The sequence below is a fragment of the Pongo pygmaeus genome, chromosome 19 (genome assembly GCF_028885625.2).
Source record: "Pongo pygmaeus isolate AG05252 chromosome 19, NHGRI_mPonPyg2-v2.0_pri, whole genome shotgun sequence".
Taxonomy (NCBI): Eukaryota; Metazoa; Chordata; class Mammalia; order Primates; family Hominidae; genus Pongo; species Pongo pygmaeus.
Window position 1 is genome coordinate 88,265,141 of NC_072392.2, and position 144,179 is coordinate 88,409,319.

Here is a 144,179-nt window from a genome sequence, read left to right on the forward strand (position 1 = left end):
GCTAAGATGTAGACAAAGAGTTCTGATGAAAAGGATTTATTTGTACTATTCCAACAGAGTCTGAAAACTAGCATGAGCATTTCCATAGGTCGTCTCTCAACAATCCTGTTTGTAAATATTTGAGTCACTTACTGGCATTGTTGAGCATAGTTCTGGCCCAGTAAATCTTCCTCCTTCGTATCCCTGATCAAGTAAAAACTTAGGCGGGATGTAATATACTTGGGTGACCTTCACACTGTACCTCCTCCAGAGGTACAGAGGTGGTGAGGTAATCGCTGCCACAGCTGACTGGTTATGGCTTGCTTGATAAGATGCCAGGGGCTACCTATGTAGATTCCCAGGGAGGAACTGTAGGAACAAACCGGTGTCAATGGTTAACCCAGGTTCTTGGTGTCTGGAGCTTTTCTTTCCTTTATTATTAACTAAAGAGCATTCTCTACCATTGCCCAGCTGAGAGCACCTAGCTCATAGATTCTCTGTGGGGAGAGTGAATAAAGGTAAGTGCTATTATTGCTATGGATACAATGTCACTCAGCCTATGTTTTGCTCTTGCTGGCATCTGTGTTTGGGGAGCAGCAACACTGTTTCCAGCAAATGTAAATATTAATGATCAATTAAATGCAATTAAGATAATTTAATTTTTTATCCAAGTGCTTTAAGTAGGAATCAAACAGTGTGTCATATTCCTTAAGTTATTTTGAAGCTTTGGTCAAAAGTAGTCTCACATTGGTGTTTACAGAGTCTGTTAAACAGCCCTTGCCTGCTATTATATTCGTAAATTTCTAAAAGTGGCTTTATTATATTCATACCATATGGAGTATTCTGCAATGTCTTTCAAAACCAGATTTTTGCATCCTGTATGACTTACCAACATATAATTGCAAATATTGAAAAATATGCATTTTATACCCCCTCCCTTAAAAAGCTCAGAGAAAATATACATTAACTTTTTTTAGAGTTGTGTATAATCATTGAAAGGAAATAAAAGATCTATTTTCTCTAGATTTATTTTAGCACAAATTGAAAGTGAAGAATTTTCTCCTTTTGTTTTCACCTTAATCCCTCTAAAGCTTTTTTTTTCTTATCATTTAAAATCTTAAAATTTTGTTTTGAGTATTTATTCAGAAAAGTGTGAGCTTGTAAAACTTTGCTCTCTGGATGCCATGAATTCTCTAACATATATAATTGAACGATTTTCCTTGTTGGTATATTTAGATAGTAAACAATAACAAGATGAATTTTGATCATGCATATTATATGGACTGAATGGTCTTTAGAAAAAGAGTACTGGAGTATTTCTGCTAAATATTACTCTTATGGCTAGTGAGAGCCAGATCCTTAAGAAGAAAAAAAATGTATGAATGCACCTTTGTTACTTTAGTATGGGAAATGTAGACTAGCCACTCTTTATGTCAGATTTTAACCAATAAAGGAACATGAAGTACCCAGACCACAGCTGTTTTACAGAATACATTTAAGGAATTCCTGAAATTCAGCCAAAAAGAATTTAAAAGTGAACAAGGTCCAGAGTTCAATTCAAATCAAAAGAGAGAGAGAAAGAGAAAGAGAGCCTGAGTAACTAAGACATGTAATCCTGCTTGTTTATTTTTAGAACATGATAATTGTGATAAATCTAAGATTATTAGTCTCATACACAACAAGACTGACAACCTTTGAAACTGGAAGAAAAGACTGCATTGGGAGGGGAATTCAATATTCTACTTTAATGCATTTTTCTCAACAAGAATTTCAACATGGGAGAGAACAAGAGTCTTCAAGGATATTGAAAAATACATGTTTCTTCTATTATATAGGTTAGTGGTGAGTACAAGTTAAGACCTGGATATAAATTAATTGAAAATTAGAAATGGAAAAAAAGTATAGTTTGAGGCAAAATATATAAAGGGCATTGAAAGTAAATATTTGGCACCAAAACAATACAGGTATTTTCTTTGTTAAATTAGTAAAACCTACCACTTGTCCTCATACAAGAACTTGAGTTCCAGCATAAGAAGATCATTGGAAGCCATCTTCAAAGCTACCTCCCACCATTTTCCATCTATAAATGGAACTGTCAAAGAAGTCTTCACTAAGGGGGTGATATTTAGCCAAAGACCTGGAGGTGGCAAGGAAGTGAGCAACGTAGAATCCTTGGAGAAGAGCAGTTCAGGCAGATGGAACAGCCCTAAGGCTGAGGTGTGCCTGCCGAGTTAACAAAACAGCAAAGAGGCCAGTGTGGCTGAAGCAAAATTGCAGGAGTGGAAGTAGCAAGGAACACATGAGGTCCTGAAGATGTGCCATAATGTTTACCAAGACAGATATGGTTCTGCAAGCTACAAGTGTCAGTGAAAGTTTTTGAGATGTTAGAAAAGACCATGGGAAGTGTAGATTTAGATAAGTGGAGAGACAGTGAGCAGTATTGTGGATGACAGGCTGATGATACAAGTGAACAAAATATAGATGTGAGAATGAGCAGAATTAGCATAAGCATGAGAGCAAATGAAGTTAGGCTCCTCCAGTGTACCCAATGGAGTAAATAAAAAGGTTTCTGAACACCAAGGCTGTGCTGAGGCTAAGAACATGCTCACCAACATGAAACTTGTAAGGGAAACACAAATCTCAACACAGAAGCCAGGCCCTCTGTAGCTCAAACCAGATGTTGTCAAGAGACAGGCAACTAAGAAATCTAAGTAAAAGTAGATTTCGTGGACCGTAAACAGAATTAGAAGTCTTTCTCCAAATGCCTCTTTCCTGGTTAGGTTGTGTTTATTTTCTTGTTTTTTTTTTGTTGTTGTTTGTTTTTTCTTGCATTTTAGTGAGTCCATCCATCAGCTTTGGCATCTCCAAATGGTCCCTTTGCTGGAAACCATGGTAATAAGGGCTCATCTTCTTAGATGTCTATGGGAAATGAAAGTAAACTCAAATAGCTGGTTCTTGGTTAAATTTTTCAGGCCCAAGGGCCCAGATTCAGAAAAAAAAAAATTATGGTTTATCTGAAATGCATTGCATGAAGAATGCTTTCCTATACAAAGACAGTTACATTTTGCTTTCTTAGCTGGTTAACCTCTGCAGACTGGGAGGAGGATTATTTTTATCATCATGCTTTAGGGCCTATGGACCCTAGGCTTTGTAGTTATTTCACTCTGTTAAACACAAGAGTGGATGACTTTATTTTTTTGTATAGCTGCTTTTAAATGAAAAAGATAGGATCAGATTTTTTTCCTCACCTTGCTCCAGAAAGTTCTACCCTGAAATCAAGGATTTGGATGCAAAACATAACATTCTAATAGAGGCTTCTCACTATTAAATGCAACTTTTCCCAGTTGCCATGGCTCCACATTCTCCCCCTCCTAAAACTAGATCTGAAACTGCTGACAGGTGTATAAGAAAACTTTAAAAAGTCAATCATCTGGGGAAGAAACAGTCCCAAATTAGATTTATCCAACAACTCTGCATTAAAAAAGGTGAGTTTTACCTTAACATGTTCCAAAAAGATCACCTCCATTACTAATTTTATTTTCCTTATATGAAAATATCTTTAAAGACTCCAAATGGTTACATGGCTTCAGATTGTATTTTGTAAGATTTGCTCTCCTTTTAACTGAGAAACAAATATTCAGTTTTTTTTTTTTTTTTGAGAAAAATGTGTGTTCTAGCAAACATGACCAAAAACTCTCTTGTTTTGGTAAATTTTAATTTTTTGTTGTATCCCATTTTAAATCAGAGACATATTCTCATGCAACCAATAAACATTTATTAAGTACCACTGTACTGGACAGTCTGGGGACAAAGATAACAAAGACCTGGTCCCTGCCCCCAGCCTGGCAGAAAAAGGCACGTCTGTAAATAATTAAGAGCCATGCAATGGTCCAGCACCATCATAACATAAGGTACAATTAGCACACCAACCAACTGAACTTTTTTCCAGGAAGGCAAGAGGGATGATAGCCAAGTTTGAGGCAGGTTAATATTGTCCTGGGTGTGCTTGTGGAATTAAGAACTTTTAGACACTGAAATATCATTTTCACTATGAACTCTATTACAAGATTTTCCACTGTCAGAAACTCACTCTTAAGAGAACACAGACAGTTCTCTTAAAATGGTCTTTTTTTCTACTGATGTTTGGTTATTAGTCAAGGATCTCTAGAGAAGCAGAAGAAACAGGATACAGGAGAGCGAGAGGGAGAAAAACACAGAGAGATCTTTAGGAATTGGCTCAAGCGATTATGGTGGCTGGCAAGTATGAAATCTGTAGGGTGGGCTGGTAGAAATTCTAGTAAGAGTTGACATTGCAGTATTGAGTTCAAATCTGCAGAGTATGCCAGAATAGGAAACTTGGACGGAATTTGTATGTTACACTTTTGAAGCAGGACTCCTTTCCCAGGAAATCTTGGTTTTTGCTCTTAAGGGTTGCAACTGATTAGATAAGGCCCATCTACATTATGGAGGATAATAATCTGCTTTTCTCAAAGTCTACAGATGAGAAATGTTCCTCACATCTAATATGTATCTTCCTAGCAATATCTAGACGGGTGTTTGATCAAACAACTGGGTACCATAGCCTAGCCAAGTTGACACATAAAATTAAACATCACAATAACAGAATCCAGCTTCACCCTGATTGTCTTTTGCCATCCAGTTATTAGATATTATATGTTTCAAGCTTCCATTTCTATAAAAGAAATTAAGAATCATACTTTAGTAATCATATAAATATTAAATTTCATTAAATGGATCTGCCTAAAAATACCATCATTTGCATATAGAAGCATCCATTAATTTAGTACAGCATTTTTATTTTATTATTTATTTTTATTTTTTTATATGGAATCTCACTCTATTGCCTAGGCTAAAGGGCAGTGGCATGATCTCGGCTCACTGCAACCTCTGCCTCCCAGGTTCAAGCAATTCTCTTGCCTCAGCTTCCCAAGTAGCTGGGATTACAGGCACCCACCACCACGCCTGGCTATTTTTTGTATTTTTAGTAGAGATGGGGTTTCACCATGTTGGCCAGGCTGGTCTCGAACTCCTAGCCTCAAGTAATCCACCCACTTCGGCCTCCCAAAGTGCTGGGATTACAGGCGTGAGCAACCACATCTGGCAATACAGCATTTTTAATGCTATAGCTTTTTTGTAATGCAACTTGGTTAAAGAGAAAAAGATTTTTTTTAATTGAGGTAAAGAGTAAGTTATTGCTGAGACACTGACAGTGACAGTCCAACCTTCTAATGACACTGCTTCCTCTTCCATTAAAATCACTATCCATATCATATATTTTGGCTGTTATATAATTTCCTCCATGTTTTCATGTAGTTCATATGTATGAGTACTATACGTAACTGTGTTTACAGTAGTAGCAACATACCAAGATCTCTGAGAAACCGTGAGATTAACATCGTACACCTTTTAGAAGTATTAATTTCACTCAACAATTTGGATGGGGAGTAAAAGAACTGAGTAATTTTACTGATAAACACTTTAAAATTACTCTCATAATGCAGGTATGAATATATATCCAACCATAAACATATATTTATATTTAAGACTAAAAGGAAAACTATCGTAAGACTGTGGAATATTTTGAGCTTGGGCCCAGTCATTTGTCTTATATCCTCAAATACCCCCAGACTTGGGGTAGTAATAGGGGTAATGTACTCATTTATCTTCTGCTTTGTAAGGTTTATTTTTTTTAATGGAAAATTTTGAGAAGTACTATTAAAGGATGAATTTTGTGAGGGAAAATTCCTGGGTTTGGTTACTACTTGATTAGTTAGTTGGCTCTGCCCCAGAAAAATATCTACTAACCCACAAACTTGGCCAGTCTTTTCACAACTATGCGCTCTCCTCATCTCATGTGAGGCTAAGCCAAACAATGGGTAATTCAGGACATTCTGTCTCTACTTTGGGAAAATAATCTAAAGTAAGCTCACAAAACAAGGTACCTGGCCTAATGGCTGTACCTCAAAATTGTTCACTAGATCTCTGATTCAAGGTTTTCCTATACTGAAGACAGCACAGGGGGTCTGCTAAACTAGGGCTTAATAGCTCTCACCAGTCAGCAAGTGCAAGACACAATTAGCCATATCTGATGAATGAATTCGGTTCTTAGCTGACCTGTTAGTGTTCTTCTAATATGTTATTGAGTTCTATTTATTTTTGTATTGAGAAAGTAAAATCCTTCCCAGACTTGCAACCAAAATTTGGGAAGTTTCCAGAATATTATAGATGATGAGTTATGCACCAAGACTGTCATATCAAGAACACTCTTTATTTTGTAACTTGCCTTTCATTTGGATCAGAATTGAGCCAATTTGTGGGTGGTTCGATCTCATGCCCAAGGAGAACGTGGAGTGGCTAATTTGAACAAATTATCTAAGACTTATGATTTACACACATTTAAATTTAGGCTTTATGGGAATAGGAGGTGGTTTCATTTCCTCATGACTAAAATTTTATTTAACTGTATTAGATAACAATATTGAGCTGAAGATAAGATTAGGCCATTTGCACTTGGAGGTTAAAAGCTAAAGAAACATTCAGAGAGAAAAAACTGAACAAAGCAAATCACAAACAGAACCAAACAAAATCAAACAGAAGCAAAATTCACTTTCCACATGCAGGAATCAAGTACAATAGAAATCCAGGGCAATGTTTTTATGCATTATATTTCTGTAGACAGAATATTGTTTGCGTGTCTCTGCACTATTGTGTTAGCTCATCTCTGTTTTTGCTGTTGTAAACAGTGGGCACTGTTTCTTGAGTTGTGTATGGAATTTGGTTGTGCTCTGTTAGGGCAGCTTGTGCAACAGAAGCACAGGAGTACAGAGTGAGCAGAGTTAACAGGTGAGAAGGAGAAGTCCAAAATTGTGTCCTTGAGACGTTAGTTGTTAAGAGTCACCATGCTCTGTGTGTGTATGTGTGTTTAAAATAAGTGTCTGTATTAATTATTCACAAAGTAATACCATGATAATTGCTATGCCATTAATACAACATTGTGGACCTGGTTATTTTAGACATCAAAATAATAGCATTCAGTGGCCATGCTGCCACTCAGTAAACAGAAGGTTGTTGTCTTTTACACTTTGGCTTCGTGAATTGAACAAATGTTCTTTCCTTTCTTCTAGGTAGATGTGCAGTGACTCGTTCTGTTGGTCACTAGGCATGTAAAGATCAGCTCCCTGACACTGGGAAAGTCAAAGTCTAGCAAAGGAGGACACTGACAGAAAAAACAACTGTGCCTGGGAGATCAAGGGAAGCTTTACTGTGGAAGTAATACAGTATTTAGGTTTTAGCTAGAAGGAAGAAAATTGTCAGCCTAATTATAAAGAGCCTAACAGATTTGGGGAAATGTGAGAAGTTCAGTGTTCAGAGTGCAGGGTTTTCGGTGTGAAGATTGCAAAGCAGAGTGGCAGGGGGGAAATAGAATACAGAAGTGAGTATGACCTAGAGAGTAACTTAGATGGGAGAATGTTTTTAGTGTCCATTCCTAGGCCCCCAAATCATTTGAAACTATAGTTCTAATACTGAACTCTTTCCCAGTTACCTGGGACTGATTCTAGAGAGAGGAGAATTTAATTGAACATGTGGAGAGCAGAGAAGAGATAGAAGAAGCTAATTAGTGTTTTCCCACTTATCAAAGTGCCTTGGTTCAGAGGTAAGGTAGGTATTTCCAAGAAATGGAACTACAACTAACACCAAAAACATGATAATTGCTTGTCGAGGCTCTCCCCTCTTTTGAAGTTGCCCATTCCCTGTGCTTTATACATTGGTATTAACTTGCGGCCACTATCTTTAAGGAGTAGGTGGCCAGAACATCTTTTCACGCCTGGACGGAGTGCTTAAGATGGTAGTAGAAATTCACCTACAAAGATTCAGTTCTTCTGCATACTAGGGGATAAGTAAGATAGACTAAAAGAGGCATTTGTGGATCAGTAGAAAGAACACTGGGCCCAAAGTCAGGAGCTGCTGTCTTCCTATTATTATACATTTATTATTATTCGAAAGTAAGTAATTCTCCACCATCAGTTTCTTCATCTACAAAATAAAAATATTTCCCTCATTCATTTATACGTTCCCTCAACAAATAGTTAATAGGTTTGAACAGTCAAGGTTTGATTAGAGAAGCAGAACTACTTGGAGAATATATTTATCTATTATTGAGATGGAATCTTGCTCTATTGTCCAGGCTACAGTGCAGTGGCATGATCTCAGCTCACCGCAGCCTCCACCTCCCAGGTTCAAGCAATTCTCTTGCTTCAGCTTCTTGAGTAGCTGGGATTATATGTATTATATATATAAAATATGTAAAGAGATATATACTATATGTAGCAGGTGAGAAGGAGAAGTCCAAAATTGTGTGTATATATAACACCTATCTATATGATATATATGTATTAGATATATACTATATAGACAGAGAGTTATGATCAACCTGTATTGTGTGTATGTGTGTATATATGTACATATACACATATGGATGTGTATAGTCATGTGCTGCACAATGAGAATTTGTTCAACGATGGGGTGCATATATGATGGTTGTCTCAAAAGATTTTAAAGCCTTATTTTTACTGTACCTTTTCTATGTTTAGATAACACAAATACTTACCATTGTGTTACAACTGTGTACAGCGTTCAGTACAGTCACATGCTGTACAGGCTTGTAGCTTAGGAGTAATAGGCTATACCATACAGCCTAGGTGTGTAGTAGATTATACCATCTAGGTTTGTGTATATACACACTATGATGTTCAAACAACATCAGAATTGCCTAATGATGCATTTGACAGAATATATCCTCATTGTTAAGTGACATGTGACTGTATATATATCATAAAAATTTGACTTTACACAGTTGGTCACATAGTCTATGTGAGGCTGACATCCCCGTATCTGGCACTGGAGTCTAAAGTTGTAGGGCAGGCAACTGGAAGGACATAGTGGTGTGAAGTGGAGGAAGATAGCATATTGAAACCAGTGAGGATTAGCTACAAGCCACCAGGATGAAATGAAGCCCATGTTGGTGTCCCATGGCTTTTGAGCCTCCAACTTGATAATGGGGGTGGCCAGCAGCACAGTACCCACCCTCTGTAATACAGGAGCCATAGAAACTGAAAGAGGAGACCAGCAGGATGTGTAGGCACAGTGGGCTCACCTGCCAATCCATAATGTGTGCCAGTATATCAGTGACAACCTGCGTGGGTCGCCTGAGCACCTCGTGCCATACAGTGACTTGTTGTGGAAAGAATATGGCTACTGGTTCACTTCCACCTCACATAAGTCATGCAAAATGACTCCTATGGCCTGAAACTATGAAGAGAATGGAATTCTGAGACATGTAGTCTCAGTTAGCTAAATTGGTACAATCCAAATATATCACACCTGACACGTCCATTCAGAACAAAATCAAGTGATAGAGAAATAGTCCCTGCCATTGAAGAGTCCACTAAGTGGTAGGAGACAGTCATAATCCACCTGATGTGTGTTATGATAGAATGGCTTGCTTCTTTCACACACATAAAATGAGATTAATACACACAAACGAGCTTTGGAAGTGTTAAACTTTTAATAATTTTTAAGAGTCTCGTGTTGACTATCTGATGTTTGATCACCTCTATTTTTAAAAGCAAAACACAAAGGAATCCATTCATGGTAGACATTTTAATAAGTTTGGATTCTGTAAGATTCCCTGGTCTTTGCTTCATTTCCTCCGGTAGAGCGGTGGTGCTGAATGGATAGCAACCACGTCCCCTACACTAACCCCAGTCCTTTTGCTCATGGAATTATGCTGATTTTGCTAATCCACCAACCACTTGCCATAGGTGTTTGTCCCGCTTTCATATAGCTTATCTCTCCTTTAAGCTGAGGAAAATGACAGAGATAAGTTAAGAAACACTAGTAAAATTCCTTGATCACTAACAATAATAATAAAATTAGACCCTCAAATGTTTATACCAAACTATATTGTGAAAACTACTTGCTTATTGGCACCATCTTCTATAGATTTTTGTTCTATTTCTTTCTTAGATTGTGTTTGGCCAACGCTTTCATCTTAATCTTCTGCCTCAGTTTATCTTCCTTCAAGGCTACTTAGTTGGGTAGATTTTGTGTATTTCAAAGACTCCATGTTTTCTCTGTATCATGAAGATAGTGTCACAATGACAGGTGAGCTCATATCTTGTTAAAGGGTTTATTTCCACATCTCAATTGTTCTGTCATCAAAATCACAAAAAGAAAGTATTTCTGAATCTTTCGTGGACCATATGCAACTACATGGAGACACAGAATTTTCACCTGCCAATAACAAAGGAACATGTGTCATTTTACAGCAGACGTTACATTTTCCATTGATTTTTTAATTTCACAACACAGGGTTCTAAACCTGTGTCATGCGCCATTCAAAATGCTTTAAAAATATTGATTCAGTCTTCATAACAGACTTTATTTTTACGATAAGGAAACAGAGGCACTGAAAGGTTGTGACGTTCTGAAGTCACACAGCCAGTAAATGACATAGCTAGATTTGAACTAGGTAGTCATGTAGTAAAGGCATGGGCTTTTAACCAGTAGTGTATGTCCTCTAAAGAGCCTCAATTCCCCATAAATTCATATCTGTGTTATTATTGGGGATGCTAAGTTATGTTAACACATTCTTTGGATTACATACTCGCTAGTCAAGACACCTTTGTACATAACTCCAAGTGAAATCCTGAGAAATGCTCAGGCATTGAAATAATAAAGGAGAATGAAACCCTACCACCTCAATTCTGCTCTATGCCTCTGATGATTGATTTTATTGAAGTAGTTTATTTCATACATCAACCGCTAGCTTATTCTTTCTCTATCAAAGCATTTAAGGAATAAAAAAAGCAAACCACAGAGAAGACCTTCACTTTATTCAATGGGCAGAACACTAGATGTTCCAGCATAAGAATTTGTTATTTCCATCAAAATCAATAAACACAAACAGAACTTTACCAACAAAAATCAATAAAGATTTCACTCCATTGAACAAGGATAATACCAAATCTAAGGAAAGTAATGTTTTATTGATGGGGAAAAATGCAACCATTCTTTATGGTCCTAATGACAGATGGAAGTTTGTTGCTTTTATACCAAATATTGAACTGTGACACCATTTATTTGATGGGGAAAATGTCAATAAAATTAGAGCCCAATAGGCCTTGACAGGTTTTTTTAGTTTAAAAAATCTTTACTTAATTAATTCAAGATAATATAAATATTATACAAATATTGATTTGTTAGAAATACTGCTCTTGATATGGAAATACAATGAGAATTTTTGTGAGAAAGTGAAGCAATCTTAACTTTTATTTTTTATTACAATTAGTTAATGAAGAGTAACAATGGTCTGAAGTCATCCACTAAAATATTTTGTTTGCCATTTATTGCATAGTAAATTCTGTATTTCCTTGGTTCAGAACACATATTACTAATGAAGTCAAACGTATATTTTCAGAAAGAGTATCAAACAAAAGCAAGAGGTGAGCACAAGAAAAGTGTATTTTTAAAGGTCAGATATGTTCAGTGTTCTGTGAATAAAAGAAAACTGCACTGCTTAAGACAAAAAGCTGTTAAGATTGTTTACAGATCAAGAAATTATTTTATAAAAATGGTTATTTATTCATCATTTTTTTCAACATCCATGGAAGAATGCCTCTTGAAGAAATAGGATGTTTATTATTTAAGTTGGGAAAAAATTTGGCAGTTTTCCTATCCTAGAAACGATTAGTACATTCATGTCGAGGATGACTGGACTTCTGAAGGTCCTTATAAACTTCGTTTTAGTGTTCGGCATTTCCTTTTACGTAATTGCAGCTTTTAAACTAAAGATCAGATCATACACTGGCATATTTTTGTTATTCTTGTTTTGTGCATTGTTGGTACAATTTCTGATTTGATTCCTGATGAAAATAACAAACAACATTTGTGGTAGCACTTTGGAAGTTAAACAAGCCTTTTACATCAATTGTCACATTTTATTATTTATTTATTTATTTCAAGACAGAGTCTCACTCTGTCACCCAGGCTGGAGTGCAATGGTGCAATCTCGGCTCACTGCAAGCTCCACCTCCCGGGTTCAAGCTATTCTCCTGCCTCAGCTTCCCGAGTAGCTGGGATTACAGGCACCCGCCACCACACCTGGCTACTTTTTGTGTGTGTGTGTGTGTGTGTTTTTAGTAGAGACAGGGTTTCTCCATGTTGGTCAGGCTGGTCTTGAACTCCCAACCTCAGGTGATCCGCCTGCCTCGGCCTCCCAAAGAGCTGGGATTACAGACATTATCTTTAAAACAACTCTGTAAGAGTAGTGAGAGAAGTAATAGTAGAATTCTTATTATGGCAATAGGAATACTAAGACTCAGGTAAATTAAGTGATATATTAGTATAAGACAGATAGGGAAACTCAAATTCCAGGGTTTCAATTCCGGCCTCTGTTTTTCTTTCATTTACCATCCAGCCGTCCTCTTTCCTCTTTTAGTTCTGTCATAGAAAAATCTTAAGGAGGCCAGGCGCGTTAGCTCACACCTAATAATCTCAGCACTTTGGGAGGCCAAGGTGGGCGGATCATTTGAGGTCAAGAATTCGAGATTAGCCTGGCCAACATGGTGAAACCCGTTCTCTACTAAAAATACAAAAATAAAATTAGCCAGTTGTGGTGGCAGGTGCCTGTAATCCCAGCTACTCGGGAGGTTGAGACAGGAGAATCGCTTGAACCCAGGAGGCAGCGGTTGTGGTGAGCCGAGATTGCGCCACTGCACTCCAGCCTGGATGACAGACTGAGACTCTGTCTCCAAATAAATAAATAATAAAATGTGACAATTGATGTAAAAGGCTTAAGTTCCAAAGTGCTACCACAAATGTTTGTTATTTTCATGAGGAATCAAATCAGAAAAGTACCAACAACAAACAAAAAAAGAATAAGAAAAATATGCCAGTGTATGATCTGATCTTTAGTTTAAAAGTTGCGGTTACGTAAAAGGAAATGTCAAACACTAGAACAGGTGAATCGCTTGAACCCGGGAGGCAGAGGTTGCAGTGAAGCCGAGATCATGCCACGCCACTGCACTCCAGAGCAGAGCGACAGAGCAAGACTCTGTCTCAAAAAAAAAAAAAAAAAGTAAAGTAAAAGAAAATGAAAAAATTTGAAGACCAGTGGTCTAGGCCAAGGCACCTTACCACTAAAAAACTTCTGTTTTCTTTTCAAATTGGATCAATGATAGCTGTGATATAGAGCTTTTAGGGCAGCAGTTTCCAATCCTTTTAGCACCAGGGACTGGTTTTGTAGAAGACAATTTTTTTCACGGATGGAGGAGAGAGGGGGTATGAAACTGTTCCATCTCAGATCATCAGGCATTCGTTAGATTCTCATAAGGAGCGCACAACCTAGATCCCTCGGATGTGCAGTTCACAATAGGGTTCATGCTTCTATGAGAATCTGATGCTGCCGCTGATCCGACAGGAGGAGGAGCTCAGATGGTAATGCTGGATGCCTGCTGCGCTGTTCACCTCTTGCTGTGCGGCCCGGTTCCTAACAGGCCATGGACTGGTCCAGGTCCCTGGCCTGGGGGTTGAGGACCCCTGTCTTAGGGATATTGGGGCAATGAAATTGAAACAACCAACTCATAACAGGCACTTTAGAAATGGTAACATTCCCAGGGGATTGAAGCTTGTCACCAGGGTTAATTCCAAATTATTCATTAAATTTTGTCCTCTATGGAAGGAAAAGTAACTTATGGTACACTTTGGCTATATTCAAAATGGTTAGTGGCTGCCATTGAAAAGAAATCAAATAAAGCCAAGTGATTTTTTTTTTTCTAACTAGGAAACTTAGGAAAAAAATTAAGGAGGTGGCATGACCTGTTTATTTATGTGATTCTGACCATTGTACCACAATAGTTTCGCCCAGTGGCCAATTTTAGTCCTATGGCTTGAATGACTTAAAATATGTAGATCTAGTATGGCTTGGTAATATAAAAGTCCTCAGTTTAAAAAGTCAATTCAATTTAAAATTGACTTTTAAAAAGTCAAATTCGATTTTAAAACTTAATGAGAAAAGGTTTTTAGTCTCGTTTCCACCAGAACATACGAAAGTTTTCTTTCTTTTGCTTTTTTCATTTTGTAACCGGCTACTTCGGTCCTACGTTGCTGTATGGAACACAGGAATACGAACAGGCAAATCAAGCCAATTTCATCTTTTGATCCCTATATGTCCTCTTCCTGAACCTATAAATGGTTTCAATTCATACAGTAGTTGTTATGTATCAACTCTGTGCCAGGTACCATGCCGTATGCCTGGGGCCACACTATCCTCATTTATTTCACTCTTTTTCTGAGGACTGTTCTACAGCAGGAATTTTGGGGTCTAAGCCACTTCAGTTGACCCCGTAAGTTTTTATTTTTAAATTAATTTAAGAGTCTTGCATAATTTGAATATGAGTTTTAATTACTAGAAAAGAGGGAAGCAGTATGTTTACTTTTATTTAACTCTCAGCATTTCCAGATTCCTGAAGTTGAAAAACATCATCCAAAGCCATTTAAAATTTTTGTTTGTTTGTTTGTTTGTATGTTTTAATAGTTCCCAAAGGTGGAATTTGTGACTTGAGGGAGGCAGTGAAAAGAACATAATGCCTGCAGTTACTGAAGCATAAAACTACAGGGTTTCCATAGTTGCTGTAGTCTATAACCCAAGGGAACTCTATTAAATAATCTTAACTTGCTTGGAAGGAGGGAAAATATTTAGCTATAAACTAGACTTACAACCGCATGTGACATTTTTTCAAAAGGTTACCACATCTCTGTTTATCAAATTTATATGTACATAAAAAGATTAAAAGTTAGTTACTCCAGTATTTACAGAGAACACACAGCTCTGACTAACTGTGTTGAGAATCTCTAATTATATCACACTCAAGATAAAGGCCGATCCTGCTAACACTTTGTAACCGTGGTAATAACTGCTTCCACCACTGCGGGTCTAAGCTTAAATTATGCACTGCTGCTTTGAAAGAGGGGATCTTGACGGGGAAGCTGGTGTAGTCCACTTCCATCCAGCCTCAGCTGTCTCACTGCACCTCAAGGACACTGTTAAATCATTTGCCCAAGCATTAATTTTTTTAGCCTCCACCCCAGATTTAATCACTTACTTATCTTCCTGCCAAAGTAATTGTGCTGGTAAAACAGGGCAACTGGGATCTAGGCAGAACTGGCTGTTTCTGCTTCTGTCCAAAGGGACAGGGATGGAAAGGCTAATGGTGCTGATTTTGTAATTGAATGGGGGTAATTGTTCTGGGTTTTTTGTTTTTCCCTTTAAAGAAAATTCTACAGGCTTGAAAACTCTAAGATAAGGAGAAAAGCTGACCTAAAAACACTGTCATCTCACAAACCTTTAGCTAGTAGAAAACAGATCACCTTTGTTACATTTTGGCTGGATAACATTGCACACATTATTTGGGTGATTGAGGTCAATGGAAACACTCGGACTTTATTTTCCCAGGTACTTTTCTTTTCTAGCCTGAATTATGAGCCTCATTCTGGCACAGAGTCCTACTTACAGAATGTGTTGCCAATTCATTGGGTGCATTTAGTAAGTTCATATGATAGACATTTAAAAACCCAAAAGTATCATTTTGAATGATCAGGCTCTATAGTTTCTCTTCAGTAATTTTTGATTTATCTACACGGGTTAGCAGGGATACATGAAATAGTGCACAATACCGCTAAACCACTTAGATCACCTGAAAAAGTGTCAACCATTTTGTTCAGCTCAGTTGCCAGAAATGTAACAAAAACATTGTTCACAAGTATTCTTTAGGACATTTGTGGCTATGAAACAAAGATTCAAAATCCTTAGCCTAACTGGTGAATGTTTTCCCAGTTTTGACTCAGCTTGATATTTTGGCCTTCTCTGCCTCCACTTCTATGACTCCAGCCTTCCCACTTTACAAAAATGCCTTGTTTCTTTCTCCCATCTGGAGAATGTAAGTTCTCCCCTACTTGATTTTTATCCATCTAAGCGTATCTTTCAAAGTGATAGCCCAATCTACCCTTTACACAACACCTTTTTAGAAGAATTACACCAATCATGAGTAGGTCCTCCTCAGAACTCACTTATGCTGTCTACTTCCTCTCCTACTCATTTGACCATCATCTGTCACCATTTCCCACTCATTTGACTGTTAACTAAAATAAAATTGAAGTCAAAACACAACTTAAGTGATAAGATAATTTCCTGTTTGTTATATCTTGCCTTCTAAATAGCTTACTAACTTCCTGTGGATTACAATCACGTCTTATACATCATAAATTTGCTAACAACCAGCTACCCTCCTCCAACACAGTGCAGGAGAGGCCTATGGAATAGTACGCATTTACAGGGGTCAAAGAATCAAAATTTAGGCTTAGGAATGATAAATAATGGGATTTTCTCCTTGATAGGATTTGCTGCAAACAAGTAAACATGCAGTATTTGTTTGGGCCTTGCTCCCCTGAAGCTTCTAAGGGAGAATGTCCCCTTTCCACTTTTAGCTTCTGCTAACCCCAGGCATTCCTTCCTTGTAGCAGTGCAATTCATCTTCACATGAATTCTTCTCTGTGTGTGTGTCTGTGTCCAGATCTCCTGTAAGGACACCAGTTGTATTGGATTCGGGCCCACTCTAATGACTTTATCATAACTTGATTACATCTGCAAAGACCCTATTTCCAAATCAGGGTCTTCACTCAGCACCCTACCTATCCCCTAGTACACACACACACACACACACACACACACCACTCCTCTGATGTTTCCATGGCATCTATTCTACCGGTTGCAGAATACAGTTTTCTGCTGTTGTCCCAGATAAGCCTTTAGTTTCTTGCTATTACCTAGGTAGGGCTTCATTAGACACTTAGGGGCTGCTTTGCTTGAACGGAACACATACCCTTGAATCATCCTGATGTACTTTATCAAGAGTCACCTCTCCCTTACTTATTTCCAGGGCAATATTTACATTTAATTGGGGAGTGTGGAGTTCATCAGTCTATGCAAGTGAATGTTAACATTCCATGTCCTGTGACAGCTTGGGTGAGAGCTGTAATTAATTGGGTTGGAGGCAGGTTGTGGTTATTTGCATTGTGTAAGCTAAGCCTCATTCTTAAGACAGAAAAACAAATGCTACACAACACCAAGAAGGCTAAAATTTGTTTTGCATTATAAATAACAGAATCCTAAAACATCTACCTAAAAGCACATTGGAATGAACCATAGCAAGTTCCTAATTTTGTTTTTCATTTTGTTTTTATTGTTTTATGAGTCTTAGTTTCCATATAGGATCAAAATGACTCAAATCACATCTTTTACATGAGTGTTTTCTACTTTTAGCCTGTATATTTACAATTATGGAATAAACCATATATGCAAGTTTACCTTCCTCCAAGAAAATATGGATCTGTAGATACCATGTGAAGTCAAAGAACAACATTTTAAGATTTTTATCACTTCCTGACCATGGGATGTTTTACAACCTAAGAATGGCATTTCTGAAAAACAAACTCAGAGCATGAGTTATGTAAGAGGCAGTTGGTTTTACAGTTTGAAATAACTGAAATATGTACTAGTCCATTGTATTAGTCAAGGTTCTCTAGAGAAACAAAACCAATAGATAGATAGATAGATCGATGGATGGATGGATGGATAGATAGATAGGTAGATAGATAGATAGATGAGATTCATAATGAAAATTGACTTATTCAATTATGCAGGCTAAGAAGTCCCACAATATGCCATCTGCAGCTGGAGAACTAGAAAAACTGTGCTGAAATTCAATCTGATTAAGAAGGTTTGAGAATTTTGGGAGCCAATGGTATAAATTTTATTTGAAGTCCAAAGGTCCAAAAACCTGAAGCTCTGATGGCTGAGGGCAGAAGATGGATGCCCCATCTCCAGAAAAAGAAAAAGACGTTTGTCCTTCCTCCACCATTTTTTTCCATCCAGACCCTCAACAGATTGCATGATGCCCACCACATTAGCGAGGGCATTCTTCTTTACTCAGTCTACTGACTCAAATGCTAATCTCAAATGCCAGACATCCTCACAGACACACCCAGAAGTAATGTTTTACCAGCTATCTGGCCAACCCTTCGCCAGTCAAGCTGACACATAAAATTAACCAACACATCCATCAATTTGCAAAGGTTAAAAGTTAGTAAAAGATTCCTCAGAAAGGAAGAAATGGAAGAAAATCTAAAAAAGGTGAAATAACCTTTTGGACGCAAGTATGGATGCTCTATAGTATTATTTGTCTAAGGCTGCTGTGACAAAGCATTGCAAACTGGGTGGTATAAAACAACAGAAATGTATTTTCTCACAGTTCAAGAGGCTAGAAGTCTGAGCCAAGGTGTAGTGTTGGGAAGGCCTTGCTCCCCTGAAGCTTCTAAGGGAGAATGTCCCCTTTCCACTTTTAGCTTCTGCTAACCCCAGGCATTCCTTCCTTGTAGCAGTGCAATTCATCTTCACATGAATTCTTCTCTGTGTGTGTGTCTGTGTCCAGATCTCCTGTAAGGACACCAGTTGTATTGGATTCGGGCCCACTCTAATGACTTTATCATAACTTGATTACATCTGCAAAGACCCTATTTCCAAATCAGGTCTCATTTGCAGGTACTAGGAGTTAGAACTTCAAAATTTCTTTTTCTGGGACACAATTTAACCCATAATGGATCAAGAAAATGAGAGACTCCAGGAGATTCCATGCTTTCCTTATAAAAGGGTAGAGAAACATAGTGAAATGAAGGATAGCTTTGTTTTCATTTTCTTACTAATAATTCTTTTACTGTGCTTTTCGTTTTTTATGGCCATTATGGGGAGGTAAGGTAATACCACATGGAAGCACTTATTTTTCTACTTATTATTTAAATCTTTCATTCTTTTCAAGAGGCTTGGCCAATTGTTCTGTAATTTGCCATATCTATTGGAATATGGTTAGGCGTCAGCAAGCGGGAGATCTTAGTACAGATAACAAAAAATAGAACATGTTTCACAAGGAGTAAGGAAAAAAAACAAATAAAAAGGGCAAATAACGGGAAGAATTAATGATGGATTAGGGAAAGGTGAAAGACATGAAGCATTGTCAAAAATATTTATCCTATAAACTTGGTTTAAATTGCGATTTGGTATTGACACAATGGCTCATGACTCAGGTTTTCTTCCATAATGTCTCTTGCGCCCCAGACAGCCCTGTGTTCTGAAGCTTCCTTTATATTTTCCAGAATTCACAGCCTAAAGAGATATAACAATTCTGACATTTGCATTTACTTAAGGCTTTGGAAAAACTCAAAGTGAAAATAAAAGTAACCTTCAAGAATTGTCTCCATGGAATAACTGTCTCAACTATTTTGGCCAAGACTGTCTTTAGGTCTTTATTTTCATGGCAGGAATAGCAATAGTTTCAAGCTTTGGAGGGTAAGGGAAGTTGGAAAGGTGGGAATATCTATTGAATCTTTCTACAAGAGAAAACATCTATGTGAAGAAAACAGTAGTTAGTGTTGCAATTAGAAATTTGAGAAATTGTAAAAGTTGAAAGAACTTGAACTGCTAACAATTAGTAAAAGTATGTATTTTATCTACAGATATCATCTGGAGTGAAAGGATGGGAAGGTGAGGTATTTAAATTATTGTAACCATCCATTGCACTTATTTATTAGTCAGTGAGGTGAAAGGTGGGGGGAATGATAAAATATATTTTCTTAATTTTTTGTGATTAAACAAATTTGAGGTGGTAGATTTGATAGGGCTGAAATTTATTATACCACTCTCCCCCGCAGGTTTAAAACAATTTAGGACACTACACAGAATTACACTTGAAAGTAAATGCACTGTAGGCAAACCATGTTTCCAAGAACATCCTACTGGCTAGAGTTAACCAGTCCTGAGAAATAGCAGGAATTGTTGCTCCAAATCCTATATTGCAAGGCCGTAGAATTTGTCCACAGAAAATCATCACCAGTCATAACTAAGCATTTGTAACAGTAGGTTTTATTAAGATCAGACAGATTCAATTATAATTAAATCAATCAACCTTTAATATATTGGCTAATAAACAGACTTCTAAGAAAACCAAGCTTCCCTAAAAAAAAGCAATTAGATATTATTTTCTTGATTCAACTTATGTGAGCATCTGAGTAATTTACTTTTGTTTGTTTAATTCACAAATAGCTCAATTTATAAGTATTGGTGTGGCTATAGGCTTAAGAAACGTATTTGTGTAAAGCTGCTGTCCCACATAGCATTTACCACCATACTATGTTTTTTATCTTGAGAGGCTGAATATACAAATAAATACTGGCCAGACCATATAAGACAAAACAACTCTGACCATAATCTCTGCAGCAACCAGCCCAGGAAGCCCAATCATAACCTTTGTAGCCATTTGGCCCAAAATGATCAGAACTTGGTCAATGACTCCCAGCTTTCCTTATGCTTGTCTTCACTTCTAACCTAGAACCAACCAGAGAAAGAAAATGTGCTCCCCAAACCATTCATAGAGGAAGCCTGGCTTCCACATAGCCTACCTCCAGCTTCCCCAGGCCAACAGCTTTTGATCAGGGCAAACTTGAAGCTTTTCTCTTTATTCTACTACAAAGATTTTCCACTCCTCTGCCTGCCTGTGAGTCTCTGGCAAATGAAAGTGATAGTACCTGACTTCCTTGCAAGCTCTGGATAAATAACTTCTGCTTGTTCTGGTTAAGATGGTCGTTGTTTATTTCCACAATCTTTATTAGGATCTCTATACAGAATCTTTTAAATGGCAAGATTAGCTCTGCCCAGATTTAGGAAATCATTTAGGGCAACTGGATATCAAATGTGTTACCAAAAAAAGTGTTGAAACTGATTCAAACTTGGGTCAAGATCCCTTTGATCTAGCTCAAATCTGTGATAATTTGGCATGTTATATTACTCAATCTTCTTTTTTTTTTTTTTTGAGATGCAGTCTTGCTCTGTCACCCAGGCTGGAGTGCAGTGGCACTATCTCGGCTCACTGCAAGCTCTGCCTCCTGGGTTCACGCCATTCTCCTGCCTCAACCTCCTGAGTAGCTGGGACTACAGGCGCCCGCCACCACGCCCGGCTAATTTTTTGTATTTTTTAGTAGAGACGGGGTTTCACCGTGTTAGCCAGGATGGTCTCGATCTCCTGACCTCGTGATCTGCCCGCCTGGGCCTCCCAAAGTGCTGAGATTACAGGCGTGAGCCACCGCACCCAGCCTACTCAATCCTTTTTCCAGTTCATTTCAGCAAAAGCCTCACTGCTTGTGAGTGTCCTGCATACAGTCTGATTTGGGTGGTTGTTTTCTTTGTGGAACTACTTAGAGGTCATATGACATTTACCTGTGGATAGTTCAAATTGGCTCTATTTTCTTAAGTCCATTTTGCTGCACATTCACTGAGAAATGTGCAGTCTCTGATATAAGATTGTTTCCATTGAAATTCTGCCAATACCTTTTATTCATCTTGTAAGCATGGAAAAGTATTATGAAATTATTTAATTTTTAATTTATTTAAAAATTTTTATAGTGACATTAGCACCCACCTTCTGAAGTTGAGAATTAAAGCATAATTTCTGTAAGACAATTACCAAAGTTCCAATATGTAATGCTTATTCAATAAATAATAACTATCATTATTATTACATTATAATAGGTGCCTGTATTTCTAAATTAACAATCTTTTGTACTATTGATGTGACAATATGTACATTAAATGGGGTGAAGAATTAGGGCATTGTCTTCATAATCAGGTGATAGCAACCTTCTCCTTTATTGGGAATCAAGCATCTCAGAGCGAGCATGAATGGATATTAGAGTTTTTGCCTCAGTGTTCTCAACAGCTTCTACTGGTAGAGCAAGTTACAACTAGTAACTTGGTCAGGGTTTTTGGATAAAAACTTTATTGTTTAGAGTGTAGACCAACCTACATTTAAAATGTGATACTTCAGAAGTGCAGAAAGGTACGTGACACAGCCAACTGAAGAGGTAACATGTCCTAACATACTAAATTTTCTCTATTCTCTTTTGACCCCTATTACAATCAAAGAAATCTCCATGGTGAAATGCTCATTTTGCAGACATCATATTGTGTAAGTTTAATTTCATAATCACACAAAGGAAAAATTCCTGGGCATTTTATGTGCACTTTTGTTAATGTGATCACAGATACAGTTAGCCATTCAACCCCAAATGAGACATGACCTCACTGGGAGGTTTGTTCGTTGACTGCATTACGGGGATCCACACAAAGGACATGTCAATGGCACGACCCATGCGCTTCTGTCTCCCCACTGATGTCAGGATTCATCCTGGGAAGTCTCTAGCAAACATTTTTGGAGCAACTATTTTGTGAGAATGTCACTGTTTTTGTTAGAAAGCCCATTTAGGGGTCTAAGAACCAAGAATGGAATGAGTTACCTTATTAAAAATTTTAAATCAAAAAGTGTTTATATTGTTTGGTGGGTTTCAGTAGAAATTAGAGGAGCAGGTCAGGAGCAGGAGGATGGAGAAATAGGAGCTCTATCAGGAGCACCAGGAATGCTTTTTAAAAACATATATATTCTATTAGATTCTCAAGGAAATGTGACTAAGAACAGGCCCTCATCGCAGCCCCATATAGCACAGTTTTCAATTTTTCTACAGTGACTATTTCAAATATTTTCCGTTCTCTTCAAATCTCTACTCCTGTCTCCTTTACCCACTACCCCTATTTAACAGGGAAAATAAAATCACAAACTTCTTGTCTACCATCCATAGACCTGATTGCATCTGTATCCATTCTTTCCTTGGAAAGAACCTTGACTCTTTCCCATCCTTCTACTCTGCTCCTTCACCTCCATTTTCTTCTCTTTCCTTGGAAAGAACCTTGACTCTTTCCCATCCTTCTACTCTGCTCCTTCACCTCCATTGTCTTCTCTTTCCTTCATTATGGATTTCTAATTGTTGATTCTGACTTCCAAGTCCCTCTTGAATCTGTTCCCTAGGTTATGACCTCCTCATCACTTGTCTGGCCAATCTGTTCTCAACACTAGAGCCAGAATCTTAAATACAGATCTTCAGTGTTTTATCTTTATGCTAATCAGATTGTGTTAGTCTCCTGATCAAAGCTCTTTAATGCTTTCCCATAATAATACGAATTCTTTAACATGAATTACCAGATGCTGCTTACCACTCCAGCTCTATCTCATACTTCTCCCCATTTTAGATCCCAGGATCCAGCCAACTAATAATTTAAAAAAATTTTTCCTGCTAACTCTCATTCAGTGTGAACACAGTTTGTCTCAACGAGTTTGGTTCAGTATGAATAGAGTAAGGGTGTAAATTGCACCCTTGGGGAAATGTGACTCAACAAGTAACTACTGCAGAATGGATTCACTAGAGAACAAAAGCAAACATATTCATGCTTTGAAGAATTTGGGAGTCAATCAAGTGTGGAAAAGGCTAAACACAAAAATAATTTTATTCATGAGTACAGTTCTAACTTGAATATTCATAACATTTTGTTAATTTATCATAAGGACTTAAAAGCTTACTGAGTTATAGGAAAACAATTTAAAAATTTAAGATAAATCATTTTTGTCTTATGCCTCTTAACAAGACAGCAGTTGAAATCTTTCTTTTCCCCTTGATTAAAAAAAAAAAAACCTTTATGGACTAGTGGGATATAATAATTGTATTACGTGTGTGTTTGTGTGTGTGTAGATATTATTAAATTATAATGTACACTGATACACAGGCTTTCCCCAATTTTATTTCTAGCACTGTCATCAAAGATTAATTTTTTTCTGACTCAAATGTTAGAAGCCAGAGGCTTTTTCTATGACTTTATGTATCTCCTCCACTCATAGTAGCTTTGAAGTTGAATTTTGAGTGGAATGGAACCTTTGAAGTGGAATTTTGAACAGAGAATCTGGACTGATATGGGGCTGGTCAAACAGCACCTCAATAATTATGAATTAAAATATATAACATTTTTTAAAGACATTCAAAGAATAACCAGATGTTGAGCAAATTCTAAGTGCCTGAGCCAGCTCCTACTAGCTCACAAGAGCTCACTGTTTACACCTCTTATCAAATCCACATTCTGAAGCCTCTTATCAGTGACTTGACATCGGCCATGCATGGAGTATTTACACCACAGAAACGGGAAAGTCTACAAATCAGTCCTTTTATTTCCCCCAGAGAAGCAGTTAAAATGCACCAGCGCTCCACTTCTTACATTTAAGTTGACCATATATCACAGCAGTATTGATTGATGCCAGTTGTACTTCTGACCCATGATTTTCACTTTTGTCCCCACCCTTTTCTCTGTCAAAAGTGACAGATTCAATAATCACTATAGATATCAAGGAAAATAATATAATTGGAGATTTTTCACTGCAAGAAATGAAGACTGGGTTAGAAGGTAAAGAAGCAACTACAAAATGTTTATCTTTATGTGAAGAACAGGCTCCTGGAAGTAGTACAAGACTTGTTTTGCAGAGCTTCAGGGGACAGCATAAGGACAGGAAGATCTTGTGAAAGCTATAGGAAGACACATTTTTATCTGAGTTTAAGGAAGGACTTCCTCATGGGTAATGTCAATTCATCATAAAATAGGAATAGAATGCATTTGGGGGTGAATGAGGTCTCAGTCCATGAAAACAGTCAATTAGAGACGGACAGCCATCTTGAGGGGTGTTGTAGAGGAGCTGGGGCAATAAATGCTTGGGTGTTAATGCCTTTCTCATGATTCATATCGTGGGTTGAATCTTTCTCATGGCATTTCTTCACTCAGTCATTTTGGAAATCCTCAGAGGGTCTTTGCCTGGTGCTATGTGTATTTGGGAGTAGATACAAGGAGAAGAAAAAAATAATTCACTCAAATTCACACAAAAAAGTGACCCAAACCAAAATCCTTATTAAGCCTCACTGTTAAGTTTTAAAATTATATGATGATCACTAATTTGAGAGGAAATACTTGTTGGCCAACCCATCACTGATTTATTTGTGATTTCAGATTTTGAAATCTATTAGGATAATCAATTTCACTTCAGCACGGTTTGGTCAAAGAAAGGAAAATACATCAGAGGGATTCAAATAACTTTAGAATCATAAGTAGTGTGAGAGATTTACGGGAGAAAAGTCCGTTTAGCAGTGAGAACTTCAGACACTTCCTCTATATCCTATGGTACAGGCAGTTAGAATAACAGGAAGCCCTCAGGCCGGCAAAAATGGCACCTGTGAAGTTTGTTTGGGTATATCTGAAGGCAGGATTTCAGCAGGGGTTGAGGCTGTACAGAACAACTTAAAAATTTCAGTTGGATAAGAAAAATCGGTAAAAATTAAAAATTGTATTCATTTCCTAGTGCCTACGTGGTATTACATATAAGTCAGACAATTGTTTTCTCTATTTCAAATTACTGAATTAGTTTGATTATTATACGGACTATCAGAAGAATAGTGGTACAGTTTTTCTCCAAGATCGACGCCTTTCATTTGTGGATCTTTCATCTTACCTGATACTTCTCTGCCCGTGTCTTCAGTACTGGAATTTACTCCAGTACTTCTTATTTTCTGTTTGTCTTTTCACTACCCGAAAAACATTACTCTCACTCACCAAACTATGTACATCTCTCTTTATATTCTCCCAATCAGACTTAACAAACACTTAGATGACATTTATTTTTGCCTGGTACTGTTTTAAGTGCTTTACAAATATGAATTCATTTACTTCTGCCAAGAGCTAATATATTTTTATTATCTTCCTTTTACAGAATAGGGGATTGAGGCACAGAGTGTTAAAGCAGTGAGACACAGGATTCTAACTGGCAGACTGGCACTTTATCTCAATTCTTAACCACTGTGTTGCCTCTCACTTTAAAGATAAGAAATTAAACCAATTTTAACATGATTCTCTGAAAAACCAATACTTGCACTCCTTCCTCCATGAAAATGTGCTTTATCCCTACACATTTTTCCAGAAGTCCAGCTTTCTACTTATACGTTTATATTTTCATAAACTTTGCTACACAGCAAATTCGGTGTTACAAACATTGCTTCCTTTTGTTCACATTTTACACGTTTACTGCCCCCTTAAATAATTCACCTTCACTGTATTTTAGGAAAGAAATGCTATTTATATATTTTGTGAATCCATAGTCTATTATACATTCTGCTAACTAAGGATAAAACTTGTCTACTTGGTTATTTGAGTCCAGAGAATGATTTTCAACCTGGAGAGATTTTGCTCACCAAGGGACATCTGGCAAGGTCTGGTCACATTTTTGGATGTCTCTACTGGGGTTTGGGGTCATACTGGCATCTAGTGGGAAGAGTTTAGGGATGCTGTTAAACTAAACACCATAACCACAGGTCATCTTCCCACAACAAAGAATTTTCTGGCCCTAAATATTGAGGTTGAGAAACCCAGGTCTAGGATATTCTGTGCATTTAAAATGATTCCGTTCACAACAATTTGGGTACTTTCTCAATAGTACTGCAAAAGCTATATGAAAACTATATGTATATAAAAACTATATCTATCTGTCTCTAGCTATCATTAACATATCAATCTGCTAGGTTAAGTAGACTCAATTTAACCATCTGGTGTTTCATGTTTGCTTTTGATTTGTAAAAGACTCAGACCTATAACATAGCCTTAATGCTACTATCATTCTTGAGATAAATGATTATAATTGCAGATTTCTTTTTTTTGAGAAAGAGTCTTGCTCTGTCACCCAGGCTGGAGTGCAGTGACACCATCTCGGCTCACTGCAAACTCCGCCTCCCAGGTTCAAACAATTCTCCTGCCTCAGCTTCCCGAGTAGCTGGGATTACAGGTGCCCGCTACCAATACTTGCAGATTTCTTTAGTGTTACGTTATTCAGCCACTCATCCATTTTTTTAAAGAATTAAGTATTAAGCATTCACTGTACACCAAGCAATGTTCTTAGTGAACAAGTAATTTAGAATTAGATTACAATTAAATTGTGGATTTTAGGACATTTTAGTTAACGTTTACTGAAAAGTATTATCACAGAATTTATATTTTCTATAGTTTATGTTGTTTTATATGATTATAAAAGCAATGTTTTATTTAAGAATAAATTAAGTGAAGTATTTTACATGATGTGCAAAAAATAAGAGAGAAAAAGATGGAAAAGAGTTGATTGAATTATTCATTTTCACCTGGTAAGTTGAAGCCAGTGGTTAGTAACATCACATGCACAAAGGACCCAGTGGCTGATTCAAAATAGTATTCCATTCTCTTCCGATGACTTTACAATGAAACTACGAGACCAATCAGTACACCTTCTTCTTGTTCACCACAAGTACTTCTGTTTTGTTTTTTTTTGTTTTTTGTTTTTTTTTGAGATGGAGTCTCTCTCTGTTGCCCAGGCTGGAGTGCAGTGGCACAATCTCAGTTCACTGCAACCTCTGCCTCCCCGGTTCAAGTAATTCTTCGGTCTCAGCCTCCCGAGTAGCTGGGACTACAGGCATGCGCCACCACGCCCGGCTAATTTTTGTATTTTTAGTAGAGACAGGGTTTCACCATATTGGCCAGGCTGGTCTCAAACTCCTGACCTCGTGATCTGCCCACGTCAGCCTCCCAAAGTGCTAGGATTACAGGCGTGAGCCACTGCTACCTGCAAAAGTAGTTATTTTTAATAGCAATGACACACAAGAGTAATTACAGGACATTTACTTAACTAAAAAAATTAATAAGTTGGCAAAATCTTATGTGAAAAACTAAAACAAAACAAATAACCATTTCCCTGAAAAATTAACCCCACTTGGACCTCCACATCCCTTCCCATCCATCACCACATTTTTCTACTCCATTTGACAGCGGAACTCTCTGTAGGCTTTCTGCATGCTTTCAACACTTCCTATCACCCTGTTTTTACTCGTCCCTAGTCGAATCAGGCATTTATCTCCAAAACTGTTGTGACATCTTTCATCAAGGTCACCAGTGACATCACACTGCTAAATCCAATGGTCAATTCTTGTCCTTATCTTGACTTATCGTTAGTATCTAACACAGATGATCACGGACTTTTTCTTTTTCCTTTTTTTTTTTTTGAGACAGGGTCTCACTCTGCCGCTCTGGCTAGAGGGCAGTGGCACGATCAGGGCTCACTGCAGCCTTGACCTCCTGGGCTCAAGCGATCCTGCCACCTCAGCCACTCAAGTAGCTGGGACTACATGCGTGCACCACCATCCACCTTATATATATTATATATATATATTTAATATACATATTTATATTATATATTGTATAGAATATATTTAATATACATATTTATATGTATATAGAATATATTTAATATACATATTTATATGTATATATTATATATTTAATATACATATTTATATGTATATATTATATATTTAATATACATATTTATATGTATATATTATATATATTTAATATACATATTTACATGTATATATTATATATAATATATTTAATATACATATTTACATGTATATATAATATATAATATATTTAATATACATATTTACATGTATATATAATATATAATATATTTAATATACATATTTACATGTGTATATAATATATAATATATTTAATATACATATTTACATGTGTATATAATATATTTAATATACATATTTACATGTGTATATAATATATTTAATATATATTTACATGTGTACATCAATATATATTTACATGTGTACATCAATATATATATTTACATGTGTACATAAATATATATATTTACATGTGTACATATATATTTACATGTGTACATAAATATATATATTTACATGTGTATATATATATTTACATGTGTATATAAATATATATTTACATGTGTATATAAATATATATTTACATGTGTATATAAATATATATATTTACATGTGTATATAAATATATATATTTACATGTGTATATAATATATATATTTACATGTGTATATATATATTTACATGTGTATATATATATTTACATGTGTATATATATATTTACATGTGTATATAATATATATTTACATGTGTATATAAATATATTTACATGTGTATATAAATATATATATTTACATGTGTATATAAATATATATATTTACGTGTATACAAATATATATATTTACGTGTGTATATAAATATATATATTTACGTGTATATATATATTTACGTGTATATAAATATATATATTTACATGTGTATATAAATATATATTTACATGTGTATATAAATATATATATTTACATGTGTATATAAATATATATATTTACATGTGTATATAAATATATATATTTACATGTGTATATATATATATTTACATGTGTATATAAATATATATATTTACATGTGTATATAAATATATATATTTACATGTGTATATAAATATATATATTTAATATATATTTAAATAATATATATTTAATATATATTTATAATATATAATATATTTATGTGTATATATGTATACATTATATATATTTAATATATATTTATATGTGTATATAAATATAAATATATATATATATATTTTTTTTTTGTCAAGACAGCATCTCACTATTTTGCCCAGGCTGGTCGCGAACTCCTGGGCCCAAGTAATCCTCTCGCCTCAGTCTCCCAAAGTGCTGGGATTACAGGGGTGAGACACCATGCCCGACCACAATGCCTTTTGCTTGTAACACTTTCTTTACTTCATAGCACATGTCACAATTTTTCCTGCTACTTCAAGCAATTCTTTTTCTCAATCTTCTTAGTTAGAGCCTCCTCATTTTCCCAGACTTAAATTAGGCTGTCCTAGGCCTTCGTCATTGGAATCCTCCTTTCTAACTACTCTGACTCTTGTGTTGTTTCATCCATGTTCATGGTTGCAATTACTCTATGTACATTGATAACATCCAATCTTATATTTCCATTCTGAAATTCTCCCCTGAGCTCCAGACTAATATATTGTCTCCTTGACATGTTCATTTGGTTGTCAGAAAGCGTATCTAATTTTGCACAATAAAACACCAATTATTGATTCCCTCACTCCAAAACTCCTTTTCTACCAGCTCCATTATCTGAGTAAACAGCACAAGTATTTACTGTGCTATTTATTAATGGTTCATTTTTATTTTTTTATTATTATTATTATTAGTATTTTTTTTGAGACAGGATCTCACTCTGTCACCCGGGCTGGAGTTCAGTGGTTTCATCCTAGCAAACTTGCAGCCTCGATCTCCTGGGTTCAAGCGATCCTCCTTCCTCAGCATCCCAGATAGCTGGGACTACAGGCACATGCTACTATGCCCAGCTAATTTATTTTTTATTTTTAGTAGAGATGAGGTTTTACTATATTGCCCAGGTTGGTCTTAAACTTCTGAGCTGAAACCATCCTCCTGCCTCAGCCTCCCAAAGTGCTGGGATTACAGGCATGAGCCACCGCGCCTGGCAAGTAATGCTTCTTTACAAGAAACTTGTTCCCTCTCTTATCTGAAATTTAGAGGAAGCAAATGAACAAACTGCAAAACAAGACCAGCATGTTGAAAGGACATCTAAACTTTGTCCTTGGAGTCACTACTGAGGTTGTTGATAGTCTTTCTAGGGGCACACGCTTCCTTGAAACCCAAATGAAATGACGCTGGGCAAGATGCTGTTTGCCATAGGTATAGGGTTACATAGTCAGACAAAGTGTACACTTGCATTGAAAAATCTTTGCTGTCACAATCACAGAGCACCTACACTTGAGAAGAACACACTTGGAAGAGGTCGTACAAGACCTGGAGGTGTAAGAGAAAATCCAGCCTTCCAGGACAATAAGAAATTTAGGGGTAATGTGTGGTCACTTTTGTGATATGGAAAGATTTTTGTTATTATATAAGCTCCCAGAGGTTTGATCAGAAAACAAAGATGTAAATGGGCATGGAAGAAGGCTATTCTTGATTCTTGTTTTCTGTCCGCCACCATTGGCAAGACTATCTACTATGCGTAGGCATGGGAACCAGTTAAAGAAAGTGTCGATTCACTAGAGCGAAGCTGAGAACTCAGTGGCCTTTGTCTGTGGTGAATGTATCCGGAAAGGCAAAGAAGAGAGAGATTCTCCTGTGGGGTTTCTCATCTCCATGGCGGTAGGTGCTGACAGCTTCAGAAGGGTACTAACAGGGCCAAAAGGACCCTGAGATGCTCAGCTACGGTGCTCTTACAAGATGAAAAGGACATGGGGTTCAGATCTGCACTTCATCATCTTTCACTAAGGTAAGATCATGTCGTAGATTAAAAGTGTTCCAAGCCTGAAATAATTGCTTGTCTGCTCTCTTAAGCTCATCCTTTTTGCATGTATCCCCGCTAATATGCACCTTTATGATGCTTTTTTTGGCTCAGTAGTCATGCTTTATGGAGGCATGCTCTATGGCTGGGAATAGGTTTTCTTTCTCTCATATATCTCTGGGGAATGCTGAGCCAAACAGATTAAAAATGTCAGTGCCATTTGCAGATCCATTAAGGGAAGTAACATTCAGAGACAGAGAGAGACTCAAAGGATGATGACTTAGCCAGCTGACATAACTTACTGACGTGGAGCAACGTGGAAGAGGTGAATCTTTCATTTCCTGTGGAAAACAGTCATTCATAAAACCATCTTTTTTGTATGTCTTTGTCACTCTTCCACTGTTGCAAAGTGACAGCAAAGTAGCATCGCGAATTTGAAACTGTGTAATAAAATACGTTGACATCAATTTGGGATTAATTACATCTTCATAACTAAAAATATAGACAGAAATGCCGTAAAGACTCTTTAGAAAAACAACTGCTAAAAGGTAACTTCAATAAATAATAAGACCTTCAAGCACTGAAATCTGACTAAGAATAAAAGCACAGGGCTTTTGAACTTTTAATGTTTTTCTTCTGCTCATTGTTTTCTTTCAATTTGTAATCTGGACTGTTGCTATGGAGTAAATAACACCTACTACATTCCATGCCTTCAGGTTTCCGTTTCACTAGAAGTGGCACAAGTTGAAGGAAAGCAGCTTATCCATGTGAAAATTCTAAGACAGTACAGATGCCTAGCCATGGGTTTAGCCATAAATGACTTACTTATGAAACATGTTAAGCTTTTCTGTTTAAAATCCCTTCCCTGCCTTTTAAAAAATTTCCCATGAATCTTGAAATAATCCTGAGAATTCAGATGGAGTGCGGGTATTTTTTTAAATTGTTGCTCAGAAAATCCTTTATCCAGTCTGAGTGTTTTGTTATCATTGAGCCATATGCAGAATTACAAAATGAAAATAAAAACAGGTCAGCTAAAATTAATATGTCAATGTAAGGAGTAAAGGCACAGATAGTACCAAAACATGGGTCAGGATGATCTGTCCTGTTGGCCTGACACATATGGCTCACAATTATTTTCTTTAAAAAAGATTAGAAGTTCTGAAAGTCTACAATCTGCAAGGTAGAGACCAAATTGGCTACACATTGGCAGTGTGACCTTCCCCCAAAGTACTAAGCTTCTCTCTGCCTCCTTTTCGAAAGCCTTTACTAATATCTATATCTTTGATATTATTTAATTTCATTTGATAATTGTGTACCTGACACACAAGGAGCACAAAGTAAATGGAGACAATTATTGTTAGCTCCATTTTAGAGAGGAGAGAAACTGATACAGAGAGTGATAGGGGGTTAATAGCTAAGCTCTCAGTAATATATACCAAGTGGTGCAATTCCAAAGAATACGTTTTGCTCTCAAGAAAATACAAGCCAATTGCAATTTTGTAATGAGGAATATGGAATACAGATGCAGTATCAAAGGTGCCTCTGACAATTAATACCAGCCCTGACCTGCTTCTGCCATGGTTTTCTGACCTGCAATATTTAATCTTCAGCTTTCAGACATCCACATTCCACCCCAGACCTTGCCTGTCTGGTAAGCCCAATCTCTGCAGGTCAGCCATGCAGCTGAGGTGAGGGAAGGTATGTTGGGATGGGCTGGCATGAGGAGTCATGGGGGTCGAGAAGAAAGTTATAGCAAGAGACATTCTTTTGTGTGTGTATAGTTTAACAGAGACAAATAATGTTCATTTTGATCTTTATTAAGAGGCCACATCAGAATATCTGCTTTAAAGTGGCCTTTTCCTGATGGTTTCTTCTACCATTGTCACAGTAGCTGCCTCAAATCAGCCAAAGTAGAAGTTCCTATTTTGCTTGAGAGCTTAAGTTTCAGACAAAAACTACTGACATTTATGAGATACCTAGTATTTTACAATGCTATCTGGTTAAATTCTTATAATTGTCCCTTTTAAAAAGACAGAGAACACAGAGGTAAAATAACTGCTCTGAGTTCACATAGGTAAATGTTGGAGATGAGATTCAAACAGAAACTAGACTGACTCAAAAATCAAATCTAAGTGATGAAAGTAAAGGCACTGTTTTGTTTGCATCACTTAATAATTCATCTGGAATCACAAGTCATGATAAGAACCTAATAAGCCGTATCATCAAAACCTGAGCTTGGATCACCTTCAAGATACAACACACCCAACATCACAGTAGATTCAGGGCTGAAACACAAGAGTAAGAAACAGAAACATCTATCCTTAGAGACTTCCCTTGTAGCCATTCTGCTGAGCTGTATTTTTTTTTTCATTGTTGCTCAGAAGATCCTTGATCCAGTCTGAGTGTTTTGTTTTCTTTGAGCCCTATGCAGAATTACAAAATGAAAATGAAAACAGGTCAGCTAAAATTAAGAAGTCAATGCAATGAGCAAAGGCACAGATAGTACCAAAACATGGGTCAGGATGATCTGTCCTGTTGGCATGACAAATATGGCTCACAATTTTTTTAAAAAAATTAGAAGACTCAAGTCTTTTGACTTTATTGAGAAGATGAAGTCTGACACTGTTTATTTCCAATCTTCTTGGAAAGACTTCTTGGAAAGACTTTCACCACTGTTTATCTCATAAAATTGGAGTGCTATTTACCAGTTAATAAGAAAATGGCATAACATAAAACCTTTATATACTAATGTTAAAAGAGAACTTCAGAGTTTTCTAGTTCAGCCACCTAGCAAACTCAGGAAGCTCTTCCTTAAATTCTTCAAGTCGATTATCCGAATTCAGAGTTAATACTCAATAGATTGTTTCTGTTGTAAGGTACTAACAATAAAAACATTCTTCATGATACAGACATTAAATCTACATCCCTGTAAAATTCATAAGCAGATTCTAGCCCCGCCCTTTGTAGCACCATAGAGCTGGGCCCCTGTCCCTACTGCATGAATACAGAGTATTCGTAACTGCATTTAAGGGTGTGAACCAATTGCAGCCAGGGCCATGTTTTGACTATCTCAGTATATCTAGATCACAGTACAGGAAACATAGTTGGTGTTCAATAAAAGCTTTGAATATGCGAATATATATCATCTTTAATAGTTTCTTCTCTGTGTTTTCTTTTTCCTGATTTCAGACATCCACATTCCACCCTGGGCCTTGCCCGTCTGGTGAGCCCGATCTCTGCTGGTCAGTCACGCAGTTGAGGTCAGGGAAGGTGTGTTGGGATGGGTTCACAGGACGGGTAATGAGGGTCAAGATGAAAGTTAGGGCTAGGGACATTCTTCAGTGGGTGTATAGTTTAATAAAGACAAATCAGTCATTTTGCATGTTGATCTCTATAAATGACCACATCAACATATCTGCTTTAAAGTGGCTGTGTCCCAGTGGCTTTTTCTACCACCGTCACTTTTGAAGGAGGGTCCTGTTCCACTCCTTCATCACTATAGTGACCTCTATTAAGCAAAAGAGGTACCAGGAATCAAACATTACATTTCAGATGTGAAATATCTCCCGATAAACCAGCATTCACTACTTCCACTGGGAATTCTCTGTGGCTGGAAAACTATTTTTTGTTGAATCTTTGCCTTGATTTTCTGGGAAAGATATATTTTTAACCCCATTCACCTTCCTCCCTCCCTTTCTCCTTGCCCATTTTTGCTAGCCCTCTGCTTGACATTGATAACTGTTTAGTATAATCAGTTGCCTAAATTTCCCTGCTTGTGAGTTTCTCCAATCCCTAGAGCTGACGGCATTTGATTCCACACGCAGGCCCCTCTGCTCTAGGCCGTGGGATGGGTCATTCCTAGAACTCCTAAGTGAGTGGCTCTAAAACTCATCTCAGGGGATTCAGCAAGCATTACTTGCAGTGAGTTCTGCTCTGAACCTGTACTCCAGCCCTAGTGACTAAGCGTTCTGTTTTTTCCTGAGTTCAGGTCCAAATAGCCACCATCACTCTGATTCCATGTCCAACAGTTCCTTTTATTATTAAGGCTTAAAACTTTAGTAATAAAATGAGATACATTTCTCATGTTTTTTTTTTTTTTTTTCCCAACGTGTACTATCCTATGACCCTGAATAAATATCCCAAACTAGTAAAGCTTCAATTCTTTGTCTTTAAAATGGGGATAATATTGATCCCTTGTTCTCAGGGTAACTGGGAGAATTGAACATATTTCATGGGCATAAAATGCCTGGCACATAAGAAGTGTTTCTCTCTGGCCGATAATTGTTATCTGATTATCCTCTCTCAGTTTGGAGGTCCTAAACCCCAGCTCCATATCTGGATCAGTTACTTTTTTTTGCCATACCTATTTGATGCAGACTTCTTACCTACACAAATATCTACATACTACCTATTATCTCTTTTCCTAACTTCCCCAACACTGGGTTTTCCCCTCTTTCTCTTCCCCTGTTCTCTCACTGGGTGCCTGTTAAGCTGATTAACTAAAGCCCTGCCCCTCTTTACTCCCTGTTCCAGCAGCTCAACTGAGTTTCCATCCTTTCACAATCACAGCTGGATGCGTCCCAAGAACAGAAAATGCCACACTCCAGTGGGCAATCCTAAACTCTTGGCTTTCGACCTTAGAAGTCTGGCCATTACATTGCCTTTGAATCCACATGTGTCAGATCTAATAATACTTAGTTGAAGATTTACTATCTTCTCCCTAAATAACTGCTCGTAGCCACTGGGATGATCCTCTCAGCTCCCCAGCCCCACAATCTGCTAGCATGGAGCTGTGAAAGCTGTATTCCATCAGCAAGGATCTCCCAAGGCTAAAAGACCCAGAAACCTGGCTGTCCGCATCTACAATGTTAGGAGATACACTCTCTTCAAGGGGAAGGTACTGCTGCTACTTAAACAGTTCTCAATTGTGATGACAATACATACTTCAATCCTGTAAAGTTTCTCCAGACACGAAGATGGAAATGTGCTTTTCTGCTTCCCAGTCTCAGGCATTCTTTTATCTGTAATTTGACATGACAAACAGACTCTCCATCGTCACCTGTTATGGTGTGAATGTCTCTTCATTTCATTAATGCAGGGCTCCCACTGATATAAAGTGCTTTTTTGTTTTGGGTCACTCTTCTGTACCCCTATCCTTCCCATATCTAATAATCACCATTATTATATTAAAAGACAAATTTCTGATCACAGCTTGATAGTGTCCTTGAGGCAAACAGGACAATTTTCTGTCTATCCAGTGAAGACAGCCTTTGGTCCTTCACAGTGATTTCACAGACAACCTAGAGCCTACGAGGAGACTGGAATGTTGATCTCTAACTCTCAGATCAGGAACCAGACTTACACACCTACACACTTCGTGCACACACACACACACACTCATTTCCGGCATTGAGTCTTTATGATGAGAGCTAGTTCTTCAGTAAGAGTCCAGCTTCTGGCTGCAGAAGGAATTAATGCCAAGATAATTCTGTGTACTTTGGATCCACGCAGTAGGAAGCTTTATGCTTGCTGCTTTCCTCAGGATGCCCTGTGACATCACCCACACTGGATTGTTTTTCCTTTTGTGTTAAAACACTTTGGCTTCATTCCAAATGGTGTCTGAAGACAACAAGCCTTCCCTCCAGTCTACCCACTGGCCATGTAATCCCACAACTGGAAACATTCTTCTGCATGAAAAGGCATCACTCAATTAGCTCTCACTCAGAGCACCCCTCCCATGTCTCAGCTTCCTTTGACCTCTTTCCTTGCTGATGTTTTAGATTCTTAACGGTTTGGTCTGGTGGAGGTCTGCTACAGTCACGTGCTACTTGTACTTGTGTCCCCCAGTGTGTATATCAAGGGCTGATATTGTAAGGCGAGTGAGTAGATGTATCTCAGGAAAAATTAAAAATCACTTCAGATGCTGAAATAGTTCACTAACCCTGGTGTCTGGAGTTGCAGGGAATAGGATATAATCTCCTTAATTCTAGAAAACATGGTTCAAGTTGTATACAAAAGATATGCACATCTGAGGGCATGAGTGTGACATTAACCATTATGCACCACTCACACCAGTTATAGAGATCTGGGTTGCAATGCTAGTTTTTTTGCTTAGCTTGTTAATTTGCAAAACACAAAAGATATAATATAATTTGCAAAACACAAAAGATATAATACAACCTGCTTTTCAAGATGGCTATTAGGATTATGGGAGAGTGACACAGCACTGAGCCCCAAAAAGAGGAGATGGAGCTGGGCTAAGGGGAAGGTGTCACTAAAAGCAGAAGCAGGGAGCACACAGAAAAACCTTGATTAGCATCATAGATTGTCTGCGGGCTGGACCTTCAAAGTTGTACCACACTGAATACTTGGTTGTACTATTAGACTTCCTGGCCATTACTGCTTGGATAGCTGAGATTTTGAGTAGTGCTGTTCTATTAAACTGGTAGTAAAATATCTTCGGGTAAAGGAACGGGGTACATATGCCCGCAGACAGGCAAGGTCACTGATATTGTTTGGCTGTGTCCCTACCCAAATCTCATCTTCAGTTGTAGCTCCCATAATTCCCATGTGTGTGGGAGGGACCAGATGGGAGATAATTGAATCATGGGGTAGTTTCCCCCATACTGTTCTCATGGTACTAAGTCTCACGAGATCTGACGGTTTTATAAGGGGAAACCCCTTTTGCTTGGTTCTCATTCTCTCTCTTGCTGCTACCAAGTAAGAAGTGCCTTTGGCCTTCCACCATGATTATGAGACCTCCCCAGCCACGTGGAACTGTGAGCCCATTAAACCTCTTTTTCTGTATATAGATCACCCAGTCTCAGGCATGTCTTTATCAGCAGCGTGAAAACTAACTAATACGGTCACCAATCCCAATGTGTTGCTTTCATACAAAGAACATTCTTTGATTCAAATGAGAAGAATATACATCAGAGTGGTCCTGCTCAGGAGAGGAAGTGGAGACCCGCTATGCTTGATGGCACAGCATAGATGATGTGTTGCCACACTCAGGTGCCCCTGGGACCAAGAACCCAAGAACCAAGTATGAGTCCTGGAGGGCTAGGGGTTGATGGGCAGGGCCTTGCACTTCTTTTGGTTTTCACAAGGTTTTAGTGACATTTAGCCAAATATGAATAACAGGACAAATATTCCTTCAGCCTATTATGTCTTCTCTCATAAATGTTTCTGGATAAGGGAGCTGGCATGGCCAAATTCACAAGTTGTTGACAATCTGTCTTTGAGGACTGGTTTCTAATTTTTTTTTTAAATGAGGGTATCCAGTCTGTGTTTCTAGGGGAAAATTACATGAGATTTGGGAGTTCAAATGCCAATGATGTTTATAATTCTCAGCTAAAATGCTAGTATTTCTTTCTCTCGTCTTGAACTCTATGAATGAAAAAAAAAATAGTGTTAGTTTATGGTATAATCCTTCCAGTTACATTTTAAAGTTCTGCAGTACTCCCAAACCTATCAGTTGAATGATCTTTTCATAAATATTATCTATCATTTATGTGTACAAAATGGCATTTTGATTAAGTTAAAGCAAAAGGTAATTTTATTGCCAGAGAAAATATTCATCTCATCCCTGTCCCCTTCTCTAATCAACCTCAAATAAAACAAGGCCATGTGGTCTACAGTTAAAATTGTTATAAATAATATTTAATTAAATCAGTATCTAAAATTATTGATTTTTAAAAACATATTGGAAATCTTTCTCCATGTAGCCATACCATACACATTCTTGGCTAAGAAATAATTTTGTTTTGGATGCAGGAAACCTATTTGTTCAAGGCAAGCACTACTCAAATTTTCATAGGCAGATTATCTGCAGGATGAATTAGCCCAAGGAATTAAAATTAAAATTCCTCAACTTCCTTCTGCTCAACAACCCAGAATGTTCTCCTTGGTTACATCTTTCTCATCTGATAGCTTGATTTCAAGGGAACAAAAAATCAGTTTTAATGGGGCATTCTTTTCAAAGCATATAATTTATTCCAAGTCAAATGCAAATTGATTTCTCACTACTTTCCTTTTATGGCTTATCTATGGTACCAACTTCCTTCATTCACCTAGAAAATCAAGAAGTAACCACCCAAGCCAAATACCAGGGAAACATCTTTGTTCCTTAAATGCTGGGAAAAGTCTTAACCCTAGTCACCTTTCTTTTGGATCTAGCAGCATCTTTCTCACTTTGACATTATTCCACCATAGAAGTCTATATTCTCAAAAAGCTGTATTGACAGCAGGGCTGTGGTTCACTTGGCAAGACTGAACTTCTCAACAGCAGTAATATTCCTCATAATTCTTAATCATAGTCTTCACAATACTTCAGATATAGCTGAATGTTGATTGAATTTAAAAATACACAAAGATGTGTCCGTAATTTTTTCCAGTCCCTTACTGTCATTGGTATATTTGGCCAAATGGTATAGAAACGCTTCCCGTGAAGGTTTAAACACCTCACCGTCATGGTTTAAGGGAAAAGTGCTCCCATCTTCCCCAAACTCAGTTCTTAGTTGCCCATCGACACGAATATTCCAGGCTGAGAAATGCTGGGAACAGTATCACTTTTCTTTTTAAGGAAAATATTACTAACTTGGGTTGCCGCTATATGTATAGACATTCATAGATAATAAAATTCCAACCTTCCAAATCAGGACAGGATGATTCATTCTTCTTCTATAGTACTATCATGGAGATAAAAAGTGTGATTGGAAGAGAAAGTATCAAAAAAATACATGGAAATTCAAGATTCTATCAAATACACTAACTCCTGTCAGCTCTCTAAATCTTCTATTATCTGTAGTAAGTGGTAATGCTTCCCTGCTAAGAGGCCTTGAGAAGGCACACGCTAATAGAGAGTTAATCTCATGTGACAAGCAACATATAGCTTAAGGTATTGTCTCAAGATGCTATCTATCTGGATCTTCCTAGGAAGATCTTCTGTCTTGTATTTTAAGGCCTTCTTAATTTATCTATATCCACAGGGAAAATGGAAATTGAGCCATCAGCCAATAACACTTACTTTATTTTCCTTTCCAATAAAGATGTCCTGAGTTTCCATTGCAACAGCTTAAAACAGAAACCCAATCACTTAAAGGTCAAAGAAGTTGTAGACACTATCCAGGGAGTTTCTGGTCTACGAGTAAATCACATCTGTGAGTTCAGTGATTCCCAGCAGATTGAATAGACTAATAAATAGACTCTCTGTAAATTGCCAAAGAGGACAGTTTGCAGGCAGTTCTCACAAATGGGAAAATAGCAACAGAGAGATAGGAGTTGGGTTTCTGTTGGCATACCATAAATACCAAATTCTGAGAAGGTCAAAAGTCATGACACATATGCCTTCCATAAATTACATTTGTTTTGAAACGAACAGTTAGGTTCAACCAAAGCAGCTCCCATACAAAACTACATGGGAGCTATTAAAGATTAGTCATAGGTAACCTGGCATTTAGAAACACCATGGAGAGTGCTGTCATTCTGCTGAAAAACACAAAGCAGGTAACTAGTACAAAATGACTTCTATTCTTAGCAATACTTGTAGTTCTTCTGGGCAGTTCTGTCATGTCTCCCTGAAGGTAACGAAGGTCAAGGCAATTAGATGCTAAAACAGAATTCTGAAACAAGTCTGGAAATTGCCAATTTTATAATTAATGGTGGGAGAAAAATGCCAGTTAACTGTCTCCCCATTTGGATCTACACTTGAATGATGACATTAATCTGCATAAGATAATTCCACTTTCCATTCGTTATTTGGTTTGGCTAAGACTGTAGTCATAGCTACATGCACTATGATTAAAAACTAAACAATACCACCTAGTATGAAAGGAGGTTTAGAAGCACAGCTTCTTTTTATCCTCATAGCAATCCACTGATCTGCATTTTCAGATGGGCAAACAGAGGCTCAAAGAGGTTGATTAGTTGGTGCAAACGTGCACAGTCTTACTAGCAATCAAGCAGGTACTTAAACTCAAATTCTTATGTATCAGAATCTAGGTCTCAATCTCCAAAACGCATAAGAATCCATTGAGGACCAACCAAATCAGGATTGGGGTGAAACTCGAGAATCTACAAGTGCAAGATGCTCTCCTAGAATTTGAAAGCAAATAGTTGACTACACTTTAAAAAACACCACTATACTATACTGCTTGTAGGGATATCTACATGAGGTGTTGGAGGTTATGAATACGTAGCTTGAGGTTATGAATACCTAGCTAGGGGCAGCTATTTAGGCAAACCTGCATCATGAATACATAATTGCCCTCCTCATAACTCATTCATTTAAAGGACCATTTACTTGAGTTTTGTACATCTAGCAATAGAGACCTCAAAGTAGGAAAGTTGCAAAATAGCACAATTTTTAACATTTTCTTTCCAAAGTTATTGAAAATATTAAGATAAAAGAAAGATTCTTAAAACAGACATTGTTATACAAGCCAAGAAATAAAGGTATTAGCAGTTTAATATGGTTTGGAATGGGAAAGAGACAAAAGGAGGCACCAAAAAGGGGAAATGCATTTGGTGCCCATTTAATGCTAACTCTGCTTCATCCCTGATTTGTTACCCACTGTTTTCATGATTTCTCCAATTGCTCTCCAGTGGCCAAATGTGATCTGACTCCCTCTTCCTCCCACCTCCTTGTTTTAAATGAGATCTGGTTTTACTTAGATGAATTAAATGTCACCATATTTGTTTCTGTAAATTGTTCCAGCAAAAATTACAGCATCAATGTCTGACTTTAAATGTCTGTACGACTGTCTGCCTTGCTGGGCTATTTATAGCTGCCTTTTAAAAAGTCTAATAAATGCTTTTAGATTGCTATTGATTTGTTTTCCCTTTACAAAGCCTCAGAATTAATATTCTTCAAAGTATTAACTGAAAATACCTTTTTTTCTTTCTGCAAAAGTCATGCATGTTTACTGTTAAATTTTAGAAAACAAGTATGTGAATAGAAGAAAAAAGAAACTAATCACATCAAAATTAACATTTTGTTGTATATCATTCTGTTTTTCTCCATTTTTAAATATATTTCAACTTAAAAAAATTTATTGTATGAGAGTTTTTATAGCCCTGTTTTTATTTTCATTTAAAAAGCCCAGATTTTTTTCCTGACACTCTTCTACTCCATTACTTGTAATGGCTATAGAGTAATCATATGATTGTACCATTACCTATGAAATCAACCTCTCATTTATAAAACAGCTAATTCACATGCAGATTTTGTCACTACAAATAGCCCGCCAATGTGGTCATGTCTTTGTATTCATCCATAATAATTTCTTTAGAAAAAAATTGCTGGGAATGGAATTGCTGCATTGGAGGGTGTACCAGATTCATGACTATTGTCACACATAGCTAGCTTACCTCCAGAAATAGTTCAAATTAAATGTATACATTTGAATGTATCTTTAAAGTGACAATATAATAACACATATTAATATGGGGGGAGTCACATTTCTAGTAATTCAATTACAGACTTAAATTTAATTAAACACTTTTACACCAACACTTTTCAAAAGAAGACATACAAGCAGTCAACAAACATGAAAAAATGCTCACTATCACTAAGCATCAGAGAAACGCAAATCTAAACCACAATGAGATACCATCTCACACCAGTGAGAAGAGCCATTATTAACAACTTTAAAAACAACAGATGTTAGCGAGGCTGTGGAGAAAAGGGAATGCTTATACAGTGTTGGTGGGAATGTAAATTAGTTCAGCCACCGTGGAAAGCAGTTTGGAGATTTCTCAAAGAACTTAAAACAGAACTCCTATTCAAACCAACAATCCTATTACTGGGTGTATATTCAAAAGAAAACAAATCATTCACCAAAAGTTTCATGCACTCACACGTTGATAAAGGCACCATTCACAATAGCAAAGGCATAGAATCAACCTAAGTGCCCATCAATGGTGGACTGGATAAAGAAAATGTGGTCAATATACGCAATGGAATACCGCACAGCCATAAAAAAGAACAAAATAACATCCTTTGCAGCAACATTTACGTAGCTGAAGGCCATTATCCTAAGTGAATTAACACAGGAGCAGAAAACCAAATGCTGCATGTTCTCACTTATAAGTGGAAGCTAAACATTGGATATTCATGAACATAAGCATGGCAAAAACAGACACAGAGGACTACTAGAGGGGAGAGAGGGGAGGGCTTCAAGGTTTGGAAAACTAACTGTTGGGCACTATGTTCAGTACCTGGGTACAAGGATCATTCATACCCCAAACCTCAGCATCACACAATATACCTGAATAACAAACTTCCACATGTACCCCAGAATTTAAAAGTTGAAAAAATAATAATAATATAAAATTTCATACTGAGCTCTACTATCAGTCCTGAGGAAGATGATATGTAAAAACAAATAGTATCACTTTTGTGTTTTCTGTTTATAAGCTGGTATCTGCAATGGGGAGATGTAGGATAAACGGGTGTTTGGAGAACTGTCAGCACTGATGTTTTTAGTCTTAGGAGTACTAACTCTCTTATGAGGGATGAAATTTCCTTGAGGATAAATATCATCTTTGTATTATTCAATTATTTATTCATTTATTTCTTCAAAATATAATTAGTAAGTGCCTATACATCACATATTGCTTTAGCTGTTAGGGATATAGTGGTAAATAAGACACGTATGGCCCTCGTGGAGCTTACAATTTATTTCACAGAACAATCTAATCAACAAAAAAGTTAATCCATGGCAGAAACATCCTTGGGCTTTAGAGCAGGGTATGGCAAACTCTTCTGTAAAGACTCAAAAGAAACTAGGATAATATTTAAGGTAGTAAATATTTTAAGCTCTGTGGACCACATGGCCTCTGATGCAGCTACTCAGCTTTGTAAGTGTGTGTGATGTAGGAGAGGGAAGACTTTCCCTCTAGCCTCAAGTTCGGTAATTCAGTAGAACTTATGATTGTTCAGAACTTGAGTCTATAAAATAAGCTGACAAGAGGCAGATTGTATCAGTCCATTCTTACATTGCTATAAATATCTGAGACTGGGTAATTTAAAACCTAGGTAATTCAAACCTTTTTTAAAGAAAACAATAAGAACACATGGACACAGGGAGGGGAACATCATACACTGGGGCCTGTCGGGAGTTCGGGGGCTAGGGGAGGGATAGCATTAGGAGAAATACCTAATGTAGATTACAGGTTCATGGGTGCAGCAAACCACCATGGCACATATATACCTATGTAACAAACCTGCATGTTCTGCACATGTATCCAAGAACTTAATGTATAATTTAAAAAAAGAAAAAAGAAAAATAAATAAATAAACAAATGCTGAAAAAAAAAGAAAAGATGTTTAATTGGGTCGTAGTTCCGCAGGTTCTCCAGGAAGCATAATGCCAGCACCTGCTTCTGGGGAGGCCTCAGGAAGCTTACAAAATGGTGGAAAGTGAAGGGGGAGCAGGCACATCACATGGTGAAAGCAGGAGCAAGTGAGAGATAGAGTTGAGGAGGGAGGTGCCGCCACTTTTAAATGACCAGATCTCATGAAAACTCACTATCATAAAGACAGCACCAAGCCATGACTGATTCGCCCCCATGATCAAAACACAAAACACCTCCCACCAAGTCCCCCCTCCAGCACTGGGGAATACATTTCAACATGAGATTTGGGTGGGGACAAATACCCAAACTATATCCTGCCCTGGCCCACCCCAAATTTTATTTCCTTCTCCCATTGCAAAATACAATCATTCCTTCCCCCAAATTCCCAAAAGTCTTAACTTATTCTAGCATTAACTCAAAAGTCTAAAGTCTTATCTGAGACAAGGCAAATCCCTTCCACCTATGACAAGTTAGTTACTTCCAAAATACAATAGGGGCATTGTACAAACAGGCGTTGGATAAACATTCCCATTCCAAAAGGAAGAAATTAGTCAAAATAAAAGCTCTACAGGCCCCCCACAAGTTTAAAACTTAGCAGGGCAGTCATAAAATCTTAATGCTCCAAAATAATCTCCTTTGACTCCATGGCCCACATCCAGAGCACACTGGTGCAAGGGGGTAGGTTCACAAGGTCTTGGGCAGCTCCACATCTGTGGCTTTGCAGGGTTTAGTCCCTGAGACTGCTCTCACAGGTTGTTGAATGCATGTAGCTTTTCCATGCGCAAGGTGGAAGTTGCTGGTGGATCTACTCTTCTGGTGTCTGGAGGATGGTGACCCTTTCTCACATCTCCACTAGGCAGTGCACCAGTGGGGACTGTGTATGTGGGCTCCAACCCGTTTCCCTTCTGCCCTTCCCTAGTAGAGGTTCTCTGTGGAGGCTCCACCCCTGCAGCAGGCTTCTGTCTGGGCACCCAAGCTTTCCCATACATCCTCTGAAATCAAGTAAGAGGCTACCAAGCCTCATAACTCTTGCATTCCATGGACCTGCAGGTTTAACACCACATAGAAGCCACGAAGGATTATGGCTTGCACTCTCTGAAACAGCAACTCAAGCAAGCTGTGTCTGGGGCCCTTTGAGTTAAGGCTGGAGCTGGAGTGACCTGGATGCAGGGAGCAGTGTCCCAAGTCTGCACAAAGCAACAGGGCCCTAGGCCCTGCCCACAAAACCATTATTTTCTCCTAGTCCTTTGGGCCTGTGATGGGAGGGGTTTTCTAGAAGATTTCTAAAATTCCTTTGAGGCCTTTTTCCCATCGTGTTGGATATTAGCACTTGGCTCCCATTTAGTTATGGACATATCTCTAACAAGTGGTTGTTTCACAGCCTGCTTGAATTTGTCTCCCCAAAAAGCCTTTTCTTTTCTGCCATTTGGCCTGGCTGCAAATTTTCCAGACTTTTACACTCTGCTTCCCTTTTAAATATAAGTTCCAAATTTAGGTCATTTCTTTGCTCTTGCATCTGAACATAGGCAGTTAGAAGCAGCCATGGTACATCTTGAACAATTTGCTGCTTAGAAATTTCTTCTACCAGATACCTAAATTATCACTATGAAGTTCACACTTCCACAGATCCCTAGGGCACAGGCACAATGCAGCCAAATTCATGCATGAGTCACCTTTGCTCCAGTTCCCAATAAGTTCCTCATTTCCATCTGAGACCATGTCAGCCTAGACTTCATTTTCTGTATCACTATTGGCATTTTAGTCACAACCATGTAACACTAAGCAATTCCAAACTTTCCCTCCTCTTTCTGTCTTCTTCTGAGTCCTCCAAACTCTTCCACCCTCTGTCTGTCACACAGTTTCAAAGCCACTTTCACGTTTTCAGGTGTCTTTGTAGCAATGCCCCACTCTCAGTACCAATTTTCTATATTAGGCTTTTCTTGCATTGCTACAAATACCTAAGACTGGGTAATTTATAAAGAAAAGAAGTTTCATTGGCTCACAGTTATGCAGACTGGACAGTAAGCATAGTGCCTGCATCTGCTTCTGGGGTTGCCTCAGAAAGTTTACAATCATGGAGGAAGGTGAAGGGAGAGCAAGCACTCCACATGGTGAAAGCAGAAGTAAGCAAAAGAGAGAGAGAAGTGTCTGGGGGGAAGAGAGATGCCACACACTTTTATATGACCAGACCTTGCAAGAACTCACTCATGGTCATGAAGACAGCACCAAGCCATGAGAGATCTGTCTGCATGATCCAAACCACCTGGCCCCACGGCAACCCCACCTTCAGCATTAGGGATTACTCAACATGAGATTTGGGCAGGGACAGATATCCAAACTATATCATAGATTAATAGGAGAAAGTGTATATGCATTTATCAAGTGCATTTTCTTTTATAGGAAAGAAAAGTGAATACTCAAGAAACCAGTTAGACTTAAAAGCTTATTATACCATCTTTATAAGGGAGAAGAGAGTGGGAATGTAGACAAGTTAGGGGGTATAAATGATTTGGGGGAAAGATGATGGGGTCCATAGAAGAAGAGGTGACAGTCTGTGACAAAGTTTGTCTGGGTGTGGCATGAACTTCCAGTTACCCCTTCTGGGATATAAGTTAATCTCTGGTTGATAAAACTGGGGGACGGAAGTGGTATCAATGACAATTAAGAAGTTCTTTTTGGAGGATCTATCCCTAGGCAGATAAGGGGATCCCAGAGAAAGACTCTGCCTGCATCTGTTGTCCCACAGAAACTCCAGTTTAATGTAATCAGCTACCAAAGTGGCATGTTTTGGGGTGGCATTTCCTGAACATTTTCAGGAACAATATGTAGCCACAGACCTTAAACAATGGTCTGGCTGTATTCCAATAAAACTTCATTTACAGAAACAACTCAATACTCAGATTTGGCCCTCAGGCTGCAGTTTTCTGACCCCAGCGTTTGTTAGTGAAAAAGGAAGATACGGTGAAGATCTTTACCTATCACAGAATGGTGAGAAGAGTAGTAGGAAATACTTTAGAGAGACGGCCAGATGTTAGATGTATCAATCTGCTTACCATACAGATTATGCAAATTACTCTAATTACAATGGAAAGAAACTGGAGAATTTTAAGCAAAGAGTGACATGTTTTGGCTTTGTTTTGAAAGAGGGCTGGGTGTAGTGGGTCACACCTGTAATCCGAGCACTTCGGGAGGCTGAGGCCGGCAGATCACATGAGGCCACGAGTTCAAGAGCAGCTTGGCCAACATAGTGAAACCCCTAGTGAACATTTTGCTGCTTAGACATTTCTCTACTGAAAAAAAAAAAAAAAAAATACAAAAAATTAGCTGAGTGAGGTGGCACATGCCTGTTGTCCAAGCTACGAGGCTGAGGTATGAGAATTCCTTGAATCTGTTAGGCAGAGGTTGCAGTGTGCCAAAATTATGCCACTGCACTCCAGCCTGGGCAAGAGAGCAAGACTCTGTCTCAAAAGAAAAGAATAGAAAATAGATTGACGTGTAGGAAGGGCAAAAATAGCAGACCTCTTAGAAGTTGTTGCCACGGCCTACTGAAGATATAGTGGTTTTGACAACAGTGAGAATTGAGTAGATTTAATATCTACTTAGAAGTGAACTAAAGGGCTTGCTGGTAGTTGGCATGATGATTTAAGGGAGAGTCATGAGACCATATGCTTGCATATCGGATACTTTTTTTTTTTTTTTTTTGAGAAGAAGTTTTGCTGTGTCGCCCAGGCTGGAGTGCAGTAGCACTATCTCAGCTCACTGCAAGCTCCACCTCGCAGGTTCACACCGTTCTCCTGCCTCAGTCTCCCAAGTAGCTGGAATTACAGGCACCTGCCACCACGCCCGGCTAATTTTTTTACTTTTTTTACTAGAGACAGGGTTTCACCATGTTGGCCAGGCTGGTCTCATACTCCTGACCTCAGATGATCCACCCACCTTGGCCTCCCAAAGTGCTGGAATTATAGGCGTGAGTCACCGTGCCTGGCCAGAATACTTTTTAAAAAGGTACATGTAATTAAATTTTAACTGATTTTTGTTGTTGATATTGTTCAAGCAACAAAAATTATCCCTGGTTAACGCCAGCAGAAGAAAACATTATTGAAAAGATAACAGTTTGGCTTATAGCATCAAATATAAGAAGATACAATCTGATTTGAGCAGAAACAAGAGGAAAGGCAAAATAACAATCTTGTCTCAGAGAGCGCCTCGTAAGGAGCTGTAACTTGCCTCTCTCTTTCAACACTTAGATGTGCACCACCTCACCACTGGCCTCTTGACTGCCTGCCATTCCCTTAAATAATAGGAGTCAGCAACTCTGTGTCACTTCCTCAAGATTCGGTCTAGTTTGTGAAGTTCTGATTGGCCACTCCTAGGTCATGTGGCCCTGCTGCACATGAAGGGTGAGAAAGCACTGTAGTGAGAGGTGGCTTCTGATACCTTCTCTAGCCTCATCCTAATCCCAGTCATGATCATCTCTTACCTCATTGTTGAAACAGTTTTCTGGTTTACCTCCCTCCTTCTGCTCTTAAATTTCCCCCAACTGATTTTCCAATGGACAGCCGGCATGATCTTGTACAAATGCAAAAGTTATCATGCAATGCCCTTGGTTCAGATATTTCAATAGCTTTCACTGTTCTTAGGAGAAAGACCCAAATCTTTACCTATGAGATATTTTATGCTCTGGTTCTCTCTTTCTAGCCTCAATTCTCCCTCATTTCAACCCATGCCCACATTCAGGTCCTTGGAAAGCATGTCCTATGCACCTTTGAAAAGATATTGAAAAGGTAACAGTTTAGCTTATAGCATCAAATGTAAGAAGACAGAATCTGATTTGAGCAGAAGCAAGAGGCAAGAAGCCTTTGCATGAGTCATGGAGCCTTTGCAAATATTGTTTTCTCTGCCTGGGAAACATTTTTGCTTCCTCTCCTTATTAATTCCTCTTCCTCTTTCAGATTATAGCTTGGACATGCATCTCTCCCAGACTGGATAAGGCCCTGTATGATAAGCTATCAGAGGAGAGAGATTTACTGAAGTTAAGGGATGACTATAAATAAAAGAGAGCTTCCCAGGTGCTAGCTATTATGCGCTTTCATTTTATGTCATTCATTCCTCACAAAAACATTTTGAGATACATTGACTATTGTCCCCATGATTTCAATAAATATAATGAGGCTTACAGATGCTGATTCCATGCAGCTAAGATGTGGCAAAAAAAATAAATGAGAATCCAAGTCTTTGATCTTCATATTCCTGCCCTTCTGACTATTCTGCTATTAGACCATATTCTGGAGCTTGGACTGTACCCATGGTAGCAGGAGGAGAGATACTTACATTTCAGGTTTAGAAATGATTGCTCTGGATGAAAGAGGCAATAAATGAGTTGAAAGGCTGTTATGGAAACCAGGTGAAGCCAGGTGAGAGGTCGGGAAAGCCTGCATTCAATGATAAAATGCAGATGCGTTCCTGTAATGATAACTTCTTATGAGAACCAGGTCTTAAAATTAGCTTAGAAAGAGGGAGGCTGCAGCCAAATTACACCTATAAATAGGGAGAGCCTTAACAACTAGACAGTAACTGCACCTCAAACAAATAAGATAGGGAGCAAGGTATGAGTTGAGAGCATTTTAACCTAAGGCTAGGAATGAAGAGCTCACTCTGAACTTGAATGTCAGGCCCTGGGCCAAACCTTCTTGGATGGCCCTGGTTCAACAGTAACCTCCCTCCTTGCTCCAGGCCCTTCTCCATAGTATCACTTTATTTTGTGTCCTCCATGATAGTTACTACTATCAGAGATTGTTCCTTTGTATGGTTTTCATGTTTGTTGATACCCGCCTCTCCAATGTAAACTGCAATTCTGTTTTCCGGTGCCTAAAAGTGGATGGGCCTGTCACATAGTAGGAACTCATTTTTTTAAAAAAACTGAATGAAAAGAAAACAAGAATGAAAATAATAAGTAGCAAATACTCCCATGGGGAATATAGAGGCTGTTGGGGGAAGTGCTTTCCTTACACAATGAAAAGAGACTGAGCTGTGGTCTTTTAAAGGAACATCAGATCTCATGTTATCTGACTTCTTTGCCAACCCAGATCCAGCTCAAGGTAAAACTCTAAGCAACTCGGGCTAACATCCAACCAAGACAGGGATGGGCAGGCTGATTTTCAAGATGAGAATAAGAGAAAGTTTCAGAACTGTCTTAGTAAAACATGGACACACAATTTAAGACAAAGAATAAGCATGATAATCACCTTGTGGATTTCTTTAGCCTGTTAACTTTGCTAATCTTGTCAGTCCTGTCTCCTTTAGGCTCGTTCCTAAAGTGATACATAGCAAAGGAGTAAACAGTAATAAAATTTTTAAACTGAGTTGAATAGATGGGTGTGTGTTTGTGTGTGTGTGTGTGTGTGTGTGTTCAGATATGAGTGTTGACAACAAGGAGCACGGGATGTCCCATGTAGTGATGGTTGTAAAAAGAAAGGAAAGTTGGCTGGGCACAGTGGCTCACATCTGTAATCCAACACTTTGGGAGGCCGAGGCTGGAGGATTGCTTGAGGTCAGGAGTTCAAGACCAGCCTGGGCAACACAGCGGGACCCTATCTCTAAAAATAAATAAAAAATTAGCCAGGCATAGTGGCACACATCTACAGTCCCAGCTACTTACTTGGGAGGCTGAGGTGGGAAGACGGCTTCAGCCCATGAGATCGAGGCTGCAGTGAGCTCTCTGATCATGCCACTGCACTCCAGCTTAGGTGACAGAGCAAGATCCTGTTTCAAAAAAAAAAAAAAAAAAAAAGGAGAGGAAAGAAATAAAAGTCACCTTGTCCCTGGGGCTTTGAGGAACTAGTGAAAGGACAGAAAAGTGGCCCAGGTTGCTTTGTGGTAGGAAACAGTGGTACTATTCCTGAGCTTAGATAGAAATATATACTGGGAACCACAGGCTCTCTGCCAGTGTCCTGCCAGTGGAGCACCCTTTGAGGAGTGAAAGCAAGTGTTCTGATATTCTACAGAGGATGAAACACAGTTCTCATGGTGTTACTGGAAAAGGCTCCTCATCCAGACCCCAAGTGAGGGTTCTTGGATCTTGCGCAAGAAAGAATTCGGGGCCAGTCCACAAAGAAAAGTGAAAAAAGTTAATTAAGAAAACAAAGGAATGGGCCAGGTGCGGTGGCTTCACGCCTGTAATCCCACCACCTTGGGAGTCCAAGGAGAGTGGATCACGAGGTGAAGAGATTGAGACCATCTGGCCAACATGGTGAAACCCCGTCTCTACTAAAAATACAAAAGAAATTAGCTGGGCGTGCTGGCGGGCACCTGTAGTCCCAGCTACTCGGGAGGCTGAGGCAGGAGAATTGCTTGAACCCAGGAGGTAGAGGTTGCAGTGAGCCGAGATCGCACCACTGCACTCCAGCCTGGAGGCAGAGCAAGTCTCCGTCTCAAAAAAAAGAAAAATAGAAAACAGAGGAATGAAAGAATAAAGAATAGCTACTGTATAGACAGGGCAGAGCATTCCCAAAAGCAAGAGGAGGAACATGCCCACCTTGGGTGCAATGCTTTTATATATATCAGATAACTAAGCAAAAAAATCATGGGGGAGATGTGCTTTACTACAAGAGCTTTTGACAAAGGATTGTTAATTTTTGTGTAACTACAGTCTTCTGCAAGAATTTATATTATTATCTTTAAAGTGAAACTGATTCTTAGTTTAAGAATGCTTTTGTTCTTAAGATATCAGGACATCAGGACATTTCCTGGGTCTGTTAGGTCGTAGGTCTGTTCAGTAAACATGATTAACTTATTCTCTTAACTGTAAATATCCTGTTAACTAAGAATGCCTAACCTCCTGGGGAATACAACCCAGCAGGTCTGAGCTTCATTTTACCCAGCTCCTACTCCAAGATGGAGTCCCCCTGGTTTGAATGCCTTTGACAATGGGGTTCAGATTCAAACAATAATTATTGAATGACTCTTGTATGCCTGGCACATTAAAAGGTGGCTTCCCATTCATTATCTCATTCAAACTTCACAGTAATTTGGTGACACAGCTATCATAACCTTATTTCATGAATGAGTACCATGAGGCTCACAGAAAAGTTATTTCCACAAGATGCCCAGGAAGTTGAGGGCAGACCTGGAACTGGGGTCCCCTCCTAATTCAGGCCCTCTCTGCAATACCGAAAACAATTTTATTTTAGACTATTTATTAGATTGCTGCAAAATAATTGTGGTTTTAAGTTTTGCACCAACCTAATATTAAGGGAATTTGACTTCTAAACTCGGTAACTTAAAATTATAATTTATATTGTTTTGGTGCAATCTTGACATCCAGAACCATGGAGAAACGTAACCCCAGATTCTACATTTCTTCTACTTCTTTATGAAACAGTATTTGGGGAGAGGTAGGATTTATAATCAGGATGTAGATACTACTTAGGGAAAAACAGGGCTAGAAACAGGATCTCCAGATAACATTACTAGTGATGCTGTTACACTGGATTTCTTCGCAGCTCCAGCTTTCCTTTAGTTGTTTGCTCATAACATATTATAACCCCTTTCTATAGTAAACTGGCACAAGGTTTTCTTAAATTGATTCAGGAGGAGAAACTGTAAAGTTATATCAGGAGAGGGGTAAAATCCACATTCACCAAAATGGTGGATTAGGGTTAGAGGTTAGAGTTGAGAGGGAGAAGAGAACAGAAAGGGAAGAAAAGGTGTAGGACACCCTGCTCTGGGGATGAGAAGTAAACCTGAGAATGCCACTGACTTGTCACCAAAGGAGAAACTGAAGTTAGAGAGTCAGGGAGTATTTGGAGAAGCGTGGACAATTATCTAGCAGGTTCTGGGTAAAGCGAGAGTTCAGTGGCCGAATGAGAGCTACACCTAAGCGGGTCTGAATATCTTAGTAATTCTACGGCAAGGGCAAGAAGTTGTAAAACAGGTTTTGAGCAAAATAGCCACATAGCCTAATTTGGCCCGGCATTGTCCTAACTCTTAATACCTCTCTCTCTCTTTGCTCCTCAGCACCCAAAGCCCACCCAAATGTACCATCCAACTGCACCTTCCTCTACTGGCCTACTCTTCACCTACCCTGGGTCCCATCCTCCACTGTCTCCTCCTCCTCCTCCCTCAGAGCTCCACCTAAGGCTGTCTTCAAAGGCAATGACCTGCATACAGAATTAGGCCATCTCTTCTACTCTCCACCCCATCAGCTCTCAAATTTCCACCAAAACTTATCTCATCTTATAGTTGTCAGGAAAGCAACTTGAATACTGGTGACTTCATGTGTTAACTACCTCAGGTCCTTTATATGGTAAAGAAGGCACTCGTTACCTCAAACACCACAGACATTCAGAATTGAATTTGTTGAAGAAATTTTGGACCTTTTTTGTGGTGCATCTCAAAGTATACAAAGCACACACTTCATATTAATATATTATGTTAAGTAGATGATAGAGAAAAGATCCAGTTTTATCACCAGTGTCTTAACCACTGTGTTGTGCCCTCGGTATAAGCTTACCTTTGAAGAGCAATCTACAAGAGGAGTTTACCTGGTAAGTCGCTGAATATGAGAGGAGGTGGCAAAATGGCAGAGGAATTGCTTCAAAATTGATGAGTCTGATTGAGATGCTTTTGTGTATTGGAAACGGGGACAAATAAGCAGGATGTGCATTTGTTATGTTGAGAATGTTCCTTGCTGTGTTTATAGCTTATTTGAAATGTACTAAATTATTAAAAGTTTCTCCTTAAATACACACAAAGATTTAGAAAGCTGAGGCCTAAAAGTAAATCCTACTAGTCACAGTAGATTAAGAAATGTTTCTATATCTGAGCTTAAGACCATGAGTAAGATGTGAGAAAAGTGGTTATCAGGGTTGGGGTTACTGACCCTTCTAACTTCCCCTCTCTCAGACCTCCTCGTGGGATGAAGTAAATCAGGGAGTCTCTCGCTGCTTTCCTCAGTGTCTGTGGGCATTTAATAAACGTTGATGGAAACGCTTCACCATCCTGAGTGCACTGCCTCTTCTCTAGCCTCATCTATAAAAAAACTCTAAGTTATTTCTAAGCCAAGAAATGGCTATGCTTTTACTACCTTTGTCATTATTATATGGCAGAATAGACCTTACCTGATTCAGCGTTTTCCTTCGAGCTTCATATTCTACAGCTTTGTAATGATAGTTGATAGCAATTTTCATTTGCGATAAAAAAATAAACGTTTAAACCAATGAAATAGCTGCAAGCCTGTTATATCGGTTCGAACCCCAAGAGCGCGCCAACAAACACCACAAGGCGGTGTGGAGCAACACGCTGTTCTAATGAGCCCCTGGGTGCAGACGAGCTGAGGCCTACAATGGCGTCAGCACCAAATGAGTATGGGGCAGGGGTTTATAGAGTCTCCTGTAAACAGGAAGTGTCTCAGTCTGACGTAACTGCTACGCAGTACGCGGACGGCCTCTTTCTCCGTCTTCAGCGGGTACGTGTCTCCTGCGCAGCCCTCTTCCTGCTTCTGCTATCTTGCTGACGCAGGCTGCTGGCTCAAGTGGTCTTGAGCCTTGGGACTGGGCCTGAGAAGGGAGGAGTTATTCACCCCCCACCCTGCAGCTTCCAGCCCCAGGGGAAAGTCATTCAATAGCCACCATCAGTTTCTACGGAGCAACGTGCAAAAAAATTACAAAAGTAGGAACATTGCAAATGCTTTCTCATGGCGGAATTGATGGCGACAAGAAAATTACGAAAGCATCGAAGCACTTTTAAGGCTGAGTTTTAATCCTAAGAAACACAAATGCTAAATATAAAATTCCAATCAATCAACAAGTGCTAGCCTCGATTATTTAATGGTAAACAGTTGGAAAAAAAGCTCAAATTAACACGAAATACTAAATAAGAGACTAATAAATATTTCATCTAGTCAGTGTGACAAAAAGGCCTCCATAAACTTCTTTGCTCATTGGGTAGGCTGAGAAATGGGTCAGATTGGATATGATTTATTTGGTTACAGTTGATCATTTGGCCTAAAGACAAATGCGTCTTTTAAAAAATGCGTTATTTATATGGTTGGAGATTCAAGAAAAGGATAAGTGTATAGACCTAAACAGAATCTGAATGCTTGTCTTTGGCTAAGTTGAAGTTAATGATCACAATAATGAACCACATCAGGAAACATGGTGAGCTTGGGGCCGAATTTTCAGTTGTAACTTGTACCTCTCAAATTGTTACATTATTCAACAATACATTTTCCACACACTCAAATTTGTTCACTTGTAACTTGTATTAATTGAAAATTCATTCACTTTGGAAGGTGTTTTGAAAGAGGCTTGTTTATAGCAGTTGCTGGTACCCCTGGAATTCAAAATGATGCCAATTGAATGCCATTTCAAATAAAACCTTTTATTTATTTATTTATTTATTTATTTATTGGCAGCAGAAAAGAGCAGTCACACAGTAGCTCTTGATTTGTGAACAGTGTTTTCTAACTCTCAGACTCCCACCATGTATGTAGTTCCCTTGAAGGAACTAGGTTGGACACATTTAACAAGAAAATAATTCTATCTCCATATCTGCTTTTTAATTTGAAATCATATGGGCCTTTGATTATACTTCATCCCATTCTCATGCCTCCTATGATCAGTTGAGAGGGTGAACACTGAGAACCCTACAGCAGCTTCTTCTGTTTGTAAAATATTGTTCAATGACAAGTCAGACAGATAGAAACCTCCAAAGCGTGGTGGCAATATTGTGGACAAAATTTGTGAAAATATTTTACACTGGACCTTCCAGTAAGCATTTTCGCAGCCCTGGGTCACATCCTGAAATTATACAGTTGGATCCCCCCAAATCGGGTTGAAGTGCTGACAAAGGAGAGGATGTAACAGATCAAAACTGATCTGGATGATGGGTGAGTGAAGTGGCCAACAGGCAGGTAGAGGACAGAGATAAACCCATACATGCCTTATAGGAGTTCTTGGCTTTACGCGGAGTCCATCCTTGTAAGTGGTGCATTAAACAAAGAGTTTATTGTAAAGTGGGCCTGATCCCTGGAGGAAAAGAAAATTGATTCTTTTTCACTGGAGGGAAGTTAACTCTTTCTGTCCTTTTGCAGCAGAGAAGGTGCTGAACACGTAGTGATGAATTTCCCTGGTTCGTTCCAAGGGGTCTTTATGTCAGGAATAGTATTTGTTCATACTGCATTTTCTATGTAATAGAGAGGCAGGATTCCCTAAAGTCCCCGCGTTATAATCCCTTCATCCCATCTAGCACAGGTAGACTGTGTAAAACACATATTCTAATAGTTACTAAGCTATTAAAATTGGCTACAATACTTCTATTTTTGTTTGTTTTGCATAGGAGTAACTCAAGATGATTTTGATGTTGCAGTTCTAAATTTCACTTTGACTTGAGCTGGGAAATCCTTTGGCCTATTATACCATGGACGCTAAAAATGATAAGAGCTGCATGTTCTGCCTTGATGTTTTCAAGACTGAATTTGGAGGGAGAAAAATTATTTTGCCTAAGGATGTCTGTGAAAGTATCAGGAAAACACTGAAAAGCCGGAGAGAAGGGTTCAATTGTAGCATGCTCCCTTTAAGAGGGAAACGAGATTAGCAACTTTGGCAAATTTGGGACTCTATTCAGAGGGAAAGAGAAGTGCTGCCAGTGTCAAAAAAAAAAAAAAAAAAAAAAAAAAAAAAGGATGAATGTTATGAGACAAAGGCAGAGGCAATTTTACACCTTTCTGAAAGCTTACCTGGGAGTAGTTTTAGCTACACTGAGGTTAAGAAAGATGCATTTTTTTTTTTTTAATCTTCTTTCAAGACTAAAGGTAGAGCTAGGGGGAAATGAGTTTAATGTGAAGTAGTACCCCTGTCAGTTCTGTTTGTCCTGGGAAGTATACAAGGAAGAAAAGCCTCCGTGGAAGAGAGAGCAAGCACCAGGTGCTGAAGGTGAGGGATTACCTATTACACTAACAATTATGAAAGTTACATTATGATATGAAAGTAGAAACTCTTTATTGCATCCTTCTTTTAAGGAAAAACCTGATTTAAACAGTTAGGAAGCTTATGACTGCTAGACACATATCTGAATTGTATTTTGCCTTTTCATATTAGCAATTACTTTTTTTTCTAAATGCCCTCATGCAAGAAGAGTTTACAAAAATAAAGCAGATTTTTTTTTTATATCAGGTCAGAAAAGTTAGTGAGGCATCATTTGGGATAATCACAGTGTTTACCCAAGCCTTATTCATATATAAAAATGTTATTTTCTCTAATTGCATATTTTGCCTCTATAATGACTGGTTAAATTCTAAACTGAAATGAGTAATCAATACTGTGCAGCTAATGTTCAGATGAAGTCGTAGCTATTTTAGATGGTATGACACTGCTCCAAATTTGGCAAATTGCTATAAAGATGGACATTGAAAGCTAAAAAGTGTGTTTTTGTTTGTTGTTGTTTTTTAGGTTCTAACTGAAAACCCAAACCAAGAAATAGCAACAAGTCTAGAATTCTTACTACTACAAAACTCACCTGGATCCCTAAGGGCACAGCAAAGAATGAGCTATTACGGCAGCAGCTATCATATTGTCAATGTGGACCCAAAATACCCAGGCTACCCGCCAGAGCACATTATAGCTGAGAAGAGAAGAGCAAGAAGACGATTACTTCACAAAGATGGCAGCTGTAATGTCTACTTCAAGCACATTTTTGGAGAATGGGGAAGCTATGTGGTCGACATCTTCACCACTCTTGTGGACACCAAGTGGCGCCATATGTTTGTGATATTTTCTTTATCTTATATTCTCTCGTGGTTGATATTTGGCTCTGTCTTTTGGCTCATAGCCTTTCATCATGGCGATCTATTAAATGATCCAGACATCACACCTTGTGTTGACAACGTCCATTCTTTCACAGGGGCCTTTTTGTTCTCCCTAGAGACCCAAACCACCATAGGATATGGTTATCGCTGTGTTACTGAAGAATGTTCTGTGGCTGTGCTCATGGTGATCCTCCAGTCCATCTTAAGTTGCATCATAAATACCTTTATCATTGGAGCTGCCTTGGCCAAAATGGCAACTGCTCGAAAGAGAGCCCAAACCATTCGTTTCAGCTACTTTGCACTTATAGGCATGAGAGATGGGAAGCTTTGCCTCATGTGGCGCATTGGTGATTTTCGGCCAAACCACGTGGTGGAAGGAACAGTGAGAGCCCAACTTCTCCGCTACACAGAAGACAGTGAAGGGAGAATGACAATGGCATTTAAAGACCTCAAATTAGTCAATGACCAAATCATCCTGGTCACCCCGGTGACTATTGTCCACGAAATTGATCATGAGAGCCCTCTATATGCTCTTGACCGCAAAGCAGTAGCCAAAGATAACTTTGAGATTTTGGTGACATTTATCTATACTGGTGATTCCACTGGAACATCTCACCAATCTAGAAGCTCCTATGTTCCCCGAGAAATTCTCTGGGGCCATAGATTTAATGATGTCTTGGAAGTTAAGAGGAAGTATTACAAAGTGAACTGCTTACAGTTTGAAGGAAGTGTGGAAGTATATGCCCCCTTTTGCAGTGCCAAGCAATTGGACTGGAAAGACCAGCAGCTCCACATAGAAAAAGCACCACCAGGTCGAGAATCCTGCACATCAGACACCAAGGTGAGACGAAGGTCATTTAGTGCAGTTGCCATTGTCAGCAGCTGTGAAAACCCTGAGGAGACCACCACTTCCGCCACACATGAATACAGGGAAACACCTTATCAGAAAGCTCTCCTGACTTTAAACAGAATCTCTGTAGAATCCCAAATGTAGTCCTAAATTGCGATTATGAGGGCTACCACTGAATCATTTTATCTTCCAGCCAATCAAGTCATTGTAAACATGGCTTTTTTGAAAGTGTTATAGCTACGTTTTATGATGATGCTGGGTAAGTAGAGTAAGTTAAACTGGGTAAAAGATAATCTAAAAATTCCATAGTTCTCAGTTATTAAAATTTTTCTTGTTAGCCAATGTTGTATTAAGAATGCTATTAAGAAGCCTAATTGATTAAAATTTATCTTTTTTATTATCTTACATACTTGTATCTTCAGTTGGAGGTGTAGTATTCAAAAAATGGGGAATGAAGACAGGAAGGAGGCTGGAATAAATAAAAATAAAAATAGACAAGTAAGACAGCATAAATAATACATTTTTAAATATGTCAACATTGATAATACAATGAAGATTTGCCCTAAAAAGTATCATATCTAACCAAGATATGCAAAAGATGCATTCAGTAAGCTGTAATGTTGAGAAATATAACTGTGAAATCAGCTCACCATTTCAAGTCACTAGGTTCGCCACTTGGACTGTCTTGGTTTCAGCGAGCATAGCGAGTGGCTGTAAGAAATTGTCCATGCCACCAGTTCCATTGCCTCTTGCCCAGGTAGTGATCAATGAGAGCTAGAAGCGATTTTCTTCTCTAACAGATGAGGCAGAAGAAAAGTTAACAATATTTAGAGCAGCATTTCTCTCTTAAAGTCCGTGGTTGACTCCAACAAATGGAGACCAGAAACAAGGCAACCACGACCTTGCTAGGTTCTCTGAGAAGGGGACTTTCTATGTTCATGTCCCACCTTCCTGCAGGACATGACCAAGGGACAGGATCATACAGATGACGTGAGAGGATGGTTAGCAGCGATAAACATTCTCAGACCCTCGGAGAGAAACCGTTGCTAGCTTGCAGGTCCCGAAAGATTGCAACTTTGGCTGCTACATAAAGGATAGAACCTTTTTGGGGAGAGGGTGGGGAGGGAGATATTTATTTGTGCCCAGAAGCAGTTATGTATGCTTCTTGTCTTGGTTACCACACAAGATACAAATGACTCGAGTTGTGGATTGCGAGAAACTCTTTTATTAAACTTGGAACAACCATTTAAATGAAGGATTTTGTGAGATAGAATTCGATTAAAGTGATTTTAATGCACAGTAAGTGGATAATCTGAGTACAATGAAATTTCTTAAGTTTTAGAACCTGAGATAAAATTGTATACTCTACTTTCATGTTAAAATACGTTAATCATGATTACTTTAAGCCCACATCCACTGGCCTATGAGTAAAGAGTCACTTTAAACTTTATAAATCAAAGAGATATTAGGTACATTCAGAATTATTTGTGTTTTGTTTTGTTTTACATTGTTGCTGCACTGGCAATAAGTATGTGGCACTGTTTTTATTTGTTTATTTTATTTAAATACACACCCAGACACACACACACACCCAGTTTTTGCTTTTTCTGGAAAATCTTTCTCTCTCTCTCCATGTAAATTAAAACGCACAAGTGAATGAAGTAATTATATATGCCAAGATTATAAATACAAGTAAAATATATAGGTATAGGTAGATAGAGTGCCTTTCTGTTTCTTTTCTTTTTTCTTTTTTTGTTTTTCCTTCCTTTCTTCCCTCTTCCCCCTCATCCTTCCCTTTCTCCTTCTTTTCCCTTTTTTTTTTTTTTTTTTTTTTTGGCCTGGGAGTAATAAAGTTACTTTTTAAATGCACGTATGCAGTCTTTTATTCCTATTGTTTTATGGATAAGAGATTTGTTCAGGTCAAAAGTTGCAAAACTGTTCTGAAGCTTAATATTAGAGACCCAAGTAAGATTGTTTTTAGTCTTGCTTGAGGAATGCACACTCCATTTAAAAAATTATGCACTCTGTAGATTTGGATTTTACAGCAGCAATTACTTGGCTAAATTAGAGTACTGCAATCTTGTAAGTAGAAAACAGCCACCATGACAATAAACAAAAACACTTAAAAATATTTTTAGCTTGTTTTACCTACATCTAGTTTCATTTCACCTTACTTTGCTTTGTTGACTCTGCTACCGCTGATGTTTGCCTTGTCAATACCAGAATAGGGGCATCAATGTCCCGTGAAATACATTTGTTGTTCTATGAGCCTCTATAATCAAATGCTTGTACTCAGAAGAGAGTTTAAAATCAGCATTTCTATGTAATATATATCTCTAATAATCTGTGTAATTTTATAACATACTTTGACAACCCCAATGAGTTACTTAATAATAAAGATCTTAAAATAATGCAAAAAGTGTGTGCATATACCTATATTTTCAGTGGTATAAGTTCTGTTTGCTGATGTGGTCAGCATTGGGTACAGTGCACCAAAAATAAGAATGCTGCTTCATAGAAATAGAACATAGGCAGCATTGTAAAGCATTTTTATGGTTTTTTTTAACAGTTTGTAGAACAGGTATATCTGAAGTAAAAATTAGTTGCTTCTGTAAGTATCACAAGCAGGTTCTATGTAAAATGGCAATTCTAGTTTCAAATGCTCTGCCAATAACGAGAAGTTGATTGAATATTTTTTCTTATGCCATCCACTTTTTCCCCCAAAATGAAATTATTCAATGAAGTTAAATAGATTTAAAATGAATTGTGGCATCAAGGTATTGCTCCACCATGTGCTATTGTTTCTGAAGGGGGCCCTGGAGAAGTGAGTAAGACTAAGGAGAGAGAAGAAAATATTATTTTCATGTGCCACCAGATTAGTGAGTATTATCAAGTGATTGATGCATGGATTTAATCCCCACAATAACATAGTAAGGTGGATATTTTAAATTTCCATTTCATCGACTCTCCAATCATTTTCTTTTCCCTAACAAATTCCTAATTGGAAAACAATGTGTTCAGGTTTTTTTTAAAAAAAAAAAATACAGCTGTATTTCCAGTCCCGATGCAGGTTGCTGGAGGGTAGGGTTACCTGGCATAGTTCTGGCACATGAGATGTTAGCAGGAATCTATGGGTGTGGCTTTTATGAAAGCTTTTAAGCTGACTTGGCTGGCACATGCCCTGTTCCTCTCCCTGCTCACCTTTCTCTCCATCTGGACCTCTAACTTGGTAGCTTATGCTCTTGAAGTCACCTTGTAAGAATGCAAATCAAGGACACCCCCTACAAGGGAAAATAGAAAGGTAGGAAAGACTGCAGCCCTAGATTGCCTATCTCCAGATGTCTTTTTCATAAATGAAAATAAATATGATTTCTAATTGACACAGTGAGCAATATATCTAAGGGAAATTATCCAGGAAACAAGGCTGGTAAGAAAAAAAAAGATGCACAACTTAGGTCCAACTTGTACTTGTCCATGACAGTTGATGGAGTTGCTAGCTTTCTTTCTTGCTTGCTTGCTTTCTTTTCTTTTTCTTTCTTTTTTTTTTTTTTTTTGAGACTGCCTTGCTCTGTTGTCCAGGCTAGAGTGCAGTGGCATGATCTCAGCTCACTGCAACCTCTGCCTCCTAGGTTCAAGCCATTCTCCTGCCTCAGCCTCCCCAGTAGCTGGGATTACAGGCCTGCACCATGCCCAGCTAATTTTTGTATTTTTAGTAGAGATGGGGTTTCACCATGTTGGCCAGGCTGGTCTCGAACTCCTGACCTCATACTTTCAAAGGAGTTGAGGACATGCCACTATTGTAAGACACACACAAAGGATTGCTTTTGGCCTGGAAATCCCTCTGAGATGCTGGTGGTGGCGTGACCTTGATAAAAGGATTAACCAGGCCCACTGCTCTTTTGCTTCTTTCTTCCCCCCAATATAATTATATTCTGTGTTTTATTGGGACTTTCACTAGGGTGAATGGTCTAAAATCCACAGAAACCTGGATAAAGCAGGCACTGTACAACTTGGGCAAAAAATAAAACTCTGCTAATATTGTCTCAGACCCTCTATCCCTCACCAAGACCAAACTGCATCCATTTAGAATATTTGAGAGGATTCCAGATTTTTCTTTAAATATTTGTATTTCATCATTTCTGAGTTGGCCAGGACATGTGCTGAGTGGATTCTCTGGGCCACTTTTATGTAAATTTTTAGGCACCACATTCTACTCAGTTTAATATATTCTATTAGTCTCATCGGTTACAAGCCTTGATTCTTCTGTCCTGAATGTTCTGCAAGGTGTGTGCAAAGTCCTGTGTCTTTTAAGGTAAGACTTGCCTGTGGATATCTAGAAACCACGCCTATTTACCCTGGGTACTCTATAAATTACAAAGCCCTGACTCAATTCTAAAATCAGCGTGGCCTCTCTCTCTCTCACACTTTCATTTTTAAAGGAGCAGGATGACCCAGGCTCCCGAGAAGAGAGCTTTTGGCTCCACATGCAAAATGCAAGTTGGCGTTAACACAGAACACACAGATTATGCAGCAGGGAAGCACTTGGTAAATTCTTTTCAAATGTTCCCCTAGATAGGAGGTCTTTGAAAGCAAAAACTAGTAACCGAGATTCAGTCCAGATAAATCTGTGGGCAGACAGCAAGTAAGGTCCCCTAGAAGGGGCATTTTCCTAAAAAGACATAATCATAATGCTGCCCAGAAACCATCATTGGTTTGCATTACTTTGTACCTTTTCTTCAATCAGAAAAAGCTTATCTACCAGTAAATTCCCAAGTGTTTTCTTTCACTGCTCTTGGTTTCCTAAAGCAACTGAACGCACTCCTCTTATGACTATGCGGTTGGGTCATAAGATTTGGCTTGGAGTAAGCAGCCTCTTGCCTCATCCTGCCACCCTGTGCTTCTTTCCTTGGAAATGTCCAAGCTTGTGGTTTGGGATTCTCTGTGCAGAGTTTTGAGGCTTATGTCGACACCTCTACATGTTTTGAAATTAGATAGATTGAGTTGCTGAGCACCTAGCAGGGATGGTAGAAAAAACAAAAATAAAATGAATAAAATAAACTATGGCCTTTTTCTGTTGGGTCTCATTGATTTATTCTACTTTATAAATACTGTAACGTAAAAGGATACCATGTCCAGGGTCTGTCTGCTGTCCCAAGAAAAAGCAGCTGGACTGAGCTGGAGAGTCTTCCAAATAAATAAGACAATCTGTGCTGGGTAATCACTCATCTCAGGCCTGGAATGGAAACTCTGGGGACGCTTCAGTCTGCAGAGAAACAGGTTAATTATTTAAAGTATTTCAGCAAGCCTGATGGATGAAAACTCAAACAAATAGATTAAGTCTTGCTAAATTACATAGCCAAAGAATGCTGTTTTTTTTTTTTTTTTTTTTTTTCCTCTATGCTATCATTTACCACACGGGCCAATAAAAGGTCTTTAATCACTGTCTAAGTAACTTGAACTTGAGATAGAAAGGGCCCCTGGAGATGTAGTCACCGTGAAAACTTCTTTACAGCAAGTTATCAGAAATCTTCAAATTTCCACATAAAATACTTCAGTCACATGCGATACTCACTGTGGTTAAATGCCCTTTATTTGAATTAGAAGCACATGTTGAAGATCAATTATTTATCGTGCTGCTGGTTGATTCTTTCTGACACTAGTTGGCCTGGGGAAGGGAGGCTAGTCATAGGGGCCGGGTTAAGGACAGAGCTAGCCTCTGCTAGCCGCCAATTCCAGAACCAAACATTTTTAGGATATCAAGAGGACATCAGATCCCTTTTTATGTAGAAGAAACCTCCAACTTGGGAGTTATCTGCCTAAAGAGTGACAGACATGGAGGGAAGGAAGAAGAAAACACAATTACCAGTGGCCAATCTGGGGCAATAAGCAGACCTGATGCTGCCCAAGGTTGAAGTATTTTAATCAGTCAACAGCACAAATGATCATTTCGAGACCCTTTGTTAAATAGCAAGCCGGTATTTTCTAGAAGTGTTATTGATCATTAAGTATTCAAAGAAGTGGCCGGGCACGGTGGCTCAGCCTGTAATCCTAGCACCTTGGGAGGCCGAGGCGGGTGGATCACTTGAGGTCAGGAGTTTGAGACCAGCCTGGCCAACATGGTGAAACCCTGTCTCTACTAAAAAATACAAAATTAGCTGGATGTGGTGGCATGTGCCTGTAATTCCAGCTATCCAGGAGGCTAAGGCAGGAAAATCGCTGGAACCCGGGAAGCGGAGGCTGCAGTGAGCCGAGACCACGCCGCTGCACTCCAGCCTGCGTGAGACTCTGTCTCAAAAGGAAAAAAAAAAAAACAACAAACATTTGGAGAAGCTGGGAAAACAAAGGTAAAAAAAAAGAAATGTGGGAGGCAGTTGGTAAGAACCATGATAAAAGAAGATAAACTTCTTCAAAATGTGCACAAACAACAATTGAATAAAAAAAATGCTCGCACCTTTTCAGGGAAATGCTAATGTACAGTGAGGCACACCTATGTACACTGATTTATTGCCACCAAGCCTTTTACCTTGGAAGCAGAAATGTTTAGTCTTTTGGCAGGGCCAGCCTTAAAGCATAAGCAAACACAAGGAACAACAGGTTTTTTTTGTTTTGTTTTTTTGGGGAGCAACTGGGTTTTTTTTGTTGTTGTTTTTGTTTTTATCATTAAATGGAAGTGCTCCCTTCTTGAAACAAGTGCTATGAAGAAAACAGCCCAATCTGAGAGAATCACACAGATTTGGGCTGGATACAGCCACTTATTAACTGTGCCACCTGGAGCAACTGAGCTGCTGTCTCTGATTCTCAGTTTCCTTAGCTATAGATTTCCTTTCTGTATTAAGCTACAAATTTAAGGGTGCAGAATTAAGAATCAAATGCCTTAAGTTTGAATTCTAGTTCTACTTCTTTCTTTTTTTAAAAAATTAATTATTATTATTATTATTATTATTATTATTTTGAGATGGAGTCTCACTTTGTCACCCAGTCTGGAGTGCAGTGGCATGATCTTGGCTCACTGCAACCTCCACCTCCCAGGTTCAAGCAATTCTAGACCTCAGCCTCCAAAGTAGCTGGGATTACAAGCACACGCCACCACACTCAGCTAATTTTTTTGTATTTTTGGTAGAGATGGAGTTTTGCCATGTTGGCCAGGGTGGTCTCGAACTCGTGACCTCAGGTGATCCACCTGCCTTGGCCTCCCAAAGTGCTGGGGTTACAGGCATGAGCCACCATGCCCAGCCTAGTTCTACTGCTTTCTTACTGTGTGACTTTGGGCAATTTACTTAACCTCTCTGGGCCCAAGTTTTCTCAACTGTGAAGTAAAGAAAATAACAGTACCCACCTTACACTTGTTAAAAGGGTTAGTGAGAAAATATTTATAAGGTCCTTAGAAGAATGCCTAGCACATAATGAATGCTAATACAGTGTAGGCAGTTAATACTGCCAGCAGCAAACTCATCTCTTTTGGTGTTTCATAATTTACATTCCTTAACTTTTAACTTTGACCTAATCAAAAAAACAAACAAAAAATTAAAAAGGAGAAATCATGCAATGATTTAGTAGAAGAAATATAAATTATTCCCAATCCAAGTGTAAATTGTTTCTGTTCTATCTGACCAAAATTACTTTGGATGACTTATATCATACATCCTTTCCATTGTGGGAATCATGAGCATTCAGTAAAATACAGTTTTGAGAATAAAATACTACTCTGCTCAGATACACCTAAGGCTTGGTGAATAGCAACAAACAGAGGAAAAATCAAACTGCGTATAATACAGGATAATCCTCCCGCATTATCTACTTACTGGGCATTAAATTAAAGCCATTTCCAAAAGTACTTAACTGCTTCATATCATAATAACATGTGTTATTTTCAAACTGTTCAACATGTTCCTGTTAAATTGGACGGGTCCTGAGAGGAGTAGGCTTATCATCCCAAAATAACATATCACTACTCAACTAAGCTGCTGCTCATTGAGCTTGAAAAACCTCACCAGCCTATGCTGTGCTGGTAGACCCCACAGAACTAAAAACTGCTCACAAGACAGAACCACACCTCATGATGGGAAAGAACAGGTGTGTTGAGCACATTTGAGATGGGAGAAGAACAATTCATCTTTTTCTCTAATGTGTGACATACTTTTGTAGGAAGATCATGGCTAAATCAGGCAGAAGTGGATACTACAAGGCTACAATAACCAAAACAGCATGGTACTGGTACCAAAACAGAGATATAGATCAATGGAACAGAACAGAGCCCTCAGAAATAACGCCGCATATCTACAACTATCTGATCTTTGACAAACCTGAGAAAAACAAGCAATGGGGAAAGGATTCCCTATTTAATAAATGGTGCTGGGAAAACTGGCTAGCCATATGTAGAAAGCTGAAACTGGATCCCTTCCTTACACCTTATACAAAAATTAATTTAAGATGGATTAAAGACTTAAACGTTAGACCTAAAACCATGAAAACCCTAGAAGAAAACCTAGGCATTACCATTCAGGACATAGGCATGGGCAAGGACTTCATGTCTAAAACACCAAAAGCAATGGCAACAAAAGCCAAAATTGACAAATGGGATCTAATTAAACTCAAGAGCTTCTGCACAGCAAAAGAAACTACCATCAGAGTGAACAGGCAACCTACAAAATGGGAGAAAATTTTCACAACCTACTCATCTGACAAAGGGCTAATATCCAGAATCTACAATGAACTCAAACAAATTTACAAGAAAAAAACAAACAACCCCATCAAAAACTGGGCAAAGGATATGAACAGACACTTCTCAAAAGAAGACATTTATGCAGCCAAAAGACACATGAAAAAATGCTCATCATTACTGGCCATTAGAGAAATGCAAATCAAAACCACAATGAGACACCAACTCACACCAGTTAGAATGGCAATCATTAAAAAGTCAGGGAACAACAGGTGCTATGATGTGGAGAAATAGGAACACTTTTACACTGTTGGTGGGACTGTAAACTAGTTCAACCATTGTGGAAGTCAGTGTGGCGATTCCTCAGGGATTTAGAACTAGAAATACCATTTGACCCAGCCATCCCATTACTGGGTATATACCCAAAGGACTATAAATCATGCTGCTATATAGACACATGCACACGTATGTTTATTGCGGCACTATTCACAATAGCAAAGACTTGGAACCAACCCAAATGTCCAACAATGATAGACTGGATTAAGAAAATGTGGCACATATACACCATGGAATACTATGCAGCCATAAAAAATGATGAGTTCATGTCCTCTGTAGGGACATGGATGAAATTGGAAATCATCATTCTCAGTAAACTATCGCAAGAACAAAAAACCAAACACCGCATATTCTCACTCATAGGTGGGAATTGAACAATGAGAACACATGGACACAGGAAGGGGAATATCACACTCTGGGGACTGTTGTGGGGTGGGGGGAGGGGGGAGGGATAGCTTTAGGAGATATACCTAATGCTAAATGATGAGTTAATGGGTGCAGCACACCAGCATGGCACATGTATACATATGTAACTAACCTGCACATTGTGCACATGTACCCTAAAACTTAAAGTATAACAATAATAAAATAAAATAAAATAAAATAAAATTTCCTTTTTTAAAGGCGTGCCCCTTGGCAGCTGTATGAACTTGGGTGATTTTCTAACTGTCATTGAGCCTTAGTTTCTTCATGAGTGTAAATGGAGCTAATCATATTTACCTGTGGGCTTTCTCAGTCCATGTTGTGCTACTTATAACAAAATACCACCAACCAATTAACTTGTAATGAACAGAAATTTATTGTCTCATGTTTCTGGAGGCTGAGAAGTCTAAGATTGAGGGACAGCCTCCTAGTTGTGTCATCCCACAGTAGAAGGTGGAAAGACAAGAAAGGGCAAAAGAGAGAGAGGAAAGGTGACAAAATCTCCCTTTTAGAATGAATCCACTCCTGTGATAAAGGCGTTAGTCCACTCCTGAAGGCAGAGCCTCCATGGCCTCATCACCTCTTAAAGGTTTCACCTCTTAACACTGTTACAATGGCAGTTCAATTTCTACATGAGTTTTAGAAGGAACAAACATTCAAACTATAGTACGGGCTAATTGCAAAGAGTATGTCAGGATACCTTTACACACAAACACATATATATCAACATACATATATATGTGTGTGTGTATGTTTATATACATGTATATATATGTATGTATAGACAGACACACATCTAACTATCTGGCAGATAGGAGTTATTCAGTAAATGAATATTCTCTGTTTTCTTCCATATATATTAGTAATAGCAAGGTATTTCAGAGGAATTTGAAAGCAAAAGTATTATTAGCGGTAGGATAGTAATGCTCTACTGATTATCACAATTAAAAAAAAATCTTATGTTTTCACCTTGATATGGTGGTTGATGTATGAGATCGTAGTCTCCTCCTGCTCCCAGGGGAAATTGATTTCCATCTCAGGGCTGCCATTAATGAGCTGTGGGTTTGGGGGGAGTTAACCTCCTTGGTCCACTATTTCTGAACATTGATGACATGGATGTTCTTTAAATTACTTTATGGTTCTTTACAGCCACAAAATGTGCTGATTTTTCCTCGCTCTACTTGTAGCCCTGATTTTTTTGTTGTTGGCTTACAATGCTTTTATTTCATTGGCACATTGCTATGGTGTAAATGTTTCTGTCCCCTCCAAATTCCCATGTTGAAATCCTAAGCCCCCAAGGCCATGGTATCCAGAGGTGTGGCCTTTGGAAGCTGATTAGCTCATGGGGGTGGAGGCCTCATGAGAAAAATTAGTGCCCTTTTAGAAGAGGCCTGAGAGAGACCGCTCACCCCTTCTACCCTGTGGAAACACAGTGAAAAGGTGCTGCCTCTGACCCAGAAAGTAGACTCTCACCAGACAATGAATCTGCCTTGATCTTGGACTGTCAAGTCTCCAGAACTCTAAGAATTAAATTTCTGTTGTTGATAAGCCATCCAGTTTATGGCATTCTGTTATAGCAGACTGAACAGGGTTAGATACATATGTATTTTAGTGCAGTATTTTCTATTCTCATAAGTACTGTACCATCTGAATTCAGCTGGAAAGTTCCAATTTTACAATACTTTGTGCAATTTTAAAAAATCTTTCTTTAATGTACAACTCACTGTGATGTACATTTTGTACATCCATGATAATAATTTGACAATTCAGTTAAAGTCATATTTGTTGAATTTAGTTTTCAGTTCTGCTATTACTGCCCTTTTCTAAAATTGGGTCTATTTTAAACAGGAAAATTGAAGCCATTTAAAAACACCACAAAATTTGATTTCAAAAAAGATGAAATATTACTTTTACAATTGTAATGGCAGGAAGCAAGTAGCATCATGAAAAATGTAATAACCGTAGTAGAACACTAAAATTCCAATGGGGACACCTTACGCTCACGACATAAACTAATAAAAGGCATCATCATACATGTTATTTTGTAAAATGCCAGAATTCTTAATCTAGGGAAGTTGGGGGAAAATGCTCATTTATGGATACTGCTAACCCTTCATGTTATTATTATAAAGGAGTGCATCAGGGCTGGGCGCGGTGGCTCATGCCTGTAATCCTAGCACTCTGGGAGGCCTAGGTGGGCCGATCACGAGGTCAGGAGATCGAGACCATCCTGGCTAACACGGTGAAACCCCGTCTCTACTAAAAATACAAAAAATTAGCCGGGCATGGTGGCGGGCGCCTATAGTCCCAGCTACTGGGGAGGCTGAGGCAGGAGAGTGGCGTGAACCCGGGAGGTAGAGCTTGCAGTGAGCCGAGATCGCGACACAGCACTCCAGCCTGGGCGACAGTGAGAGTCTCTGTCTCAAAAAAAATAAATAAATAAAAAATAAAAAGAAGTGCATCTTCAGGTGGGTGATTTGTTTGACGAATGGCAAACTGTACCTGGCTAGCTTGTATTTCATTTTAACTTGGGGAAAAGGTAGTTTCTCTTATATACCTTTCCAATGAGTGTAGCTCACCATCATTGCAACACCTAGATTCCCAGGCATCAGTGGTCTCCCAGTCTCCTGAACATGATGAGAGATGGCCTGTTCTCAATACAAAGCCATTGTGAAATAAATGCAGGACACAGTGGGCTATTCTGGGTTCTCTTCCCAATATTGGGCCTGGCATGAAATGCAGGAAAACAGCAATTTTCAATGGACAAATCTGAACCTGTAGTGTAAGCCGAAGTTTCTGGAATGGTATTTTTATTCTTATATTGCAAATAAATGTTAGCATGGTCATGAAATAACTAAGACTGAATGGAGAGCAGCATTAGATCCATTGAACAATATAACGTTGTGTTTATCCTTCTTCAAAAGTGTAACTTATTATTTAAGTTATTACTCTTTGTTTTAAACCTTTGAATAATAAATAAAATGATAGCTCTGTGGACCTGCTTGTCCTGGTGGGGTTGGAGACTGGAGGAAAAAAAATATTAATGATGTTGCAGGCAGAAAGAAGACAAAAACTAAACAAAAGCACTTTGCCTTTTCCCCAAAGGTTGGGTGATATTTAATTATGAAATGTCATAATTGTAGTGATAACAAGATTAATAATAACAATTATGTAAATGCCTCTGGTAATTGTAATTCTATTAGGAGGCTGAGTATTTTTGGTCACTATTGTGCCACCTTGTGGTCACAAGAGAACACATGTTTTTTCCATGAAGTAAATCCATTAAGTTTTAATTTATCCCCGACTGCTATGGAATGATATTTGGAAAAATAACTTGGAATGCTCAGTGTCAATAATACCGATAAACAAAATATAATGGACACCATTCAAGTCAGAAAATAGCAGGCACTGAAAAGCAACAAATAACATTGTTCTAAGTATAGATTCCATGTGCTAGATTTCCCCCAGCTACCTCAACATGGTTTACATATTTAGAAGATAAAATTGTAGTTTCTTTAGACTGCCATTCTCAGTCTACAAATATAGACATGAAACTCTGGATGACATCCGTTGAGCATCTAATAAATAATTCAACACTCTATTTATTGCAAGGAAAGGCAGCCAAAATTTAGGTATCGATTACCAATATTGTGTTAAAATAATCACGCTAATGCATATATAGGTATAGCTTAATAAACATGATTTTAATGGCATGAGTGAATATTTGCTTTATAAATATGTATATGATAATCTCATAATTTATATGCATTTCAAAGAATTGTGATATTTGTTTAAAGGATTTTTCTGTTTTCTAAATCCTGCTTATGTCAGTATCCAGATGTGATGAACAGAGAAAGGTAGGATTAGCCACCTTCCCATAAAGTACTGTCTGCTAGACACTAAATAATATATTTTGTAACAAATTCAGACATTTAATGGCCACCATCTTATACTATCAGTGCTTATTTGATTAAGGCTGTGGTTTTTCTTTTCAATTAAAGATAAAAATATTAGAAAAAACAAAGTCTCAATAATTCTGTCATTATAAGTAGTGTCTGTGCGTGTATGTTGGGGTGTGTGTGTGTGTGTAGAATGGGGGTGGAGGAGGGGGAGAGAGAGAAAGAAGTAGTATATAAGATAATTTAATGCATTCTTACAGATATACTGCCATGCTAGTATCGGTTTTAAGTATTTCCATCCATCTCTCTGTCTCTTTGTCTCTGTTTCTTTGTTTCTTGACCTTATATGTATCGATTTCTCTTTTCTCTGATTTTTTTCTACTTATTCTTACTCTCTTCATATTAGTCTCTCTTTCTCTGTCTCTTTCTGTGTCTGTTTCACTCTCTCATTTAATTTAGATTGAAATCTAGGTGGTCAGATAATCTAGATTTGATTCCTAGCCCCATGGATTACTAATGGTGTGGCCTTAGGGAAACTCTTCAAGCATCTAAGCCTCAGTTTCTTGTTAAATAGGGGTTAAAGTACTTAACTCATAAAATTGTTCTGACAATTAAATGAAACATGACATATTGTAAAAGCCCTTAAAACAAAATCTAGCACAGAGTAAATGGCCAATATATGGGGTTTATTTTTATTTTTGTTGTTTGTGAAATATATACATTTTTAGTATTCCAATCTGTACCATCATAAGATGCTCTAATATTGCCTTATTTGTAGGTATAATAAGTGACAGATATAGCTCACGTAATTTTAAAAATGAATCTCCCATGTACCTCTTCTAACCACTTTATCAATGAAATGCTCAAAAGAAGAAGGTGTCTTTCTTACAATCATGTAATTATTTAGTAGATCTGATACAAGAATTCATATCTTCTCTATCCTTACACACAATTCATTGCAATGAACAATAATTCCCAATGTAAATCATGCCTTTTTTTAGTAGTCTGTCTTTCTTTTCTCTTTCTCTTCTTTCTTTCCTTCCTTCTTTATTCTTTTCTTTTTTCTCTGTTTTCCTTCCTTCCTTTTATATTTCTTTCTCTCTTTCTTTCTTAAATTAAAGCAGCCAGTGAGATAACAATTTTCAACAAGTACTCAATTTTTATAAAATTCATTAATTCATGCGTTCATATGTACCATGTGTCAGATCATGTATAGACATTTTGAAGGTAATAATGAACTAAATAGAAAAAAAGGATATTTCCCTCATGAAACTTAAAATACAGTGAGAGAGTGGCCAGGCGTGGTGGCTCACGCCTGTAATCCCAGCACTTTGGGAGGCCAAGGCAGGTAGATCACCTGAAGGCAGGAGTTTGAGACCAGCCAGGCCAACATGGCAAAACCCTGTCTCTACTAAAAAGTACAAAAAGATTAGCTTGGCATGGTGGTGCACACCTGTAATCCCAGCTACTCAGGAGGCTGAGACAGGAGAATTGCTTGAACCTGGGAGGCGGAGGTCGCAATGAGCTGAGATTGCGCCACTGCACTCCAGCCAGGGTGACAGAGTGAGACTTTGTCTCAAATATAGATATATATATTATATATATAATACAAAATATAAATATGCATATATATTTATTCATACATAGCGGGAGAGACAGAAATTAAAGAAACAAATATATTTACTCATGCTAAGCCTAATGATGTTTCATTATCAATGGACCACATATACAATGGTAGTCCCATAAGGTTATAAAACCATATTTTTAATGTGTTTTTTTCCATACTGAGATGCACAAATACTTACCATTGTGCTGCAAACTCCTACAGTATTCAGTACAGTAACATGCTGTATAGGTTTGTAGCCTAGAAGCAACAGGCCATATCACAGAGTATGTAGTAGGCTATATCATCTATTAATAGCTTTGAGCAAGTACACTCTATGAGGTTCTCACAATGACAAAAATCACCTAATGATGCATTTCTGAGAACATATCACCATTGCTCAGCAATGCATGACTGCAATTTAATGTCAGGTACCATTAAGAGGAATGAAATAAAAAATAAAGAAACATACCAGTGCAAAGATAAGTTGCCATTTTAAGTAGGGTAGTCAATGGAGGCCTCTTAGTAATGTTTACCCAGATAACCAGAATAGAGAAAGCAACCCATGTGGATGCCTGAAGAAACAGAATTCTAAACCAGTGCAAAGGCCCTGAAGAAGAATTTGAGAATCTGGGGGGGCAGTAAAAATTAAGATTCAGTTTTGGCCAGGTTATGTGTCAGATACCCATTTTATACTCAAATGGGGACAAAGAGTAGAAGGTTGTATATGTGAATTTAGAGTTGTGAAGGAAAGATCTATAAGATGCACATTTGGAAACCATCTGTATAGGTAGGTAGGTAGATAGGTAGATGATAGATAGATAGATAGATAGATAGATAGATAGATAATAGATAATGACATAGGCTTGAATGACACCTCCTAGGAATCAAATGGAGATAGGGAATTAGGTTGTGAGATAGAGCTAGAATCACTATAACACTGTGAGGTTGAGGCATGTCTTAGTTTATTTAGTGCTGCTATAAAGAAATACCCGAGGCTAGGCAATTAATAAAGAAAAGAGGTTCATTTACTCACGGTTTTGCAGGCTATACAAGAAGCATAGTGCTGCCATCTGCATTTGGTGAGGACCTCAGGTTGTTTCCACTCATAGTAGGAGGTGGAAGATACTTGGCATATGCAGAGATGTCATGGTGAGAGAGAAAGCAAGAGAGTGAGAAAGAGGTGCCAGGCTCTTTTTAACAACCAGCTCTCATGGGATCTTAGTGAGAACTTACTCCCCATGGGGCTGATTCCTCATGAATAGGTAAATAAAAGGGCATTATTTTATTCATGAGGAATCTGCCCCCATCACCCAAATCCCAGGCATTAGGCCCCGCCACCAACATTGGTGATCAAATGTCAACATAAGATTTGGAGGGGACAATATTTAAATGATCGCAAGACATAAGGGAAAAGGCAGAGAAGAATGGTTACTTAAAAGCCAAATAAAGAATGTGATCCAAGGAAGAGAGAGGTGATGGATTGTCAGTGACAGAACCAAGCATCAAATACTTTGGAAAGAATGTCTGGAGTAAATGCTTAACTGAAGAGGGTTCAATAGAGAATGAGAGATGAGAAAGTAGGGAAAATGTTTGAAAAGTCTTGATGCTAAGGAGGGAAGACAATGAAGTAATAGCTGGAGGGAGATACAGGGTCATTAGAAGCTTTCTTTTTTCTTTCTTTCTTTGTATTTTGCTTTCTTTTGTTAGTGGGAGGTAGTTCAGTATGTTTATGAACAGATGGGAATGATCCCTCTCTAAGGAAAAAATAGATAATGTAGGAGAGAAAGGATAATTAAAGATGCAGAGTCCTTGAATACATGAGAAGGGATCTCGTCTACAAGTAGAGGGAGTGGTGAGAGCTCATCTAAGCTACAGACACAGAAAGGGAAAAGCATGCACAGGTAGAGACGCAGAGGTGGATTTCATGTTGGGTGAGAGAGAACTGAAGGTTGAAGTTGTTCTCTGCTTCCATTTTTTTCAGTGTAATGAGAAGCAAGGTAATCAGATCAGAGTGAAGGATATTGTTAGAGGTTTGAATGCAGGCAGGAAAGGTTCAAATACTCATGTCAGAGACTAGGAGATTAAATAGACTAGGGCAGTTAAATAGGATTGTCAGGCAATATAATAGGATTGTATTTTTAACTTATTTTTAATTGAAACAGGCCATCACCCTGTCAGCCAGGGTAGAGTGCAGTGGCCTAATCTTGGCTCACTGCAGCCTCGACCTCCCAGGCTCAAGTGATCTCCCACCTCAGCCCCCCAAGTAGCTGGGACTACAAGTGTGTGCCACCATGCCCAGCTAATTTTTTCAATTTTTTTAGAGACAGTGTTTCACCATGTTGCCCAGACTGGTCTCTAACTCCTGAGCTCAAACAATCCACCCACCTCAGCCTCCCAAAATGCTAGGACTGCAGGCATGCATCACTTTGCTTAGCTAATTTTTGTATTTTTTGCAGAGACAGGGTCCACTATGTTGCCCAGACTGGTCTTGATCTTCTGGGCTCAAGTGATCTGCCTGCCTCAGCCTCCCAAAGTGCTGGGACTACAGGTGTGAGCCACTGGCCAAGATTGTACCTTTAAAGTAACACAAGACTGAGCATGGCTCTATGTTTTTCTTCATCTATAATATTTGTTATAAACTTTAGTTTCCAATAACTGATCCGTTGAAAAAAATCCAGCTTTCCAATATAACATGTTTCATTTTTGTGAATGACATATGCACTCACAATTCAATAAAAGAGATGACTAATTTTTTATCTGCCATTGAAACATTAATTGTGAGGATCTGGAAATGCGTGGCTAGATCACCATTACAGCTTAAGAAGAACCTCTTGCTGCTTAAGTATAACAAAGAGCAGGATCCACTGTCTCTGCAATGTGCCAGCTCTTCACCCTTTTTTCTATGTGGTCACATATTAAAACAACTGTTGAAGGGAAATAGGTAAAGTGGTTGGGACTCTATCAAAAACACTTATCCTAGCCCAAGAATCTGTATACTGTTTCACAACCTTTCTGGTATATCATATTAAGACATAATAGAAGGTACTAAGTACTGAATACATGAGCTAGAGAACCAAGAGCTGTTTAAACTAAAATTGTCCTAGAACAGCAGCCACCTGGCTATGTGGGTTGATGCTGGAGCTCAATAGCAATCAATTGAGAAATGAAGATTTCAGTCAAATATTTGTTCATCTTCATAATAATTTTACTTACTTTTTCCATCCATGGATTTGCTGTGTTTTTTCTTACACACTCGTGTACAATGTCAAAACTGGTTCTTTCCCTTAAAGCCAGCCCCCAACTTTTGGCAGTGAGAGTAGAAGCAATTTTTCTTTCTTTTTTTTTTTTTTTTTTAAAGTAGAGACAAGGTCTCCCTACATTGTCAAATTCATGAGCTCAAGCGATCCTCCTACATTGACCTCCCAAAGTGCTGGGGTTACAGCTAGCATGCCAGGCCTCCTTAATGGATTTAGTGCTGCCTTCCTTTAGGATATATTCTTTGATATCCCTTTAGAACTAAAATTTGATTTTAAAATTTACTTTTCATGCTTTCAAAATTCACTATTATGGACATGTAATTAAGTAATACTAAAATCTAATAGGGCTATTTGCAATCAATCAAAACACAAAGAATAAAGATGTTCATTTTTCACTAAACGTAAGAATGAGAGAAAGGGATGGAATGGATTCCAGTCTGACAATAGCTTTTTAGTGAACAAATGAAGTATTCATAAAGGGGAGTGTGGGTGCATGTTAGAACATGCATTGTAGCTACTGTCCCAATGAACAGTGTTCAATATATTTTTAAAGTATTGAAAAAAAGGCATTTATAATGGAAACAAATCTCCACCTTAATATACTTTTTGTGACTGCCCAATTGATATATGTGAATGAGGGATGTTTGATACAATATGTGAATGAGGGATATTTAGTTTTCAGTAAAGCTGATGTTTATCAGGTGGCTACAGTAAATCATTGATTTTTTTAGCTATCATAGCGTATAAGCAAGACAGAGGCTCACAAAAACTTGTTGGTATGCTTGTTTACAAATACGTACAGAGGAAACACTCTTGAAAATATAAAATGCACTATCTTCTTATATCCTGGTTATCTGCAATGAAAGCTGCCAGTCTACTAGGTTTTTCCAGGAGCCTGTATGAAGGAAACCCATATCTATGTTAAGAACATTGTATTGAAAAGATAGAAACACGGTTTTTAAATTCATATGCAGTTACTGGCCATGAAGAAAGTAAGTAGTTGTCTTTAGTTTGGCATACTCTACTGAAAACTATAATGATACTAACAATAGTAACAGCATCTTTGGGTGGATCCTAAGAGATATCAGATTAAAGTCACTACGTAAAAAACAAACAGAAGAAATAATGATGTCATGTTGAATGTTATAGGACAGGGATCCCCAACCCCCAGTACAGGTCGATGGCCTGTGGCCTGTTACGAACTGGGCCACAAAGCAGAATGTGAGTGGCAGGTGAGCGAGTATTACCACCTTAGCTCCGCTTCCTGTCAGATCATGGCAGCAATCGATTCTTGTAGGTGTGTAAACCCCATTGTGAACTGTGCAGGCAAAGGATCTAGGTTACGTGCTCCTTATGAGAATTTAGGGATAAGTGTAATGTGTTTGAATCATCCTGAAACCATCACCCACAACCGCCCCTCTCCTGTCCGTGGAAAAATGCTCTTCCATGAAACCAGTCCCTGGTGCCAAAATGTTGGGTACCATTGTTATATGACTAAAAACACCAGGTCAGAGAGAATTAAGTTAATAACTTATATTTAACTGTGCTTGTATCACAATCATTTACATTGTATAACTCCGAGGGGACTTATATTCATGCAGAAGTGCTTAAAATTGATTCTAACAATGATATTTCTAGTAGATCAAATTATTAAGATGGACAAACGACATAAGGTAAAATTTCTGTCATTTTAGTTGTACCGAAAAGATCACAGAGAAAAGTAACAAGGGAACCTTAAGGAAAGTCTTGTTCAACTTCCTATTTTGTTTGGAGAATAAAATCGGGATAAGAGAAATGAATTAACTTGTCCATGGAGTTTTGATAAGTATTTAACCTCAATAATCACTAAATCTCTTTTTATTTTATTTTATTTTATAATTTTGAGACGGGATCTCGTTGTGTTGCCAAGGCTGGACTGCAGTGGCATGATCACTGTTCACTGCAGCCTTGATCTCCCAGGCTCAAGCAATCCTCCTGCCTCAGCCTTTTTAGTAGCTAATACTACAGAAACATGCCATCAAACCTCGCTACATTTTAAAAATTATTTTTAGTAGAGACGAGATCTCACTGCGTGATTCAGGTTGTTCTCAAACTCCTGGGCTCAAGTGATCCACCTGTCTTAGCCTCCAAAAGTGCTGTGAATACAGGTATGAGCTACCATGCCTGGCCACTAAATCTTTTTTTAAATAAAAATCTTTAGTCCTAAAATATAAAGGATTCAGAAGAATCCCATTCTATTTGGGGTAATTAGCATAACTGTTTCTATTTCATTGGAATAGATTCTGAAAATCAAGATTTCACCAAAACTTATGGGTTGGTTTTATTTATCTTTAATGTTTGATAAATTTTCTTCCTAGAATTTCTCATGAAATGCAATCATTTATTATTTTTTAATCCCATTCATCTTCATATTTGATTTTTCCCCCTCTGTTGCATTTTAATTTAATTGATTCCTCGAAGCTGTTCTGAAATTTTTACCCACATCTGCCACCAGATTTGATTGGCTAATTGTCCTCTATGGAAGCACACCCATTATGCAACTGTTATGAAAACTTTTACAAAAAATCAATGTCAGGTCAACAAACCCGTCAGCCATGATCTCACTGAGAACTAATATTTTCAGGAAGCTTTTCACTTATTTTCAGGGGCTGTCTGTGGGTTTAGCATTTCATATTATTAACAGTGCAATGACAAACCTAGGGCAGGAGAGTTAATAATGGGATGTGCTTTTTCCTCTTGCTTTTAAAGAAAATATTCAAATGAGCAGAAGTTTTAAAAGCCCTGTTCAATACTGAGCTTTTGATATTAAAATAAACTGACAACTTGACTCTGACAGAATAAGATTCAATTAGGCTTAAAGGTAGGTCTAAAGGGGCTCAGGGAGAAATAAATGAACTTCTATTAATTTTTAGAAATATCTAGTAAGAACAAGTCATTTATGACTTTGTAGTTAAGTTCCTAGAGAAAGTTTACCAAGAATTGCTTTCTATGAGGCATGGTGGTAAAAGCTGCAAAATGAATTATGGTGAAAATATGCATTCTACTTTTTATTTTTCCTTATTAAATCCAGCAAGGGAATTTTCCCGAGCCTCTCCCACTAGTGAATTTATGTTGGTTTAGAACTATTTCTGCTTTCACTCATTTAATAGCTAAAGATCAAAATATTATATGAATGATTTAGTTGTTTCTAGACAGATAAAATATTTTCTTCTCCTAATGAGTAGAGAAATATGACTTCCACATGTCCTGAAAGAGCATTCACCCAGTATTCTTTGAAGCCACCTAAACAAAAGATCAAAATTGCATCATGGTCTTAATAAGAAAAACGAACATAAGAGGTAATGAAAATGGAATCATATCTCTTTTGTATCTGTAAAGTAACAGAGTGTATCAGGTTTTGTTCCTTATTATGAAATAACAAATTTTTAGAGAAAATAGAAAACAAACATAAGAAAATAAAAACAAATTGTAATCACATCAACTAGGTCACTTGTTAAATTATATATACACATGTGTGTGCCTGTGTGTGTGTGTGTGTGTGTGTGTGTGTAATACTGGAGCGAAGATATGGGAGCCTGACCTTCACTAAATGCCATGGGGCCCCCATCGGCCATGGAATACCAATCTCTAAATGTTTTTTCATGAGAGAAAAATATGTCTATTTGGTTAATATATTGTTATTTTGAATTTTTCTATTGTAGACAACTCCAACTAATCTATATACACACATACACATGATCTATTTTGCTTATTGTAAGTTATTTTGCATAATTTTTTATTTAAAAAATAGTGCATTACAGTATTATTTATCTTGATTATTGGCAGTTTTTTTTTTTTTTTTTTTGGTGCCTCTTAAATTTTACACCTGAGGAGAGTAGTGCCTTACTTACCTCATCCTAATTCTGGCCCAGAGGTCAAACATAGCAAAAGATAAAAATATAGACGTTGATATAAACAGATATAATTTTTAATCAAAAAAATAAAATCAAACAATAGTACAATATGCATTCAAAATTAAGTGAAGTTCTTAAACACTTTTCAGGATATAATTTTTTGTTGCAAAATAATCCAATTTATTCAATTATTGTTTTGCACTAGGTACTCTTAAGTGCAACATTTAATGATCACTAATGAGATCATATTCAAGGTGTTTTGAGTTCTTAAATGCAGCATTTAATGATCTCCAATGAGATCAAATTCATGATGTGTTTAGTTGAAACAACCCAAAGTTAAACATTTGCCTGAAAACTTCACAGACTCCTATATCCCTCTACGGAACAGCAGGCTTACAACAGTCTAGTGATAGATTTGCAAAAATCAAGAAAATATACAGTGTCGAAAAATAGATCAAAAGTTTATCTTCATGGAATCATTCACATTCATTGATTTTATTAACTGATATTAATAATATTTCTAATTCTATTTTACGAACCCATTTGGAAGCCACTTAATATGTAAGGGTATTTTATCAAAGCATGTCAACTACAATCAGTCTGAAGAGAAAATAACATGTATTAGGTTTTTGTTCTGTTTTGTTTTGCTTTTGAGACAGGGTCTCACTCTGCCACCCTGGCTGGCATGATCACAGCTCACTGCGGCCTTGACCTTCCAGGCCCAAGTGATCCTCCTGCCTCATCCTCTAGAGTAGCTGGGACTACAGGTACATGCCACCAAATCTGGCCAATTTTTCTATTTTTTGTAGAGATGGGGTTGCTGTATGTTGCCCAGGCTGGCCTCAAACTCGTGGGCTCCAGTGATCCTTCCACCCTGGCCTCCCAAAGTGCTGAGATTACAGGCACGAGTCACCGTAGCCAGACACATTTATTGTTCATGTACATATTTACAATCATTATTTAGTTCACCCTAAAAAAAAATCTGTCTAAATTTTTTTTTTTTTTTTTTTTTTTTTTTTTTGAGATGGAGTCTTGCTCTGTCGCCCAAGCTGGATTGCAGTGGCGTGCTCTCGGCTCACTGCAACCTCCGCCTCCCAGGTTCAAGCAATTCTCTGCCTCAGCCTCCCGAGTAGCTGGGATTACAGATGCCCTATACCACACCCAGCTAATTTTTGTATTTTTAGTAGAGATGGGGTTTCACCATCTTGGCCAGGCTGGTCTTGAACTCCTGACCTCGTGATCCACCTGCCTTGGCCTCCCAAAGTTGCTGGGATTACAGGCGTGAGCCACCGTGCCTGGCCCTGAATTTTATCTCCACTTTAATGAGGAAGCACCAACATTTAAGTAACTTAGTCAAATTTACTCAGCCTCCAAGAATCAAAATGAGAGACAGTTCTCACATCCTTTTTACTCAATTCAGCCTGATGCTTCATAGCATTACTCTAGGTCAGCAATCAGCAAACTTTTTTTTAAATAAAGGATCAGATAGTGAGTGTTTTAGATTGTTTGGGCCCACATACAGCCCCTGTATCACCCACTCAACTCTGCTGTTGCAGCTGGGAAGCAGTCAGAGACAATCTGTAACTGAATGAACATAGCTGTGTCCCAATAAAACTTTATTCATGAATAGACATATTTGAATTTCATAAAATGTTTAAATGTCACAAAATAGTATTCCTCTCTTGACTTTTTGCTACCTTAAAAATGTAAAAACATTCTTAGTTCACAAGCTGTATGTATAAGTTGTGAGTTTGATTCGGCCTGTGGACAGTTTGCACACACTTGTTATTCTTTGCAGAAGGGAACATGTGGTGCCCTTACTTAAAAATATTAGAAAAGTGCAGAGTTTTCTTTTCTACAGGTCTAGTAATATAAGGATATTCTCTGGTAAGGCATAAATCTCTGCTCTGGGTCATTTTCCTGACCCAGATACTTTTCCATCAATAATTCTCTTCCTAGTATTGTTTTTCATGAATAAAAGGAGAGATATACATTTTAGAATAGCCCATATATATGGTGTAAGGAAAGTCACTCCACACAGAAGAATTGAGGCTGTCTTTCTTTTTTAAGAATGGAATTTTTTTTTTTTTTTTTTTTTTTTTTTTTTTTTTTTTTTATGGAGTCTTGGTCTATCCCCCAGGCTGGGGTGCAGTGGCGCGATTTCGGCTCACTGCAAGCTCCGCCTCCCGGGTTCACGCCATTCTTCTGCCTCAGCCTCCCGAGTTGGTGGGACTACAGGCGCCCGCCACCACGCCCGGCTAATTTTTTGTATTTTTAGTAGAGGCGGGGTTTCACCCTGTTAGCCAGGATGGTCTCCATCTCCTGACCTCGTGATCTGCCCGTCTCAGCCTCCCAAAGTGCTGGGATTACAGGTGTGAGCCACCGCGCCCGGCTTTAAGAATGGATTTTTAAAATAAAAATCTTCCAATTATGCTATTTCTAAATGTTTACTTTTTTCTGGATGTCTACCTTTTCCATTTAAGTTAGTTCTTCATCAGCACTTCTAATACCATCAATTGCATTCAGAAGTCTCCAAGATAGCCCTTCTAAGGTATCTGCTACTCCAGATATTTCAGCCCTGTTGTCTTCAAGGGAAACATCGTAGAAGTTTTCCTTGAAGAATTTGTGTGTGGATAGCAGGAAGGAGGAGGAGAGGGGAGAAAGAGAACAGAGTACCACTGATGGGCTATTGTCAGAGCAGCTGCTGTGTCAGTGGCATCTGTGGGCTCTCCAGGCGAATACACGGCCACCCTGACACATCCATAGCCAAAGGCAAAAGGGCAACTTCTCCTCTCTGTGGCAGCAGATGCCCCTATTCTTCAGCTGATGAAAAAATCCTAGAGGAGGAAAAGGAAAGACAAAGAGGAAAGGAGATTGTTGGGTTGTTAAGAGATATGAGTAGGAGGGAGAGGTTGCAACCCACTTCTCTGCCCCCTTTCTGCTGGCCCCAGAGAACCCTATACTGAGAGCTCAGTTTGTAACTAGCTTATTCACCTAGGGATGCCTCTAGTGCAGGGCTAGGACAGAGAGGACTGAGGCACTGGCTTCGTTTAGTCTTTGGTGCATTTGATCTCACCTATAAAAGGAAACAAATGTGTGTCCTTTATTTGTCCCCAACTACTTTTCACTTGCTTAAGACAATCCTCTTCCTATATTTTGCAAAGAAAAAAGCAGAGCACTCTGTCTCATGGAAGGCAATGGTATCAGGGCCAGCTTTTTTTTTTTTTTTTTTTTTTTTTTTTTTTTTAACTGAAGCCACTGCAGTAGCTTTTATCTACTCACAGTTCTTTCTGGAGTCAAGGCCTCTGGCTATTCAAGCCATCTCCCTTCTTAGCAAGTTAAGATTGGGACAAAACAATTATAATTCTAGAACTTGTCAGCTTGAATCGAACCATCACAAACCGATCACACAAGGCTGCTCCCTTCAGCCCAATCGTTGAGATGATTTTCCCACGACCTGGAATGGACATTTTAGATCCTTTGGAAAGAAAACTCACCGGCAAGTACATCTCTCTGTCTATAGGTCCTTTCTATCCAGAAATTTGTTGAGATCATCAGTAGTGGGTGAAAACATGTCCTTTAGGGAGAAGGTTTTTTAGACCAGAAGCATTAGTTATGGAGGTTGTCATTGTTGTTGTTTCTTGCAAGGAAGAGAATAAAAGTGTAATCACACTAGGTCATGTGTAAATTTATGCTGTTTTTACTGGCTCTTAACCCTTTTCCTTCCAGGAATTGTTAAGTTCCTTTGCAGTCATATATCAGCCCTTGGGTATGTTCTCACCAAGGGTGACTGTTTGACGGTAAGGTCCCCTCAGTAGACCAACAGAATACAAGTCAGGTCATGGAACTGATTCCCTGGAAATTACGTAAGAGAAATAAATACCCTGGTTTTTGTACAGAGAGGAAATTATGAAATCGAGCATGAATCCATAGACTCTCTTAAATTCTCCTGTGAGAAAATTTTTGCTTGGTTCGAGGGGGTCTTCAGTGGAATTAGGGGTAAAACCTTTTGTATGAGAGATCTCCAGTTCCTAAGTTGCTTGAAAGGGGCTGCAGGTCAGGCTGCCTTCTGATGGAGACTCGGAGGGGTTCAGGAGACAGGAGCGAGCACAGAACATCTGTCAATGCTTAGAGCTCTTTCTTTTTTTCTTTGGTTTTATGTCATGACCTGTAAGTCAACTCACAGAGAATTGCTTTCCATTATGGAGAAATAATTCCAACAATGATTTTTTTTTCTTGCTGACTGGATTGTCTCACCCTGTGGGGGTATGGCTTGGTTTTATATTATCAAGCGTGTTTGGTGCTTTTTCTGTGTGTTGCTTTGATAGGCAATGCTTTTCAGCGGAGGCTGTGGAGCTCGAATCATGCAGGTCTTGAGCTGTATTTTCAGAGATGAACCCAGTGCTAAATCGTGGTAGTAATATAATTCAGAGCATTCTGCATGGATCACCGGCTATTTTGGGGTCCCAATCCCCTTTATGTAGGACTTGAAATAATGTACGGACTATGGAAAGAAAAAAAAGGAACAAAGGCAAGCAATGCTTAAGGAAAGAAGATAGAATACAGGGAGGAGTAAACTCATTTCTGTGTTCAATTCACTTAGAGAAGAGCGTTGATTCATTTTGAACCCAGGATTAAAGAGACTTGTATAAATTTCCATTATACTGTCTGGATTTTGAAACTATGGATACGGCATTGGGGACTAAGCCTGTTGGGCTAAATGATACTTTGACCAGGTAGATGTTCAGATTGCTTCTGAAAAAAAATTTAAATAATATGTGCTTGTCTTTTAGTCTAAGGGAACTGCTTAAATTATGTGTACTTAGCTCATGTTTTACTGACATGTTGAAGCTGTTTAGCCTTACAGCTTTACAGATTGTTCTACTTTTCAAAAACACTGAGAGTTGCCAGTATCTATTTTGAATGTTTTGTATTTTAGTGCATAATAAATATGTGTGTAATGAGTGAATAGGTGACTTTTTAAATTGCAAAATGTAACTGGACTCTAAATACCATAAAATCAATATCATGAAGGCAGGTTACGAGAAAGAGTCTTAGAACTGACCACAGCTCTTCTGTTAGAACTAAGCAAGCAACTGCAAATCAAATCTTAGCCCTCTTCATCTTTTTATAAGGTTTTTGGATGTGCCATCATTGGGTCAACAGATATAATTGCATATGTGCATGTTTCTGTATGTGTGTGCCTGCGTGTTCATATACTTTTTGAATTTGCTTTCTGCCAACTAAACTATTAAGTATATACCTTCCTTAGCTTAATCTGTGCAAAGAAGGCACTGTATTTTTATATAAAAATAATATACAGTAAAAGCAATAGCTTTGGACTTTGATAGGTAGGACATATTATTTTTCAAGGTTTTTTTTAAAGCATTCTTACACATGCTAACACATAAAAGAGGTTTAATCTCAGTAAATGGGAAAGCTGGCTCTCCTAATTAATTTTTTCCCAAATTGACTTAACAGGCAAAATGTGAGTATTCACATATTTCTGTTCACATGCAGGGAAATGGCAATCAGATTACAAAAAAAAAAAAAAGCATTATTTATACTGTCAGTTCCTGCCTTGCTAAAACTTGGTGACTCAGTTACGCAAACCATACAAAAGAATAGACTTTTGTATTACTACACGTTTTGAAATGAGATCTTTGCTGATAAAAAGATCAGAAGCTGAAACACTGGTGATATAGTTTACGTCTATGATATAAATTCAGAGTTGCTCTATCGCTAATCCTAGAAACAATTTCTAAAAACATTTGCTTATAATAGTAATTCATTTAAATTTCTTTAACACGTAAAATGAATTGTATGTAGCTCAAATCCAAATGATGCAGATGAAATGTCTGGATTTGAGCCTAATAAGTACATTAAAAAATCTAATTAAGCACCTATTTTTTTTCAACCTTATAATTTCTGCTTTAATGGCAATCAAGTTAAAAAAATGTACAGTTCCACTTATTCATACCATTCCTTTATGAAAGGCAGATTTCAAGTAAACTTCTAAATGCATATATAATGTAGAAACTAATATCTGACAGTCTTTGGTTCCTGAAAGTTGAACTTCATCATATGTGTTTTAAACTTTTGTCAAAATAGTTATGAAAGATATGTTACTTTTGCATTATGAGGTAATTTATTAGGGGCGGGAACTCATAAGACAGTATAAATCCACTTGTCTAAACTTGCATGATGCTGTGTGCATTGTAAAATGTCACAAAGAGTTTTGGGTCAGTGAATATTTTGCTGAAGGAACAACACTTACTTTTAACTGAATACTTTTCTGCAATAAATAGCAAAGTAGGTTTTTGTAGCTGTAAACTGTGTACACAGATAACTACAGGCTGGTCTGTCATGGAGCTAAAAGTTTCACCTGAAACCTTGCATTTTCTTTTAATAGTCATAATGCTGTGAATATTATTGTGCTATCATAAATCACTAATGTTATTGGTAGTAGTTGGGTACAGCATTTTATTTTTGCGTAGTTGCAATACAAGTTTTATTTATTTGTAATTTATACACTAGGACATTGACTATTAAAACATAAATTTCTTGGAACACTGAAATTAAATCTCAATAGAGGATAAGTGCCTACAGAATGGAAGCTGGTCAATGATAAAGGAAACATTCAATTAAACCTATAGATACTGATCAAATTTATTTTTAAAATGGAAGAAACTCTTACACAGGGAAGCATGAAAATTGAGCCAAGCATTTGGAATTTGGTCCTGCATAAGGAGCAAAAATTCAAATTTCATATATTTTAAAGTTAGGAAAGAAATAATGTGGAGGATATGTAGGGGAGAATTAGAAAGTGGCTTTGAAAAATAGAGGTCTTATTTTAGGTTACTAGATTTGTCTGAGCAGAGATGCTACGAAAAGTTATACTCTGCAGAAAACAGAAGAATAAACATTGAATTTGGTATCAGCAGGCTAGGAGTCTATATGTATAGGTCCCATTCACATGAAGAGATGGAACATAATTTCTGTATCTCTATTTCCTTTTAAATAAAAATTGGAATGTTAGAAATCATATTAAGAAAACAAAAATGGAAGCAAAGATAAGATGGTAGGGATGCATCCAGAGGCAATGGACGAAGAAACGACAGTCCGATTAATGTTCCAACAGCCTTGTTTACACATCTTATCCTTCTGCTCAGTCATCTGTAGATCTCTCCCTGTGTAAAGAATCAAGTGTCAACTCAAGATCTTTGTCTTGAAAGACTAAAATCTGGTCCAAGTTTAATGTCCAATCTTAATATTTCCTTAAATACCTTTATGAATTTATTCAAATTCTGATCATCAATTGTGAAATCCATTTTACTTTTCTCTGTTTCATGCCAATCTGTACTATTAAATATAGAACTAATATGTTGCTAAGTTCCTCAGATGCTTACCTCTTCATTTATGACTTTAGCACTTATTCAAGCACTACAGAAACTTCTGTTACTTATTTATAGACTTATTGTATGCATGCCTTATTATCCTAGCTAACATGTTTGATTTATTCACTTTATCATTCTCATCATCATTAGTGGCAGTAGCAATAGTGACAGAATAAAAAGATACCTTTGATTAGTTGATCACAAAGTATTAGGCATTTTACATTTATTATTTCTAATTCCTATTACAATCTTTCACAACTAGTAAGTGGCAGGTTGCAAACACATGTCAAGTTGATCCAAAGCTCAACCTCTCCCCACTGGGCAATACTGCCACTATGCATAGTCACATAATTTAGAACATCCTTGAGAGTCAATCCATTGGGATTTCATTAGAAAGAACTGCATTAAAAACAAAAACAAAAACAAAAACCTTTAAGAGTTCATAAGCTTTGACCTAGTAATTGTACATCTAGAAATCTATAATGAAAGGAGAAAGATATGAAGATAAAAAATCTCCAAGGCCAGGCAAATGCATACTTATAAGGGTAAAAAACAAAAAAAATGAATATAAAGATATAAGGATAAGTGACAATTAATTATAGTTCATAAAATACATGTGAGCATTAAAATATATACTTTCAAATAATTTTTAGTTGCATGACAGATGCTTGCATAATATAAAAAGTGTGATGCTTATGTATTACAAATATGACACAATTGATCTTAAAATTATAGAGGCTAGGAGCGGTGGCTCATGCCTGTAATCCCAGCACTTTGAGGATCGCTTGAGGCCAGGAGTTTGAGACCAGCCTGGCCAATATAGTGAGACCCCATGATTAAAAAAAAACCTGATAGGTTAATTTTTAAAAGTTATAAAACATAGACTTAAAAATAGAAACAGAAATACAGGAAAAGGAGAAAGATATATCAAAGTATTTATAATGGTTATCTTTCAATGGTAGGAATATGAATTTATATTATTTTCCACATTTATCTACATTCTTCTACATTTGAAAATGCTTATCTTTTACATTTTCCAAAATAGACATACATCATTTTAGCAATGATTTTTAAAAATACCAAAAAATACTCTTTAAAAAAACCCACAAATTCTGAAAATCTGGACATTCAAGTATGTAAATTTTCTTTCAAGAGTATCACTACAGTGTTGTTGACGTCACTCAAAATATGTTTTGCGTTTTCTTCGTAGCTTGTGGCATGGTCCATAAATATCTACAATAGTGATTAGTTTTGGCTGTCTGAAGTTTGTGTTGTTTGTTTTAATTTTTTGTTTTGTTTTTATAAGTTCTGGAAAAAGTCAAGTTGCATGACTCCTATGATCTTCCAAAGATGTATTACTAAAGCAAAGAGACATTCTTACAGGTGTTTTAAACATGAGATTCAGTTTGATAATGGTGGCACCTCTCACTGGAAAGCATTTCTTACTGTGCTGCAGAGGGTGACTATGGATGCTGGTGGCAGTCTCACTTTCCCTAGTGGCTACTGAACGTGTTTGTGTCTCCTTTAGAACCAATAGTTTCTAATGAATATTTTCTTGTCTCCTCTACTTCCTCCTTCCTTCCTATCTTCCCTCTCTTCATTATTTTCCCATGCAAATGTACGTGCAATACAGAACATCAGAATAGCACATCCTGTAAAGCACAAAAGCAGTGTTTGTTTCCTGGAAAATCCTCCATAGAGGCTAGCTTATTATTAGTCTTCTTATTACTGCTTGATTACTATGATTAAATGATGATACTACACCCTTCCAGTTATAAGGCTTGCCTTTCCCCAGTGGCAATGATGAGTCTGTGCATAATGATTGATATTTTCTCGGCTGGCACCTCTTCTAACCGATGACGTGCACTTACGGCAAGGCTACCTGACCTAAGGAACTGCCATCCGTGGTTACAGAGGGTAAACCGAGGCTGTAAACTCATTACCTTTGGGAGACCTAATGTATCCCAGAAAACACAGATGAAATGATCATTGTAATCACTGAATCAAGAAACATAGTAATGTAGGGTCTGGCCCTAAAATGAATATGTTATTTTCAGAGTGTAATTGTCTCACTCATGTGAGATAAAGTCTTAAGTCTTCCCGAGCATGACAGAATAGGTAATTTACTAAATAATAACATGGAGGCTCTGGAAGTGTGAGCTTCTTAAAGAACAGCCCAACTTATTGTTTTTGGTTTTAGCATATTTGATGGAAAATAAAGGTCATAATAATAAATGGATAAAGTAAGCACTGAAATATTTTCTCAATACATCAGTATATGATTTTGTTTTATGTATACATATAAACACATGGATAGTTGCAAACACACGGGTATCTCACTCAGAAGTTTTCCTCAGCTATTTATAACAGCAAATACAAAGACTAAGCCATTTAAATGCTCTGAGAAGCAAAATAGATGCCATAAATCCAAATCCTGAAGCTTTTTTTACCCAAAAAGGAGGTTGACCAAGTGAAGGTAACTCCAAATTCAGCATCTGCTCATACTATTTCAAAAATGCATCTTTAGATATGTTAAATCATATTTGCTTTTACATTACTTTAGCAACCTTGGTTACGTAATTTATCAGCCCAGCACAGATTAGAATCAACAAATTAGGCAGGGCATGGTGACAGCCTGACAGATTCAAGGCACATTATCAGAAGCAAAAATGAGAACGGAAGGCTCACATTGATGGAGAAGGAAAAACAAGCAGAAAGGCTTAAATAAGCTTAGTCTAGGGTCATTTAATGCAGGAGAAAAGGCTCTACTGTACCCTGATAGGCCTACTGTATTGCAGGTAAAAAATGAAATAGCTTATGTTTATTATAATCATATTGAGTAACTATCAAAAGTTATACTAAAATATACTGTTCCTTTCATTCCTTTCCATGTAACTGACATTTATTCTTAGAAAAACAAGTTATAATTTATATGCTTGATTACCTGTATATAGAAAGGTCTGGGGCATAGCAGGCATTTAGGAAATTAACTGAATGAGGAGCCACTCCTATCTTCTGATGTGTTCTCAGCATCCTTAATACCACTTACGTCATATTTATTAAATCTCCCATTACAAAGTCTTACCCTGCTTCACTCCATTCTTCAAAATCTAAGATTATCATTTTAATTGTTGCTTGATCCATTTTAGTGCGTAATAATAAGCTGCCTTATATTGTCGTTTGATCATTTAAATGTTTCACTTCTGCCTTGTTTGTCTTCTCAGTTGGATATTTTGAACTCCTAAGAACAGGAACTGCTCCCCCAGGACCCTCCTGTCTTTCATCTCACCTAGCATATAGCCAAAGTACAAAGTAGTTATTTCAACAAATACGTTCACTGAATTTAAAATTTGAAGATTAAATATTACCAATGCAGTAAGTGAAACTAAAAGCCAAAACTGTTTTCCAATAAATAAGATTACATACAGTGCCTTAAAATACCACAGTAAGTGGCTTGTTCTCATAGCAGCAGATTGCAAACTCAGCCTGTCTACATTTCTGGGCAATCTGACAATGATTTGTTTACTATTTATTGCTAATGATGATTACTTTGAAGATCAGAAAGTGGTTTTTAATATCCAGTGGATACAAATGCCAGGAGCGTTTCATGTTTTATCATTGTGAATTTGAACTGTATATACATGGTTAATGGAAGTCTGAAAGTGTGTCTAATTGTTGGGGATCTTTATATAAATGCAAAGGAAAGATTTGTGCTTCTAGTGAAACAATCACCTTCTGCGTCACACAGCTATTCACAATCTGACTGCAGATCCAGATTGTGACTAATATTTGGCTCTAATATTATAGGTGGTTACCGTGGAGAGAATCAGTAAGAGCATAATTGTCATTTCCTTGGAAAAATTTAATTCACAGATGGATCCCAACACCCAATTGCATTCGTGTCCAAGACTAATGGGGATTTTTGCTAAATAAGGCCTGATTCAGCCAAAAAAGATAGACTCTGAATACAGAAATCTGTATCACGCATCACTTCAAAAGATGTATTAAATCAAACACTGAAAGCATTGGCACACAGAATTTTCCTAATAGGGACGTGATGAAAAGTCATTTATTAATTAAAATGCATTTATATTTTCTTTTTTTTAAAATGAAGCAATGGGGGTATTCCATGGTCCCATGCATTCACAAAATTTCATTTGCAAAATTTCATCCCTCATACTTCCTTAGTTAGCTAATTAAGGTAATGATTCTACTTAGATTGGAAAGTTCTCATTAAAATCATTAATTTTTCCCGATCCTTCTCCTTCAAGATATAAGCTTTGCTGCACATCCTTCAGTCTTTGGGAGGAGAGAATGTTGGGGGATGTGATGCTGATAATTGATGAGAGAGAGCAGGATACATTTATCATCACCTTCCTCCTCCTGCCCAGCTAAATTTATACAGCCAACCATAATCTAATACCTCTGTGTTCCTTTCTTTAAAGATTTTCCTATCATATGAAATTATTTCGGCCTGTGGTGTATTCTTTCTAATTAGAGTAGAATACTAAAGCAAGACCATTTGAATCCAAGTTGCATAAAAATGGCATCCCTTTCCGAGAGACTGATTTTCAAAGAGATCTCATTACCTGGAAAAACAACAACAACAAAAGTGTTGCCTCTCTGAATTCACATGGTTTGGAAAATTCTTAGCCATCTACAGATGCACCAACTGAATCATAATAAAGAAGAGAAAATCTATAAATGATTAATTTCCTTTTTCTATTTAGGCTTAACATGTTTTAAGGGATAATTAAACTTTTGGCCTGTTTCTTAGAAGTCCAGGAGGAAGCATATTTCAGAAGAAGGTTATTGAACTGAGCGGTGAACTCATTCATTATCCTTTGGTTAATACAGAGTTAACTTGTCTATCCTCAGGTTCTTTTAGCTTTAGGCTACAGCCTAGGTTCTTAGACATCCATCTATTTTACAGTACTAATTCAAGCTGTTTATAAATAACACATGACTAAATAGATGTTAAAGAAGACCTCCCTTGGGGCAGGCATTATTCCCACGTGCATGGCAACAGAGTTCGTAACAGGGCTTGGTGAACAGTATAATCTCAACACATTAACTGGAACCACATCGCCATTTGGCTATCAGAGCAGCCACACTGAGTGCATCATCTCTTGCACACCCTTTTAATTTAAGTACCTTGCTCAGTGCTAAGAAAAAAGGCACACTTGGTAAGGCAGGAGTAAGTGCGTATCTGCAAAACCTAAGCAAGCATATTTCACCAGCACCTCCTAGGGGCCACGTGTGGATATGAGGATGGGAGGTGGGGACTCGCACAGAACCTTTCCTTGAATTGTCAGTTTCACCTCTCCTACACACAAAAATCCATCCCGACTGCGCGGTCCACAATACCAGCTAGTTTGCTGAATTAGTTTAGCGACTCAAGGAAGCCTTACGAGCTTTAAATAAACTGCACAAAAGACACATTTGATCGCTCGAGAAAATAAACATTTAAAAAACTCAGTGGAAAGAAAGACTCCTAAAATATATCCTGCCCTTTAGGAGCAAAGCTTCGTTAGGACACCGAAGTACTCACAAATAATAGGCACTTACTCTTCGGTTTACACACACACACACACGGATTAGTTTATAAAGTTCCAGGATCCAGACCAGGTTAACACTGAAGTTGCTTTTTAGGGGTCTGCGCGCTCTCGCCTGGCTGCTGGGAAGGAGGGCTGGGAGGCGCTGAAGCGAGGGCAGATCTGAGTGTCTGTAGGAGTTGCTATTCCAAAAAAAATCATTACTCTCTAATTGTTCTGATTTTAGATCAGCAAAGCGTGCCGGGCGGTGGTGGAGAGACTGAGGGCGGACAAGGCGAGAGGGAACGAGCCGTCCACCCTTCAGAGAAGCCTAGGCGCCTTGTAAGTAATTCGCGAACAGTCGGGAGAAGAAACAGCCAAGCGGCGCTGCAGTGGCCGCACTTGCGCGCGTCTCAATCCTGGGGGCTCTGCGCGCCCGCCCCAGTCCCTCGCCCCATTGACTCAGTGGCTTCTCCAGGCGCTGCAGCCTCCGCGGGGGGCTTCCAAGGGCCGAGGGGCTCCGGCAGAGAGGGAGGGGAGAGGGAGACGCGCCGGGACCGACGAACAATCCTGCCCCGGCGGCAAAGGTCTCTACCCGGCGCTGGCACCTCGCAGGCCCCTTGAGGAGCACGCAGGGCAAGCGGCCCAAGAGCGGGGGAACCGGGAAGTGTGTGGGGCTCCAGACGGAGTAGGAAGCTTTGCCCAAGGCCAGGCTGCAATCAGGCAGCCGCAACAGCCGGGCGCGGAGCTTCCCACCTGCTGCTGTCCCAGCTGGGCCGCAACTTCCTCCTCCCCGGCCCGGGCCCGACTCCCCGGCCGGGCTCCGAGGGTGGAGGGGGAGGAGGCGGCGGCAGGTTCCCTCCGCTGGCAACGCCTCGCAGCATCCTCCCCTCCCCGCCGCGGTTCCCGGGGCCGGCCGCGCGGCCAGGCGCGCTGCGATTGGCCGGCAGCGGCCGGGGGCGGGGCCAGGAGAGCCGGTGTCGCACGGACCGCCTCAAAAGAGCCCAGGATATTGCAGAGCGCACTGGAGCCCTGGCCAGCGTGCAGCCTTCCCGGCGCCGGCAGGCTGGGTCTTGGGAATTCTGGTTTGCTTTGGCTCACTCGCTTTTTACAAACCACTGGATCTTACATGCCTCTGTACCCCCCACTTCCACTCCATGTCCCCATGCTCCTGCGCCAGCAACAGGTAAGGGCTGCTGTGTTTTCTTCCTTTTCGCTCGCTGCCGGTGTGTCCTGGGGAATGGACTCTGGCCGCCGTCCCCTACCCTACCCTGCCCCGCTGCTCCAGAGGTGCCCAGCTGTCACACTGCTGTAGCGCTCACCCACACTCCGGAGTCCCAGATCATGCCTATATAGTTTGTGTGCGCACCAGAACATCCCCAGAGCTAAAAATACTGAGACATGCTTGGAACAGTTGAGCAATAGAAACAGATTTCTCTGCAGCATCTGTTTGTGCTCATAACTTCCAGTGCACCAGCTGTAGCGAGATACTGGGTTTGGAGGCAAGGGCGAGAGCGTCTGTGTTCGGTTCTCACTCTAAGGAGGGAAAAAAAAAGAAAGAAAACGTGGTTGCGGGTTTGGGGGTGCGTCTTGAGCCCTGGTCTTAAACCTTGGCAAACCTTGGGACTCAGCACTATTCTTGATCCTTGGCTTTTTTTTTTTTTTTTCGTCATTGCTTCAAGTATAGCTGTGAGTTTCAAACAGAGTGAGTGTCTCAAAGTTGCCTTCCTGAAAGAAGAGCGGGAGCTCGAGTTGGATTTGAGCCTGAGGATCGCAAAACTTTCACATTACATATCACTCTCCCCTAACCAATTTGTTATTTTCAGTAATAACGGTATTAATACCTGGCTTGAAGACAGTGTGGTTTTAGGGAAGCAAAATAGTCAAAACGACTTGATTCTGCAAAAAGATTGCATCATAGCATGGATTCATCATGACAATTGGAAAAAAAATAGGGATAGGAAATGGGCAGTTTAATGTCTGTGTCTGGGTAAGGATATCATAGGATGATCACTAGGATAAGGCTGTGAATTCTGACGATTTTCATAAATTCAGATTTTACCTGTTAGGAAATAAGGTGTTATTTGAAAACCTTGGATATGCAAAGAAACCATATTGCGTCTTACCATTTGTTTTCTTTTCACATTAATAATCAATAGGCTGCCAGATTTCCTCTCGCCAACCAATGTTATGTGTCTGCTGTACATTATCTGTACACTTGTTAGCGTTTTTCTGCTCACTTCCAAATCTTTCATTTCTATTAGCCATTATCTGGAAAAATCCTGGTGCTCAGAAGGGGTAAGAGTTGTTAATTGAAGCATGGTGGAAAGGGTGAGGATAAGGTCAAGGCCATTTTACTTAGCTTCCTCCTCTCTCATATTTTAATGACACTGTATTTTTTAATGTTCTTGGTCTCCATAAGAAATATTTGATCTAAACTCTTGTGAATTTTGCTTTTAAAAAAAATAAAAGAACAGTCTTTCTACATCCTTTGGACTCCTGAGTTGTAGAATCTCTGGTTAGCTGTAGCGTCCTTGTATGACTTTTGCGTAGCCTGAAAGATTGAAAACAGCTACCTGCACAGATTGTTTCAAATTTTTTAAGTGTATATTTTTATTTACCAAACATGTCTGTTTTTCAGCATATGCAAATGCTGAGCAGTGCTACAAGCCAAGTGTCGTTGAGTATAAATATTAGACATGGGGCTCACGTAGATAGATGGGTATCCCCCTCCCCTCCCCACTTCCCCCTCCTCCTCCCTCATGTTTATTGAGCTTGTAAAAGGTTGCTTTCCTAGCAGTTGTGCTCACATAGCAACATGTGCCCAGAGCACACTCAGGCTGTTCTATATGGCGTCAGCTGGGGAATAGCTGCTCTAAACACTCATTAGCAGACCTCTCTCTCAGCCCAGTACGTTTTCTTTTGCTATCTTTATTTCCTATCCTTAGAAACTTTCTTATTCATTGCACACGATGACCATATTACAGGACACATTTACTCTCATTTGATTTCTTTTTTTTAGTTATTTATAAGCCATATTGAAAGTATTACCTATATAGTCAAAGCAATTTAGATCCCCCATTTGTACCATGTGATCTCCTTGACCTTACATTTATCCATAGCTCTTTCTCCTTTAACATCTACCTAAGTTTAAAGCGCTGAACTATTTTTTTCCATTGCTTATGCTTAATTTTGGCTCAGCCTATAAATAGTCTTAACATGAACAGCACCACATGTAACCTCTCAATTTCCCAAAAATACTTTCTACATCATGGGTTATGGCCTGGATAAAAATGATTATTTGTGTCCACGAAATTTACATCTAGACCCTTAAATATTTTGGCTGGAAGGGAAATTTACACATTGTTCATCAAATCAAATTTCAATTCTCTGGATTTGTATCACTTAGTGTTCTCATCTACTCCTAATTGATTGCATCTCAAACATTATTTTGAATATATGCTGGAAATAAAATTGCATGTAAGCCCTGTTTTTTAATGATAGCTTTTCTCAGCTGCTCACGAATTGGTAATTGCTAGTGAGAGGACCGGGCAAGGAAGTTTTCTGCTTGCTTAAAGTCGCTCAGGCATGTGGGCAGGTTAACAGTAAAAGCAATTTTTACCATGAAACATTAAGACCGTTACCCCATCAAACCCTGACAGGTTCTAGACTTTAGCTATGTAATCAGCTCCACAAAAAGTCTGAATACATATTATATGTGTGTGCACATACATACACACATAAATCTGTTTTAGGGCATATCTATTTGAAGTGGCAAAAGTTTTCATTTTGCCAAAAAAAAAAAAAAAAAGCCCAAAACTCCTCTTTTTCTCTTTCCAGGAAGAAATGGTAAAATTTCTAAATGATGCTCCACATGTGGAACAAATTCTGTTATTAGCAATGGAAATAAGACAATAATAGTCTCTCAATACAGGCTACTTTCAAGATTCTAAATGTGGAAAGCTATTCATAGGAAGCTGGTATTGTGTGATTTGTGGAATTCAAACAAATGTCCTGGGGTCAAGATTTTTGGAAAGTCATAGTTCAGTCTTTAGATTTCATATGGTTGTTATGTTTTAATCTGGAAGGAGTACAGAACTAAGTCAGAAGAAATTTGAGACTGTCTACTCATGGCCCCTAATGGTAACTCACATGGAAGGATTGTTTTGAATCATGAAAAGGAAATTTCTTGGTGTCAGCTTATAATACAAAGTTCTGAAGTCAATCAGAACTCAAGAATACAAAGCATTCATTAAATGAAGTTCTTCTCCTTTTTTTGAAACGTACACCTGCGTTTGGTGTTGTTGCTGTCTCTGTCTGTTTAGAAACATGAGAAAACTAAGATGAAATAAATGCTTAAAAAATGCTGTCCATGTACAGGATCTAGAACCTTGAGGGGTAGGATTCTTGTTTCTTTGGTCCAAGTGCAAACTTCACAGGGAAGCAGACAAAACATTGAAGCAGGTGGAAGGTTAAGAAAGCACAGTAACTTCTTTTTATAAAGTAATTCAAAGGCACTTTCAAACTGAGCATCATTTAGGTGTCAAAAGCTGCCAAAATGTAACACACATTGCAATTTTCATAGATGACTAATCTCAGGAAAAATGTGTTGGGGCACATTCTTGCATAATAACTTGGATAAAGAAGAAGTCAAAAGACAGTAACAAGGCATTTTCAAAGGCAATGCACCTTGCCTCTTTTTAAGGGAACGCACAAAAACAACATAAATGGATTGCTTTATTTGTTTGCGGCTGGCTTGGCTGAAATCGATTCTGTTAACTGTTTAATCTTAATGGATTTAGAGGAGAAGAAAAATGTGGAGTCTTCATTATCAGGCGTCAACAAATTTCGGACTCTTTTCATGAGTTATTCATTGCCCCCCTTTAATATAGCAGAAGGATTTGGTTGTATGAAGAGTTGAAGATGGGCTTTATTTTTCAGTTCTAACTCTTATTAGTTTTGTTATTACACATTTGGTAAAGAAAACACCTTAGAGTTTCTCTTAGCTTTTTGTTAGTTAGTCAAGGGAAATAGTTTCTTAGGAGTGAAGATGGAAAGTTAAAGTACATAGATAGTTCTTACCTAGCGAAGAATGAGGCAATAGGAGAAAACTGAGAACTACTATTTGCACATATTAGGTAAAGGTGAGTGCCTTCTCCATAGGAACCTATACCAAACAACAGTGCTGGAAGTGAAAGTAAGCGGACTGGCATTTATGATCTGTCCTTACACAGTTGTCTCTGTCTGAGAGAACACAGCATTGGACACACATGAAATGAGTTCCTGCCTTATCTCAATCCGCTAAAGACCTGGTCCTTTGGCACAACGGTGCTTACTTCCTAGCCTGTCGTTACACATGACAGCCCCATCTCAGGAGAATTTCAGGACTCTTATTGCTAGGCAACAGAATTGCTCTCTATCCCCCAGAGCAAACGTGCGTCTTCAAAGTCTTCAAGCCAGAATTACCTGTACTAATAGAGACTTAGCAGGCATTTCTGCATAGTAGTTGCTTAAAGTGTGAGAAGTGATGAAGCAAGCCCAAACAGTATCCAGAAACTGGGATCCATTTCAGATTATTATAAGCAATAGGGGCAGTATTCACCATCGTAGGAGGTTTTGTCCACTAGTTCCCTCTGTTTTCAGGATACACACTCAGTCAAGCCTACTCCAAAATCCACTTCACTCTTCTATTTGTAGGTGGGAATCTGACTTTCTTCCTCTAGCATTTCGTCAGCCTATCCCGTCTGCTCAGTTATATCATTTAAACAAAATAGTCTGTCTTCCGATTTCAACCTTGCCATCAGGGGCTCTAATATTCTCCCGTAATGCACATGCAACTCAGTGGATATCAATGCTGCGTCCACACGAAGTTTTCTAAACATGTCCTTTTTCCAAAAATTTTACAACAAACCTTGGAATCAGACAATCTTTCATCCGCTTAACAGGGATCCTAGCAAGTGGGGCAGGCAGAAGAAGAGAATAAGAGAAGGGAGAGGTAGACCTGAAAAATAGAATATTCTAGATCCCTGGTCAAAAATAAGGGAAAGGGGACCTGACCTGACATTTTGGTTGAACAACTGTCGCAGACAACTCTTCTATGTTTAACGACTTTATGCTTTTAAATAAAAGTTTTACAAAGCATGCTTAGGGTACAAAGAAATTTAAAACCTTATAATTTAATGTAAATTATACTTATCTTTACCTGATTATGTGTTTTTGTTAGGATATATTGTCTTAGACAGTAGAATTCTTTAAGAGTGGCTTATTTTGTAATGCACAGTCTCTCTTTTCTTGCAGGACATGTTCTCTGGATGTCAGCTGAGTCATTAAAGTAACTCTGAATGTCAGTAGACAGACCTTGGTAGAACCACAAGGCTCCCAGAGACACCCATCTCTCCTCATTTTTTTTGTGTGTGTGTCTTCACCGAACATTCAAAACTGTTTCTCCAAAGCGTTTTGCAAAAACTCAGACTGTTTTCCAAAGCAGAAGCACTGGAGTCCCCAGCAGAAGCGATGGGCAGTGTGCGAACCAACCGCTACAGCATTGTCTCTTCAGAAGAAGACGGTATGAAGTTGGCCACCATGGCAGTTGCAAATGGCTTTGGGAACGGGAAGAGTAAAGTCCACACCCGACAACAGTGCAGGAGCCGCTTTGTGAAGAAAGATGGCCACTGTAATGTTCAGTTCATCAATGTGGGTGAGAAGGGGCAACGGTACCTCGCAGACATCTTCACCACGTGTGTGGACATTCGCTGGCGGTGGATGCTGGTTATCTTCTGCTTGGCTTTCGTCCTGTCATGGCTGTTTTTTGGCTGTGTGTTTTGGTTGATAGCTCTGCTCCATGGGGACCTTGATGCATCCAAAGAGGGCAAAGCTTGTGTGTCCGAGGTCAACAGCTTCACGGCTGCCTTCCTCTTCTCCATTGAGACCCAGACAACCATAGGCTATGGTTTCAGGTGTGTCACGGATGAATGCCCAATTGCTGTTTTCATGGTGGTGTTCCAGTCAATCGTGGGCTGCATCATCGATGCTTTCATCATTGGCGCAGTCATGGCCAAGATGGCAAAGCCAAAGAAGAGAAACGAGACTCTTGTCTTCAGTCACAATGCCGTGATTGCCATGAGAGACGGCAAGCTCTGTTTGATGTGGCGAGTGGGCAATCTTCGGAAAAGCCACTTGGTGGAAGCTCATGTTCGAGCACAGCTCCTCAAATCCAGAATTACTTCTGAAGGGGAGTATATCCCTCTGGATCAAATAGACATCAATGTTGGGTTTGACAGTGGAATCGATCGTATATTTCTGGTGTCCCCAATCACTATAGTCCATGAAATAGACGAAGACAGTCCTTTATATGATTTGAGTAAACAGGACATTGACAACGCAGACTTTGAAATTGTGGTCATACTGGAAGGCATGGTGGAAGCCACTGCCATGACAACACAGTGCCGTAGCTCTTATCTAGCAAATGAAATCCTGTGGGGCCACCGCTATGAGCCTGTGCTCTTTGAAGAGAAGCACTACTACAAAGTGGACTATTCCAGGTTCCACAAAACTTACGAAGTCCCCAACACTCCCCTTTGTAGTGCCAGAGACTTAGCAGAAAAGAAATATATCCTCTCAAATGCGAATTCATTTTGCTATGAAAATGAAGTTGCCCTCACAAGCAAGGAGGAAGATGACAGTGAAAATGGAGTTCCAGAAAGCACTAGTACGGACACGCCCCCTGACATAGACCTTCACAACCAGGCAAGTGTACCTCTAGAGCCCAGGCCCTTACGGCGAGAGTCGGAGATATGACTGGCTGATTCCTTCTCTGGAATAGTTACTTTACAACACGGTCTGTTGGTCAGAGGCCCAAAACAGTTATACAGATGACGGTACTGGTCAAGATGGGTCAAGCAAGCGGCCACAAGGGACTGAGGCAAGCATAATGGTTTCAAAGAAAGACTGTAAGCTCCATGATTAGCATAAAGCACTAACCATGTCTCCATGTGACCCGATGGCACATAGATGTTGTAGAATAAGTTATGGGTTTTTATGTTTTGTTTTGTGTTTTTCCAAAACTTGAACTTGCAGGCAAGCCTTGGTTGGGTATTTGATTTATCCGGAATGCTTCTCTTTAGGGAACAAGGATGTTTTTAATGGCATAACAAAGGCAAGACTCTGCCTTAATTTTTGAAAAGCTGCTAACTACATGAACACAAATGTGTATTTTTGTTGCAGTGTAGTTTTCCTTTTGTGTAATTTTAAAGTCAGTGTTGAACTTTACTGAAAGCTCATGATGCGCTTCAAAGTGGCAAGTATTTGGCTATTAACTGCCAAAACAAGAGCCTGATTTTTTGAGGCCAGTAATTTGTTTGCTAGAATTGATTTTTTTCTCTCTCTCTGTTACATAAGGGCATTATGTAACACTAGCCAAATGGTAGCCTCTGGGTTGTTGTTGTTTTTTTCTTTTCCTCCATGATGTTAATGGGTTATCTCAAATTTTAAGTTAAACTACCTAAAATAAATACCAAAGATAATGCATATTTTTGCACAGTGGAGCTTACACTTAAAACAAAGCCCCATGGGCTGCCTTGAAATCAAGAGACAATAACTTTGAACCTCAGCAAGACCTTGAACCGCCGGTTCATTTTGCACCTTATTCAGAAAATAGAGCATCATACTCACCGAGTCTAGTCAGTGTAGTGCTTTTTAAAATTTTGTCCTTTCACGTAACTTTTTTATTTTAAGAGGAAGAAGAAGAAAGGGGCATACACACGCACAATACCGACATCCATCCTTTCCTGCTAGGCAGTGCTGGCCAGGCTCATGTGTAGTGTGCGAGATGGTGATGTACTCTTATATTTTTCTGGGCTTTTCCTTTTGCACATTCCAAAATTCATTTCATAAAATAAGATCTTCATAGGACCTCCTTGGCATCCTGGCATTCTCAAAACTGAGCCATCCAGCATGAAAGATAAATGGGTTTAAACCCTTGCTGCTGAATTTATTGCCTGGACTGTCAGGACATCGCCAGCCCACCTTCACCTTAGAGAAGAAGCCACACCTGGCCTCCACGCTTGCTCTTCTGATCAGTCTGTCTGGATTGAGTCCTACAGTGTCACATAGGGCGGCGAATGCCAAAGCGGGAAAACAGGGAGGTGTGGACAAGCCAGTTTGATGCAGCACTTCAGATCAAGTGCTTAGGAAGGAGAGGAAACTTGCTTTTTTTGTGGCAGAGGATAGTAATGAAAATGTCTCAGTATTTTAGGGTCAACGAGAGCCATAAAAATATAACATAATCACAAGTAAAGGAGATAATGGTCTAAAACGGCTATTTCCCTTTTCTGTGTGCATACTTATGACTGAATGTGAGCTAAGCATTGTCTCCTGTGGAGCCCTAGAGCAGGTTACTAAGGAAGGACACATTGTTTTCCAGAAGCCTCCCCTGCCTGGCTGACTGCCTTGCTAGAAACATTATTATTATTATTTTTTTTTCACTGAAGCTCAATAATGGAACTATTTTTTTTTTATTTAAAGTTCCCTATTTGTGAATTCTGGGGTTACTGACTTTTCTTTTTAATTGGAGTCTCAAAATCAACTCGCTTATGGTATTATATCTCTGTATGCCATTAAAAAACAGCTTGTTCTATGTATTTTGTAAATTGATGTTTGTGATGGTCTCTGGTTCTTGAACAGCCATATCTGAATGCCGTGCCTGCAAAACTATGACAATTTTTGCTGTTTTCAGCCTTCAGATTTGATGGCTTTGAAAACTGAGGTGTTATTTTCAGTGAAACTAAGAAAGAGATGTTAAGCAAGTGGTTGTTTTAGATCCAAATGTAAAGGCAGGTTTAGGAAGGTGTTTAAAGAGTTGGAGGAATTGGGGATTGAGTGGACAAGAAAACTTACAGAAGAGGCAACAATTTGGTTCTTGACAGTGAGAGGATATTGAGGGCTTCAGCTGCTGCTATTATGATGTTTTGCAAAGGAAAATAATCAAACCAAAGAGTATTCAGTGATATGTAAATTAAATGAAGATACAGTGGAGAATGGGGGTGACCACAAAAGATGCTCCCCCTAAACACACAGTGCTGCCACTTAAAAAGACTTGAGAAATTTGAAAGGGGGTGGGTATGGGGGGGGGCAAGAAAGAGGGAGGGAAATCTTTCAACTTATTTCTGAAAAAGAGAAAAAAATATAAAATTTCTGGTGCACAGGTTTGTTTTTTCAAGAAAATTTTGCAGAAGCTATGTTTTTAAAGTGTACATTTTATAAAGTTTATCAGATATTTTCATATTTAAAGCCAAATGTAAATAGAGGTCTGTAAAGAAAAATAATTGCCATAGAAAGTATAATTTCAGTGCAGTAATTTCTGAGAGCTAGTACCTATATGCTACCGGTTAGCATGGTTTTAGCAAATATATACCAGCCTTATAAGGTTCGTATTGCTATGTTCTTCTGTTATTTATTTCAGCATGGACTGTTCATTTGAAACCTTTTGCTAGTTATTAGCGTTTTAACAGTTACAAGCTTTAAATGGCAATTTTTTTCTATTTTTTTTTTTTTTTTTTTTGTCAAGAGCCAAGACACAGGTAATGCACGACATTGATTGCTGCATTTTACCTTCAAAATATTTGTCCTTATTGATTGGGTCTTCTTAATTAGTGTACACATGTCATTAGAATGCAGATGGAGGGGACTCACCATGAATATCTGGGGTTGATTCCCAGATGTGTGTTGCCTCTCTATCGCAAGCAGATTCTCTGTTGGATTTACTTCAGATTTATTCCCTTTTAAAGAATTTTTGCTCATATCTGGAAGGGCACTATATTTTTGGGGGGAGCCAGAGATTCCTGGTTATCCTATTTTTAAATAAAATGTAGACAAAGTGAACTCTATTTTGATTATTGAGAAAGGAGTAGTTTTCTATCCCTCTAAGAGTATACTTGAATCAGACATTTTAAGGATGTCACTATAGCACTGTTATCATTTCCAAATTCCCAGAAAAGTTTGTTTTACTTTGTTTTTATTCTGTTAATGCAGTCTTTCTTCTCTTTACTTCCTTTCTTGCCAGTACACTCCTATCCCAACTCTTGATGTTTATTTGATGAGTTCTGTCCCGTAAATCATAGTTCCCTTACAATTAATAAATGTCACTTCATATTTTATAATAAACCACTCAGTAAAAGCAAAAGCTTGTCCTGAGAAGTAGAGTGAGTTCTTTTTCACTCTGTGTCTAATAATGTTAAGGTGGAAAAAAAAAAAAGTGTGGCATAGTTACCTGCCCATCCCCAACCCTCAGCAAAATAGAATCTCTTTTCTAGTAATTTTGGGTTTCAGCTCTGGGCTCTGGCAAGTTGAACAATCCTAGCCATTGACAATCGTGATAGTTGTTATTTTCCCATTTGCTGTCTTTTTGTATCTAAAGTCTTCCTATTGTACTGCACAAACCATGGATTGTACATATTTTTATATATTATGTCTTATTTTATTATTTCTAAATAAAAAAATTAAAAATTGAAAACAAATTGGTGGAAGAATCTTTGGGCTTCCTGTATGATTACTCTAGAAACACCATAAAGCAAATATTCCCAAACAATAGAACATAAACCCTGATAGGTTAGATGAATAGAGCCATAGAAATGGCTTCAACAGACAGGTGCAGTGGAGTGGCAGATTAGTTTAATTCAAGTTAGAGGAAGTCAAGCTCATATTTTGTTTTTGGATAGAATAGCCTAGGTAGAAAGGGAATACAAAAGACCAATAAACAAGCAAAAAAAAAAAAAAAAACTAACAAAAATATAATCAAGTTTAGATTCTGATTCTCTGTTTAATGGGTGATAATGTGTAGTTGCTTTTTATCGAGTCTCAACTATGTGTAGAGTTCTTGCATTACATATTATTTTTATCTCATTCCCACAGAAACCAAATCAGGATATTATTATTTTGTATTATAGATTAAGACTTGGCAAATAAGTTCTGTAAAGGGCCAGGCAGTAAGTATATTTTGACTTCATGAACCAGAGGGTCTTTGTCTCAACTATGCCAATTCAGCCTTGTAATGTGAAAGCAGTTACAGACAATATGAAAACAAATGGTATGGCTATGTTTCAAAACAATTTTACTAACATCTACAGCCAGTGGGCTAGATTTGGCTCATGGCCAGGAGTGTGTTGACCCCTGTTTTAAGTGAAGAAACTGAGTATGAATTTTAAAGCTAATGAATCAATGAGGTAGTATTTGGATTCCGGTTTTACCTGTGTCGAAACCTGGTTTTGTCCATTAAACTATATATCGTTTCAGGTCACAAAGCTACCAAGGATATGTAGTCCCGCCACTTTCTCTGGCGAATTTGAAATAAATAAATGTTTCTCAAGGTTGGAAATATGGAGAAAATTTGCATTCTAAAATATGGGTTGCACCTTGCTATTTTTTCTTTAACTAATATGGCAATTATTATTTATGTTTCAAATATGACTCTAAATCCTTTCTAAGTACAAAATAATTTAGTCTTAACAGCAAGTCTATGGAATAGGCTGTATTATTATCCTCATTTAAGAAATGAAGAAACTAAGGCTCAGAGAGGTTAAGCACCTTGTCCAAGTACATACAGGAATTATTAGTGCTGAGATTCAAACTGAGGCCATTCAATACTAGGCTGTGCTTTTTGTGACCACTCTATGCGCTTTCTTTTCGTACATATTCTTGGTAAAAGCTTCACCATTTAAGACCTTTCTGCTTTTCAGTTTTTATCCTTTTCAGTAATGAAAATACATCCTTTTTGTTTGCACAGTATATGTTAGTGCAGAATTCTTGCCTCGTTCATAACTTGTTCCTAAATTCCTCATTTAATGTTTGGTGAGAGAGAACAACTTACAAGGAGTAGAATAATTACAAACACTGGTTGTGGGATTTGGGTAAATTTCAAACTTAAGATTAATTTCAATTAACGAGGAATTGTTTAGTTCTGTCTCCAGGCGAAACCACAAAGTTCTGTTACTAACCAAGCTGCAGGAACCTGACCACATCCACACTTTTGCTTTCTGCCCATGGTAGGCAGCCAAAGGTGTAACACAATCCTCTGGGCAATTGAGATAATTAAGTAAGACCGGTTATGGTAACGCCAGGCAGTGAGTTGCATGCTATACAGGCCTCTATTTTTTATTTTATTAAATACATATACAAAAAGAAAGGGCAGGGGTGGAATTTCAGAGTCCTTTTGCTTGGACTGTCTTTTGAGCGACAAGTGAGGCAAGACCTCCAAGCTCCAGCCTTCAGAAGCAGCAGCTTCCCAGGTCATACCTGCAAAGAAAAAAACGAATTTCCATCTGGAAATATTCGTTTTCAAGCTAGCAAAACTGATTAAATGAATCGTATTTGTTTGCCCAAATTTGAGTGAGTGAATAAACGCATAAATAAATAAAGGATGGCTAGCTCTATGCCCTTTAAATGAAGTAAAGAACCAAGTCCGTGATCAGCTTATTTCAGGACCTCAGTGTTTCTTCAGAATATTTCAGACCATGGAGCTGAGTGACCTAATGATTAGTCACTATCTGAGGGTTGTTATAATGATTTTATAAAAAGAGAAATATCTAATTACAAGGTAGTACCTGCAAAGCACAAGTAGAATAAGAGTATCAGAGTGCCTGGCTTAGGAACTGGGTGTCCAACTGTCCTGATTTGCCTGGGACTCAGGGGTTTTCTAGCGTGCAAGACTTTCAGTGCTGAAACTGGAAAAGCTCTGGGCAAACCAGGGGAGTTGGTCATCCTCCTTTGGAAAGTAGAGAAGTAGAATGGCTGGGGGAAAGGGGAAGACCCAATAGATAAGAATTCGCAAGGGAGGAATTGAAGCAAGGTAAACCAGAGGCAGCACGTGAGTGTTACTAAACAGAATAATAATGGTGAATAATTACTTAGGAAGTGGCTCTCTCCAACTAACTGAAATTTGTCACCTCAAGGGCATTTTTTTTTGTTGTTTTGGAAGAATGGTTTTCTAAAATATTATACAATTATCTGCCTTATTCAAAAGATGATATATATTATTTAACATTTCCTTATGTGACTCAAGCTAATATGTGCACCTCTTTCTGATGGGATATGCTTTTTAATCTTTCTTTTATCACGAAACCAGCAGCTAATATTTTGTCCACTGCCAGAAGTCCCCTAGTACTAGTTTGTTTTCTGCTTCTTATTCTCTGTGTCAAATAAATCAGATCAACCCATTAGGATATAGATTATTGTATCATATATATCATAGCATATATGAGTTTATCATATATCATCATATCATATATAATATAGATTATCAGAGAGGATATCACATAATCCTCTATGACGAATATCATAGGTAATAGCAGGGAGGTTCAGAAGGCCCAGAGGAGACACAAATGACCTGGCTTCTGCACAGGGGTTTTATATTCATTGTACTGATTTTCGGAGATCTTTTTTATTTCAGGTTTGAGATTATATTCTGAGAGGTTGAGGCCATTAAGGAATTTGACTTTAGAAAATTCTATTCAACTCAACCAAAAATTTCTTAAGCAGTTATTATGTGGTACTGGGCACTCAGAGTTTTCTTTATGAACTTGGTCTCCAATCAATCACAACTTAGAAAATGGGTGGTATGGTTATATATTTATTTTGTCTTAAAAACTAAGAAAAGTAACTGGGTTTTAGATATAAAAAGTTTGTATATAACAGTAACTACCAATTACTGAGTACTTAGGATCTATTAGGCACTGTACAGACTCACTGTTCTTTTCCTCCATGTGTGGACATCTTCATTTGGAAGATTAAATATCTCTGCAGGGAGGTCACTGTGGATTCAAGTATTTTTGAAACGCCCTATTGGGAATCGTTTTCAGAGCACATCATTTGAATATTTTATTTGTGACAAAATTTTTTATAACTTTTTGGTTAAGGTTAAATTCTATTTTAGAAAAATCCAGAACTCAATCAGAACCACATTTAAGTGACAAAGTTGGATAATTAAGATCGCAAATATCATGTCCTACAAAACAACCAATGAGTGACTATAAAGAACATGTAATTAGTGAGACGGTTTGGTTGTTTAATTGTCAATGGTTCTGATTTGGCTCAAATGACCCAGGAGGCTTTACAAAATATGCTGCATCAAGAGAGTGGACTTGGATTAAGTAAGCAACCTTCTGCTATGATAACTTGGAAGGACATCTCAAATGTCTATAAATAATCTTACCTGGCTTAAAAAGCTCCTTTCTCTCTATCTCTCTCTTGCTTTCTTTCCCTCTCACTTTCTTTTCTAATTCATGATGGTAACTTCTACCTTTTGTTTTGATTTTTACCCTTGAATTCTAGATAAACTATCTGCAAACATTCACATTAATGTGTAAGTTTGGTGAGACAAACCTATTTTCTCAACTTCATAATATCTTAAAATTAAAATATGTAAGACCTTTAAAATATAGTACATACCATTTTCTTCCCCTCCTAGACTCCTTCTAGCCACTTCTCTTGAAACCATTTGCCATGTATCGGTAACAATAACCTTAAAATCAACTTAGTTAAAAAACAACTATTTACAAACATAATACTTGTATAGACACACAGTCATAATCAGAAGACATTACTTTACAATCTATATTTTTTTACTCTTACAATGGAAATTCTATAGGTCAAACAGTCCCTCCAGGAAAAATTAAATGTTTGTGTATATTTGGTTTGGTTTTGATAGACTGCTTTCTGACAACAAACATACACACCCAAACAAGCTTCTACTGCTATAAAAGTTATGGAATTGTGAGGTAAAAGCGTTATGACAATTTCTTGGTTTAGGGAAATGTAAGAAATTAAGCATAGAGAATCTCCAATGCCAGGGACATTTCAAAAATAGTATGTATGTTCTCCTTCCTCCATCCTTTCCTTCCTTCCTTCCTTCCTTCCTCTCTCCCTCCTTCCCTCCCTTCTTCCTTCCTTCCCTATATCCTTGTTTCCCTTCCTTCTCTTCCTCCCCTCCCCTCCCCCCCACCCTCCCCTCCCCTCCCTCCCTCCCTTCCTTCTTCCTTCCTTCCTTCCTTTTTTCTCCTCCCTTGCTTCTTCTTTCCTCCTTCCTTCCCTCCTTCTCTTCCTACCTTCCTCTTCCCTTCTCTCTTTTCTTCCTTCTTCCCACACATTTTTAATTCTCTGTCATTTGCCTGCCACTCTGTTTGTTGTTGCTGTAATTAGTAGTGCTCACAAGTGACTCTTAATAAAGTTACAATAATAAAGCATGGTTACCTAATGCAATGTTTAACCTAAACTTTGAAAGTGTTTCTTCTTAAAGTTTAAGTTGGTTTTGTAAGGACTTTGCTCCTGTGAACGCTGTTCTTTCCCTCCCTCCTGCTAAATGACTGCTCTGACCCCATATTCTGCTGCGATTAGTTCTGTGAATCATCTTCGCCTCAGCACTTCCCCAGTCCTGACACATGGACAGAAAGACATCCCTTGGCAAACATTCAATCTAGTACAACAAACAAATGAATCAAGTCTCAGACTTTGTCATTTTACTTGGGATTTTTTTTTACATTTTTGCTAATACAGTTTTATATCTAAAGTCCCAGTTAAGCAACTCTTCATTTGGTCCTGCAAACAAAGAGAGTGTCTGGTCGAATAGTATATAGGAGGTTCCTTTACATTATATAGATAGCTGCATTAGGAACTTTCTCATAGAAACAGATTATTTACCAATAGAGAAATTTCAAAGGCAAGTATACACACATTTCTAACAAAACACTCTCGGCAAAAGCACTGTCAGATGGCAACCATATATGACAAAATGAGGGAAAGTTGAATTAACATGTCAGAGGTTTTCTTCAGTCCTATCATGAGTTCTTTTGGTGGCCATAAGGTCAACGAAGCACTCCTGCCTGCCTTTTCCAGGGAGGAGTTAAAGTTGCAGCCAGCATCACTTGGGCACACTCAGTCAATGAGGCAGCTGAATAAGATGCCCCTGAGTTGCCATAGAAACTGGAAGAAGCATAGAAGCACCTTCTCCTGCACACTCTTTAATTTCATCTGAGTGACTTTGTTTAAGAACCAAAAATAAAAAGTGCACAAGGATGTAATTATATAAAAAGCTGTGTTCGATTATAAATACAGTATGTACTTTTGCCTCAGTCTACAGCTCACTTCTCCCTTCCATTTCGACGCATTTGAACCATTCAAGGAGGAGTCTTCACTTCAGCTTTAATTGAAATGAGGCCCAGATTTACCAAGACAGGGGAGCGAGACTTTCTGCATTTCTATCTTTCCCTGGTTCACATTTGACGTCTGCATGTGGAGTCTTTTATAACAAAGTCTATTTCCAGGGGATCTTCATATCGGGCCATCTGGGTTCACCAGGGCTTACTGAAATTGCTCTGCCTTTTGGCATTTGTAGTCTAAAACATTGTATAGGTTTATGATCATTTTGCAGGATAATAAAAAGAGGTGGACAGGAGAATGCCAAAAAAGCAATTAGTGGAGAAGGGCAACAAAATCCTTTTTTAAAGAAATCCTGTTGCTACTTGCAATAAACAGCTTCTTTCACAATAGAGGAGGATGGGAGGAGAGTACCTCAACAGTGGTCCCATTGCAGTATTCACCTGGGGGAAATTGTTCAGAATTTAGAGGGTCTGCCTCTGGTCTTTATACCTTCCTGAAGGGCTGATGGGTTAAATTTGCTGGAAGAAAATGACACATCTTCTTTCTAGTATCCTTTAGTGAAACAGGGCAATCCTGAACCTGCATGAATCCTGGCATGATTTGAAATGTACTTGCTCTTAGGTTCCTACTTCCTGCTAGTGATTTGCATGAAGTTGAGTGCAATATAGAATTTACTTAAAAAGGAAAATGCAAAGGTACAAGGTGTGTCCAATGAGCAAAAATACAATTCTCTGTGTTCTTCGTGAATATGCCTTCTCTGTTCTCTTGATTTGGAGGACTACACGTGAGAACCCGAGACTGAGACTTTCTGCAAGGCAAATAAGTCTTTTGTATAAGTAAAATATGAAAGGATTTTTCCCTTTTTGGAAAGCTGGCAGCCTGCAGGTAAAAAATGTGGCTGGTTCAGCCAGTGCTGTTTGTAAAACTAGACTGGCCATGTTTCTTAAATGCCTACTGAAACCAGTTACATGCTTGCAAGAAAAAAAAAGAAAGAAAAATAATGGAACTGAAGAACGTCCTTGGCTGTTTAAGGTTGGAAAATTTTACTTACATGAATCTAGAATTTCCAGATCTTTTTACCTAGAGGTACATAATAACCACAAAAGGAGTTTCCTTAAATATAGCTTTAAATGTCAGCCGTGTCCTCTTCCTGGCTTTGAGTTCAGATGTATTGTTTCTGGTGTTTTGTTTTGTTTTATTGTTGATTGTTTTTGGTTTTTGCCTCACATAACCCACAATGAGAACTCAACTCCTTTTAGTTTTTCCAAAATAACATGAAAATGCATTATTAAGAAATGTTGTTTTTATAGAAAATTTTATATGGAGGACAGAAGAGGGGTTCTCTGCACACACTCCGCATGAAACATCAAACTTATCTTGCAAGTTGGATTTCTATGGGGATTTCGTTCTCTTATCTCTCACCACGAAGAGTGAGATTTACTCTTTTTACCTTTTGAAATCCAATAGGGTGCTGGGAAAAACAAGAGACCCTGTGGTTAGCAACCCTTGTTGTTAGAAATGGTCAGCTTTAAAATGCCACAGATTAAAAGAAAAATTATACAATAACTGTGCCACTAAGATGCATAAAGTAATAAAGTTTAATTAACACAGTCCAGCATTTGCCTCCAGTTTCAAAAGCTCAAAAGTCTGATTCCATCAGCACCTCTGGCCCTAGGAGCCAGATGTATGGACTTAAAATATTTATTTACAATGAGCAGTATGAATGCTAAGGGAACCACAGACTTGAAGACTACAGTCAGTGTATGTTCACTCTCTGTGAATTTTTCATGGTGCTTGGGAATAGAGCAAGGAGAAGTCATGTGAATTAATCGTAGGATTGTAGGATGTTAGCAAACAAAGACAGCATCTTTCATCTAACTCAACTGGGAATCAGACTAAAGAACTGGTCATGTTGAATCATCAAATGGAACTCTCTTGCCCTGAACAATGCTTGGATCAGCACTATTCATTTTAGCTTGTGGGATTCTTCTTTCAGATACTTCCAAGGCCGACTAGTATCATCATTCTCTGTTCCCTTTTAATTAAAACATTCTTTACTTACATAAGTGAATATACACAGTCCATTTGAAGTTACATTTCAGAGGTCTGGAAATCTTTCTCTTGTTTCATCTGTGATTTTTTTTATATAATTATCTCTTTATGGTATATTTTACATGCAATAAAATGCACTTATTTAAGTGTATATTTCTATGCTTTGGATAAATGTATATATTCTTGTAACTATTACCACAGTCATTACCATCATCTTCCAAATTTATTTTGTACCCTAATTCAGAGACTTCTCCCATCTCAGCCCCACCCTTGGCCCCAGGAAACCACTGACAAAGTAAGTTCATCTTTTCCAGAGTTTCATCCTATCTTTTTTTTTTTTTTTGATTTCTTGATCTTTACTTTTTTAATTGTTAAATTGATACATTGTCATTGTACATAATCATGGAGTACAATTTGGTGTTTCAATAAATATTTATGTTGTATAATGATCAAAACAGGATAATTAGCTTATACGTCACCTCATGTATTTAATATTTCTTTGTGATGAGAACATTTAAAAGCCTAGCCCTAAAACTGTCCTCATAAAATTAATAAAACTAAATTGTCAGTTTTCTTACCAAAAGCATAAGCTTTGAGTAGAAGCAGGGCTAAGCATTAATCAGGTTTCCCTAGAGCCTACATCTTTCTGGCTTCCTACTACTTAAAATTCACATAGCCCCATCACAAGCTCCTGACTTCTACAGACAACATCTTTAATGTTAAGAAACCTCAAATTTTCCATTAAGAGATGTTTTCCTGATCTTGCATTCTAAGGATCCACTGGCAGCAGACAGTCTGAAGAACCCTCCAAGGAACTAAGTGCAACAAGGCAGTTTCTACATATTTATGATTTTATCTCCCATGCCCTAATGAGTGACCTCCTGCTTCTCAGCCCCATACGTGCCAAACTTGTCTTTAAAAACACAGTCCAAATCTCCTCAGGGAGGCAGAGTTGAGGTTCTCTCCTATCTCCTCATTTGGATGCCCCTGTGATTATTAAATTCTTTCTCTGCAGCAACTCCCGCTGTTTCGGCGTATTGAATTGTTACTGCTCGATGAGCACTTGAACATGGCAGCCCTGTAACACCTTCTAGCTATGTTGCAATATACAATACTTTACTCTTAACCATAGCCATCCTACTGGGCAATGGACACCAGAACTTATTTCTCCTATCTAATTGTAACTTTGTAACCACCGATCAATCTCTCCCCATCCTCCCCTACCCCTACTACCTCCCCCTAGTCTCTGGTAAACACTCTTCTACTTGTTGCTTCTATGACGTTAACTTTTATTTTAGATTCCACATATATGTGAAACTATTATTTTAGATTCCACATATATGTGAAATCATGCAGTATTTGTATTTCCATGTCTGGCTTATTTTGCTAAACATGATGCCCTCCAGGTCCATCCATGCTGCCACAAGTGACAAGATTTCATTTTTTTTTAATGGCTCAATAGTATTACATGGTGTGTGTGTGTCTGTGTGTGAACATTTTCTTTATCCATTCATCTGTTGTTGGACACTTAGGTTGATTTCATATCTTGACTATTGTAAATAGTTGCGCAATAAACATAGGAATGCAGATATCTCTTAGACACACTGATTTTATTTCTTTTGGATACATATCCAGTAGTACAATTCCTGGATCATATAGGTAGTTCTATCTTTAATTTTTTGAGGAAATTCTGTACCGTTTATGTAGTGATTGTACTAATTTTACAATCCGATTACCAATGTGTAAGTGCTTGCTTTTCTTCACATACTCACCAACACTTGTTTTCTTTTGTTTTTTTGAATATAGCAATTCTAACTGGAGTGAGGTGGTATCTCATCGTGGTCTTGGTTTGCCTTTCTCTGATGATTAGTGATGTTGAGTATTTTTCATATACCTGGTGGCCACTTGTATGTCTTCTTCTGTGAAAAGTCTATTAAGATCTTTTGCCCATTTTTTAATTGGGATATATATATGTATCCCAATTTTTTATCTCCCGTGCCCTAATCAGTGACCTCCTGCTTCTCAGCCCCATACCTGCCAAAGATTTTTTAAAAAACACGGTCCAAAACTCCTCAGGGAGGGAGAGTTGAGGTTCTCGAGTACATATATGTTTGCTGTCAAGTTTCTTATACACGTGAATATTAATCCCTTGTCAGAGGTAAAGTTTGCCAATATTTTCTCCCATTCTGTAGGTTGTCTCTTCATTCTATTAATTGTTTTCTTTGCTGTGCAAAAGCTTTTTTAGTTAGACGTAATTCCATTTGTCTATTTTTGCTTCTGTTGCCTGTGCTTTGAGATCTTATTGTTAAAAATTATACCAAGATCAATATTATGAAGCATTTCCCCTGTATTTTCTTCTAGTAGTTTCATAGCTTTGAGTTTTACATTTAAATCTTTAATTCATTTTGAGTTAATTTTTTAAATGTTTGAGTTGATTTTTATATATTTATGTATACTCCAATTTCTCTTTAGATTGCATACATCTTTTGTCTTTGTTATTGTGTCTTTTAAAGGACCTGCCTATCTCTATTTTGATGCAGCATGCCTTGAGTTTGCTCTCTAACTCTTAGAGAAGAATTTTACTAATTTTCAAGATTTTGGAAATTGAGTGCTCAATATATGTTATTTCTGTCCAGCTCCCTACCTACTTCCCGGTCCAGCCCTCTGGACCACTGACACCTTTTTTTGTTTGGTAGCACAACTTTTGAAAAAATATAATTTTGATTACATATGTTAAATATAATCATATATACATATATATGTACATATGTCTGTATACATGTGCACGCACACGTGTGTGTATATGATTTAACATATATTCTTCCTAAGGAAATCTACAATTCTAAGAAATTCTCAGATGAACTTCTACAGGTTTTGTGCAGCAGGTTTGATGTCTCCCTTTTTTATTTTGTAGTAAATATATTTAGTTCCACTTAGTAAAATGTTATATGCAAGCTCATTCATTTTCTACAGAGAAATGGCTGTGAAAAAAAGTGGCCTTCCACAAGTTCCTTAAAAATTTTGAGCCTTGTTTGGCTCAAACTAGAAAATAAAAATAAAAACGGAATTTGTGAGATTTAAAAGAAAATGGTTTATGTAAAAGTGCTTTACAAATGATATAGCACTATATATATTATTTTATACTTGTAGTAGACCTCCAGTAAAGTGTTTGTGCAGTACATGTAAGCACACTGTTCTCCATCCTTGCTGAGAAAATCCATAGTCACATTATATCAAATGCCAAGAGGTTTCACTCTTTTTTTTTTTTTTTTGTACTTGAGTTTATAAGGCTGGAGTTTATGCACCTGGACCCTGGCACTACGTGAAGGAAAGGTGTTGTTCTTGGCAAAATGCTCAGTAACAAGCCTATCGGATTACAGAGTGGATTTCCTTTATCTTGGGGCATTGGACTCTATTCAGGGAGCAGGAGGGATAAGATTTCACAGCTTGTTTGGACATGCTAGTCACTTCTTATTCTCATTCTTCTGAAAAGAAGAGTGTAGTCTTCTGGCCTACATCCTAGTAGAATCAATGTCCAGACAAGAAATGCCTTCAGTGTTTTAGATGCTCTCTGCTGAACCAAATGACTTTATTTACCAAAAACAAAACTACTGCCTTCCAAGAGGAAGGAGGTGGCCTTTCCCAGAACTTCTAACCAAACCAGAGTGTCCTGCTGTTTGACAGAGGTTTAGTAGTGTTTCTTTCAGGATTCCTTATATAAGAAAATCTCCTTTCTTACATTGTGTCTAAGGTGGTTTTTTCCTCAATGGACTTCAGGGGATTCTTTTCCTACTACTTCTTTAGGTATATTTTTTCCCTTGCTGTTTTCATCACTTCATTTTGCAGGCTAAATCTTTACCAAATATTCATGTCACTGAAATCTTTCTGGCAAATCTGCTAAAATGAATCATTTATTTTCCTTTGCAAAAATCTTTTAAAAAGAAAGCAGTATTCCTGAAAAGAGGTTTGAGGAGGTTCAATTTTTCCATCACTTCACCATAACACATGCAGACACAGACACACACACACACACACACACACACACACACAACTTCTATGTGTACATGCATGAAACTAAAGGCACTCCATGGTGATTGTCACAGTCCTCATTCTTGAGTCTCTCTTGTGACTTTGGTAAGATCAAAGGAGAAATTCAGCCCTGAAACGGTAGAGATATCACACAATTTGGGGCATTTGTCCTGATTTATTTATTGTCCATTATATGTGTTATAATTACAGGGGAGGAAAAAAATAATGTCCATTATATGTGTCATAATTACAGGGGAAGAAAAAAATTATTGTAGGTGATTCTTATTTTCTTCTCCAATAACTTATTTATAATTTTAATATTTCTACAATGAAAATATATAACTTTTTGTTTCTTATCCATGATTGTTGAGTTAAACACATAGTTGATATATCCTATACTCTTTTTTGTTCAATAATAAATGCACTAAATAAAAGTCTCTAAAATATCATCTGAGTACCATTTTGAACTAAAATCATAGGTGTTGGCACGTTGCATTCTCATGGTTTTCAAAAATTTCTAAGTAGTTTAATAGCCCAAAGATTATTTAACAGAGCATTTTAATACATCCAGTTGGATATTTATTTATTGTTTTGTTTTATTTTTGTGAAAGGAGGCTATTTCTTTCCTTTTATTTTTATTATCTAGTTTTATTGAACTGTGTCAGAAAATATGAAATATATTATTGTATTTAAAATCTAATGGCCAGCTTTAATAAATATGTCATGGCTATTTGAAATTAAAGTACATTTCCTTTTGTTAGGTACACATTTTAAATATCTATATGGCTGTTAACTATATAATTCAAATATTCAAAAGTTTAAATACTTTTTATCTGTTTAATCTCTTGAGTATTGAGGTAAGTGTGTTTAAGTCTCTACATGATGGTTAAATATTCTATTTTTATTTGTCTTTCTAATGGCACTTGCTTCCTGTATATTTTATTGATATTTTCTTAGGTACATCCATGTTCATGATTGTTAAATCTTATTAGAGTATTGTAACTTTACCAAATAAAATAACCCTCTTTTTACTTTTTGTCTCAGATTATTTTTTGTCAGATGTTAATACGGTAATGCTATTTCAGTTTTCTTAGTATTGGTCCAGTATAACTTTTTTGGTCTTCCTTCATTTTTCTACCTTTCTATGCCATTTTTATATTTTAATATTTTCTACAAAGAGAAATACAAAATTTGAGAAGAATATTTACAATTATTATAAACACTGACATGTTTTGTATTTTCCTTTCTTCTTTCTTTCCTTCCTATTCATTACTGTATTGACATATTTGCCTTTATTTTTTCTTTTACTGGCTTATAAATACACATTTTTTTTTTATTTTAGTGGCTGTCTTATATTTACATTGTATTAAAACAAATCATTCTGAAGATGCCTATGACTTGTTAGCATTTATATCTATTTTCTTCACTAAGACAAAAGCTTAACATGCTTTCAACTCTCTCTCCTGACTTCATATTCCTAATCTTGGAATTTCTGCTCCCTGTAGTACATGAGAAAAATCAATATCAAATAAATTTCAGACCTTTATTTTAAACTTGATGCAAACTTATTATGCTATCTTAAGATGAAACAGAAACTACCATATTAGAGTAAAAATTTTTATTGTATAAACAGAGGATCTCTGGATTAAGTTTTACATTTCAAGAAATAGGTCAGGTTGTTAATTTGATACTGAGTGCAGCTGCCTTTCACAATCTGGTCTTGAGAATCCAAAACGATTTAACTTTCACTAAATATGGCATATGGTAAATAACCAGTCTATGTGAACAGATCCTCCAAATTTCCCTGATAAGCTCAGATTTGAGGACCCCCACACTATACCAAACCCAGATAGATGGGCCCCATCCCCAGAGGTTTTTTGTTTTTTGTTTTTGTTTTGTTTTGTTTTTTGAGACAGAGTCTCGCTCTGTCGCCCAGGCTGGAGTGCAGTGGCGCAATGTTGGCTCACTGCAAGCTCTACCTCCCAGGTTCACGCCATTCTCCTGCCTCAGCCTCCTGAGTAGCTGGGAATACAGGTGCCCACCACCACGCTCAGCTAATGTTTTGTATTTTTAGTAGAGACGGGGTTTCACCGTGTTAGCCGGGGTAGTCTCAATCTCCTGACCTCGTGATCCACCTGCCTTAGCCTCCCAAAGCGCTGGGATTACTCAGTACATTGGGGATGGGCCTGAGGATTTGTATTTCGAGTAAGTTTCTAAGCTGTGCATATGGTGCTGGTCTAAAGACCCCACATGAGGAACAACTAGTCTAATGCAACAAATTCTGAGCAGGCCCCGTGGGTAAGAGACTGGATCTACCACCTGGGGAAAGCCATTTGTCCTTCCAATATTCCTATTCCTGTTACCTCAAGTAAAGGGGAAGATGAAGGACCAGATGACTCCTAAGATCCAGCCAGCTCTAATTTTTGTGTATGTTCTTTTCTCTCTCTGAAGAGGCTGTGGTTTATTTTCTATCACATTTGATAAAAGAGAGTATCATATAATTGCATTTATCAGTGAGATAACTTTGAGGTAATTACATAAGGACTATTACTTTAGTACTTATATACCCATAAAAATTTCATACAAGAAGATACAATAGGCTTGTTAGGGGCAAAAAAAAAAAAAAATGAGAAAGTAAAGTTCAAGCAAAATAGAGAGTAGCTTACATAAGTCAGTCTATAAATATTTACACATTTAAATAAAGGCCAGAACTTTGCTTCTGTGTTTAATTTTTTAGCAGCCAAATTAAAAGAAAAATGTAAAAATTAAGATAAATGTTTTAAGAACTATGTAAAGTGTTGGGCATAAAGATGGGAACAACAGACACAGGGGAATACAAGAGGGGAGGAAGGGAGGAGGGCAAAGGTTGAAAAACTACCTATTGGGTATTATGCTCACTACATAAGTGACAGATCCATTCATATACCAAACCCCAGCATCATGCAATATACCTTTGTAACAAACCTGCACATGTTCCCCAATTCTAAAATAAAAGATGAAAAACAGAAAACCAGAAAACCCCAAAGTAAATACAGAAGTAAATAAATAAAAAGAAATATGTAAAATGTTATGTCATTCCAAAGGAAACCACTTGTATTAAGGGACAGTGGTTAAAACAATGAGAGGACTTTGGTAATAAGGAGCCTTGTGTTAAACCACAAATGATGGATATGACTTTAATAGGTAGATGTGGTAGGGAAGACCTTCCAAGCAAATGGCCTACTACAAACACACATGTAGACATAAGAAACCTAAAGCATATCTTGATAACCACAAGAGACCCATTTTGTCTAGGGCAGGAATTTTGCCCCATGGGAACATTTCACAATGTTTGAAGATAATTTTGTTTGTCACAACTGGGCAGTTGGTGCTATTGGCATCTAGTGGCTAGAGACCAGAGATACTGCTAAACATTCTACAACGCACAGAACAGACCCCAACAACAAAGAATTGTCTAGTCTGATGTGAAAATAGTGCCTCCTTGAGAAACCCTGTTCCAGGGAAGCTAAATTTAGACATTAATGGGGAATGCAACTGGAAAAGTAGCTTGCAGATTTTAAATGGTAGGCCAAGGAAAAGTTACCAGAAATAGAAGGTTCTGAGCAACGACTGAAGATTTTTTTTTTTTTTTAATAACCATAGTGCCTTGTGGGAAACTTAAGTGTCAAATACATAGAGTTGGCTGGGCACAGTAGCTCACACCTGTAATTCTAGCTCTTTGGGAGGCTGAAGTGGGTGGATCACTTGAGCCCAGGTGTTTGAGACTGGCATGGGCAACATAGGAAAACTCCATCTCTACAAAAAAATACAAAAATTAGCCAGGAATAGTGGTGCACAGCTGTGGTCCCAGCTACTTAGGAGGTTGAAGCAAGGGGATCACCTGACCCCAGGAGTCAAGGCTGCAGTGAGCTAGGATTGCACCACTGGACTCCAACCTAGGCGTCAGAGGGAGACCCTATCTCAAAAAATAAATAAATAAAATAAAATAAAGTAAACAACAACAACAAAAAACCCCCACACAAAACACAGATCTGATTAAAGGAATAAAAGTTGAAAACAGGAAATGGGATGATCAGTTAGGAGCCTATGGCAATATTTCAGATGAGGGGTAAGAAGGACTTTAGAAAGGAAAGGCAATGATCAATCCCAGAGACATGGCAGAAGAGAAATGTTTATGACTCACCAACTGTTTAAATCATGGGAAGAGAGAAGGTGACTGGAAAAATCACAGCATGGTTGAATCAAGAAACAGAGTCAGGAGAGAAGAGTGAACTGAAGAGGAACAAATACACTTTGATTTTTGAGGTGCAGGCAGGTCATTTATAAGTGGACACACCAAATAGGCTTCTAGAAGGCAGATTGATTCAACTTGCTATTTTTGTCTACATTCCTGAACTCTTCCATTTGAGTTGAATCCAAGTTACCACCCTCATTTGCAACAACATAATCTTTTCACTCTCAGGTAAGGGTCGGGGCACAGGCTTTGCCCTTCAGAGAAATTCAACTAGTGGGGCCAACTAATTCAAGTCTCATCCCAGCAGCATAGTATTGGAGTTCACTTAAATACTTAACAGGAGTCAAAAGGAGTAATGTTTTGTTTACTATCAATTGTGTTTGCTTTTGTGTGCAGCTTCCATGATCCCAGGGTTGTAAACTTGCAAGTCACATCTGTTTTCTGGGCATGAGCTCACATTTATGTAAATCACCTTCACATGCTGCTACAAATCCACTCAAGTCAACGGTTCAGCACATCCCAACATGTACATTGGAGAGGTTTCCATGAATTACATTCTTTGTTTTAGTCCGACATTGACTCATTCCCTTGTATTTGCCATCACTCCTGCTGCAACTTGACACACGGTGCTTTGTTAGCCTTATTTTATATGTCTTACTTTATAGCTGGTAAAGATTCTCCCCTCCTCTTATGGCATGAGTGGAAGTAGAGGAGGCCAGGAGTTAATCACTGCCCACAGCTGATGTATACAGCAGCCAAAAGCAGGCATTTTCATATGTTTATTACAAGGAAGTATAGCCAGTTGAATTCCCCCTGACTTATGCAAGGCATAAATCCTCCACTGTAGGATTTCCTCAACCTTCCAGCTCCATAGAATCATGCAATGTTGGCCGGGTGTGGTGGCTCATGCCTGTAATGCCAGCACTTTGGGAGGCCAAGGTGGGCGGATCACGAGGTCAGGAGTTCAAGACCAGCCTGGCCTGCATGGTGAAACCCTATATCTATCAAAAATACAAAAAATTAGCTGGGCATGCTGGTGCACGCCTATAATCCCAGCTACTTGGGAGGCTGAGGCAGGAGAATTGCTTGAAGCTGGGAGGTAGAGGTTGCAGTGAGCCAAGATCATGCCACTGCACTCCAGCCTGGGTGATAGAGTGAGATTCCATCTCAAAAAACAAACAAAACAAAACAAAAAAACAAACAAAAAAATAAAGAATCCTGCAATGATAAAATCCATGAATTCTACTCATTCCAACTACATTCTTGCCACACAATTTAAGTCTATGCTACAAAGAGTAAGCATGATATAAGGCAACTAAACTGGTCAATTGCAAAACTTCCTTTTATCTGTCCTGTGGGTTTTCTGTCAACTGAGTTATTAAACTGCTATACCAGTTTTAGGAGTACATCTATTCCATGAGTTTTGTTGGCTGGGTGGGGTTCCATACTGAAGGTCTTTAAGGTACTCCTCCACATGCCCAACAGTCAAAAGTAAGAAGAAGAACATAAACCAGGGTGATCCACTGTTAAACCTGCTGAGAGAACGTTTTGATGTGAAGCCCTTCCCAGAAGTAAGAATGACCAAGGAGAATTACCTCCTTCTAGTCTCTCACCTTCCATCTGCCTTGAATGAAACAACTGCCAGGCAGAGAGACTGGTCATTGCCATTGGTCTGCCATGCTTGGTATGGACATTTTTTTTCTAGGGACACATCAATCCCTCGCCTGACCCCAAATCCTGAGAAACATCTTGTGAGGTTATATCTCTTCCACACCATTGAAGAATCTATCTCTTCGATATTTTTGAATGGCTTCCAGACCATAAGTCCCTCCTTTGACACTTTCATTTTTGGCACAAACTGCATTATTTCTACACTCAGAGGTTTACAGTAACTGACAGCAAATGTTCTGCAAACAGAAGCAGAAGGTAACTTAGTAGGCAGTAGGAAAGATCAAGACAAGTTTTATCAACCCCACAATTCTTCAGAACCAGCCCTGATTCTCTGATTCATTTTAAGTTTGTTTGAAAATTCTGTTTGAAGAAGACAAAGAATTATTAAATACAATAAAAAGTAGGATGTTTAAAAAAGAAAACAAAAAACCTTGGATTCTTGGAAAGCTATAGAAGAGATTGAGATTCTCAGTCTAAAAGGATTAAGAAAATACCTGGGTGCATGTTGTATTTAATATCTAGACTTATGTGCAGACAAAAGTTTCCCTGGGGCTCTGGGAGGAAGTTCCAGGATGGTAAATGTAACAGATTAATTCTATAGGGCCTAAAAAAAAAAAAACCTTTAGAAATTCTTCTTTCTTTCACATAAGACCAATTCAGTCATATTCTTTCTTCCTAGTTGTTTCAGCAATTGGAAACATCTTCAAACTCATTCCGCAAGAATGATACAATTTTCAAGAGATGAAATTAAAATTATGCCATTAATAACATCTTAGATATATGGCATGTATTTTCAGTGGTCTTCCTCACCCAGTGAGTGCTTCTGTTCAGATTTTGTTGAAAATGACCACTAGGGCTGAGTTGGGAACTCTTGCCTATTGGTACCTAAAAAGCCTCCTAGTCTTACTGCTCCTGGGAATCACCAAATGTGTTTCCCAACTTTTCATGCTATATACATGCTTTACGCACTCACATATACACAGAAACACAACTTAAAATTAGCTCTGTTAGTGTCTGTGTTATTTTCCATTCTCTCTTCAACAGTTTCCCTATCACGTTCTTCCCAATGACAGTCTTGGATGAAAAAGGTCTACTTGATGTCTTCGCATATATTTTCACCTAAGAATAGAAAAGGAATTTTTTTTTTAATTTCAACTTTTATTATAGATTGAAAGGTACATGTGCAGGTTTGTTACATGGGTAAACTGTGTGACTCTGAGGCTTGGGTCCCTACCCATCTCATCTCCTAGGCCATAAGCATAGAACTCAACAGGTGTTTCTTCAGCCCATACCAGCCTCCTACCATCCTCTGTCTAGTGACCCCCAGTGTCTATTGTTCCCATCTTTACAATCATGTGGATCCAATATTTAGCTCCCACTTATAGGTGAGAATATGTGGTATTTGATTTTCTATTCTTGCATTTTTTTGCTTAATCTCCTCCAGCTCCATCCATGTTGCTACCAAAGGCATGATTTCATTCTTTTTTATAGCTGCATAGTATTCTATGGTGTATATATATCCCATTTTCTTTATCCAATCAACTGTCAATGGGCATTTAGGTTGATTCCATTTGTTTTTGCTATTGCTATTGTGAATTGCACTGCAATGAACATGTAAGTCCATGTGTTCCTTATGACAGAATGACTTATTTTCCTTCAGGTATATACTCAGTAGTGGGATTGCTGGGTTGAATAGTAGTTCTATTTTAAGTTCCTTGAGGAACGAAGTGCTTTCCACAGTGGATGAAATAGTTAGCATTCCCACCAACAGTATACAAATGTTCAAAAAGGAATTTGTTAATTCTGTGATTTAATGAAATTCCCTAAGGTTTCTACTAAACATGATTATCATTTAACATCCATAATTAGTAAGCAATGTGCCCTGAGGATTTTAAAGCAATTTTTAAATAACCTATAGTAATCTAGAAACTATTAGAAACTGAGTCATTATTTCACGCCCTATTTATAAGGACCCTGACTACCTTAATTAAACCAAATGAATCTAAACTGTCTCGTGTTACACAACTCATTGTATCTTAGGATAAAGATACGCATTAACTAAATAAACTTCATCTACTATATTCACCAGATAATGAATTAGTGAAGTATTTAAACATAAATATTTTCAATGCCAAGGAAAATGAATACTCAAGGCCACCAACCCAGCATTCGGCAATCTTGTTAACTTTATGTCTTCCTTTTAAAGAATTACAGGAAAGGTTAAATTGTTCAGGATAATTCTGGATAATCTCTGAAGAAACTTTAATAAAAACATCACTTGTGAAAGGGGCCGCCATGATCTTTGGAAAAGTATGGTCAATAACATAGTTGTGAATTTTAAGTACTCCTGACCGTTTGCTCTTTAGTGAGTAGTACAATCACTGAGAAGTAAATCATTTTGGCTATTTTATAAAAATAACTCAACAAATACTAAATAAATACTGATTTCAGGGTAAAGACAAAGCTTTGTTACAGAAACTACAACTTGAATTTATACATGTGCAATGTCAGTTAAATTTTAACAGTGGCTTGCGTCTAGGTGATTTTAAAGTTTGAATATAAAATCATGAAGAAGGACTCAAGTTAGGCCTTCCACAAATTTTAATAAATGGCTTCACCTTGTTTATTCCTGTCTTTGTATATATATACCTTTGTTTACAGTGCTCGGAATGGTTACGTGGATGTACATATAAATATAGACATATAATATTTTTACTGCTTTTTGGTAACTATTTTATTCTTTTCCTGGATTTAGTCATATAACTTTTTTTTATTTTTTATATTTTTGAGACGGAGTCTCGCTCTGTCGCCCAGGCTGGAGTGCAGTGGCTCAATCTCAGCTCACTGCAAGCTCCGCCTCCCGGGTTCACGCCATTCTCCTGCCTCAGCCTCCGGAGTAGCTGGGACTACAGGTGCCGGCCAGTACGCCGGGCTAATTTTTTGTATTTTTAGTAGAGACGGGGTTTCACCGTGTTAGCCAGGATTGTCTCGATCTCCTGACCTGGTGATCCACCCGCCTCGGACTCCCAAAGTGCTGGGATTAAAAGCGTGAGCCACCGTGCCCGGCCTAGTCAAATAACTTTTATAACAGCAACAGCAATGAAATAAAAACAACTTTGCTATGTGCCACACACTATTATAAGCATTTTACATACAGTATAGTCTCATTTAATCCTTAACAAAACCTTTAAAGTAAGCATTACCACTATCATTTTGCATAAAGAAACTGAGTCAGAAAGATGTTAAGAAACCTGCTTAAAATTAAATTGTTACTGAGTGGCAGAGCCATGATTTAACCCAGATCTTTTTGACCAAGTTAATCCTATCCACTGTGTTATACTGTATAGAACCACTGTGTGTGTCTACACTAAATGGGGGAAATGATAATTCTCTTATTTGCAATTTATCTGGGTTAATAATGATCCGTGTTTAATTTTTTGCATTGTATTGTGAGTCCCTGATCTTCTTGTTTCCTTGTCCTACAAGGTATAGGCTTCTTTGAAAAAAATTATGCATTACCAAACTTCTATAATAACTCTCACTTTCCATATGTGTATATATCTGGCCCTCAAAATAATTTGTGGCAACTCGTGAGTTATACAATTGACAATTATTTGTTTAAATCAAAGGAGGCACAATAAATACAGGAAACAATCTCCAGAAGTCAATTTAAGAGTCTCTAGGAATAAATAAATTACACAGTATCACAGGACACATACAAAAGAAACTTTCAAACACCGGCTACAAACACCGGCTAAGTGGAGATGTTACATGCATTGCAATTCCAATGTACAGGGCAGCTGTTTTTATGAAGTTGATGTTCACAAAGTTAAAAATAATTGCCAGAATTAATCACTGAAAGGCTAATAACCTTTAAGAGATATGTAATGAATTGTTTTGCACACATTTTTATTTTTAGTTTAAATAACTTTTTTTTATATTCTTCAATTTATTCCTATTAAATTCAGGGCAGACAATATATTAGCTGAACCCTTAACATTCTTAGGTTGAGACTTATAATTCTTATAGCTGTATGCAGCTCAGGAGGGCTTCATTAATAAACTGACATTTAAATCATTAGGTTTATTCTACTGTGTGTAAATAGGCAGAGGAACAGTTACCTTGAGTAACATTTAAGTGCAATAAATAACTCTACATCTATTTATTCTGCCTAATCGGTATTTTTCAAAGGAATGGCAGCGTAAAACACTTTTATGTGGCACTCTCTCACAAGACACCCAAAACAACAAAATTAACAAGAAAAAGAAAAGAAAGAAGAAAAAAAACCTTGCCCAGTGAAATGAAAAAACGAACACAGCTGTGACAGTGACAGTGATGCGTATCTGCCAAACACAAAGAAAGAAGGATCATTCTGCAGAAGGCCATTAAAAGCAACTTATATCTTGATCTTAAGCAAGGTGGCTGATTTTTTTTGCTTCCTAAAAGCGATAAAATCAAAGGCCCAACCTATGACCATTTTCTTAGCAAACCAAAATGTAGAGGTACTAGCTGACTAAGGGAAAAACCACATATTCACTTAATTCTGGAGTTCCATTTCCAGCCACAGAGTATCACAAAAGCAGGAAGAAAGGGCACCCGAGCCCATTTCCCAAGACTTAACATTCTAACTCAGAGGAAAGTCTTAAGGGAGGATAAGTAGAAAGTCGGCAATTCTCTTTGCAGTTCTCAAAATCAGACTAATGAAAATAAAACTAACAATAAAGTACTTATGGAGCACAGAACTTGTGATAGACCAGAGAGAGAAGATCAGAAAAACTAAGGGCATGCTCCCAGAGCAGAGAGAGGACAAAGATTAGTTGAGAAAATGTTCTGAGTAGGAAGCCTTTTGGGGGAAAGGGCAAACTGACACTACCACAAAGCCTGACATTAACTAGGTGCTCAGTAAATATTCCTTGAATGATTGACAGACGGGAAGAAGAAAGGAAGGAAGGAGGGAAGGTGGAGGGAGAGCAGGCAGTGACAAGCAAGTGGCTGTCCGTCATTTACCCTTCCTTTTTACCATGTTTACACTCTTGCCACATATAGATGCAGTCTGTTCCTTTTTTGGTTTTTCTACCAAACATCTAGAGTCCATGTGATATTCCGGGTGTATCTACATCTGGGCCAGAATAGTACATTGTGTTCTATCTTTAACTCACAGGACATACAGCAATAGTCTAAGTCTCCTGAAAAGCCCTAGAATAGTCAACAGATATAATTTCTCTTTCACACTTTTTTGAGCAATCATTAAAAATAACTGAAGCAAATCTAATTTCAGTGAAGGGGCTATCTTTGGATGCCATGAGAATGTGATAGGAGAATATGTATTTACATTTTAATTAGTGTCAAAATAAATATTTTTATTGGTGTCAAAGTTAGAAACACATTAACTTTTAAACCCATGCATTCTAAAAGTGACATATAGCTTACTAATACTTTATAGCATTTCCTAAACTTTGTTTGGCTCAGTTTTCTCAAGTGTAAAATGGTGATAATAGCATCTGCCATGCAGGGCTGGTATGTGGATACAAAGAAAAAATTTATACAAAGCATCTAATACAATGCTTGCTACATTGTAGGGGTCAAATTTCTCCCATTTTAGACAACCCTAATTTATTAATATTTTCTGTGTCTGTCTTTCCCAGAACACAATGGAAGAATATTTTTTTAAACCACATTAAATAAATTTGAAATCCACAAAATACAGAAAGTAAAATGTAACATTTCTAAAATGTTTGAAATAATTCATTAAACGTCAAAACACAATACCAAAAAAGGAAGGGTCATCTATCTAGGTTGAAGTTTGAGGTTCCAGTTTGTTTTTTATGGTTTTACCAAAATTCAAACTTGAACATTTTTTTTCTCTGATGGAGAAATTCTCTGCAAACATCCCTTGGACACAGAGACAATGCTGTAAGTGGCGAAGCCAGCTTCAAGCTACCTGGACTTCAAAATGAAACAGTCTGCAACTTGCTTATCAGTGGTTCATGGAACAGTTCTCAACCAGGGCATTACCATTCTCCAGGAAGTGTTTGGGGATATGTGAAGATGTTTTTGGAAGCCACAACCATGGAATGTATTTCTAATATTTATTGCCAGGGAGGCAGGGATGGTATACTCCTGCAGTGCACCGTGGAGCCTGTAAATGGAAAAGCATCCCATCCAATTCGCACACCCATGCATTAAAAAAGATTACTATACGCACATATGCCTATGCATATGTGTACATAGTCATATTTTTAAATATTTATATATATGTGTGCAAAACAAAAACAATATCCATTTCAAGATGTTAATATAAATAAACATGCAGAGTGATTGATTCACATCTTAACAGCTGAGGGTCTTAGGAATTAATCTTGTCTCGCTGAACATTGATTCTCAAATAAATTGTTCTGCAAAAATGCATCCCCTTAGGAGTAGTATGACATGCCCTCCCACGCCAACTTCTATTAAATATTTAGACTGGCAAATTAAGAGTCATGCACTTTGCTTTCTTTTTTTTAAACAACAACAAAAGAAAACCCTCAAGTTTTAAAATTCTCTCTCGAAGAAGCCATTGTCAGAGGCCACTTTGGGCTGGGTAGGTAGTAAATCTGTGTGTGAGCCTACATGCCATGCATCTTCTTTAGGAATGAATGCTTTTTAAGGAAAGATTTTTGTAGGTGGTTCTTTTTTGTTCTGACATTGCATTTATATTCGGCTCCACCCCCACGGTCTTTCATTTAGTTGCACTTGCAGAAAGCCAACTCCTAAAAAGATATGTATTTTTCCTTGTCCTGTACTGGGGTGGAAACTCTTCTTATTTATATACACTGTCGTAAACAGATGCTATAGAAACATAAACTCTTATTATTATTATTTTTTTTTGTAGCACCTTGTCTTTTTTCCTAACCTCTTGCAGACATGAAGGAAACTATATCCTGGGAAAATGGAAGATGGCAACACATTAGTGAAAATGTCATTGGAAGGGTGCACTGCCCCAGAGCTATGTTGCTGAAATTTCTAAGCCTTTCTTTAATAGCCTTCTTGGGTCCCTGAGCAGGGAGGTTTTGGATGAATTCTCTCCAGCTGTGGTATGCCATTGTCTGATTCTTCCAGCCAAAATTTTGTAACATCAAAGAAAAAAACAGTGGATCCTTATGAGAATTTTTTTCCTGGGAAAGCCATATGTTTTGGAAAGGGGGAAGAAACTGTAACGTGGACCAAACTCTTTCTTGTCATTCAGAGTATCTATTGTAGCAACTGAAAAGCCCCAAACCAGTCAAAAAGGTGTTTTTAGGTCAGACATACCTTATTAAACATTTGTCTACATATTATTAGTTTATTTATGAGAAACAAATATAAAGATGCTTGCATGTATTTCTAGCAGTATCCATATAATTGAATGCTTTACTTTTTAGCAAAAGGATTGTCTTTAAATTTAGTATAAGCCTACCTTCCCCAGAGTAAAATTCTTTATTAGACATATCACAGTATTTTCATAATCATATTCTAAGGCAGATATGGAGTTCACGAGAACACAGAATGTCAGAATTTACTTAAACATCTGCCCGTGCCCCTGGGCGAAGTTACATCAACGATCAGAAATTATGTTCCATGTTTCTTTCTCTTTCTGTTCTACCCTGTTTTTATATTCAGTTACACTTCCTGGTTCTATTGAATACTGGAAGTGCCAAAATGTGGCAAGAAAGACAAGTTCTAGCCTTACCGGAAACAAGAAGTATTTAGAGGTAAGACTCGTATTGTGAAATTTCTAATCCAGTTGCACAAATTTAAAAGTTTCTAATTTAAACTTCCCCTACATAATCTCATGTGGGAAAAACCTGTGCTTTTGATGTAATTTAATGAAGAGAGGTTAACTGGAAAGAGGCATTAGGAAAAACATGGAGGACCCACCCAAGGGTAACTGGAGGTGCCTCAGGGGCCTGCCATCTCCTGCTTTGTTCTAGTCACACGTCTCAGAATATGCCTGGCGTTCTGGGCTCAACAATGTGACTTATGTGACTTATTTCTTTGTTTTGTTTTGTTTGAGATGGAATATCACTCTGTCACCCAGGATGGAGTGCAGTGGCATGATCTTGGCTCAATGCAACCTCCACCTCCCAGATTCAAGCGATTCTCCTGCCTCAGCCTCCTAGGTAGCTGGGATTACAGGCATGCACCACCACTCCTGGCTCATTTTTGTATTTTTGGTAGAGGCAGGCTTTCACCAGGTTGGCCAGGCTGGTCTCAAACTCCTAACCTCAAGTGATCTGCCTGCCTTGACCTCCCAAAGTGCTGGGATTATAGGTTTGAACCACTGCGCCTGGCCTCATGTGAGTTATTTCTGAAATGTTAAATGAAGTATAATACCTATTTTTATAAACAAATATTTATAGGTATATCAACTTTTTCCCTCAGATTATACATATCATTTTAAAACTATGGTATCCCAAAACCTACAGAAGTCATGGGCTTATCACAGTTTCCAATTTGGTAGCAAACAGAGACTCTTTGAACTGTGAACATAAGGGTTTGTTTTTATTGTTTTGTTTTTGAGACAGGATCTCACTCTGTTGCCCAGGCTGGAGTGCAGTGGCACGATCATGACTCACTGCGGCCTTAACCTCCCAGGCTCAAGCGATCCTCCCAACTCAGCCTCCATGGTAGCTAGGACTACAGGCACACACCACCATGCCTGGCTCATGTTTTGTATTTTCATGTACACGAGATTTTGCCATGTTGCTCAGGCTGGTCTCAAACTCCTGGGCTCAAGCAATCCACCTACCTTGGCCTCCCAAAGTGCTGGGATTCAGGAGTGAGCTGCTGTGGCTGTTCCTGTAAGGGTTTATTTATTGCAATAAAAAATGAACATGTCATATTTTGCCTGTAAAGAAGTTTGCATTAAAGAAAGAGAAAGTGTCATCTTCCAGCAGTGAAGTATTAAGATTCAAAGCAATATTACTACTTTTCACCTTCTTATCCAACCTAAACCAGATCCAGATCCTGTGAATTAAAATGACCAGAATATTAGCACCCTTAATTATAGCAATCTGTTCCTCTCTTTTTGTTTTCCATGGATTCTGTCCAACCCAGGAATATTATGTTTGCATTATCGCTATAGAATTTGCATCAAAGGCATGGCTTGATTTTTCTTTTTTATGTCCTCTGGAAATCTCAAGCCCCAGTGACTAAAATCTTGACAGGTTTTAAGTTTTTCCACAAGTTAATACAATAAGAAATTAGTTGCATCTACATATTTAGATTATTGTAGGAAGTCATACACAATTTTCACTTTGCAAAACATGATTGTGTAGACAGCACCTCATCTTCCAAGTAACTGTTTGTCATTAGGTAGCTAGTATCATCTGTTCATCTAGCACTCTTGGCCTTTTTTACTCTTTAAACACGGAGCTTCCAAGAAGAGTTATAGGGCAGAGTTACAATGCAGTTATTTATTCCAGCCCTCTCACAAGACAACTATATTTAGGATATGATTTCACCAGTGTTAGACTCTGTACTTTGTAGTTTGGTACATAAACACAATTCAAATGTCCTCACAATTCTTCATATGAGCAAAAAGAGAAAACAGATCTGAGTTAGTTCTATAATTAAAATTATTAAAATATAATATCAGATACAATATATTATGTGTGAGTGTGTGTTTGTATGAGATTCTTCTAAAAATATAGCAAAATATTGACAGTGCTAATCTCTGGAAAAAGGGGTCATGAATAATTCTATGCTCTTCATTAAAATTGTATGCATTTTACAGATTTTATAATGATTCATATGCTACCATTATTGGAAGTAAATAAAGACTTAGGGTGTCCTCAGTGATATGCAATTAACATTGATTCTCTGTCTGAAACTCAGTTTTGTAATCAGAGCACTAAATGATTTATTAAAGGTGTGGACTGCTTTTCAACCAACAGAAGCATAGTAATATACGATATATAGCAAGGAAGGAAGACAAAGCCACAGTGCAATTAGGCAAAGGCAAAGAGGTAGTTACAAATATGGGACATATTTTAAGAAGAGCTGAAGCCACTGAGCAAAATTTATTCTTGTCTAGGGAAAGGATGCTAATCTACAGTTAGTCTTTTAAGGGTGGTACCTGAAAGTATGAACATGACTTGAAGATGAATTTCTGTTTTAATAAAAAACCTGGGAATCTACAGAAGAAGACTGCAGTGGTTTGTGGAGACTCTCAGATTGTCTACTAAAACTGCAATTCATTCTTAATTCTTCCTTCTGCCTCGACACCCAGTCATTACATTTTATCAGCTTCACGTCCAAATCATCTCAAGAATCTTCACTGCCTTAACTCCCACTGTCACTGTCTGAATATAGACTCTTATATCTCACCTTAGCCACTTCCTCCAGGTTCTTTCTGCCTCCTGCCCTGCTCCAACCAGCACACTTTCCCCCTGTGGCTGCCAGGTTTATTTTCTTTAACATAAATCTGCTGCTGCCACTCTCCTACTTAACAAAACCTTCAGCGTCTGCTCATCACCACATAATAAATCCCAAAAGTTATCACTAATCCACCTTCACTCACCTCCGTTCTGTTTGTGCTCCAACATTTTTTCTATTTCTTCAACTATAATGGGTGTTTTCATGTGTCCCTGCATTTGTATATGTTGATTGTTCTGACTGAAGGCCCCTCCCTTGCCTTTCATTCATGCTGGGAAATTCATGCTAGCCCTACTGAAAGCCTTTTTCTTACTTCCTTGAGTAGAATGAATTGGCTCTTCATTTGCACCCCACAAAACTTTTTCTAAATTTAAAAAATAGCACTATTTGAAAACTGAGAAATGGCATCTGATATTCAGGATACACAGCAATGCCCGGAACAGTTACGATGAGTAATTGTTTAAATTTAACAAACACTGATATAGTACTTATATTCAAGGTTCTGTTTTAAGTGTTTTACAAATATCAACTCATTTAACCTTCATGGAAACCCATGAAATAAGTACTATTAGTATTCCCACTTAATAGAGGGAGAAAACTTAGTTGTAGAGAGTTTCAGTAACTTGCTTAAGGTTTCACACAGGCCGGGACTTGAACCTAGACAGTGCAGCTCTTGAATCCATGGCCTTGCCAATTTCAGCTCTCTGCTATGTCCCTGAAATAAATGACAGTCATCAGGGCACATGCATCAGTAGAATTTCAGACTAATGAAAATGCTTCAAAGGAGTTAGTAAGATATCAGCCTTCTGAGGTTTATTCTTCATTAAATCATGTAGCCACAGAGTGTGGTAAACAGAAGTTTCCTTTGAACCACAATGCTTGATTCAGGCAGCTGCTCAGAGTCACACAGCTTTACAATCTCTTCATTCACATAGTGCAAAAACCAGAACACCCTGTTCTCATTGAACCTAGTCTCTCCCAACCTGGAGGAGATAGCCAGTTCTCATTAAGCTTTATGAAGCTACATGCTAAATGGAACTCAGGTTGCTTGGAGACCAGGTGTCCTTATATCTTTCGGTTGCCCAGGGTATTTCCTGGGGCAGAGCTCAAGAGTTGAAAGTCCACTTGGGGGTAACTTTTTTCTTTCTGAACAAATTGGCTTTGATGTGGCTAAATCGGTTCCAAATATTGAGGCTACACACAAGCCATGATCTTTGGGGATATGTTTATTTTCTGATGGAATAGCAGCACTTCATAGTTAAGCACCTTGATGCTTAACTATGCTTAATATGCTTGGTGCTTAACTTAGCTTAATGGTTAAGAGATTTGGACTGTATGTAATAATATAGTTCAGAATTTAGATTATTATTCCTTTGATAAATACTAAGTTAATGAAAAAAAATCATTGTTTTACAAATCTAGACTAATCATGCACTTAATGTATTAGCTGTTTTATTTTCTTCAGATTACACAAGTGTTATAATATACAGTACATTCATTATATGCTATTCAAACATTACAGAAAAACATAGCATGGACTAGAAAAGTCCTCTATAAACAGCTTCTAAAAGAAAACTGTAACCTAAAAGTCTGGTGTATGACTCTAATTTTGAATCTATATACACGCAAATATTATCACAAAATTACTAATAATAATGTTTAAAAAATTAGATTGTACTTCAATATCATTTTAAACTTTGCATTTTAACTGAGCAGTAATTATTGAGTGCAAAAACTACTTAGGAAGTATTATATCACGTCATTTCCCTTGTATGTGGGAATCTGATAATTTAACATTGCCTAATTTCGTATCTCTGCAATGTTCTGTGTTCTAATAAATTAAAACAACTTTTGACATAAATTACCCCCTTAAATAGCAGAAATTAAAGTTTCTTCACACTTCTTTTACATCATTCTTGGAATTTTCCTGACCACTAAATTGACATAATAAGTTATCCAGGAACTTTGCTATTTCTCTTTATTTTAAACACATGCGCAAACCTATCGATCAAACTTTATCCACATTACCTACTTACTTACATGCATTTCAACACCTCACCATTCTGGGAGCTCTTGTTCCTAACATTAAAAGAAAAAAATCTCTCCCTCCCTGCAAACAGACAAACAAATTTTTATGTAATTTCCCATTAAACTTTCATGGCAAACAAATTTAATAATTTATGTTTAAAGAGAAAAAATGACTATGCACAAAGAGACTGGAAAAGAAACACTTCCACAGCTAGGACAACAATGACCAGATTTGTCAACTGATTACTCCCTTCTCAGGCTCTTTGCCATGCTCCACAGTTATTTTTAAACACTTTAGAACACCTGGGAAAATTGTTTCTGTACAGGGTAATTCTCCTGTACAGGGTAACACCTCCAAGAGATGCAGCAAAAAATTAAAATACCGTCAGAAAAAACTGAACAGAATAATGAAGGGATCAAGTCAATGGAAGGATATTTAAAGAATGTAGACATATCTAGAAAACATAAGACAACAGTAAAATAGAAAGCCTCTCCTCTCCTTCTTCTTCCCTTCTTGCTTCTCTTCTTCTCTCTGTCTCTTTATTCCTTTTTTTCTCTCTCTCCTCCTCTCTCTCACTCTGTCTCTCTCTCTCTCTCTCTGTCTCTCTCCATTTGCCTCTGACACACTCTCTCTCTGTATTTAAGTTTGAGGATATCCTAGAGCAGAACCAAAACAAAAAAGTTGCACCAGGGGCATGTTAATAACTGAATGCACCATGTACAAGATTGGCTTTATTTATTTATATAAACCCTGAGGCACTACATTAGAATTAATGGGAGAAAAATTCAAGGAACCAGATTTCTGTATAAGAAAATTTATTTCCAGCCGGGCTCGGTGGCTCACGCCTGTAATCGCAGCACTTTGGGAGGCTGAGGTGGGTGGATCAAGAGGTCAGGAGTTCGAGACCAGTCTGGCCAACATGGTGAAACCTCGTCTCTACTAAAAATACAAAAATTAGCCAGGCGTGGTGGCAGTCACCTGTAATCCTAGCTACTAGGGAGGCTGAGGCGAAGAACTGCTTGAACTCAGGGGGCGGAGGTTGCAGTGAGCCGAGATCATGCCACTGGACTCCAGCCTAGGCGACAGAGCAAGACTTCATCTCAAAAAAAAAAAAAAAAGAAGAAGAAAAAAAGAAGAAAATTTATTTGCTGTCAGAGGTGTACATAAATCAATTGCACTGAATAGTAGTGGCAGTGGCGATATTATAAATAAAATTAAAAATAATGATTAACATTTATTGATCCTTGTCAAATATATTAGATGTATTTTCACATTTAATCCTTAGAATAACTGCATGAATTAGCTACTTTTATTATCGTCATTTTGCAGTAATTTACATTTTACATTAATAACTGAATGCACCATATGATATTAAAGCTTTTTAAATTTCTTACAGGTGAAAAGGTTAAATGTAGGAATTTGACTCTAGACAGACACTAGTTAAGTATTGTAGGGATATATAGCATACTAGAGACTGAGCTCATAAGTACTTTGCTACATTGAATGGTTGTGAATCATTTATTTCTGAATTTGCCATTGTATCATCTAGACAAATATTTAATAATCTCTCTAGCAAATACTAAAAGCCATTGTGATAATGAAAATGTAGTAAGATTCAGGCAACTGGTAAATTGTAGTAGAGTTCATTGGTTTCTTGTTTTATGACCAGTCAAATACAAATGTCACAATTTCTGGGTTGCCAATTTTGGAAGCCTTCTTCAAACGCCTTTATAATTATTATAATTATACACTTCCCACTGGCCCCCCCACCACCCACATTTATTCCAGGCAATGTCTGTTTCCCACTCATGGTACACAAACACAGCTTAAAAAGCAATGGACTTTGGAAGGCTCCATCAGCTTTGCAGGCCCAATATAGTACATGAAACCTTTGCTTGTCCTAAGGATTCCCTCTTTAAAAGTCTTTCTTCACATAGTGACAGTGAAAGCTCCAGCTCATCTTTGATCTTGCTGTATTCTATTAATTTGAAGTAAGGAAAGACAAAGATTCATAAAGTGCAGCAGCTGTGGTGGCCCAAATCACTACTTTAAATTGACTTTAGGACTCAATATATAGAATTCTCAGAACAGTTTGTGATATGGTTTGGCTGCATCTCCACCCAAATCTCATCTTGAATTGTAGCTCCCATAATGCCCACGTGTCCTGGGAGCGACCTGGTGGGAGGTAATTGAATCATGGGGACAGGTTTTTCCCATGCCATTCTACTGATAGTGAATAAGTCTCATAAGGTCTGAGGGCTTTATAAAGGACAGTTCCCCTGTACACACTCTCTTGCCTGCTACAATGTAAGAAGTGCCTTTGCTCCTCCTTTGCCTTTAGCCATGATTGTGAGGCCTCCTCAGCTATGTGGAACTGTGAGTCCATTAAACCCAGTTTTCTTTATAAATTAATAAATTACCCACTCTTGGGTATTTCTTTTTCTTTTTTTTTTTTTTTTGAGACAGATTCTCGCTGTGTCACCCAGGCTGGAGTGCAGTGGCGCAATCTCGGCTCACTGCAAGCTCTGCCTCCCGCCTCCTGGGTTCACGCCATTCTCCTGCCTCAGCCTCCCGAGTAGCTGGGACTTACAGGCGCCCGCCACCACACCCGGCTAATTTTTTGTATTTTTAGTAGAGACGGGGTTTCACCGTGTTAGCCAGGATGGTCTCAATATCCTGACCTCGTGATCCACCTGCCTCGGCCTCCCAAAGTGCTGGAATTACAGGTGTGAGCCACCGCGCCTGGCCACTCTTGGGTATTTCTTCATAGCAGTATGAAAGTGGACTAATACAGTAAATTGGTAATAGTAGGGTGGGGTGCTGCTGTAAAGACACCCGAAAATGTGGAAGCAACTTTGGAACTGAGTAACAGGTAGAGACTGGAACAGTTTGGAGGGCTCAGAGGAAGACAGGAAAATGTGGGAAAGTTTGGAACTTCTTAGAGGCTTGTTGAATGGCTTTGACCAAAATGCTGATAGTGATATGGACAATAAATTCCAGGCTGAGGTGGTCTCAGATGGAGATGAGGAGCTTCTTGGAGATGGGAGTAAAGGTTGCTTTTGCTATGCAAAGAAACTGGTGACCTTTTGTCCCACCCTAAAGATCTGTGGAACTTTGAACTCGAGAGAGATGATTTAGGGTGTCTGGTGAAAGAAAGTTCTAAGCAGCAGTGTTCAAGAGGAAGCAGAGCATAAAAGTTTGGAAAATTTGCAGCCTGATTATGCAGTAGAAAAGAAGAAAACATTTTTGAGGAGAAATCAAGGCAGCAGCAGAAACTTGCATAAGCCAGGATCTAAAAGCTAATCACCAAGACAATGAGGAAAATGTCTCCAGGGCATGTCCAGCAGCCCCTCCTATCACAGGCCCAAAGGCCTAGGAGGCAAAAATGGTTTCCTGGGCTGAGTCCAGGGCCTTGCTGCCTTGTGCAGTCTCAGGACTTGGTGCCCTGCATCCCAGCAGCTCCAGCCACGGCTAAAAGGGGCCAAGGTATAGGACAGGCCATTGGCTTCAGAAAGGGCAAGCCCTAAGCCTTGACAGCTTACATGTGGCGAGGAACCTACAGGTGCACAGAAGTCAAGAATTGAGGTTTGGGAACCTCCACCTAGATTTCAGAGGATGTATAGAAATGCCTGGATGTCCAGGCAGAGGAGTGCTGCAGGGGCAGAGCCCTCATAGAGAATCTCCTGCTAGGGTAGTGCAGAAGGAAAATGTGTGATGGGAGCACACAGAGTCCCCACTGGAGCACTGCCTAGTGGAGCTGTGGGAAGATGGCCACCATCCTCCAGAAACCCCAGAATGGTAGATCCACTGACAGCTTGTACTATGCACCTGGAAAAGTGGCAGACACTCAACATCAGCCTATGAAAGCAGCCAGGAGGGAGGCTGTACCCAGCAAAGCCACAGGGGCGCAGCTTCCCAAGGCTGTGGAAGCCCACCTCTTGCATCGGTGTGACCTGGATGTGAGACATGGAGTCAAAGGAGATCATTTCGGAGCTTTAAGATTTGGCTGCCTGCTGGACTTTGGAGTTGCATGAGGCCTGTAGATGCTTTGTTTTAGCCAATTTCTTCCATTTGGAATGGGTGTATTTATCCAATGCCTGTACCCCCATTGTATCTAGGAAGTGACTAACTTGTTTTTGATTTTACAGGCTCATAGGTGAAAGAGACTTGCCTTGTCTCGGATCCAACTTTGGACTTGGACTTTTGAGTTCAGGCTGAAATGAGTTAAGACTTTAGGGGACGGTTGGGAAGGCATGATTGGTTTTGAAATGTGAGGACATGAGACTTGAGAGGGGCCAGGGGTTGAATGATATGGTTTGGCTGTGCCCTCACCCAAATCTCAACTTGCCTTTTAGCTCCCAAAATCCCCACATGTCATGGGAGGGTCCTGGTGGGAGGTAATTGAATCATTGAGAGGTGGGTTTTTCCTGTGCCATTCTCATGACAGTGAATAAGTCTCACAAGATCTGATGGTTTAATAAAGCGCAGTTCCCCTGCACAGGCTCTCTTGCTTGCTGTCATATAAGACATGTCTTTGCTCCTCCTTCACCCTCAGCCATGATTGTTAGGCCTCCCCAGCCATGTGGAACTGTGAGTCCACTAAACCTCTTTTTCTTTATAAAGTACCCGATCTTGCGTATTTCTTCATAGCGGTATGAAAATGGACTAATATATTTTGTCATCAAGATGAATTAATAAATTATAACATTTTATAATTAAAATAATAAATGTAATAAGTGTGACATAATATCAAGGTTTTCATGGATGTAGTGGCTTCTCAGCATGTGAAATATATTTATCTTCAGATATTTATATTGGGATGCTATTGGGAGGATTTATTAAAATCAACAAAATTAACCAAAAATGATACTTGAGTTCCTAACATATGTAAATGACTTATTTATTTATCATTTTAACTCTAACTTAAACTGAGATCCAGTTTCCGGTTTGTAATTATTTTCTTTTGTCTATGTTCTAGTGTGTATATGAATGTGACACTGTGTGTGTGTATTAAATGATATATTTTCTGTTTCTTTTATTGGAGCATAAGATTTTTAAATGTGGGACTCAGTGCTTGTATGTATGGTTCCTTACAGTGGCTGGTAAAGTTTTATCTAAACAAGCTCTCTGATCTTGAAGAAATATGACAAAATATCAACAGTTAAAATTTATCATCAAAATTTGTTTAAATTTTTAAACTTCTGAATCTCATCACTCTACCAAAAATATTGTGCATTTGCATGTATTTTACAGGATAAACTTGTACGTCTTCATTAATTGAGGACTCGTTTTCAATACCCTGGAGGAGCCCATTGCTTAAAAGGAACATGGCAAGAAACCCCATTGCATTGTAACATTGATTGGGTATTTGATTATTTTTATGGATGGTGCATTTTTATTTCAATAAGATGATTTGTGATAATTCCTGAAAATATTTTTGCAATGTGATTTATGAGAGTTAAAGTCAACTCTGAATACTGGATTTTGGATAAGCTGACAGCAATGCAGTCTGATAACATGTGACTATGCCTATTCTCTAGTAGCCCCAGGCCATTTTCCATGCCATTCAATAAAAGGAGTTTCCATTATGACTAATTTTATGTGTTCTGAAGATCTTTCATTATATGGCACAGTGTGGCATCATTTAAAAATAGAAATGCCTATAAGACATTTCTTTATTTTCTTCCTATTGTGACACGTTCTTTTTTTAAGTGTGTGTACACCACCCAGACACTCTTCGCTTTATTACCTGATTGTTTGTGGTGTCTGTAATTCCCTAACTCTGTAAGGTCAACCTTCAAAGTTCAGATGAGAAAAGAAACAGGCACATTTGTGCATATTTCCGTCTGGCTGAGGGGAAAAAAATGAGCTTTGAGCTGGCTACCTCATACCCTTTCTCTTAGCATGCCCCGCTTTTCTACTCTGATGAAGAAACACAAAATACAATATTATTCAAATAATAATTTGAATTATAGGAAAAAAAAGGCTTTCTCTGTTCCCCAGACTTGCCTGTTGACATAGCAAGACATAAATAAATTCCTAAATTAATTACGGTAAGTGATTCACAATGTTTCAGTAAATATCTTACCTAGATGAGGTTCAAATTACTTCAGAGGATTTATTAAAATCAACAAATTAACCAAAAACGATAGTTGAGTTCCTAACATATGTAAATGACTTATTTATTTATTGTTTTAACTCTAAATTAAACTGAGATCCAGTTTCCGGTTTGTAGGAAATAGCAAGATAAGACCTAGTAAGTTAGATCAAAGAATTCCTGTGGCTAAAGTTGGATCTAACTTTCATACTTACTATTTTACTATATATGTTCATGTATAAAACCCAGAATAATATTATGTATATGTATAAAACCTGAGAGACACATAAAAACAATTTTAAAAAATCAATTTTGATAAACACCTATTTTCTGAATTATACAGACTTCAGTTTTGCTCCAAAATGAAAGGTGTGATAATTAACTCAAATTTGTGATTTTGCTTTGAAGCCAACGCAATTGCCAAATCAATGCCTTGGAAACCTTCTTCACCAAACTTTGTTTTAAACTGAAAAAACTTCTCCATTCCTTCAGCTCACAGCACTAACATGGTCTTTGGCTTTCAATTATTCTTAAACTAGAATTTCTTCAGGAAAGCTATTTACATCTAAAAGTAAAGAAGCCCATTTGTTAGCAGATATGTAAGAAAGAAAGTGAAATTTTGTATTGATGCTCTCCCATTCAAATTCAAAAGGGGATAAATTTGGTATTGATGCTTTCCCATTGAAGTTCAAGAAGGGATAAAACAAATATCTTTATGAAAAGGCCTCTGTGTTTCATCAGCTAATACATGAAATTTAGATGAGACACATAAAAGCAGATCCCTTAAATCCTAGAGATTACAAACCATTTGAAATGACAATTGTTCTAAATAAACATGTGATTCACTTGGAAAATTTCTGTATTTGCTCTATCTATTCAACTTAGTTCACTTTTCAGTAACTGGTAGTGTTCTTCTAATGTATTAATCCATTGAATAACATGTGTTAGGTTACTTTCTCAATATTTTTGGACAGTTTGTCCTTACTTCAGACCAGTTCAGTGTTTTTTTTTTTTAAATAAAATAGCACTCTTGTATAGCTTCATGTAATATTCTATTGCCCTCAATCACATTATAATGATTATATTAATATGATATATGAAAAAGTTGTTTCCCAGTGCCATTCAGATGCAAATAACTCCAGTCTACTCCACCAAACATATTTTTGTTTGTAATGTAGCTTTTTATAAATGGCTTAAATATGGAGAGCTACTTAACTATATTCTTTTCATCCCCCAACCCACCTGTCTCAAAATGCCCCAGTAAACAGTTTTGCTCATAGAAATTTCTTGCTTTCTCTCTCTTTTCTTTTCTTTCTTTCTTTTCTTTCTTTCCATTTTTCTTTCTCTCTCTCTCCCTCCCTCCCTCTCTTCCTTCCTTCCTTCCCTCCTTCCTTCTTTCTCTTTCTCTTACTTTTTTGATGAAGAGTTGAGTAAAAGATCCTTTATGTGACAACAAGTATCCAGCCTGAAAATTTCACTTTAACTTCCTCTTTTTGTTATGTTATCAAGTTGATACAATTATACAGTAAAAAGAAAAAGGGTATTATTTTCATCCACTTTGTCTATTTTCAGATGGAGTTCTTTTTATGAAAGAGTCAAAAATCATAGTTTATTGAGATATTACTTGATATCAGCATGTGGTATTAGCTAATAAAATCATCCAATGGAATTCTTGCTGGGTTTTAACAGATTAAAGCTTGCAAAGAACTTAGCACAGCATCTAGAATTGGGTATCATTAGTTATAATTAACATTTTACTGAAAAATGTGTTGCTTTCTGGACAGTTGTTACCCTTATGGGCTATATAGTTTAGATATAATCCATTGGAAAACATGTTTATTTTCTCAAAAAAATCCCTTAAGTGGCCATTGCTGAGGATTATATATGCCTCAGGATACTGTTCTAAAAAGTTCTTGATCCAATTTATGAATGAGATAGTCAAGGATCAAAAAGTATTCATTCTTATGGTTTTACAGGTTTATAGATCAGGAGTCTGGAAACTAATTTCTTGTTTTTACAAATAATATTTTATGGAAACACAGCCATACGCATGTGTTTACATGTTATTCACAGCTGTTTTCAAGCTACAATGCTAGTTAAGTAGTTGTGGCCAGAGACCACATGTAGCCCACAAAACCTAAAACATTTACTGCCTGATCCTTTAAAGAAAAAAATTGCCAATATCCTGTATAAATGGTCAGCAACTATTAATTCAGCTGAAAGTTAAATGATTTATTCAACAAAGAT

At 37.9% G+C, this 144,179-nt stretch overlaps 3 protein-coding genes across 4 annotated transcripts; 2 read left to right on the forward strand and 1 right to left on the reverse strand.

The window, feature by feature from the left end:
* Positions 1–445: 445 nt before the first annotated feature.
* On the forward strand, positions 446–60,151 carry KCNJ16 (potassium inwardly rectifying channel subfamily J member 16). Of its 2 annotated transcripts, none has more exons than XM_054459526.2 (2): positions 446–497; positions 58,068–60,151. In XM_054459526.2, the coding sequence occupies exon 2, from the start codon at positions 58,161–58,163 to the stop codon at positions 59,415–59,417; it is 1,257 nt and encodes a 418-aa protein (XP_054315501.1). In that variant the 5' UTR covers positions 446–497; positions 58,068–58,160; the 3' UTR covers positions 59,418–60,151. The 2 variants fall into 2 exon arrangements, with proteins under 2 accessions (XP_054315501.1, XP_054315502.1); XM_054459527.2 differs by lacking the exon at positions 446–497 and adding an exon at positions 48,596–48,624.
* Positions 60,152–84,593: 24,442 nt separating this feature from the next.
* LOC134738770 (uncharacterized) lies at positions 84,594–96,532 on the reverse strand. Its single transcript, XM_063657052.1, has 4 exons — positions 96,404–96,532; positions 95,600–95,813; positions 94,312–95,270; positions 84,594–85,850 (listed from the first exon to the last, which is right to left on the reverse strand). The coding sequence occupies exons 1-3, from the start codon at positions 96,530–96,532 to the stop codon at positions 94,609–94,611; spliced, it is 1,005 nt and encodes a 334-aa protein (XP_063513122.1). The 3' UTR covers positions 84,594–85,850; positions 94,312–94,608.
* On the forward strand, positions 95,274–103,157 carry KCNJ2 (potassium inwardly rectifying channel subfamily J member 2). Its single transcript, XM_054459047.2, has 2 exons — positions 95,274–95,463; positions 100,575–103,157. The coding sequence occupies exon 2, from the start codon at positions 100,791–100,793 to the stop codon at positions 102,072–102,074; it is 1,284 nt and encodes a 427-aa protein (XP_054315022.1). The 5' UTR covers positions 95,274–95,463; positions 100,575–100,790; the 3' UTR covers positions 102,075–103,157.
* Positions 103,158–144,179: the final 41,022 nt, after the last annotated feature.

What these genes read in the sequence shown, in the direction of transcription:
- KCNJ16 (XM_054459526.2), top strand. Translation starts at nt 58,161, where the DNA reads ATGAGCTATTACGGCAGCAGCTATCATATTGTCAATGTGGACCCAAAA.
- LOC134738770 (XM_063657052.1), bottom strand. Translation starts at nt 96,532, where the DNA reads ATGAAAGATTTGGAAGTGAGCAGAAAAACGCTAACAAGTGTACAGATA. An exon ending in ATGTGAAAAGAAAACAAATG is followed by an intron (nt 95,814 to 96,403) that starts GTAAGACGCAAT and finishes TTCCCTCCTTAG; the next exon opens with AGTGAGAACCGAACACAGAC. An exon ending in TCTGGGACTCCGGAGTGTGG is followed by an intron (nt 95,271 to 95,599) that starts GTGAGCGCTACA and finishes GGCTCTTTTGAG; the next exon opens with GCGGTCCGTGCGACACCGGC.
- KCNJ2 (XM_054459047.2), top strand. Translation starts at nt 100,791, where the DNA reads ATGGGCAGTGTGCGAACCAACCGCTACAGCATTGTCTCTTCAGAAGAA.